Genomic DNA, 144179 nt, shown 5'->3' with positions numbered 1-144179 from the left:
CCAAAAGGTCTGTCGGCTTATTCGCATCTCCCTTGTAAGTTTACTTATTAAGGTCTGACTTGCTAATAGAGATGGTAGCAGAGATTGATGGTTAGACTCCTTAAGAGCCCATCATAGGTGTCTGGTACATGGTCCGTCGCCTTAAGAGCTCGCCATATGACCAAGTGATAGATACTAGAGTGTTTGGTCCCAGAAACTGCAAGTGAGAAATAAGAGGTGCTCCCAGAGACGAGAATAGGGTTTTGTTAGATTTAATGATACAAAGTGGAGAGAAAATGTGCCCTAAGAACCTGAAATGACTTTCCCGAAATCAATGATTGTTTGAAGATGTTCTAGGCGTTCTAGTGACGGTGTGAATGAAGTAGGTTTTGCGCTTGCACAGCTTATGCAAACCGCAGGTGATTGTGATGTTTGTGAGAGTTTAGGGAGTTTGCGTATTCCAAATGAAGTTGTAGAAGGAGTTTGCGTACTCCGAAGTGTGAGAGTAGGGAAGACGTCGAACTTCACATGTGTGTGGCGCTTTGTGCTCAAAAACTTTCCACGTGGTTGTTGGTATACAGACTCTGCATGGTCTAAGACTCCGGAGTATATTGAAAAGTGTATGAGATACTTGGTTTTTGCTGTAATTTGTCTGGTTTAATAGGTCGATAGGGCATGGTCGACAAGTCAGAGTGTGAGTAAAAAAAAAAAAATCACTGAGATCTGGCAAGTCCTATGTGCACCAGGACAGACCCACTGACCAGTTGAGAGTGAAATTTGCGGGACGAATTTTGCTTGCGAATGTCAGAAAACTGAGAAAGAAGGAGTAGCTGTTAGATTGAAACTCCTTCAGTGAAAAATCCATAAAATTTCTGCAGCGATTGTGTTACCCTACAAATTGGGTTTTGATTTTGTTTGTTGCTCGCAATAAAAGTGCATTAGTTTGTGTGAATCTGAGTTTGGGAGGACAAGCCGCAAGACTTTGTCAGCCGCAGTACGTGTGAGTGTGATGTCATTGGAGCTGCACTGCGATAGGTTGGTAAGTGAGAAGGGTCGAGCACGGATTTGGCAGCCGTCTGTGTAGCGTAATTGGTTGAGAAGGTGGGTGAAGAGAATTCTGGGATTAAAAGTCCCTTCCTGATTCGATTTGAATAGCATAAAAGTTGCAGAAATGAAATTTTCAAAACTTTAAAGAGTACTTCAAGGGGAGATACGTACATTACATCGAGTATAGGGGATATTTCACCACCTGAAGGTACACCAGCTTACATTATAATTGAAGAACAGGGTGTCAAATCATGTCTTTGGTTGAAACAATGGGGCACACTGACAGAAAAGAATAGGAACTTGGTGTTCCCTGCCCACAGAACCTTTAGTTTGAGGATCTTAGATAATCTGAGGAGGGTGCTGTATGATCTAAAACCTCCTCCGAGACAGGCACAGTTTGAGGCGCTGGCAATCTGGGAATTAGTGGCCAGACAGCAACAGCAACAGAAATTTGAGAGGAGGATGAAAAAGGCAGAAAATACATTAGTGGAAGCTAGATGGGACCACACTCAGAAAATGTGGAGAGCTGAGACCTTACAGGGGATTAATTTGTTTCCAGCAATTACACAGAACAGCGAAATAGAAGGGAGAAAAGCGTTCAGAAAGATGAATAGGAGCCCTTCTGAGAGTAGGGAGCAGAGACCAAGGGAATCTAGGAGATCTTTGACATTTGACAAAGAATCAGAGGATGATGAGTTTATTTTACAGTTTTTGTCAGATTGTCCCCAGCTGTATACAGCACAAGAGAATGGTCTGAGTACCAGTGCAAATCTTACAGCACTGATGCAGGTTAATGCGACAGTGAGTCTGTACAGGTTAATCTGAGTATGACACAGAGTCCGATGCAGAGCAGTCCTATTGCAACTGTTGCTCCGATAGCATCAGAGCAGGTGCCACAGTTGAACGTCCCGAGGATTTACCCTGATGTACCTGTAGTGGAAACAGCTACTAACCTAATAGTGCCTACAAGATAGGTTTTCCCGAAACCGATGTTGGTTCAGCCAGAGCCAACTCCACTTTTGGTGCACAAGTGCAGTCACAAGTGATGCCAAAGTACACTCCAATAACAGGGACACAGACCGAGATGAGATGTCTGTATTCATGAGTCAGAGTATGGGAACTGTGTACTAGCAGAATTTAAGTGTTAGACCAAGCCCTGATGCTGTATCTGTACCTGTTACCATTGGTCCAGTTGTTCCTTTGTACACACCAGAGAAAACCAGTGTAAGTGGACCAGGAGTCCTGAGTCCGAATTCAACGAGTGGAGGACTTGATGAGAGTGTCCAAGTAGTCTCTCCTGTGGGACAGGATTTGACGGATCAAGATCATTGTTAGACCTCAGATACTGTTATGGGGTCGAATATCAGTCAGAGTCTAAAATTACTGACGCCACAGTCCTCGAATACAGTGGTGCGACAGGTGCCACATGCCCAGGCCAGTAGCATTTTGCTGCAAGGTTTGACTGTCCAGCAACTGACTGAATAGTTAGACAAGCTGAATACCCCCACAGAATGCCCCTAGAGAAGAGGAGTACTTTAATTGTGCGAGACTGGGGATGGAAGCGAGTGAGCTTATTGAAGGAACTTTGGGTGTGAAAAGATGAGAGTCCTACCCAGAAGCAGAGCTGAGATATCTGTGCCCGAAAATTATGAGGGAAGTGAGCAATGTGCATTAAAGGTTAGCAGATCTGGAGGGGGGGAGTGCTGCATAGAAAGAGAAAAGGCAAAGCATTTGAAAAGGAGTTACAGGTTAGACTTACTTTGATGCAAAATATTTTGAGCACATGAGGTCTGCAGGGATGAAGGCACACATTAGAGGGTTGCTCCAAAATGTCCAGGGGAGCTTTAGACAAGAGGAAAGGCAGATGAGTAAAGAAAAGAGATAAAAAGAAAAGGGATTCTGCGGAGCTGACTGCAAATGTGCAGCAGAGTAAGGATCCAGTAAAAAATGTTGCCAATGAGAGAGATTCCAGGAGGGAATTTTGTTCATATCCCTTGGAACAGAAATGACATTTTGTCTTTTACTAATGATTACCCCAGGTTGAGAGAGAAGCTAGTAAAATGGTACAGGCAGACAGACAGGTTTGTAGACTTGAACACTCTGTCCCAGCTGATCTGTGGACAGAGTGTAAGAGGAGTATCGATTGGCCAATGAAGGAACCAGAGAGAGGCCAGACTACAGGTGCGCAGTCTCCTGAAGTAATGAAATACTAATACAAAGCGATATAATTCCTGAAAACGAATGTTGACTTGCAGAGAATAGACAGCACATCTCAGGAAGCCAAGGAGTCCATATATGCATATTATGAGAGATTATTTCAGGTTTGTAAGCATTAAAGTGGTACAGAAATGATTAAGCCAAAAGACATGATTCATTTTGTGTTTAGCTTTGTAGAAGGATTGAGACCTGAAATTAGCCAAATGATTAAAAGTCATTTGATTTGCTGTCAGGTAAAGCCGATCAATGATGTGTTGCAGTATGCAAAGTACCATAGTGACAAGATTGAATTGAAGCAGAGAAAGTTGAAGGAAAAGGCGATGGTGATGCAGATTAAAGCAGCACAGACAGGGATGTAGGGAAACTTTCCACAGCAACACCAGCAGCAGGGAAATATGGTGTTTCAAAACCAGATGAGAGGCAGAGGTCGGGGAGGAATCGGAAATGGAAACCATAGCCCCAATCTGAATACTGTGGTGGTTCAAAATGATGTGCAGGAAATGAAGAGATTATTGCCTTGTTACACTTTCAGAGCCGTCGGTCATTGGAAACTGGAATGTCCAATGATAGTACAGGAAGGTGTTGTTCAGCAAACAAATAACATCAGCTTGTTTCAAAATGTGAAAGGACAAGGAATAAGGAGTCATAATCCGAATTGTCGTAACAATGTGAATCAAATGCAAAATTTCCAGCCCATGCAGCAGGTACAAATGCCATGTTTATAAATGACACAGTTACAGCCAGTGCCTTTTCAGATTCCAATGGTACCTAGACAGCAAATACTAATACCTCAAGCCCCAAAGTAAAAGCAGCAAATGATGCTTGCTGAACAGGTCACAGGTCAGAAGGGTAACCAGAGTAAAAATACAGTTCACAAATTCCCGTTACACAGTGAGAATGGAATAAACGATGATTGGGTGAGCGTGAGTTCGGATGAGGAGGAATGCGTGCTCACAGCATCGTTAGAAGTGGATCAGAGAGGCCCATATGTGAAGGGAAAGGTAATGGGTTACAAGGTTTCATTCTTGGTAGACACAGGAGCTACACGCCCTACAGTGAGAACTGCAGAAGTACCGAAATTGCCTCTTTCAGGAAAGACAGTTCAGATCATAGGAGAAGTGAATCAGTATTTGATCAGCCCAATTAAAGAACCAGTATGGGTTGAAATTGGCAACTTTAAAGGATTGCACAAATTTGTAGTCTGTGATTCAAGTCCGGTATCCATACTGGGAAGAGACTCAAGTACTCAATTACTTGCTCAAATGATGCAATTGATATACAGACAAATAGTAACGATGAGGATGATCCAGCTCTGGAGATCGAATATGAGATCGTAAATGAGGAGTACCCCCTGATTGATTCCTTTCCATTGTTCTCGGTGAAGGAGCTTCCTTCAGATTTGCAAGGAACGGTCAAAGACAAAGTAGGGGATCTGACAGGGAAAGAGATAGGTCTGATAAAGACAGTTGAGCCAGTTAAGGTTCCTGTAAAACCGAATGCAGTTTTTCATCAGATTCCCCAGTACCACATGATGTCCTTGTGGTTGCTCACATAATCGCAGAATTTGTAAAAACAAGGGGTCTTGAAAGAGGTGTTGAGCAGCCCATGTAATTCACCAATAATGGGATTGAAAAAGCCCTGTGGGAAGGTTCGAATTGTGCAGGATTTGATAAAAATAAATGACATTGTGGTCAAATGCTGTCTCGTGGTACCAAATCCAACCGTGATTTTGTTTCAGATTGCATGTGATTCTGAGTGGTTCACCATCATTGACTTGTCACAGGCTTTTTTTTCTGTGTCTCTTTTGTTTCAAATTTCTGGAAGGGTTGTCGAATTCCTTAGGGGTTTTCAGAGTCACCTTCCATATTCAATCAGATCTTGAAAAATAATTTGGAGTCACTGGAATTGCCTTTCCAATCGACCCTGGTACAGTACATTGATGATCTGCTGATTGCATCCAAAACGAGGTACGAGTTCACGTCTGACACGATTGCCTTACTGAACTATTTGTGAAAGAAAGTGTTCCCACTCAAATTACAGTACTGCCAGAGAGAAGTAAAATATGTTTGTGGTTATTTCCAAGCCACATAAAGAAGTTACTGATCCCTTAGTGTTAGACCAGGCTTGTATGAAAGCGTTTTCTGCATTGAGAGAGAGTCTGTGCATGGCTCCGGCTTTGGGTATGCCTGATTACACCAAGTCTTTCACATTGTTTTGTCATGAGTATGATGCACATTCTTTGTCTGTCTTGACGCATGTCCATGGAAGTGTAAACCGCCCAGAAGCCTATTTTTCAGCTACTTTGGACCCAGTTGCAGCAGCTTTACCAGCTGTTTGCGTGCAGTTGCAGTGGTTGGACAGAGCCTCACACAGTGTGAAGGTACTGTGATGGGACACCCCCTGACAGTGAAGGTCCCTCACTCAGTTGAAGTTCTACTTACCAGAACAAAGACCCAGTACGTTACAGGTACAAGATTAACCCGATATGAGATGAATATTATGGGGTCACCAAATGTATCACTGAAAAGATGTACAGTGCTGAACCCGACAACCTTGTTACTGAATGAAAATATTGAAATTCAAAAATTGGAAGAAATTGAGCATGATTGTCTTGAGGTAACAGATCTGTGCACAAAACTGAGACTTGATATTAGACATACCCGATTGGAAGAGAATGACCAAAGTATCTTTGTTGATGTTTCCTTTCTAAGAGATAACACAGGAGTACTGAGAGCAGGATATGCTGTATGCACAATTACGGGTATACTAGAAGGGTCTTGGCTTTTTAGGAGTATATTCTGCACAGGTGGCGGAACTGGTAGCCCTTACTAGAAGGTGCCATGGTTCTGCTCAGCTTAAAGTTAACATCTATACGGATAGCCAGTATGGATTTGGAATAGTCCATGATTGTGGCCAGTTGTGGTCACAGAGAGGTTTCATGACCTCTTCTGGTTCACCAGTGAGAAATGGTGAAAGAATTCAGGATCTGTTGCAAGCTATCCATATGCCTGAAAAGATTGCCGTGGTGAAATGCAGTGCACATCTGAAATCGCAAGACTTTGGAGGTCATTATGACCCCGGTGGATGACGGTAAAATGGAGAAAAGTACTGCCGACAGGCTGGCGGTACTTTTCCCCATAGTAAGACATTGGCGGTTTGGCTCAAGCCAAACCACCAATGTACCACATCGTCCACCATGGCGGTAATGGCCGCCGGGATGGAGACTTCAGTCTCCAGCCCGGCAGCTGTCACTAGGCCACCTGCGGGATTATGACCCCGCCTACCGCCATGGTTTCGTGGCTTACTTACCGCCACGAAAACCATGGCGGTAGGCACTATCAGTGGCAGGGAATTCTTTCCCTGTCACTGATAGGGGTCTTCCCCATCCCACTCCTCCTCCCCATGTCCCCCCCACCCTCCTCTCCCTCTCCAGACCCCCCTTCATTCATGCACCTTCGTTCACACAGGCACACATGCATTCATACACTCATTCTCACATTCAAGTACGCATGCAGACATCCATTCACACACACACACACACATACATACAGGCACACATGCATACACACAACACAACATACACACACTCACACATCCATACAGGCACACAACACGCAAAACACACCCGCATTCACGCACGCACAGACATACACACACACACACACACCCCCCAAATCTCCTCCCACCCCCTCCCCTGTCGGAGCACCCGACCTACCTTTTGTAAGGGGGTCCTCCGGCAGGAGACGGGACGGGGTGCTGCTGCCACCAGCAGCGTACGCCAGCAGAACATCGCCAGGCCATATCATGTGTCATGATACGGTCTGCTGAAGTCTACTGATGAGGCGCTGCTGCTGGCAGCAGCATCCCCTTACCGCCATCCGCCGGCATGGCCACAGCCGGATTTTGACAATCCTTCTGGCAGAAATCTGGCTATGGTCATAATCGGGCTGACGGCTTGTAGCCGCAGCAACGGTATTTTGGCGGCCGTACCCGCAGCGGTAGGCAGTATATACCGCCAATGATATAATGAGGCCCGTTGTGTCAATGGAAAATGGATATGTGGATCAAGTCCCAAGGTTTTGCGGATTGAACTGTATATCATTCAAAGAGAAGTGGGAATTGCTGCCTGAAGAAGATGAAACATCCAAGTTTTGCATTACATGTAATAGATACATTAGAAGAATTGAAAACATTGCAGAATAATGTTGACAGGGAGGAAAAACGATCATGAAGCAATATGAAATGTGTACAACAACAGGATGAATTGTGGGTTTCAGAAGGGGCCAGTTGGTTTTGATGAATAGCCTGTTGTCTCAAATGGCTAGGTATTATCATGGTCAGGCACATGCTGGGAGGGATGCGATGATTCGCACTTTCAAACAGAATTGGTTCAATTCAAGATTTAGACAAGTTGCTGAAGCAGTTTGCCATCGTTGAGTCATCTGTTAACAGATGAACATGGGAAAAGGGACAGTGGTTAATTTGAGCCACACTGGTAGAGCAAGAGGTTCATTCAGCAGAATGTCAATGGATTTTATTGAGATGCCTGTGTTTGGAGGTTTGAGATATGTATTGGCGATTATCTGCATCTTTAGTCATTCGATTAAAGCGTACGCTACACAAAGCAATGACAGCCTCATACTGGTGTAATTACTGCTTATGGAACTGATACCACGTTTTGGGTTTCCGATCTCTTTAGAATCAGATAGAGGAAGTCACTTCAACAATGAAAAATGAAATTACTATGTGCAGCATTGAACACTGAGCAGAAATTGGATTGTAGTTACCGCCCTGAAGTCTCAGGACTAGTGGAACATATGAATGGTACCTTAAAATCAAGAATGGCGAAGAAGTGTGTGTCCACGAATTTGAAATGGCCTGACGCACTACTGTTAATTCTTATGATAATGAGGAAGACTCCTGACAGGAAGACAGGAATGTCACGGCACAAGAGTCTCATGGGCAGAGCAATGAGATTGCCGGCAGTTCCTGTGAATGTGCTTGTGAACATTACGGATGATATGGTGTTGCTCAACTGCAAAGGTCTGGTTGATGTGGTTCGCTCTTTGTCTCAGCAGGTGGAAGCCACCACACTGCAACCGTCCAACGACACAACCTGAGAGTGGGTGACTGGGTTGTCATCCGAAAGCATGTGAGGAATACTTGTTTTGAACCTTGTGGAAAAGCCCATTCTAGGTGGTTCTGATTACTACCACAGCAGTGAAGTGCGCTGGAGTTCCGAACTGGATCTTTGCCAGCCACACTAGAAAAGTGGCATGACCTTTGGATGATGAAAATGAGTTGTTGAGAGTACCAAAAACGACCAGCTGAGCCTCAGAACTGGAAGGAGAAGAAAGAGGAACTGAGACTGGATCTGAGCATGAAGAAACTGGTCCTGTCACTCCTGTGAGAGACGAAAGAGAAGATCTCCAGGAGAGGGACGGCAAACAAATATCGATTGAGACAGCAGGATAGCCTAGTCGGGGAGGGCTTTCCCAGAAACAGACGTAGGAGAGAAACAAGTGGAGCAATCGTCAGACATTGATGGGGAAGGAGTTGAGGCGGATCACAGTCACTGTGGTCTGACTCCTTCCAACCTAGTTGCAAGTCAGTCAAGAGAAAGTCCTGCAGAGCCAGAAGAAGTTTCAAGTTCAACATTGAAAAGAACATCGACTAAGGGCCCACTGAAGGGAGATAAGTGACCAGAATCACAAGTGAAGAGAAAGGAAGAGATCGTTGTGACAGCGACTGAGGAAGAAGTAGATATGACAAGTAAAGAAGACCTAAGTAAAGGAGAACTGAATGGAGATCGAAAGTTGAAAAGAAAGAGAATAGCAAGTCGAAGATATGCAGGTCCTGAATGGGCATATGCAACAACAAGTGAATGACAGAGAGAATTATTGTCTTTTTGTTTTGATTGAGACATTCCAGGTCAATATTTTGGCATTTGAAACAAGGTTATGAACTGAACTGTTGAGGCAAATTGAGAAAAGTACAAAGGAGAAAGAGACTGTTGAAAGTATTGGAAGAGACTTTGATAACCTGATTTGACAAGCTGATAAACCGACTTTTGACAAATTTACCGATTTTTAGAAAAGGATCCTGGAAGTGAACTTAAAGCTTAAATAACTGCTAAAAGAAGATTTTATGTTTTTGGTTTTTGCTGTATAATGTCTAAATGTTCTCTTCTACTTTCTGATTCTTTCCAGATCATGAGTAACATTAGACAGTAGGGTAGGAACAGCAGGTGCTATAAATACATGGGTGTTGGTTTGGCAATTGTATTTGTGATATTGTGCGTGGTATTGAGTGTGGGGATGGCTGTTCTTGACAAGAGTAATGCCAACCATACTTTAGCAGTGGAGACAACTACTGCAATAGCAGCTATAGAGAAGTTTAGGTTAGATGAGAAGTATCTGCATGTAGTGTCAAAGCCCAGCTCACCTGAGTCCTTGTTCAGTTCTGATGGAGGTTGAAGACAATCCGACCCCACCCTGAAACTGCTTGTTCCAGCACACTAGTTTTTAAAACAGTGCACTAAGAACAGAAGCTCAAGGGAAGGGGGGAAGTGGATAAAATAAAAAAGAGAGACAACACCGTTCTTGCGTTTCCACTGTTGAAGTGCTGCACAAATCTGCGGCCCTTTCTGACTTCTGTAGAAACTGGTGCCTAATGAAACATAAACAAAGAACAGATAAGTAAAACCTATTCCTAAATGGGTTCCTGACTATCCCTTTTTTTTATTAGAAATTCTCTTCTAAAAGTACCTCTTGGATCCTGGTCTCTAGTTTCCAGGTTTGGAATGTGTTACTGCTCTGGGATGTGCTTTCTATTGCTGTAAAGCTTCTAAAACATTAAACAAATACCGTTATCAGAATTACCAATATCAAACATTCATCTTAATATAACTAAAGCCTAAACTCCCAATAGCAGACTCACTTTTCTCATATTTCCAGAATCTTTTATAAAACAAATACTGTACTTTTACATCAAAATACAGCATGTAATTTGTGCAAGTCCTTGATTTACTGTTTGTCTTGCTGTTAATGGTTTCCACTGTTCGATTCTTAAAAGTTCCATAAAGTATTCTTGTAACTAAGAGTTTGAATCACAATGTTCGTGGAAGTTATCTTGTTTCAAATTGTCTATACACGAATCCAGAAATTGTTGTCAAAGTTCTTTCAGGTAATAAAAGTTTTGCACTTACTTGTTGCTGGCAAGAGATACTGATCAGTCTAACCTGGTCTTCTTTCTCTTTTGCAGGTTGCTTGTAGGAGAGAGGCTGAGGCAAGGAGGAACCGGAAACCGGAGGAAGGAAGAGCCAGCAGCTGCACCCATTGAAGCCAATGAAAGTCTGTAGAGAGCAGGAGTGCCAGCGCCGAGGGATCTGGGCTCGGGTAAGCGGGAGGTAGACGAGCACAAGCACTGGGTGAGGTTCGGGGGCTGCCTTTTATAGACAGGGCTGGGTGTGGTTCGAAGAGCTGGGTGTGGTTTGAAGGGCTGGGTGTGGTCCTCACATGCTGCACATGTTCTTGAAAGGTGTGCAGAGCTGGGTGTGGTTTGAAGAGCTGGGTGTGGTCCTCACATGCTGCACATGTTCTTGAAAGGTGTGCAGAGTTTCAGTTATTATACAAATGAGTTGAATTAACACATGGCCTAGGGAGGAGTGTTTTAAAGAAGCCTTGGTAAGAGCAAGGCCCAATGTGTAAACAAAACAGCATATTAAACAACATACACAGAAGCCTAGGATGGGGGAAGGTGAGATAACAAGAAAGGCTTTCAATAGTAAGTTTAAACGGGAGCTATTACAGAACCCACTAGTGCAGTGAGAGGGGACATGCTCTTTGCTGTGCACAAACCCTAACAGTTGCCCCCCTCAAAGGCCCTCCTACAGGACGGGGTTTTCCTGGATTTTTTAAATAAAACCGTCTAATCAGCTGTGGGGCATGTACATATGATGCTGGTTCCCATGAATTCTCAGATTCATCATATCCTTTCCATTCTACTAAATAAAACAGACGTCCACTAATTCTTTTTGAGTCTTTTATGCTTTTCACTTCATATTCTAGATTTCCCTTAATTGGTATGGGTGGAGGTGGTGGTTCAGGTCGGGTTTTTGGGTTGTACGGCTTAAGCAAGGACACATGGAATGTAGTATGTACTGGATATTCTTTTGGTAAATCTAATTTTACTGTTACCGGGTTTACTATGGCAGTTATACTAAAGGGTCCAATGAAACGTGGTTGCAGCTTTCGGGATCCCTCTATGTTTAGGTTCTTTGTGGAGAGCCATACCTTGTCACCAATTTTATACATTGGGACCTCAGATCTGTGTTTGTCTGCTTGCCTTTTCATGCTTTCCTTGTACTTTAATAAATGTTTCCTGGCTTTGTCTTGTATGTCATCTAACCTCGTTCGTCTATCCGTTACTGTAGGTAACAGGGAATCTTCTAACAAAATGGGTATAGCTCTTGGATGATACCCCTGCAAGAAATAGAATGGTGAGCAAAGTAGAGCTGAATGTTCAGTATTATTATAAACAAATTCCGCTACAGGGAGAGCTTCGAACCATTCACTAGAATAATCAGCCAATAAACAACGTAGCGTTTGAAGTAAGGTTTGGTTCAGTCGTTCAGTCTGTCCATCTGTCTCTGGGTGGAAAGCAGTGGATAATGCCACATCTATTTTCAGTTTTTCACATAATTTTTTCCAAAATCTAGAGTTGAACTGGCTCCCTCGGTCTGACACCACTGTGCTTGGCAAACCATGTAAACACACAATTTCCCTTATAAAAATATCGGCAAATTCTGCCGCCGTGGGTAATTTCCGTAATGGTACAAAATGTGCCATTTTAGATAAAAAATCCACTATAACCAACACTGTTGTGAAAGATTTTACAGGTGGTAAACCTACAATAAAGTCTACGCTCACAGTGTGCCAAGGTTGTTTGGGTGTTGGCATTGGTATTAACAAGCCGTCAGGGGCCTTATGAGAAGATTTATGTCTTGCACAAATTGGACAGGTAGTGACAAATTGCTTAATGTCCTTTCTTATAGTGTCCCACCAAAAGTGTTTTTGCACATTTTCCAGGGTTTTTACCCAACCAGGATGACCTGCCAACGGTGAGGCGTGATGCCACATTATCACCTGTGTTTGTAATTCAGAGGTGGGCACTAACAGCATGTTGTCATGATACAATAAACCTCGTTGTATTGTGTTATGGGAATCCTTTAACCAATCCTGAGGTGCTATTTGCATGTGTGCATTATATAGATCTGTGATGAAATCCTTCTGTTGTACTGGTGCCAAAAACTTTTGGGGAGGAATAATGGGTTCTCCTATTTTATCTTGTTTCATGTCTGAGGTATGTCCGTATCTAGATAACACATCAGATTGAATTTGTTGTGCACCTGGTCTATAGGTTATTACAAAGTCAAATGTGCTAAAAACATTTAACCAGCGTATCTGACGTGGTGTTAGTGCTTTAAGTGATCCAAAAAACTGTAGATTCCTATGGTCAGAAAAGATTGTAACTGGGTACTTGGCTCCCATTAAATGGTGCCTCCATTCTGAAAAGGCTACTTTGATAGCTAGTAGTTCCCTTTCAGCCACAGTATAATTTTGTTCAGCTGGTAATAACTTTTTGGAATAGAAGGCTATAGGATGTAACTGGCCATCTACTGCATCTCGTTGAGAGAGAACTCCTCCTAAAGCTACTTGTGAAGCATCCGCTTCAACAAAAAAGGGCAAGTCAGGATCAGGATGTTTCAGAATTGGGGCTGAAGTGAATTTTTGTTTTAGGAGTTGAAAGGCGTGTGCCGCCTCATCAGTCCAAAGAAATCATTGCCCTTTCCGCAACAAGGTAGTTATTGGGGCCGCAATGTCTGCAAAATGTGCAATAAACCTCCTATAAAAATTGGCGAAACCCAGAAATTTCTGAATATCTTTTACAGAGGATGGTTCTGGCCAATCAGCAATAGCACTGATTTTCTTTACATCCATAGTTATTCCTTGAGGTGACAGGCAGTATCCTAAAAAGTCCACCTTGCTGACATTAAAAGTACACTTTTCTAACTTAGCAAAAAGATGATTTTCTTTTAACTTTGATAATACTGCACGAACATGTTGGGTATGTTCTTCTGAGTTCTTAGAGTAAATGAGGATGTCGTCTATGTATACTATGACACAAACGTCCAGGAATTCGTGTAGGACCTCATTTATAAAGAACTGAAAGGCCGCAGGGGCATTACATAACCCAAAAGGCATTACTGTGTACTCAAATAAACAAAACTTTGTCTTGATAGCTGTCTTCCACTCATCCCCCTCTTTTACTCGGACCAGGTGGTAAGCTCCCCGCAGATCTAGTTTAGTGTATACAGTAGAATGTCTTAACTGATCCAACAACACAGGTATTAGAGGAAGAGGATATTTATTCTTTATTGTAGCCTTATTTAGTCCTCTATAATCGATACACGCGTGCAGGGATTTATCCGGCTTCGGGATAAAAAAGAGTGGAGATGACACCGGAGATGTGGAATGACGGATGAACCCAGACTGTAGTAGGTCATCTAGGTAGGTTCTTAAGTATTTGGTTTCTTCGTCAGTCAAAGCATATACTCTGTTATTAGGTAAAGGGGCCCCTGGGATAAGATCTATACGACAGTCATAAGACCGATGTGGGGGCAGCACACTAGCCTTTACTGGATCAAAGACGTCTTTAAAGTCAGAATATTCAGGAGGGAGACTTGGTTCATCTTGTGTAAGACTAGCACAGTGTAATACTGTGCTCTGTTCTGTACCTGCTTCTTGATAGCAATTGGTTCTACAGAAAGAGGAATCCAAAGTAACAGTTCTATTCACCCAATCAATTTTTGGGTTATGAGTTGTTAACCAGGGTACCCCAAGAATCAAACCAAAATTAGGAGTATCTATCAGATTAAAGCTAATCACCTCTGTGTGCCCGTTCTGACAGACCATAACAAGTGGACTTGTTTGTTTTGTGATTAATCCAGAGGTCAATTCTGACCCATCCACTGCACATACTGCTTCTGGACAAGGCTTTAGGCACATAGGAAGTCCTAAATTTTCAGCTAACTTATTATCCACAAAATTTCCTGTCGCGCCTGAGTCCAGTAGGACAGGGAGAGAATGCCTCACTTGGGTAGTAACAATTAAAACGACCTGAATTATGAAATGTCTAGGTATGTGCGGTACCATGAAGGCTGCAGCAATAGAGGTTTGATTAAGATGTTTTCTCGAACAAGTAACCTCTCCCCTTGTCGAACTTAATCGTTTCCCGATTCAGTTGAGGAGGTGGAGGAAACAGCACCCTTTCGTGGAGTTTTAGGCTTTACTGGACATTCTCTGGCAAAGTGACCTGCCCTGCCACAATACAAACATAATTGAAGTTTTCTCCTTCTTTCTTTTTCCTCTGATGTGAGTGGACCTCTGAGTGTCCCTATTTGCATAGGCTCAGGTTCAGGAAGTTTATTATCTGAGTCTTTCTTCTCGTGTCTAATAAAAGTTAACCGTGATTCCAGTTTGTATTTATCTCCCTTTCTTTCTCCTAGTCTATGTTCTAATTTCACAACTAAATCTACAAAGTCCGGATAGTCTTTTGGCAAATCAACGATATGAGCCGGCGCGTCTTTTAACTCGTCTCTCAAACCTTTATAAAAAAGGGAGACACGCTTTTCTTCTGGCCACTGTGTCTCGGTGAGTAAACGATTAAAACTAGTGAGATAGGTCAATAAATCCTTGTTACCTTGTTTAAGATTTAAAAGCTCATTATCACTTGCCTGCATGAAAGTGTGTTTTGCAAAAAGGCTGGTCATGGTACGTTTAAATTGATTCCAATTATGGAGGATGGGATCATCTCTTTCCACGAAAGGAATTGACCAATTGGCTGCTGTGCCACCCAAATAAGACAAGACGAATGCCACTTTCGTAGCATCAGTAGGGAATTGTTGTGGCTTACAAACGAAGTGTAATTGACATTGATTGATAAAAACATGGAATTTGTTACTATCTCCATGAAAACGTTCAGGTGCTGCTAAGGGCACAGCATTAGGAACATTAACAGTAACCTCAACTGGGGGAGGCAAAGTTGTATGTTTTGATGGCGCCCCTGTCTATGAGGAGGTTTTCAACAAAGGCGTAAAAGCTGTGTTCCACTGAGATCCCCTAAATTTATACCTGCTTAAATCCTGTTTTAAAGAGGTATTCTCCATCTTTAATCTCTCTATTTCCTCTTGCATATGTTGCAAGATGCCAGACACTGATTCATTATGAGCCAAGTCCTCATTTAGGGCCTGCGCCATATCCGTGACGTCAGTGCCCTCTATTACTTCCCCGGTATTCATCGTCCACCAGAACTGAAATATATATTTTTTTTAAGGCTTATGCTTCTGTCAAAGCCCAGCTCACCTGAGTCCTTGTTCAGTTCTGATGGAGGTTGAAGACAATCCGACCCCACCCTGAAACTGCTTGTTCCAGCACACTAGTTTTTAAAACAGTGCACTAAGAACAGAAGCTCAAGGGAAGGGGGGAAGTGGATAAAATAAAAAAGAGAGACAACACCGTTCTTGCATTTCCACTGTTGAAGTGCTGCACAAATCTGCGGCCCTTTCTGACTTCTGTAGAAACTGGTGCCTAATGAAACATAAACAAAGAACAGATAAGTACAACCTATTCCTAAATGGGTTCCTGACTATCCCTTTTTTTTATTAGAAATTCTCTTCTAAAAGTACCTCTTGGATCCTGGTCTCTAGTTTCCAGGTTTGGAATGTGTTACTGCTCTGGGATGTGCTTTCTATTGCTGTAAAGCTTCTAAAACATTAAACAAATACCGTTATCAGAATTAGCAATATCAAACATTCATCTTAATATAACTAAAGCCTAAACTCCCAATAGCAGACTCACTTTTCTCATATTTCCAGAATCTTTTATAAAACAAATACTGTACTTTTACATCAAAATACAGCATGTAATTTGTGCAAGTCCTTGATTTACTGTTTGTCTTGCTGTTAATGGTTTCCACTGTTCGATTCTTAAAAGTTCCATAAAGTATTCTTGTAACTAAGAGTTTGAATCACAATGTTCGTGGAAGGTATCTTGTTTCAAATTGTCTATACACGAATCCAGAAATTGTTGTCAAAGTTCTTTCAGGTAATAAAAGTTTTGCACTTACTTGTTGCTGGCAAGAGATACTGATTAGTCTAACCGTGTCTTCTTTCTCTTTTGCAGGTTGCTTGTAGGAGAGAGGCTGAGGCAAGGAGGAACCGGAAACCGGAGGAAGGAAGAGCCAGCAGCTGCACCCATTGAAGCCAATGAAAGTCTGTAGAGAGCAGGAGTGCCAGCGCCGAGGGATCTGGTCTCAGGTAAGCGGGAGGTAGACGAGCACAAGCACTGGGTGAGGTTCGGGGGCTGCCTTTTATAGACAGGGCTGGGTGTGGTTCGAAGAGCTGGGTGTGGTTTGAAGGGCTGGGTGTGGTCCTCACATGCTGCACATGTTCTTGAAAGGTGTGCAGAGCTGGGTGTGGTTTGAAGAGCTGGGTGTGGTCCTCACATGCTGCACATGTTCTTGAAAGGTGTGCAGAGTTTCAGTTATTATACAAATGAGTTGAATTAACACATGGCCTAGGGAGGAGTGTTTTAAAGAAGCCTTGGTAAGAGCAAGGCCCAATGTGTAAACAAAACAGCATATTAAACAACATACACAGAAGCCTAGGGGGGGGGGGAGGTGAGATAACAAGAAAGGCTTTCAATAGTAAGTTTAAAAGGGAGCTATTACAGAACCCACTAGTGCAGTGAGAGGGGACATGCTCTTTGCTGTGCACAAACTCTAACACGTAGACACTGCACAAGGGGAACTTTCTTCTAATGTCTTCTATCGCTTATTGAGTGAGTATGTTGGGACGATGAATGCAAGGAATTGTTTTGTGTGTATGCAGATTCCTTCATTGGTTGAGGAAGGAGTTACCAATCATAGTATGCCTTTAACTTATGGGATAGGTTGTAGTCTGTTACTAAAAAGATTCTATAACCAGGAGTACATTCAATATTTCTACTCCAATAATGATGTAGTGTTTTCATTTGTCCCTATAATTAGGTACCTGAGTAGAATAGCTAAGAATAATGATATAGTAATAGTGAGGGGTTTCTTTGAGCCTACATCAGCCTTTGGTACAGCTTATGCGCATCGCAACAACCTGACATGCTTGCTTACACCTTTAGAAAAAAGCTTCTTAGATCAGACAGAAGGTATGAGAAGAGCATTGAAGGAGAAATTAGAAAAAGGCTTAGAGAAAAGGACTTTTAGGAATGATTATGCTTTTAGCGAAATGAAGAAAGTAGCTTTGGATGCACAACAAATAGGGAAGCTTTGTGTCTATAGACCTAAATCTAGTACTGACACTCTTTGTGTGAACGAGTGAATGTAAGCTTGTGGTTTTGTTCAAGAGTAATGGACATTTATGTTGAATGGGCAGGATCCAGCGATTCCCGGTATATATTAAATTTGTGGACCTAATGCTTATTACCGTCTTCCAAGAGGATGTTATGGCACATGTTATCTGGGGAAAGTCTTCCCAAAGATGTTCCAACTTGACGACCTGAAGAAATTACTGAAATTGACTCTCCTTCTGGTATAGTAGGAGTTATAATTGGAACAATAATTCCTTCAGTAGGAGTTGTTCTGAATTCTATAAAGATTCTGAAGTTGACTACTATTGTGGATAACATGCTGACAGATTTTTGAGGAGCCATGATCCTAATGGATACAGAAATGGCTGCAGTGAGATCTATGACTCTTCAGAACTGCCTTGCATTAGACATTCTTTTAGCAAAGAATGGTGGAGTTTGCAAAATGCTTAATTCGAAGCACTGTTGTTCATTTATTCCTGACAATAGTAAAGAAATTAGAGGCTTACTTATTAACCTGACTAATGAAAGTGTTGATTTGAAAGAGTTGAAAGAACTAGCTGTTTCGGAGAACGTTGGCAAAGGGTTTACTTCAGTGTAAAATTGTCTCAGCAACATTGGGAAGGGGATATTATTGAAAATAATACAAGGAATATTTATTATTGTGATTTGCATAATTGGAGCATGGGGAATATGTAAATTGTGAAAAATAATAACATTTAAGAAAAGGAGAAATGATCAGACGAGGGAAGAGATGAAGAGAAAAAAAAATTGTTTTGGGGAACATCCAAGAAGGGAACAAGAATTATTGAGAAGAGAAATGACAGAATTTTAGATGAAGCCTACATTTTTGGAGGAAGATTTAGTGTGATGACATATTTAGTCATCAGAGGAGGGAATGTTAACGCTCAAAACTAATGTTGAAAATGTATGTATTTTGAGTGTTGAATTTGCCTAGGAAGTGTATTAACTTAGAGAAAAATAATGTGAGTGGCCACCAATGTTCACGAAGTATACCTATTAATGGTTTATTAATATGAAATAATGAGCTTATGTTTAAATAATGTAGTAATATGTCATATTAAGAGTTATGTTTTTTGTATTAGCTTTTTTCATTGTAGGCCTTAACTTAGCGAGGTCTTGGCCTAGTTGCACGGCCTCCTGTCGAGCTGCATTTCGTGTTTTTATAAAATGGGTGCTTAGAGAATTAAACTGTAATTTTCCACTGTACTGTCCATGTGCTCGTAGCTCTCATGAGAAACTGCTTGCTAGTAGAGACTGTATTGTGAATGCAACAATGTTTAACTTAGTGTGTAAAAGTGACCTTCTCAGGAGCGGAACAAAGGACTCTCTCACTGGAGTATAAGCTACATCAAAATTGATACCTGACGAGTCAGATGACAAGAAGCGGGAGACGGGAAGCCAATCATCGACCTGTGAACCATGTAGAAGTAGAATTGTAGATTTGAGAAATTAGTTTTAATGGACTGAAGGTAATCATGCGATTCTTTGACCAATGAGAGTAGGGGAAGTAGTTTTAGGAAATTTAACTTAGCCGGACTGCAGTAAGAGAAGATGTCCACATGTCTGATGTCTTGCTGACCGAACTGGTGTCCTGATGACGAGGACTATCTTAATTTGCAGATCCAATTGAGGAGAGGTGTATTGTTGATGGTATTGAATGCTATGGCTATTTGCTTTTGTTCCTAGGTACCAACCGCTATTTTGACAGAGCCATAGTTAGATGTTTTCCAAATTTATGTGACTAAATTGTTTTGCATGAAGTTCAAACATGCAATGCTAATCTGGTATTAGTTAGGGTCCTCACTTGATTCACTGAATAACAACTGATTGACCTTAATATGTACTATATCGATGCACAGTTATTCTTGCTATTGATTTACATTGTAACTTTAGAATGTGTAGTAGCTCAAGCTTTGATTAGATTGCCATTTTTCTGCAGCTTTGGAAAGCCAGTACTGTTTTTGTATGTTTACCGTTTGATTTTGAGGATGAGTTACATTATATTAGCATTGTTAATATAGGAAAATAAAAAAAAAAACTTTTACATAAAGGTGTGATTATTCATGATCGTGAGGTCATGGTGTGTATAAATTACTGACTCCTATTAATTGTTAATGTTATTGATTGTGGTGGGCGTTGATCTGTATTGGTACGAGAAATATGGTGGGAAAACGTTGAAGCGAGTCAAAAGGTCTGTCGGCCTATTCGGAATCCCTTGTAAGTTTGCTTATTAAGGTCTGACGTGCTGTCAAGGGTGTGTGTGCATTTTAAAAGAAGAAAGGCAAACTATACAACATGTATGTGATATTGAATCTACTCTACATTTTATTTAGGCAAATGTAAATTTGCAAATTCAGGTGAATTGCAACTGTGCATCTTTTTTTAAAGCTTCTGATGGTCTGCAAAGAGTGAATCTAAAAAAGGGGCTGCTTTATCAGCCTCCATAGTAGAGAGTATCGATTCCTGCTACTGTGAGGATCTGCACATGAGCTTCTGCCGCTAAGTGCTATCCCTTGTTGGAGACCCATTCTCCTGCGCACCCCCTGGTTAGCACTCAAAATCTGCATCCTGTACACACCCCTTCTCCATGAGCTTCCCACTTCCTTCATGGTAAGCTAGCTTTCCCTTAGCCCCTTTACACAATCTCCACAGCTGGATCCTCCTCAAACTCCCATCCCTTGTACCGCCCAGTCTCTACCATACCTTGGAACGCCAAATGGCAGAAAATACTGTGTAGACCACAGGCACTGTAAACAGCCCAGTATGCATAATGTCAGGGGAGTTCATTTTACCATCAGCAACTTTTGGCAATTTTGAAAATCTTCATCCATCTGTCCGGAGGAGAACGTTTCTCGAATTAAATAATACAAGTGGGTTGCAGCACTTATTCGTGCCACCCACTACATGTCTACAAGCCTGACCTTGCAGCCTTTGTGAACAGTTTAAAACTGGCATTTCGACCTGGAGAAATAAACCTTTTTCCAAGCTGTAGGAGGCTGGCCTGGCTTATAGTGAGTACCTTGTGGTACTTACACCTTGTGCCAGATCCAGTTATCCCTTATTAGTAGATTAGAGGTGTTCTAGCAGCTTAGGCTGATATAAGTAGCCAATAGCAGAGCAGCTTAGGCTGAACTAGGAGACATGCAAAGCTCCTACTAAACCACTTATATCATTTAGCACTATATCATAAGAAACACAATACTCAGAGTTACTAAAAATAAAGGTACTTTATTTTAGTGACAATATGCCAAAAGTATCTCAGAGGATATACTCCCTTAGGAGGTAAGTAATATACACAAAATATACACACAAACCAAAATTAGGTAAGTAAACAGTTAGAAAAGTAGTGCAAACACTGTAGAACACAATAGAACGCAATAGGAGACAATAGGCCTAGGGGCAACACAAACCATATACTCCAAAAGTGGAATGCGAACCACGAATGGATCCCAGGCCTAGTGTAGTGTGTATAAACTTACTAATGGGGTGAAATATTAGGGTTCAGTAGGCGCTCAGGATTCACACAGGCAAAAGATCTCAACAAAGATGGGGTGCCTACACGAGGGAAATCACCCAACCCTCAAAAGGTTTGAATAAACCTCAACATTAATTATTACAATGTGCGGTACCCCTCAAATAATGTTAGTAGTCAATATTAGCACATACAAATATACAGGACAATCAATTTTGGTATAGTTTCAATTTGTCCAATCCAGTTCAAATATTTATTGTAGTCCATCAATGGTAATATAGTTCAAACCAATTTTAGTATAATTTCAATTTGTTAAATCCAATATAAACATTTATTGTAGCCTGTCCATGATATTATAATTCAAGCCTGTAGCCCGTCCATGATATTACAATTCAAGCCAACACGTGTTTCGTCAAGGGAAATTGTTTTCTCACATCCCAAACGACTTCTTCAGGGCTAAAAATTGTAAACAAATTAAATGTGATTGAAAAAAACAAAATGCTCCAACTTGAAAATTGAAAAGTTTATAAAAGATCCCAGACAAAGACTTTAAAATTATAAAGGCACTGAGTACCCCACCCATAACATCTTGTCCCTGAGCTGACGTACTGGCAGCCCCTTCTGCCTCACTGTCGCTTGTCATTGAAGTACTAATGGATGTCGAATCAGAAGCAATAGACATACTCGACCTCCTGGGTGTCAGATTAGTATGAGTCAAATTATCATATTTGCTGGAAAAAGTGAAGACCCTTCCTGTCAAATAATCCTTTTCATCTCGTTTTAACTTACGCGCTTTCCTCTGTGTAATATCTTCTTGGAATTTAAGTAATACCTCTTCTAGAATTCTGTAGTTTTTATCAGTCGCTTCTTTTAAATTCAAATCTTCAATCTCTTTTTCTAAAGTCTTGATCTCAGCTTGTAACTGAATTACCTTCCTTTCTGCATTCGTAATCAAAATATCCATGAGTTTCATTGAACTCATCGTAAGCTCTTCATACCAAAGAGCTATCAAATCTGAATCTAAATCGTCGTATGTAGGAAAAATCTGGGATCTTAACCCACGGGGGATGCAATTTAGTTTCTTATATTGTTTGAGTGTGGCCCCATCCCACCATTTGGATAATTCACTTTTTTTCAATCTTTCTAATCTAATGAATTTGCTTCTTAGACCTTCATTCCGTGAATGTGGATTATTACGAGACGTACCTTGAAATGTATCTCCTCTAGCTAAGCTATCAAATAGTTCCTCTGCTATTCTAGTTCTATCCATAATGAAGTAACTATGTGTTTCAGCCCAAATCCGAGCAGCCCCCTATATTCAATATAAACTTACTAATGGGGTGAAATGTTAGGGTTCAGTAGGCGCTCAGGATTCACATAGGCAAAAGATCTCAACAAAGATGGGGTGCCTACACGAGGGAAATCACCCAACCCTCAAAAGGTTCGAATAAACCTCAACATTAATTACAACAATGTGCGGTACCCCTCAAATAATGTTAGTAGTCAATATTAGCACATACAAATATACAGGACAATCGATTTTGGTATAGTTTCAATTTGTCCAATCCAGTTCAAATATTTATTGTAGTCCATCAATGGTAATATAGTTCAAACCAATTTTAGTATAATTTCAATTTGTTAAATCCAATTCAAACATTTATTGTAGCCTGTCCATGATATTATAATTCAAGCCTGTAGCCCGTCCATGATATTACAATTCAAGCCAACACGTGTTTCGTCAAGGGAAATTGTTTTCTCACATCCCAAACGACTTCTTCAGGGCTAAAAATTGTAAACAAATTAAATGTGATTGAAAAAAACAAAATGCTCCAACTTGAAAATTGAAAAGTTTATAAAAGATCCCAGACAAAGACTTTAAAATTATAAAGGCACTGAGTACCCCACCCATAACATCTTGTCCCTGAGCTGACGTACTGGCAGCCCCTTCTGCCTCACTGTCGCTTGTCATTGAAGTACTAATGGATGTCGAATCAGAAGCAATAGACATACTCGACCTCCTGGGTGTCAGATTAGTATGAGTCAAATTATCATATTTGCTGGAAAAAGTGAAGACCCTTCCTGTCAAATAATCCTTTTCATCTCGTTTTAACTTACGCGCTTTCCTCTGTGTAATATCTTCTTGGAATTTAAGTAATACCTCTTCTAGAATTCTGTAGTTTTTATCAGTCGCTTCTTTTAAATTCAAATCTTCAATCTCTTTTTCTAAAGTCTTGATCTCAGCTTGTAACTGAATTACCTTCCTTTCTGCATTCGTAATCAAAATATCCATGAGTTTCATTGAACTCATCGTAAGCTCTTCATACCAAAGAGCTAACAAATCTGAATCTAAATCGTCGTATGTAGGAAAAATCTGGGATCTTAACCCACGGGGGATGCAATTTAGTTTCTTATATTGTTTGAGTGTGGCCCCATCCCACCATTTGGATAATTCACTTTTTTTCAATCTTTCTAATCTAATGAATTTGCTTCTTAGACCTTCATTCCGTGAATGTGGATTATTACGAGACATACCTTGAAATGTATCTCCTCTAGCTAAGCTATCAAATAGTTCCTCTGCTATTCTAGTTCTATCCATAATGAAGTAACTATGGCTAACTCGATTCCTGCTACTGTGAGGATCTGCACATGAGCTTCTGCCGCTAAGAGCTATCCCTTGTTGGAGACCCATTATCCTGCGCACCCCCTGGTTAGCACTCAAAATCTGCATCCTGTACACACCCCTTCTCCATGAGCTCCCACTTCCTTCATGATAAGCTAGCTTTCTCTTAGCCCCTTTACACAATCTCCACAGCTGGATCCTCCTCATACTCCCATCCCTTGTACCGCCCAGTCTCCACCATACCTTGGAATGCCAAATGGCAGAAAATACTGTGTAGACCACAGGCACTGTAAACAGCCCAGTATGCATAATGTCAGGGGAGTTCATTTTACCATCAGCAACTTTGGGCAATTTTGAAAAATCTTCATCCATCTGTCCGGAGGAGAACGTTTCTCAAATTAAATAATACAAGTGGGTTGCAGCACTTATTCGTGCCACCCACTACATGTCTACAAGCCTGACCTTGCAGCCTTTGTGACAGTTTAAAACTGGCATTTCGACCTGGAGAAATAAACCTTTTTTCAAGCTGTAGGAGGCTGGCCTGGCTTATAGTGGGTACCTTGTGGTACTTACACCTTGTGCCAGATCCAGTTATCCCTTATTAGTAGATTAGAGGTGTTCTAGCAGCTTAGGCTGATATAAGTAGCCAATAGCAGAGCAGCTTAGGCTGAACTAGGAGACATGCAAAGCTCCTACTTAACCACTTATATCACTTAGCACTATATCATAAGAAACACAATACTCAGAGTTACTAAAAATAAAGGTACTTTATTTTAGTGACAATATGCCAAAAGTATCTCAGAGGATATACTCCCTTAGGAGGTAAGTAATATACACAAAATATACACACAAACCAAAATTAGGTAAGTAAACAGTTAGAAAAGTAGTGCAAACACTGTAGAACACAATAGAATGCAATAGGAGACAATAGGCCTAGGGGAAACACAACCCATATACTCCAAAAGTGGAATGCGAACCACAAATGGATCCCAGGCCTAGTGTAGTGTGTAGAGGGTCGCTGGGAGTGTAAGAAAACACTAAGGGTGTCCAAGATACCCCACCCCAAGACCCTGAAAAGTAGGAGTAAAGTTACCCTACTACCCCAGAAAGACAGTAAAGTCGAGATAGGGGATTCTGCAAAGAAAACAACTGACTGGAAAGCACTGAAGACGGATTCCTGGACCTGAGGACCTGTAAAGGAAGGGGACCAAGTCCAAGAGTCACGCAAGTGTCCAGGGGGGCAGGAGACCACTAAACCTCGGATGAAGGTGCAAAAGGGCTGCCTCCGGGTGGAAGAAGCCAAAGATTCTGCAACAACAGAAGGTGCCAGGAACTTCTCCTTTGCACAGAAGATGTCCCACGGCGTGCTGGAGGATGCAGAGTCGTTTCCACGCAGAAAGACCGCAAACAAGCCTTGCTAGCTGCAAGAGTTACAGTTGAGCATTTTTGGTGCTGCCAGAGCCCAGGAAGGACCAGGAGGTTGCTCCTTGGAGGAGGAGAGAGAGGGGGCACTCAGCAACACGGAGAGCCCACGCAGAAGCAGGCAGCACCTGCAGAAGCACCTGAATAGGCATTCAGAAGATCTGAGCACGACGGTCGACTCAGCACAACAAAAGCGGGTCCCACGAAGTCGGAGTCCAACTCAACGAGTTGGACAAAGTAGGACAGAGTGCTGTGGACCTGGGCTAGGCTGTGTATGAAGGAAGTCTTGCAAAAGTGCACAGAAGCCTGAGCAGCTGCAGTGCACGCAGTACACAGGATTACTGTCTGGCGTGAGGAGGCAAGGACTTACCTCCACCAAATTTGGACAGAAGGGCCACTGGACTGTCGGGGACACTTGGACCCAGCTCCTGTGTTCCAGGGACCATGCTCGTCAGGATGAGAGGGGACCCAGAGGACCGGTGATGCAGAGGTTTGGTGCCTGCGTTGGCAGGGGGAAGATTCTGTCGACCCACAGGAGATTTCTTCTTGGCTGCCAGTGCAGGGTGAAGACAGACAGCCCCCAGAGCATGCACCACTAGGAAACACTTGAGAAAGCCGGCAGGATGAGGTGCTCCAATGTTGCAGGTAGTCTTCTTGCTACTCTGTTGCGGTTTTGCAGGCGTCCTGGAGCAGTCAGCGGTCGATCCTTGGCAGAAGTAGAAGACGGAAGTGCAGAGGAACTCTGGTGAGCCCTTGCATTTGTTATCTGCTGAGAAACCCACAGGAGAGACCCTAAATATCGCTCAGAGGAGGATTGGCTACATAGAAAGGTAAGCACCCATCAGGAGGGGTCTCTGACGTCACCTGCTGGCACTGGCCACTCAGAGGTCTCCATTGTGCCCTCACACCTCTGCATTCAAGATGGCAGAGGTCTGGGACACACTGGAGGAGCTCTGGGCACCTCCCCTGGGGAGGTGCTGGTCAGGGGAGTGGTCACTCCCCTTTCCTTTGTCCAGTTTCACGCCAGAGCAGGGCTGGGGGGATCCCTGAACCGGTGTAAACTGGCTTATGCAAGGAGGGCACCATCTGTGCCCTTCAAAGCATTCCAGAGGCCAGGAGAGGCTACTCCACTCAGGCCCTTAACACCTATTTCCAAAGGGAGAGGGTGTAACACCCTCTCTCAGAGGAAATCCTTTGTTCTGCCTTCCTGGGACTGGGCTACCCAGGCCCCAGGGGGGCAGAAACCTATCTGAGGGTTGGCAGCAGTGGTAGCTGGAGAGAAAACCCCAGAGAGTTAGTTTGGCAGTACCCGGGCTCTATGCTGGGGCCCTGGGGATGCATGGAATTGTCCCCCCAATACCAGAATGTTATTGGGGTGACAATTCCATGATCCTAGACATTTTACATGGCCATGTTCGGAGTTAACATTGTGACACCACATATAGGTATTGACCTATATGTAGTGCACGCGTGTAATGGTGTCCCCGCACTCACAACGTCCAGGGAATTTGCCCTGAACAATGTGGAGGCACCTTGGCTAGTGCCAGGGTGCCCACACACTAAGTAACTTTGCACCTAACCTTCACTAAGTGAGGGTTAGACATATAGGTAACTTACAAGTTACTTAAGTGCAGTGAAAAATGGCTGTGAAATAACATGGACGTTATTTCACTCAGGCTGCAGTGGCAGTCCTGTGTAAGAATTGTCTGAGCTCCCTATGGGTGGCAAAAGAAATGCTGAAGCCCATAGGGATCTCCTGGAACCCCAATATCCTGGGTACTTAGGTACCATATATTAGGGAATTATAAGGGTGTTCCACTGTGCCAATTGGAATTGGTAAAATTAGTCACTAGCCTGCAGTGACAATTTTAAAAGCAGAGAGAGTATAAACACTGAGGTTCTGATTAACAGAGCCTCAGTGATACAGTTAGGCACCACACGGAACACAAACAGGGCACACTTTATGAGCACTGGAGTCCTGGCTAGCAGGATCCCAGTGACACAGGCAAAAACAAATATGCATACAGTAAAAAAATGGGGGTAACATGCCAGGTAAGATGGTACTTTCCTACACAACCTCCCCCTCCCCACCAAACGAGGGACAATAAGGCTAACCTTGCCCAGATGAGGCTTCATTGTCTAAGTGGAAATATCTGGAGAGTCCATCTGCACTGGAGTGGGTACTCCCAGGTCTATGTTCCACTGTATAGTCCATTCCCTGTAGGGAGATGGACCACCTCAACAATTTAGGGTTTTCACCTTTCATTTGTTTTAGCCAAAGTAGAGGTTTGGGGTCTGTCTGAACAATAAAGTAATAGGTATGGTCTCAACTTTTTCAGTGCCCAAACCACAGCAAAGGCCTCCCTCTCTATGACAGACCAACGCTTTTCTCTAGGGGTCAACCTCCTGCTGATAAAAGCAACAGGTTGATCCTGGCCCTCAGTGTGATAGCACTGCCCCAACCCCCAATTCAGAAGCATCAGCCTGGAGTATGAACTTTTTGGAGTAGCAAGGGCTTTTTAGGACAGGTTCAGAGCACATGGCCTGTTTGAGCTCATCAAAAGCTTTTTGACAGTTAGCTGTCCACAATACCTTTTTAGGCATCTTTTTACTAGTGAGGTCATTAAGAGGTGGTGCAATGGAGACATAGGCCCTCATTACAACCCTGGTGGTGAATCCTGCTTACCGCTGTGCAGAAGACCGCCAACATACCGCAGCGGCCACGGAATTCCGCTACAGGTATTACGACCCACAGCTCGGAATCTGCCACAATACAGACACCCACACAAGTCCGCCACACCAAAGGTCAGTGATAAACTGACACCGTCACGCCAACAAGAATACGCCCACACTATCACAACCCACGAATCAACACGGCGGTCATTCAACCATGGTAAACCATTGGCGGTACATACCGCCGCGCTCAAAATACACATTTACAAAACACAACCACATTGGACAATTCAAAATACACACACCTGATACACATACACACACCACACCCACACACTCACGCCACTATAAAACACACATCCACATTACCCACAAACCCTTACTACCAGAAATTTGAAAGCAGGCCAGAGAGAGACACTACCTAAAACAACACCAGCATCCACAGACACACAACACCATCACTTACCCAACATCCACGCACCTCAAACAACACACACCAACACATCCCCCCACACATCACAACAGACACCACTTCAAACATCACCCACACAACATCATGGCACTTCAAAGACACCCCAGGTTCTCTGAGGAGGAGCTCAGGGTCATGGTGGAGGAAATCATCCGGGTAGAACCACAGCTATTCGGATCACAGGTGCAGCAGACATCCATTGCTAGGAAGATGGAGCTATGGCGCAGAATTGTCAACAGGGTAAACGCAGTGGGACAGCATCCAAGAACACGGGATGACATCAGGAAGAGGTGGAACGACCTACAGGGGAAGGTCCGTTCCGTGGTCTCCAGACACCAGATTGCTGTACAGAGGACTGGCGGTGGACCCCCACCTCCTCCCCCACTACCCAACTAACAACATGGGAGGAGCAGGTCTTGGAAATACTGCATCCTGAGGGCCTCGCAGGAGTAGCGGGAGGGCTGGACTCTGGTAAGGCAAATCTTTACTACCTTATCCCCCCACCCCACCTGCATGCCATCACATACTCCTACCCTTACCCTCACAGATACCCCACCAACACAACCCACACATCCCAAAACCAAGCCCTGCATGTAACACCAATGCATGGACACCCATCACCAAAGCATGTCCAGTACAGAGACTCACTCATGCCCCAGAATCACCAATCACACAAGGACCAAGCCAATAATGCAAGCACAGGAGTAGAGGGTCACTCACCCATTGCACACGATGGCACAAACAGATACAATAACTATGCATTTACACCCCAAAAGGACCCCTACCCAACGTCACCGGACAGGAGGTGCCAGACATATCCAGTCCCCCCACAGAAGATGCCCACAGTAATGACAGCAGCTCTGCACACCTGGATCCAGATGACCAGCCCGGCCCATCTGGGACCTCAGTACAGTCGGTTCCCCTGCCACTGTCACAAGCCACCACAGAGCCTCCCCCCTCAGGAAACACCAGCACAGCACCCACCCAGCGGGCCCATCCCTCTGTCCCCAGGACACGTCAATCAGCAGTTTGTCCACCACTACAGGGAACCCAGGCAAACCCAACCCAAGAAAATCAGGGACCTGGGGTCAGTGGTAGTGGGCACACGGTTCAGGGGACAGAGGCACAGGATAACAGGGAAACTGGGAGAACTGCTGTGCGACAGCGGGGGGACAGGCCCAGGGAACCGCACTCCACGAAGCACTCTACAACATCATGGGAGCATTAGGATCATCATTCCCAGGAGACCATGGCAACGGTACTGGCCAAGTTCCAGGAGACCCAGCGGCTGCAGGAGGAACACTACCTTGGGATCAGGGAGGACTTGAAGTCCATCAACACCACCCTGGTCACCATTGCAGGGGTGCTGGCAAACCTTCTCAACACCAGGAGGGACACAGTGGCACAACAAGGGGCCCCTGACACTAGCCTGAACGATGAACAGTCCTCCACCTCCGCCGGCACTAGTGGACATGAGGCACCGCCACAGGAACAACAGGACACCAGCACCCCACCCCCTGCAGATGGAGGACCACCCTGCAAATGGTCCCTGAGATCCAGGAACAAGACAGAGAACATTGCCAAGACCCCCGCCAGGAAATGAGACCCCCCTGAATGTCATCCTTCTGTCCCACTATGTCACCCTGTCCATCCTTAAACTGCCATTGCTCCACTTCCTATGCCCCTTTGGACAATGCACCTGTGAAACAAATAGACTGTACTCTGCCATGGACATACCTCCACCATCACCCCAGCCCATTTTACAACCCCCTCCACTTATTTGCACAGGAATAAACACAAAACAATCTGGAGTCAGTCTGTGCTTTCACAAATGTGTAATTGCAATAACTATGGAATATAGCAATGTCAATTTACTTGTTCACATACCAATGTAACTCAGCTGTAGGCCAGGAGTAAACAGAGCAGAGCGCACAAAGTGGGACCCAGATCTGTGAAATGGAAAGTCAAAGTGACAAGTCAGGGTCCATACACTGAGTGAAAATGACAGACTTATGCTAGCTCAAACAATAGTATAAGATGTGGAAAGCAGTGACATCTTCTTACCTGTGTTTCACTGGAAGTATTGCATGATGATGTTGTTTCGGTTGTCGATATCCTCTTCTTCTGCCTCCTCTTCTTCACTGTTCACAGGCTCCACAGCTGCCACAAGACCATCATCTGGACTATCCTCCTGCAGAGAAGGCACCTGCCATCGCAAAGCCAGTTTCTGCAGCATACAGCAGGCCACGATTATCTGGCACACCTTCTTCGGTGAGTAGTATAGGGAGCCACCTGTCAGATGGAGGCACCGGAATCTGGCCTTCACGAGGCCAAAGGTGCGTTCGATCACCATCCTAGTTCGCCCATGTGCCTCATTGTAGCGTTCCTCTGCCCTTGTCCTGGGATTCCTCGCTGGGGTCAGTAGCCATGACAGGTTGGGGTAACCAGAGTCACCTGCAAATGTCGAGGGACAACTGTTAGACACACACTAACCCTTTGGGACAACCCCATACCCAGACACCTATGTCAACTGTATTGGGACCTTGCCCTCACCTATTAGCCACACACGGTGCCTCTGGAGTTGCCCCATCACATAAGGGATGCTGCTATTTCTCAAAATGTAAGCGTCATGCACAGAGCCAGGATACTTGGCATTGACGTGGGAGATGTACTGGTCTGACAAACACACCATCTGCACATTCATCGAATAGTAGCTCTTCCGGTTTCTATACATCTGTTAATTCCTGCGGGGGTACAAATGCCACATGTGTCCCATCAATGGCACCAATGATGTTGGGGATATGTCCCAGGGCATATAAATCTCCTTTCACTGTGGGCAAATCCTCCACCTGAGGGAACACGAGGTAGCTGCGCATGTGTTTCAGCAGGGCAGACAACACTCTGGACAACACGGTAGAGAACATTGGCTGGGACATCCCTGATGCCATGGCCACTGTTGTTTGAAAAGACCCACTGGCCAGAAAATGAAGTACAGACAGGACCTGCACTAGAGAGGGGATTCCTGTTGGATGGCAGATAGATGAAATCAGGTCTGGTTCCAACTGGGCACACAGTTCCTGGATTGTTGCACGATCACGTCTGTATGTGACTAGGACGTGTCTCCCTTCCATTGTCAATAGATCCACCAGGGGTCTGTACACCGAAGGATGCCGCCATCTCATCACCTGCCCCAGCAGACATGCCCTATGGAGGAGAACAGCGAGCAGAGAGTCATCCAACACTGAGGCATCACAATTTGTTATTTGCAGAAACGTTATTAATCCGCAATGTGCCGGGATCTGTCTATATTCCTGGCCTAGATAGGTGTGACGCAGTTAACATCCATCCCACGTGGCCTCCTGAAATGGAGGCTGCCTGACCTGTAAGGTGGGACAACGGGATATGAGGTAACTGCGCTGGTGTTGTACACCGTCACGGTTGGCGATCGAAGACCGCAGCGCAATTCTGCATTGGTTAACATTGGGCCCTATAGGTCCCAGGAGCCAATGACGATGTACGCACCGCCGCGGACTTGACCGCCATTTTCTGTCTGTTCCCTCACTTGATACCTGACCTTCAACAGGAGAGGACCTACACTGAAAGTGCTGCTGTGACCTGTGTCTGGAAGCGACGATGTCTGTGGAAAGGGCCCCTGCCTTCACTTCGGAGGAGTTGGAGAAACTAGTGGATGGGGTCCTATCCCAGTACACGCAAGTGTACGGTCCTCCAGACAAACAGGTGAGTACACTGTGAGCATGCTGCATGGGCAATGCCTGTTTTGAGTGGTATGGATGGAAGATACATGGGGGGGGGGCTGAGGCCTGCATGTGCAGATGGTGAGTGTATGTGCGTCAGGGCATGGGTGGGAACTGGTGGGCAATGAGTATAATGGTCCGGACAGGTAAGTAATTTCCTTTCCCCATACCATTCCTCTAGGTCAGCGCCCACCAGAAGAAGGCTATTTGGCGTGCCATCAGCAAGAACGTCCAAACCCTGGGGGTCTACCACAGAAGCAGCACACACTGGCGTAAAAGATGGGAGAACCTGCGCCTCTGGACCAAGAAGACGGCGGAGGCCCAGCTGGGGATGGCCTCCCAACGTGGGAGTGGTGCCCGTTGCACCATGACCCCCCTGATGTTCCGGATCCTGGCGGTGGCATGTCCAGAGTTGGATGGGCGCTTGAGAGCATCACAGCAGCCACAAGGGGGTGAGTACACTCTCATTCAGCTGACTCTGCGTGCATTACGAGGTGTCTGAGTGGGGGAGGTGGGCAGTGGGTTCCCCTAGGCCAGGGCGAACTTGGTAGGCAAGGTCCCTTGTGAGGCAAGCTATGTGGCACCCAACCCCACCAGTGGTAAGAGCCATCTACACCTAGTCAGGCTCCTGTGACTTTCAGGTGTACAGCAATTGATCTTAGGCCTCGTACCCCATGGTCAGCTGAAATTTCTAGGAACCGTCAGTGCATGGCGTAGTGCAGAGGGCTGCTCCATGTGTGTTGTATCCACCAACGGTAGTGGTGTTGCATGCACTGAACATGTCTTTCTTCTGCCCCCCCCCTTTTTGTGGTCCCCCTGTTCTTGTGTGCAATAGCATCATCAGGCGGAGGAGCATTGGCACCGGAGCAGGAGGGAGCTGCAACCCACTTGGCCCTGGAGGGTGAATCAACGGAGCCTGAAGCCACCAGTGGGACGGAGGGTGAGGGGAGCTCCACGGCGGGGGCAGGAGCAGACAGCAGTGACAGCGACTCCTCCTCTGATGGGAGCTCCCTTGCGGTGGCGGGCACCTCTGTGCCCACCGCATCAACAGGTACAGCCGCAACTCCCCCTACCACCACCACCCTCCCAGCAGCCCCTCAGCATGTGTCCCATGCCCGCTCACCCAGGAGGGAGGGCATCTCCTTCGCCCCAGGCACCTCTGGCCCTGCCCCAGTCAGCCCTGCTGCCCTCAGTGAGGAGGCTATTGACCTCCTGCGATCCCTCACTGTTGGGCAATCTACCATTGTGAATGCCATCCAGGGTGTAGAGAGGCATTTGTAACAAACAAATGCATACCTGGAGGGCATTAATTCTGGGCAGGCAGCCCAACAGAGAGCATTTCAGGCTCTGGCCTCAGCACTGATGGCAGCCATTGTCCCTGTGTCCAGCCTCCCCCCTCCAACTTCCTCCACCCAGACCCAATCCCCTGTACCTCAACCTATCCCAAGCACACCATCAGACCAGCATGCACACTCATCAACACACAAGAGTGGACATGGCAAACATAAGCACCACACATCCCACAGGCACTCACACAAGCACCATCCCCATGCAGACACAGCAACATCCACTGCCTCCACTGTGTCCCCCTCCTCCTCGTCTCCCTCCTCCCTCCCAGTCTTGTCTCCACTCACACCTGCATGCACTACATCCTCAGCCACTACCTCCATCACCAGCACGCCCATCTCCACACACCGCTCATGTGCACTCACCACCCCCACTACCATTCACACATCCCCAGTGTCCTCTCCCAGTGTGTCAGTGAGCCCTCCTCCCAAAGTACACAAACTCAGCCACTCAACCACCCAACAGCCATCCACCTCAAAACAGCCTCCGGCCCATGCACCTTCACCCAAATTCAGCAGACGTACACCTCCTACAACCACTACCTCTACCTCCACTCCCAAACCGCCTCCATCTTCCCGTCCCAGTGTGTCTAAAAAAACTCTTCCTGGCTAACATTGACCTCTTCCCTACACCCCCCCCCCGTCCTTCCCCTAGGGCCAGGCTTTCCAGGTCCCAGCCCAGCACCTCAGCCACCCCATCCCCAGGCACAGTGGTGCCAGCAACTGCGGGGTCATCGAGTGCGCCACCCATCAGGGCTGCCAGTGTGCCACGTGGCGAGGGCAAGGACAAGGACATTCCACCACCTGCCAACGTGAAAAAGGTGCCCACATCCCGGAGGGAGAAGCCGAAACTACCAGCCACCAAGGGCTCAGCAAGAACAAAAGGGGATAGTGGCAAGACAACTGTGGCACCACCAAAGGGGGGGAAGGGCCAAAAGCAGAAGAGCAGGTCAAGAGAGGGCGTAGTGGCACCGACTGAGAGAGTAGTGTCACACCTTCTGTCCACGACCACGCCAACTTGAACGGCGGCGAACACCGCTAGCTGCCCCGCCACCACAACCACCACCTGCACCGCCCCGGCACGTCTACAGCCTCAGCAACAGTCCCCCGCCTTTTCCCCAGTGGACAGCCGTCCAAGGCTGCAGGAGACGTCCTGCTTTGTCCATCAGCAGATGCTAACCCATGCACCGCCGCCAGCACCACTGACACAGACACCGCCCCAAGCACCGCCGCCACAGACACCGCCGCAAGCACCGCCACCGGCCCGTGGCGTCCTCAGACAGTGGCACCACCGCTGACATGGCTACCATCCCCAGTGGTCAGTCGTCTGAGGCTGGAGGAGAGTTCCTGGACCTGGGGCAGCTTCCATGAGGCATGACTTCCATCACTGTTTGCACCTGCAGGTGGAAGGCGAAGCCGCAGCAGTGTGGGGTATGTCGCTGCCTCCATGGCGTATCATGCTATCTGAACCTCGCCAATCTTGTGGCACGCACAACCAGGTGAGGGAATTGTACCAGCCACACTGCACGTGGAGCACTCTGGGCACCATGCCCCCTTCAGAACCAGTGGAGTATCACATCCACTACCTCAGTCCTTGGCAGGATGAAGCACTCTGGGCACCAAGCCCCCTCCAGAACCAGTGGATTATCACATCCACTACCTCAGTCCTTGGCAGGATGAAGCACTCTGGGCACCAGGCCCCGTCCAGAACCAGTGGAGACTGTGGCTTTGCACTCCCCAGGATACAGCAGTGGGCATGGAGCCCCCTCGTGCAGCAGTGGCGTTGTGCGTTCATCAGGCTGAGGTGCCCCCCTCCCCCTCCTCCTGAGGTGCCTGTGTATTTTCGATCTGATGCCCCAGCAGTGTTCTTTCCGTTTCCAGTCAGGAATCATGTGTGGGCTTCGCCCGTGCAGTTTGGGCCCAGTGAGCCACGGACAATGATTGGTACACTATCCGGACTTGTGTAGTTGGTGCTCATATTTTTTGTATATACTGAATTTTGACTTTTGACTAATGGATTTTTCATGATTACAATCGTTACAATCATTTCCTTTTGTCCTTGCGTTCTTCCAGGGGGTGGGGGAGTGTATATATAATGATGATGCATGTATTTGTGTGTATGTTGTTGTGTGTGAGGGCGCGGGTGCAGGTGTTGCGTGTGTGTGTCACTCTCTTTCCTCCCCCCCTCCCCTGTGTTGTAGGTGCAGTACTCCCCGTGGTCGCCGCCGCCGTTCGTACTCCTGGTAGAAGAGGAGGTAAACCAACATAGGTAACACCTGAAGTTCTGGCTCCATGGCGTCCTGGTTCCTCGTTGGGTGTCGAGAGGTGAGTGGTTTCCCTTCTGTGTACTGTTTCCGCTGTACTTTTGATAGCGTTAGTTCCGCCCCGGAAAAGGTGGCGGATAGGCGTCTTGCAATACAGTGGGCGGTACTTTGTCTTCCGCCTATCTGTTGGCAGTTACCGCTGCGGTGTTTGTTTCTACGGAGTGTTAAAGTGGCTGTCTATGTTGGTGGTTTTCGCCACGGTCGTAATCCCATTTTTTTCCGCCAGCCTGTTTGCGGTATTACCGCCGCTTTAACACCGACCACCAGGGTTGTAGTGAGGGCCATAATTCTTAATAAACCTCCTATAGTACCCTGTGAGGCCTATAAAGGCTCTCACCTGGGTTTGAGTTGTAGGGGGAGCCCATTCCATAATGGTCTGGATCTTCCAGTGGTGGAATCTGTTCCCCACCTACCAGGTGGCCCAGAAAAACCACTTTCCCCCGCCCTTTCTGGCACTTTGAGGCCTTCATAGTGAGGCCTGCCTTTTGCAGGGCCGCTAAAACATTCCCCAGGTGGACCAGGTGATCATCCCAGGTGGAGCTAAAGATAGCTATATCATCCAGATATGCTGCACTAAAAGCTTCCAACCCTTGCAGGACTGTGTTCACCAACCTTTGAAAAGTGGCAGGTGCATTCGTCAGACCAAAGGGCATCACAGTGAATTGATAGTGCCCTCCAATGGTTGAGAATGCAGTTTTAGGTTTTGCATCTTCTGATAACTTAATTAGCCAATACCCTGCAGTTAAATCAAAAGTGCTTAGATACTTGGCAGAGGTCAGCGTATCTATCAGCTCATCTGCCCTGGGTATAGGGTGAGCATCTGTCTTGGTTACTTGGTTGAGCCCTCTATAGTCAACACAAAACCCCATCTGTCTTTTACCATCCTTACTGTGAGGTTTTGGAACAAGCACCACTGGGCTAGCCCATGGGCTTTCTGAAGCTTCAATCACTCCTAAGTCTAATATTTTCTGAACCTCTTGTGGAGTCCTGACATGGTCAGGCTGCCTATAAATCTTACTTTTGACAGGTAAACTGTCTCCAGTGTTGATTGTATGCTCACATCAAGTAGTGGTACCTGGTATCAGTGAGAAGAGTTCAGAAAACTGACTTAAAAGATTTACACAATTATCTTTCTGCTCAGCAGTAAGACAATCTGCAAGTACCACTCCCTCCACTAAGCCATCAGCTTCAGTGGTGGAGAGGAGATCAGGGAGAGGGTCACTTTCTTCTTCCTGTCCCTCATCAGTTGCCATGAGCAGGGTGAGATCAGCCCTGTCATAGTAGGGTTTAAGGCAGTTGACATGGAGCACCCTAAGGGGACTCCTGGCAGTGCCCAGGTCTACCAAGTAGGTAACCTCACCCTTTTTGTCTACAATTAGATGGGGTCCACTCCATTTGTCCTGGAGTGCTCTTGGGGCCACAGGCTCCAATACCCACACCTTCTGTCCTGGGTGGCACTGGGTCCGGATAGCCTTCTGGTCATGCCATTGCTTTTGCAGCTCCTGGCTGGTCTAAAGGTTTTTACTGGCCTTTTTCATGTACTCAGCCATTCTTGATCTTAGGCAAAGTACATAGTCCACAATGTCCTGTTTAGGAGCTTTTAAAGGTTGTTCCCAACCCTCCTTAACAAGTGCAAGAGGACCTCTCACAGAGTGCCCAAAGAGGAGTTCAAAGGCGCTAAAGCTCACTCCTTTTTGGGGTACCTCCCTGAAAGCAAAAGGGAGGCAAGGTAACAGGACATCCCATCTCCTTCTGAGTTTTTCAGGGAGTCCCATTATCATACCTTTGAGAGTTTTATTAAACCTCTCAACCAGACCATTAGTTTGTGGATGATAAGGAGTAGTGAACTTATATGTTACACCACACTCCTTCCACATTGCTTTGAGGTATGCAGACATAAAATTACTACCTCTGTCTGACACCACATCCTCAGGGAAACCCACCCTGGAAAAGATTCCCAGGAGGGCCTTTGCCACTGCAGGAGTGGTCCTTAAGGGGATTGCTTCAGGGTACCTAGTGGCATGGTCCACTACCACCAGGATAGAACTATTGCCTGAAACTGTTGGAGGGTCAAGGGGGCCAACTATGTCAACCCCTACCCTTTCAAAGGGCACCCCAACCACTGGAAGTGGGATTAAGGGGGCCTTTGGAGTGCCACCAGTCTTGCCACTGTCTTGGCAGGTCACACAAGAGCGACAAAACTCTTTGGTGTTCTCTGACATATGAGGCCAGTGAAATAGGGGAACAAGCCTGTCCCAAGTTTTACTTTGCCCCAAATGCCTAGCCAAGGGAATGTCATGTGCCAAGGTAAAGAGGAACTCCCTGTACTGTAAAGGGATGACCAATCTCCTGGCAGCTCCAGGTTTAGGGTCCCTTGATTCAGTATACAGGAGGTTGTCTTCCCAATACACCTTATGGCTATCACTGACATTCTGCTGTTTGACAGCTTGCTGTCTCAAACCCTCTAGTGTGGGACAGGTCTGCTGTGCCACACTCAGCTCTTCCCTAGCGGGCCCCCCTGCACCCAAAAGCTCAGTAGTGTCTGTTGCCAGCTCATCTGGCGTATGTTCTGCACAGGGAGAGGATTCCTCTTCCTCAAAAGGGGAATCTTCTGGTGAGGGAGGAATAGTGGGCAAGGATTTACCCTTTCTACCCCTAGCTTTTGTGAGCACTTGGTCTATTGTTCCAGGATCCAAGTTTCCCTGTCCTTTTTGCTTTTTGGTCTGAGCCCTGGTTAAAGCAAAAATATGCCTAGGAATGCCCAGCATTGCTGCATGAGCCTCCAACTCCACTTCAGCCCAAGCTGATGCCTCCCAATCATTCCCTACTAAGCAATCTACAGGTAATTCAGTGGCTACCACAACTTTCTTTTGATCAGTACACCCCCCTTCACAACAGCCATGGGATGCCTAAGTGTGTTATTGTGAGCATCAGCCACTTGGTACTGCTGACCAAGTAGGTGTTGATCAGGGTGAACCAGTTTCTCTATAACCATAGTTACACTGGCTCCTGTGTCCCTGTAGGCCTCAACACCGTTAATTAGGGGTAGTTGCTTGTACTTACCCATATTAAGGGGACAAGCAACCAAGGTGGCAAATTCAATGCCACCATCAGAGACTAAAACAGCCTCTGTGGTCTCCCTAACAAGACCAACCCCAACTACACTGCCAATAGTGAGCCTAGCTACACCCTTGGATTGGCTATTTGTAGTATACTTCCCACCACCACTATTACTAGGGGCACTAGAGGTTGCAGTTGGGGTTATGGTGGTGGGAGGTTTGGTGTTTTTCTTTGGACAAGTGGCATCACTTGCCCAATGGCCTTTTACTTTACATAAATAACACCAATGCTTTTTCTGATTGTGAGAAGAGGATTTGGACACACCACCCCCAGAGGATTTTTGTGGGCCTGGTGAAGACATGTTTTTTATCTTTGTCCCCACCCTTGTCAGAAGACTTACCATCCTTGTTCTTGCCATCCTTGTCACCCGCTGTATGAACTTTTCTGTTCACTCTTGTTCTGAGCTGTTTGTCTGCCTTCTTTCCCAATTCTTGGGGAGAGGTCAGATCTGAGTCTACCAAGTACTGGTGCAACAAATCAGACACACAATTGTTCAGAATATGCTCTCTCAGGATTAGATTATACAGGCTTTCATAGTCAGTCACCTTACTGCCATGTAACCAACCCTCCAAGGCCTTCACTGGACAGTCTACAAAGTCTGTCTAGTCTTGAGAGGACTCTTTTCTGGTGTCTCTGAACTATTGTTCAGTGGTTAAGTCAAATCCATCCAAGAGTGCATCCTTCAAAACTTTGTAATTGTTAGCATAACTTTCTCTGATAGTAAGGAGCCTATTCCTACCATAAACAGTGAAAGATAGCCACAAGATAGCAGCCTACTGCCTTTGAGGGACCAACTGTACCATACAGGCCCTCTCAAGTGCAGCAAACCACTTGTTAATGTCACCACCCTCCTTGTAAGGAGGGACTATCTTATGCAGGTTTCTGGAATCTTGCTCTCTAAAAGGATTACTATCAAAAACACTGCTGTTGCCACCATGGGGAACTAACCCCAACCTCTGCCTTCCCTTTCCACATCCGGAGATTCCCTGTCTAAGGCCAGCAGCTGCTGTTTAAGCTTCAGCCTGACGTCTTCCAACCTCAGCTTTCTGAGTTCCCTTTCCATTAAGTTATCCTTAGGGTGGGAGGCTTGGGAATTGTGGGATACTGTTCTGCCTTCCTCCTTATCTCGTATCAGAGCTTACAGAACATATCTGGAATGCACTTCTGAGTTCAAAGAAGACCTTTATTGTTGTTAATTCTTCCCCACCCACAAGTTCATGAGAGACGAATTAATAGATTTCAAGCACACGTTCAAATGAGTAAAAGTATTGCAGCAATGAAAACAAAATATATCACAGTACTTCTCAGTTGCAATGTACAAAGCAGGTTATATATATAATGCAAAGCAAAACAAATACTTCACCGTGTGAGAAACTATTTACAGCTTCATCTTTCTGGGGTCTGCAAGTTGATGACTCCGGTCAACTGCGAGAAAGAGATTATCTACCCACACGGAAGACTGGCAACTAGCACCAAGTTCCAGCCCGAAGTCAAGCAGATTCTAATCTAAATCTGTGAAGCCCCGAGTCATCCTTACAAAAGCGTGATCCCTCTTCTCAGACTCGGGAAAACTATGCAAGCCTTTGGAGACTGGCCAGATCTCCTAGACTTCTCCTCTTCCCAAGCCCGAGCAGAAAGAAAAACACCAAATGTACTCTCTCTTATCAGGTTTAGTCTGCTGTGCGAAGAAAACAGCTTGGTTCATCTTGTGGAAAAACACAGCTTAGAAAAATACAGCTTGGATTCTCAACTGCAATGTCTAACTCCACGTTAAAGGCAATAGGCAGCTAACCTAAATATCAAATGTAATGTCTAATGTCATGTCAAAGCAAACAGGCAGCTGAGCTGAATACAAAATGCAAGGTCTAATATCATATCAAAGCCAATAGGCAGCTGAACTGAATACAGAATGTAGAGTCTAATATCAAGTCAAAGCCAATAGGCAGCTAAGCTGAAAACAAAATGTAATGTCTAATATCATGCCAAAGCCAATAGGCGGCTAGACTGAATACAGCATGTCAAAGCCAATAGGCAGAATACAGAATGTAATGGCTAATGCAATGTCAAAGCCAATAGGCGGCTAAACTGAACAAAACATACAATGTGCAACTGGTGAACATTGAGCAACTAATATGCGCAGTGGTGAAACACAAAGTCATTGGTCAAACACCATTAATAGCATCACATTCCACCCTATGACCAATTAGTTTTTGTTTCACATACCTCTTGTTTGAAACAAAAACTAAAAACAACAACAGAACAAAAAAAAAACATTATCAGCAAGTCAGATTTTAATGATCAAAGCAATCACTGAAAAGCAACAGAAGTGGATTAACATATAGATCTCATAACCTTTCACATCAGATACATCTGCACAGAAAAGACTGAAACTTTTATACTCTGATTGAGATGATAGTGTCTCTAAAATAGCAATTTGATGTAGCATGAGTACTACTCATGTAAAGGTGCACGGTCCACCTGAAAGGTTTGCCGGAAGGTAAGTGAAAGTCTGAGTTCCACACGAAAAAACACAGACAGTTAAATGTAAAGGTTGCTTAGTTCCAGTGGAAGAATGTAATCAAACAAGTTGAACTTGAACTGAAGGCGCCATTTGGGCAAAATGGATCCATGGTGCTTGTACTCTACTCAGTCAGGTTGGGGGTTCGGTCCCTTCCCCAACCCCACACGCACACACCCGAAGGGGGACCACACAGCACACTCAGGGACAGTGGCGAAACGTGGTAGGATCTGCAAAAGAAAAAAGTATGACTTTTCTTGCAAATAACATTTGTCATCTGAAATGTGCCCTTCCTCTTTTCCCTGTTTTATAATCAGCAGGACGTTTTTGGGGCCCTTTGTTATATATTCTGCAGGTTCTGGAGGGTCACTTAGGGCTTCAACCCACACCTCAGCAGAGAGGTTTTTATCTGCTGCACCACAGCTTCCCTTTTCTTGCACTGTCAGAAGGGCTGGGGCAGACTCATTCTTTACCAAACCTCCATTCACTGCATTTTTGACAAGTTGGACCATTCTGTCTCCAATTTGTATGAATGAATCAGATTCTTGTCCAGTTATCAGCATAATTTTAATTTTTCCTTGGTAATTTGCAGCAATCACTTCCCCTAAAACCTGATCAATTTGCCATATCTGTTCTGGTAACTTTCCTCTCCCCAACTGCTCTGTGACTGCTTGTGCGACAGGTTTCTCTTGTGCGTGCTGCACAGTTTTTATCAAATCTAGGGGAATGTGCATCTCACTCCTCTCTGCCCACCTGTAAGTGGCTTTTTCTCCCAGCTGTTCACATTTCTGGTGCACCCACTTAGCCATCCCCACTAAGTCAGAATTCTGGGTGAACACTTCTCTCTCTGAATTTTTCTCTTTAACATCTGCAAGGGAATTGAACCAGTTATGCACAAGCCATGTGGAAAACCAAACAGCTAAACCATTGGCAATGAACCAAGAATCAGTGTAAAAATGACACATCTCACGCAGCTCTTGCTTTAAAATATGACACACATTGTACAACGCTGTTCCTTCTCTTGTGCCAGAAAACAACATTTCAGTCAATGAATCATTGGTCAAACAAAAATGCATTTTATCTTCAGTGGACACGAATTCAAATGGTGACTCTGTTACCTGTGGTACTCTAGCCCTGTCTTGCAGGTACCAGATCCAGTGTATGATCCTAGCTAGGGGCACTCTTTTCTTCCCCTGTTCCTGATTTACATGTACATCAGTGATTCCCTCTTGCACTGCACAGAAACTTGAAGTCTGCATTATTTCATTTGCCAAATCACAAGCGCGCAGCTGTATATAATTTTTCCCAGTGACCATATACCAAAGTGTTAGGATTTCACTCAGATGAGGGCTATTCTGTTTCCAAAAATCAAACAAGCTAATGAAACCCGGTGTCTCTTGCTTAATGCAAACAGTAAGAAACTCTAAAATCTTTCGTTTTACTTCATTTTGTAACGGTAACTCGTAAATCACATTCTGAGCTCCATCATCGTTCTCCGTGTTATCAGTTAAGGAATGCACTTTGACTGCCAAAAAACATGGCTCACACGGAGGCTCAGAGTAGCTCGAAGCTGTCTTAAACCCCTCATTACTGGAATGGGAAAAGACAGATTCTTCTAAAACAGCATTTTTATAACTTTCAGCATTATCTTGCATTAATGTATTCTGGCTAATTTGCTCACGTAAATTCTCATTTTCATGTTCCAACTGCCTACATTTCTCCTGCATTTCTCTGTAAGCAGATAAAAGTATCCAAACCCTTCTGTCAAAAACAAAAGGATCATCATTGCTTCCAAAAGGCACATTTTCTAAATATGCTTCATCACAACAAAAAAACATGTTTCTCACAGCACCATCAGGCAGTTTAACTACACATGCATTTTCAAACATGGTCTGCCGTGCTTCTGTAATTCTCCAAACAACAAAAAACAATTACACTTTTAAATTGTGCACGTAGAAATCTATAATTCAACTCTACCCCACTCCTGGAGCCAAAATGTTCTGCCTTCCTTCTTATCTCAGATCAGAGCTTACAGAACATATCAAGAATGCACTTCTGAGTTCAAAGAAGACCTTTATTGTTGTTAAATCTTCCCACCCACAGGTTCGTGAGAGACGAATTAATAGATTTCAAGCACACGTTCAAATGAGTAAAAGTATCGCAGCAATGAAAACAAAATATATCACAGTACTTCTCAGTTGCAATGTACACAGCAGGTTATATATATAATGCAAAGCAAAACAAATACTTCACCGTGTGAGAAACTATTTACAGCTTCATCTTTCTGGGGTCTGCAAGTTGATGACTCCGGTCAACTGCGAGAAAGAGATTATCTACCCACACGGGAGACTGGCAACTGGCACCAAGTTCCAGCCCGAAGTCAAGCAGATTCGAATCTAAATCTCTGAAGCCCCGAGTCATCCTTACAAAAGCGTGATCCCTCCTCTCAGACTCGGGAAAACTACGCAAGCCTTTGGAGACTGGCCAGATCTCCTAGACTTCTCCTCTTCCCAAGCCCGAGCAGAAAGGAAAACACCAAATGTACTCTCTCTTATCAGGTCTAGTCTGCTGTGCGAAGAAAACAGCTTGGTTCATCTTGTGGAAAAACACAGCTTAGAAAAATACAGCTTGGTTTCTTGTAGGAAGTTGTCTCTGTATGTGCTATTTCAAAGTAAGTAATAGCATGCACAGAGTCCAAGGGTTCCCCTTAGAGGTAAGATAGTGGCAAAAAGAGATAATACTAATGCTCTATTTTGTGGTAGTGTGGTCGAGCAGTAGGCTTATCAAAGGAGTAGTGTTAAGCATTTGTTGTACATACACACAGGCAATAAATGAGGAACACACACTCAGAGACAAATCCAGCCAATAGGTTTTGTTATAGAAAAATATATTTTCTTAGTTTATTTTAAGAACCACAGGTTCAAATTCTACATGTAATATCTCATTTGAAAGGTATTGCAGGTAAGTACTTTAGGAACTTTGAATAATTACAGTAGCATTTATTCTTTTTACATAAAACACAAATAGCTGTTTTAAAAGTGGACACACTGCAATTTTCACAGTTCCTGGGGGAGGTAAAGTATTGTTAGTTTTAACAGGTAAGTAAGTCACTTACAGGTTTCAGTTTTGGGTCCAAGGTAGCCCACCGTTGGGGGTTCAGAGCAACCCCAAAGTTACCACACCAGCAGCTCAGGGCCGGTCAGGTGCAGAGGTTAAAGAGGTGCCCAAAACACATAGGCTTCAATGGAGAGAAGGGGGTGCCCCGGTTCCAGTCTGCCAGCAGGTAAGTACCCGCGTCTTCGGAGGGCAGACCAGGGGGGTTTTGTAGGGCACCGGGGGGGACACAAGTCCACACAGAAAGTACACCCTCAGCGGCGCAGGGGCGGCCGGGTGCAGTGTGCAAACAAGCGTCGGGTTTCCTGTAGATTTTAATGGGAGACCAAGGGGTCTCTTCAGCGGTGCAGGCCGGCAAGGGGGGGGCTCCTCGGGGTAGCCACCACCTGGGCAAGGGAGAGGGCCTCCTGGGGGTCACTCCTGCACAGAAGTTCCGATCCTTCAGGTGCTGGGGGCTGCGGGTGCAGGGTCTTTTCCAGCCGTCGGGAAATGGAGTTCAGACAGTCGCGGTCAGGGGGAGCCTCGGGATTCCCTCTGCAGGCGTCGCTGTGGGGGCTTGTAGGAGGCTGGACTGGCTTGTAGTGAGTACCAAGGGGTACTTGCACCTTGCACCAGGCCCAGTTATCCCTTATTAGTGTATAGGGTGTCTAGCAGCTTAGGCTGATAGATAATGGTAGCTTAGCAGAGCAGCTCAGGCTGAACTAGGAGACGTGTGAAGCTACTACAGTACCACTTAGTGTCATATGCACAATATCACAAGAAAACACAATACACAGTTATACTAAAAATAAAGGTACTTTATTTTTATGACAATATGCCAAAGTATCTTAGAGTGTACCCTCAGTGAGAGGATAGGAAATATACACAAGATATATATACACAATAGCAAAAATATGCAGTATAGTCTTAGAAAACAGTGCAAACAATGTATAGTTACAATAGGATGCAATGGGGAAACATAGGGATAGGGGCAACACAAACCATATACTCCAGAAGTGGAATGCGAACCACGAATGGACCCCAAACCTATGTGACCTTGTAGAGGGTCGCTGGGACTATTAGAAAACAGTGAGAGTTAGAAAAATAACTCTCCCCAAGACCCTGAAAAGTGAGTGCAAAGTGCACTAAAGTTCCCCTAAGGACAAAATAGTCGTGTTAGAGGAATAATGCAAGGAAAACACAAATCAGCAATGCAACAACGATGGATTCCTGTCTGAGGGTACCTGTGGAACAAGGGGACCAAGTCCAAAAGTCACAAGCAGCTCGGAGATGGGCAGATGCCCAAGAAATGCCAGCGGTTGGTGCAAAGAAGCTCTTACTAGGCTGAAGAACTGTGAATACTGCAGGAACGACAAGGGCTAGAGACTTCCCCTTTGGAGGATGGATCCCCCACGCCTTGGAGAGTCGTGCAGAAGTGTTTTCCCGCCGGATGGACGCCAACAAGCCTTGCTACACGCAAATCGTGCGTTTGGCGTTTTTGGACGCTGCTGGGGCCCAGGAGGGACCAGGAGGTCGCAAATTGGACCTGCAGAGAGAGGGGACGTCGAGCAAGACAAAGAGCCCTCACTGAAGCAGGTAGCACCCGGAGAAGTGCCAGAAACAGGCACTACGAGGATGCGTGAAACGGTGCTCGCCGAAGTTGCACAAAGGAGTCCCACGTCGCCGGAGACCAACTTAGAAAGTCGTGCAATGCAGGTTAGAGTGCCGTGGACCCAGGCTTGGCTGTGCACGAAGGATTTCCGCCGGAAGTGCACAGGGGCCGGAGTAGCTTGCAAAGTCGTGGTTCCCAGCAATGCAGCCCAGCGAGGTGAGGCAAGGACTTACCTCCACCAAACTTGGGCTGAAGAGTCACTGGACTGTGGGGGTCACTTGGACGGTGTCGCTGGATTCGAGGGACCTCGCTCGTCGTGCTGAGAGGAGACCCAAGGGACCGGTAATGCAGCTTTTTGGTGCCTGCGGTTGCAGGGGGAAGATTCCGTCGACCCACGGGAGATTTCTTCGGAGCTTCTGGTGCAGAGAGGAGGCAGACTACCCCCACAGCATGCACACGCAGGAAAACAGTCGAGAAGGCGGCAGGATCAGCGTTACAGAGTTGCAGTAGTCGTCTTTGCTACTATGTTGCAGGTTTGCAGGCTTCCAGCGCAGTCAGCGGTCGATTCCTTATCAGAAGGTGAAGAGGGAGATGCAGAGGAACTCGGCTGAGCTCATGCATTCGTTATCTAAAGTTTCCCCAGAGACAGAGACCCTAAATAGCCAGAAAAGAGGGTTTGGCTACCTAGGAGAGAGGAAAGGCTACTAACACCTGAAGGAGCCTATCACAAGGAGTCTCTGACGTCACCTGGTGGCACTGGCCACTCAGAGCAGTCCAGTGTGCCAGCAGCACCTCTGTTTCCAAGATGGCAGAGGTCTGGAGCACACTGGAGGAGCTCTGGACACCTCCCAAGGGAGGTGCAGGTCAGGGGAGTGGTCACTCCCCTTTCCTTTGTCCAGTTTCGCGCCAGAGCAGGGGCTAAGGGGTCCCTGAACCGGTGTAGACTGGCTTATGCAGAATTGGGCACATCTGTGCCCAACAAAGCATTTCCAGAGGCTGAGGGAGGCTACTCCTCCCCTGCCTTCACACCATTTTCCAAAGGGAGAGGGTGTCACACCCTCTCTCAGAGGAAGTTCTTTGTTCTGCCATCCTGGGCCAGGCCTGGCTGGACCCCAGGAGGGCAGCTGCCTGTCTGAAGGGTTGGCAGCAGCAGCAGCTGCAGTGAAACCCCAGGAAGGGCAGTCTGGCAGTACCAGGGTCTGTGCTACAGACCACTGGGATCATGGAATTGTACCAACAATGTCAGGATGGCATAGAGGGGGCAATTCCATGATCATAGACATGTTACATGGCCATATTCGGAGTTACCATGGTGAAGCTACATATAGGTAGTGACCTATATGTAGTGCACGCGTGTAATGGTGTCCCCGCACTCACAAAGTTCAGTGAATTGGCTCTGAACAATGTGGGGGCACCTTGGCTAGTGCCAGGGTGCCTCACACTAAGTAACTTTGCACCTAACCTTTACCAGGTAAAGGTTAGACATATAGGTGACTTATAAGTTACTTAAGTGCAGTGTAAAATGGCTGTGAAATAACGTGGACGTTATTTCACTCAGGCTGCAGTGGCAGGCCTGTGTAAGAATTGTCAGAGCTCCCTATGGGTGGCAAAAGAAATGCTGCAGCCCATAGGGATCTCCTGGAACCCCAATACCCTGGGTACCTCAGTACCATATACTAGGGAATTATAAGGGTGTTCCAGTAAGCCAATGTAAATTGGTAAAAATGGTCACTAGCCTGTCAGTGACAATTTGAAAGTAATGAGAGAGCATAACCACTGAGGTTCTGGTTAGCAGAGCCTCAGTGAGACAGTTAGGCACCACACAGGGAACATATACATGCACACCTATGAGCACTGGGGCCCTGTGTGACAGGGTCCCAGTGACACATACATATAGGCCACAAACCTATGAGCACTGGGGTCCTGACCAGCAGGATCCCAGTGACACATAACAACCATACTGAAAACATGGTGTTTTCACTATGAGCACTGAGGCCTGGCTATCAGGATCCCAGTGAGACAGTGAAAACAGTGACAAACACCCTGACATACACTCACAAACAGGCCAAAAGTGGGGGTAACAAGGCTAGAAAGAGGCTACCTTCTCACAGGGCTCAGGGGGGACAACTTTGGTTACTCACGGTCTCGGAGTCTCCGGAGGGTCCTCCCTGAGGTGTTGGTTCTCCACCAGTCGAGTCGGGGTCGCCGGGTGCAGTGTTGCAAGTCTCACGCTTCTTGCGGGGAGTTGCAGGGGTCTTTAAATCTGCTACTTGAAACAAAGTTGCAGTCTTTTTGGAGCAGTGCCGCTGTCCTCGGGAGTTTCTTGTCTTTCTTGAAGCAGGGCAGTCCTCTGAGGATTCAGGGGTCGCTGGTCCTTTGGAAAGCGTCGCTGGAGCAGGTTTCTTTGGAAGGCAGGAGACAGGCCGGTAGGTCTGGGGCCAAAGCAGTTGGTGTCTTCTTTTCTTCCTCTGCAGGGGTCTTTCAGCTCAGCAGTCCTCTTCTTCAGGTAAGTTGCAGGAATCTAAATTCTTAGGTTCAGGGGAGCCCTTAAATACTAAATTTAAGGGCGTGTTTAGGTCTGGGGGGTTAGTAGCCAATGGCTACTAGCCCTGAGGGTGGGTACACCCTCTTTGTGCCTCCTCCCAAGGGGAGGGGGTCACATCCCTAATCCTATTGGGGGAATCCTCCATCTGCAAGATGGAGGATTTCTAAAAGTTAGAGTCACTTCAGCTCAGGACACCTTTGGGGCTGTCCTGACTGGCCAGTGACTCCTCCTTGTTGTTCTCATTATTTCCTCCGGCCTTGCCGCCAAAAGTGGGGGCCGTGGCCGGAGGGGGCGGGCAACTCCACTAGCTGGAGTGTCCTGCGGTGCTGGAACAAAGGGGTGAGCATCAGTGTGCATTTATTGTGCTGAGAAGTTTGATACCAAACTTCCCAGTTTTCAGTGTAGCCATTATGGTGCTGTGGAGTTCGTGTTTGACAAACTCCCAGACCATATACTCTTATGGCTACCCTGTACTTACAATGTCTAAGGTTTGGCTTAGACACTGTAGGGGCACAGTGCTCATGCACTGGTGCCCTAACCTATGGTATAGTGCACCCTGCCTTAGGGCTGTAAGGCCTGCTAGAGGGGTGACTTATCTATACTTTCATAGGCAGTGAGAGGCTGGCATGGCACCCTGAGGGGAGTGCCATGTCGACTTACTCATTTTGTTCTCACCAGCACACACAAGCTGGCAAGCAGTGTGTCTGTGCTGAGTGAGGGGTCTCCAGGGTGGCATAAGACATGCTGCAGCCCTTAGAGACCTTCCCTGGCATCAGGGCCCTTGGTACCAGAGGTACCAGTTACAAGGGACTTACCTGGATGCCAGTGTGTGCCAATTGTGGATACAAAAGTACAGGTTAGGGAAAGAACACTGGTGCTGGGGCCTGGTTAGCAGGCCTCAGCACACTTTCAATTCAAAACATAGCATCAGCAAAGGCAAAAAGTCAGGGGGTAACCATGCCAAGGAGGCATTTCCTTACACAACCCCCCCCCCCCCAAATGAAAGAGGATGAGACTAACCTTTCCCAAGAGAGTCTTCATTTTCTAAGTGGAAGAACCTGGAAAGGCCATCTGCATTGGCATGGGCAGTCCCAGGTCTGTGTTCCACTATAAAGTCCATTCCCTGTAGGGAGATGGACCACCTCAACAGTTTTGGATTTTCACCTTTCATTTGCATCAGCCATCTGAGAGGTCTGTGGTCGGTTTGAACTACAAAGTGAGTACCAAAGAGGTATGGTCTCAGCTTTTTCAGGGACCAAACCACAGCAAAGGCCTCCCTCTCAATGGCACTCCAACGCTGCTCCCTGGGGAGTAACCTCCTGCTAATGAAAGCAACAGGCTGGTCAAGGCCATCATCATTTGTTTGGGACAAAACTGCCCCTATCCCATGTTCAGAGGCATCTGTTTGCACAATGAATTGCTTGGAGTAATCTGGAGCTTTTAGAACTGGTGCTGTGCACATAGCTTGTTTCAGGGTGTCAAAGGCCTGTCAATCTGCTGCCTTCAAAATGTCCTCTAAGCGGGAACCTAAAGCCAAAGACTTTGATGCCATAGCCCCTCTGGCAGAATGCGCACCAAACCTAGAAACATCAATACCTGCTTCACTCAGCAACCAACGCATCCACCTGGCGAGAGTGGCTGATGAAACAGGATGATATGGTTTAACCAGAGAAATAAGTAATTGACCCCCCAAATCAGAACGAAACTCTTCAGTACTTACCTCGTAAGCTTTAAGACATTGTACCACACAAGGCTTGGGGTTGTCCACAAAACATGGATAAGTCACTGATTTTAAATTGCATTTAGTTCTGCGGGAGATGGAAAAAACAACTCCATCAGGAGAAAAAACTCTCCCCGCCAAATCTAGAGCCCTAACATCTGACACTCTCTTACATGATATTAAACACAATAACATGGTGAGTTTAGCTGATAACTGTTTTCTAGACAAAAATCTATTAGCAGGCCAGGATTCTAAAAACTTAAGGACCACATTAACGTCCTAAAGGGACGAATAACGTGGTTGTGGAGGGTTAGCTAATCTGATACCCCTCATTAATTTACACACCAGAGGTGACTCACCAATGGGTTTACCTTCTACTGGTAAATGTCCTGCTGAAATAGCGGACCTGTAATTATTAATAGAACGGTATGCCAAACCTGATGCTGCTAAGGAGGAGAGGAAATTCAGGACCAGACAGATACCTGCTGAAGAAGGATCTGCACTCCTAGAACTACACCAAGCACCCCATCGCTTCCACGCCGAAGCGTATCTCTTGTGAGTACTGGCGGACCAGGAACCTGCAATGAAATCGGAAGACTCCTGCGAAAGTCCTGGGATGACCCATCTCTGCCTGAAAGACGCCAGGCCATCAGGGACAACTTGCCTGCCAGAATCAACGGGTGAAATAAACCCTGAGGGTCCTGGAGGAGATTCTCTCGGAAGAGAAGTAGTATCGGATGATCGCAACTGAGTTCCATTGCTATCGGGAACCACGCTTGCGATCTCCAAAGAGGCGTCACTAGCACTAATTCCGCTTGCTGACGTCTGATCTGGGCCAAAACCCTGGGAATCATCAGGAAAGGAGGAAAAGCATAACTCAGCTCCTGAGACCAGTCCTGAAGAAACGCATCCGTCCTCGATGCCTCCGGATCTGGTCTCCAACTGAAAAAACGTTTAATCTGCCGATTGAGGCGAGATGCAAACAGATCTAATCTGAGCCTCCGGTCCTGACATAGAATTAGGCACCACACAGGGAACACATACAGGGCACACTTTATGAGCACTGGGGTCCTGGCTAGCAGGATCCCAGTGACACAGGCAAAAACAAACATGCATACAGTAAAAATGGGGGGTAACATGCCAGGCAAGATGGTACTTTCCTACACAAGTATAAAACTTCTATTTGAGGAAATACACTCTTTCTAATTTCAAGAATCTTTTTCATCTTTTTACATGACGTTTGTTGCAGGGTTTACATGCCAAACATATTTATGGCTCAGTTTGTGCACGGGTTCTTAGATACAAGCCAGGCCCTAGGCTTCGCTTTGACTTTACTATACATGTCAATTTGTTGGCTCACTCCCTTTTTATGCTAAGGCATCCAGTAAAGGGAAATTTAGTTTATTAAAAGAGGTAATGAATAATGTAAAGTAATGTTTGCATTAAAAAAAAAAAAAACTCTCATAAGTGCAACACTTGACAGGAATTTTACACACAAGAATACCCTTTAAAGCCAGTCTTGAACACAAGAAAACTATTAATTAGGGCCTCTCACTACTCATGCAATTCTTACCGCAGACCCAATGCATAATCAAAAATTCCAAATGCGGTTTGTCCAACAGCGCAGAAGCCGTTGAGGGAATATTATTAATAGTAGGTTAGCACTCTAGTTTTTGGTGGTGAGCTGGCTAGTGTTCACATTGCACAGCATTACAGGGGTATGCTCGATGGTCCTCTTTCTATGTCTACATTTTTCTGAGCCCGGTTTCCTGTGTGCCAGCTTCCGGTCTGGAGGTGTTTAGTTTGGGATAGGCAGCTTTACACATGCTAGGTGGCTGCAAGAAGCACTGTACACTTTTTATGTTTTTTTGCACCTCTCAGTGTGTTCATTCTGGCAATTTACTTGGGAGAGGCGGGATTCTGTCTATCCTTCACACCCGATCCGGCGCGGTGAGTTGTGGGGTTTTTTTCGGCGTGTTTTTTAAAGAGTATTTCTCTTGCTACGGGTTCCATTTATTATCCAATTGGTTTACCTGTACCTTCTCTTTTGTGAAAAGTTAGTCTAATTAGTAATTACCGGGCGTGAGCATGGTATTGTTGCCGCATCTTCGTGTTCGTATTTTGTGGCTCTAGCTGTTTACTTTGTGTTGATGGTGCTTATTATTGAAAAGGAAACTTTGCGCTGGATGTTGCATTTCCTATAATCAGAGCTCGAGGTCAAACTATTTAATATTCACCTTTTTACCGACCAGTACTTTAGTGCACATTGGCTCAGCGTTCTGCTGTTACTTGCAACAGCCGATTAGACCAGGTTGATCAGCATCGAGCATGCATTTGTAAATCTTTTAATGGCTTGCATCTGCTACAGTATTTTGCACAAGCAAAAAATATGTCCAGAGGTAACGTTTTCAGCTTCACGTCCGTGCTACCCACTCTCCAGTGGCCTCATTTATTAGTGTGTCATTTTAATTTCTGTCACGACTCGACCGCATACTTTCGGTGTCGGTTCCAAAATGTTACTGCATTTCAGACTAGGGAAACAGGAAGGCATTGATAATTGTTCTGTACTACACACTCCAGCTCTGGAAACTCAGCTAAGTTTTTGAATTAATTTTGCTTTAGTATTTTGTGTAATTAACTCACCCCCCCTAAAAGCAGGAGGGAAGACAGTGACTTGTTAGTTCTGTGCGTGAACTCCAGATGTGTTGTGTACTGTGGCGAGGATCTCTGAAATTATGCAATTTTTCAGCCCTTGGCGTGTTCTGTGTAGAAATGGATTTTCTGCATTTGACATAATTTGATGCATAATCTGCAGGTTTTATTAAAAGTATGTTTCTAGCTGAAATGAATCAAGTCACTAAAAATGAAGCGAAGTGTGCAGAAGTTGATTATTGTTGTATGTGGGTGTTAAACTGGCATTAATGAGGTGAAACCTTTGCCCTGACAGTGTGAAAAATAAAACAAAGCTAAATTAAAGTAAAAAGTAGAAGCAGTTTGATAGAAGTGGCCAGAAAGTAGATGATGGGTAAACAGCATGTCGCTGTAATGGGGTGACAAGGTAGTGAATGGGTGACAGAATTGAACAACAGTTCACTAAACAAATATGTTACAATGAATTGGTGAGAGAATATCTGTACGAGACAAGAGAGGGCTGTGAACTGATGAACTAAGGAGGGGGGCAGCGAGGAAATGGATGATCGGTGGGGTGACAGGAGTAAAGGGGGACCTAGAGGGCAAAGTAGTCCAGCTGGCAGGTTAAGAGGGAGTGGAAAACAGGAGGGAGGACTTGAGATGCATAACAGGTGTGTGACGGGAAGAGTACAGTTGAGGGAGACATGCACTGGGCGTGTACCACACGATAATACGAGGGCATTGCTCACGGGAAGCCGCAGGGATGACTGACTGAAGAGCAGGCATTTTTAGTGTCTGGGGCCTGCTACCATAAAAAGAAGGGGAAAGACTAAGGAACAATGAGGAGAAGGGCAGAGATGGAACAATCTCAAAGGGCACCATGAATTTTAGCAGGGGGCAGGAGATTGATGATGAGGGTAGGTGGTCAAAGAGGCTGGGAGACAATAGATGTTGTAAAAGATGGATGTAAGGGATAGGTGACAGTAACATTTAAGTAATAGTTGAAGATATTGTAACCATATTAGGAGGGCCTCATATGTTTTGCATGGAAAAACATATGGTTTCCTGTTGTGAACATGGAAAATAGTTTCATCTTCTACCGTATTTTAACTGAGTTCTTGAGTATCATTTCAAAATTATAGACCGTTCACATTGCAACAAAAACTGATATATGAACTGAGTGATTGGAGAGAGCAGATACTGGGGACTTTTCAAGAGGTCAGGTAAACAAGTTTTTACTTGACTTGTACTGTCTCCTACCTTTAACACAGACTATCTTCAGGTATGTGCTACTCGACTGATCCTTGTATGTGGAAGAGCACTCTTTTGTACCTTGATCCGTAATCGTTAGACATACAAATTTGATAACCATTTCTTTGCGTTGTTCTCTCACTTTTTCCATTACACATGAATGGACTACTGCCCAAGGTTTTCCATTGCTGATTCACCAACACGAGGAGACAGATTTTATGGCTCTTGTATCCAGTGACAGTGCTTTGTAGCTCCTAGAAGCAGTGAAGGATGTCACCCCCCCACACTTCTGTGCCTACTAATGTAACAACTGATTTGCTGTGCGGACAGTCGCCAGCAACTCCACCCAATGCAGTTTCTTTTTCTTTTGCCATTCTTATTTTCTTTGCTTTCTATTTGATGGCCCATCTAGTCTTTGTCTTTCCTGTGAGGTGCAGCTGTTTACCATCTCTTTGATTGTTTCCTTTTATCCTTCTTCAAGTATCTGTTTTTTTTTTTCTTTTTGTAAAAGATCTTCACAAGAGTGTCTGTGTTTCCCTATTCTGTGTTTTCACACTTTTCCCAGTAGATTTATTTTCATTATAAAAAATATTAATTTTCCATAACTTTGTTGTTTGAGCAGCTCTTGCGTGCATGTTCATTTTTAGGACTTCATCCTTCAAGCCACTCTTCTGTGCTCTTTAAGTCCTTGTTGCGTTCTTTTGTTTACTTCCACCCCTCCCCATTGCTTATTCTCTGCTTTGCTTCCTTCCCTGTGGCCTCATAGTTGCTTTCCCCATGCCCTTTGTTACTTTCACCCTCATAGTGTTTCCCATTTTGTTTATCGATCCATCTTGGACCATGCTTGGTGCATGAATCTACAAAATGATGCAGCTAGCAGTCTAGGCTTTTTATTCCTGTTTACTAGCCATGGTGAGGGTGCTGTGCACAGGCCAAAACCATTGGCAAAGCCAGTAGGCCAATAAGCAAGACGTCCTTTATTTCCTACACCAAGACAGGAATTGCCAAGGCGTGTCCTAGCCTCATAGAGAGTGTTTGAGGGTTAAATATGAAAACAAGAGTACTGCACAAAAATGAGTAGCCTACCATTAACATTTGTAGGGTTGCTGAGCATTCTACAGGGGGATAGCATAAAGCATTGGTAAGGGTAGTTTATTGCAGGTGTAACAAAATTAATTACACATTGACATTTACAGCCACCTGCCACCCACTGTTAAAAAACTGATGTCTGCAGCCAGCAATCCATCAAGAGACACCAGTGCTCAACAGTTATTTCTCACTTGCTTCTGGCAGTGCACCAGCAGAATGCTTTAGTGTGAAAACACATTGTGACTACCGCAGAGTTCTAGTATGTAATTGTATTCATCTCTTGAATTTGCTAGTACTTCAGGTTTTTTCTGATTTTCCTGCTATCTTCTTGTTGCCACTGGAATGCATGTGTTAGAACAAACACTCATAGAATAGAAACAGTATATTTTATTGAACATTACTTACATCTGCTGGTCTTGATGTTTTGCATACTAAAAATGGGAGTCGTTTTAAAGTGGGGATTATTGCAATACAGGTAGACTTGCAGTGTTCTCAAACTAGAACTATTTTTGTAAACAACAGTTTCAAGCAAGCACATAACTGTTTATTCATGTCTCATATGTGTAGCTAATTGAAGTGCAAACCAGTAGAATTTAACTGCACCCAAGCATTGTTTATGTTTTTTGGGACACATCCATGCAGCCAAGCATTTTATTGTGTGGTCAGTGTCCTATGCTTTGTTTTAGAAATCATTGTGTTTAGCAATGTATGTCCTTTTTCAATTTGAGCAAACCAGGATTATTCCCAATATGCCAGATTTTTAAATTAAAAACTAGTACTGGAAGCAATTTATTCCCCAGCACAGTTCCTGCTCTCTATCAACATGATCGACAGTCAGTTATGATATCCCTCTCTCACGTCACTCATATGCACCACATCACTGGCTCCTTTCCCTTCCCCTTGTTACTTGCAACAGAGATGTACAATGCCACATTGTACCAACCAACCACAGATATTCACAAAAGTAACATCACCCCTTACTCCTCACATACAACCTTTCACACTACAAACTCACATACATTCTTGCCTTCTGCATGCACCCCATATAATGATTCCCAGTTAAGTTGCTACGCCACATGCACCAATATACACTCATTATATTCCCACAATGTTAAACTGTAGGCCTGTTCTCCTGCAGTCACTTACCACAAGTTTGGGAAGTGACTCCAAAGACTTCACCCCTTGCCTTCAGGCTGTTATACCACTTACTACTTTACTTGTTAATATTCTGGTACAGCGACTGGTGCATACCACTGAACCACTTGACACCACTTACTACTGACTAGTATCATTCACCCATTTTCAAACTACTACCATACTCATTCAGCACCACCCTTTCAGCACATTAGTCACCCAGACCTTACTGCACTAGCCACCTAATTCGCCCCACATCTCCCATGATGAAAGACACGCAATCTCACACTCACCACCTCATTATTTGTTTACTTTTGACACTGCTCTTTCTCACCAGTTAGTCATACCACCAGGCCTCCTACATACAGTTATCATCCACTCATAATTACACTCTCCCCTTTTGGTTTGTAGTCACCACTTACTTGACAATCCACCTCTTCACGAACAGCCACTCATATCACAACTCATCTTCCCACAGCATTGCTGTTTAACAACACACACATAGCAGCATTTACTTACTGCAAAATCACTTTCTTACATGATTTGCTTTCATGTTTTATAATACCCCTCACTTGGGACACCAGTCTCTTACCTCACACTATGACACCCACACAATCACCTGTTCTTCTTAGGCCATTCCCCACACCACTCACCCACAAGGAACACAGCTCAGCATCTCATGCTTGCAGCATAATCTACCCAATCACAACGCTACTGGCATAACTCATTGAACACACCTCTTGTCCTCAAACAATACTTATCAGCCAACTGTCATACTATACAGTAACATCACCACAAACTGAGACCACACAAAACATCTAGTTTATTCCATTCACTCTCCATCATCATGTTACGCCAAACATACATAACACCTGTAGTGTCATTCACCTTGCCATAGGTCGTTTACTCACAACCACTCAAACAACACACCTTCAGCTGCATGCAATACCACTTACCACTCAGAAATTAACTTGCAGCACCAATTGCTTGCCCCATTCGCTTGTCTTCAGACTGTTAAAATAGCGCTTACTTTCAGCACTGATATTTCAGTGTTTCACAAGCACAATAAAGCATGACCGCTCATTTTACCACCATCGCTAACTTCATCACTCACACTGTTACTCTTTCACTTTTATTACTTGGCCAGCCACAGGACCTCTTTCACTACACACCTCATCGTCAGCCGCTCCCTTATGTCAGTTTACTACTCCGTGACTAGACCACTCTCCACAACAACTCTTATCCCTTGCTTACTATCTAACTTGGTGCAACCTTTAAAATATTTTAATGAATCTACTTTCCTTTAACTAGTTATAAGATTCGCCCCTAACTGTTCTTAAACATCAGTCAACCACACCATCCTCATCACACCAGCAATATTTTTACAAACCCCCTTCCTCCCATAATTCATGACCCTCAGTTATTAAAACCTGCTCGTCTAGGTAACCAGTCACAGACATTCAGTCACAAGTCTCATCCACATCCATGCACAACACCATGCAGCCTCCTACAACAAGACCCTACCACTTACAATTCCACTTCTCATATGGCAGACCTAATCGCATTACTCGTTTTAATAAATTGTGCTCTCCATTCACAGCTTTACTTCCAACTGCAGCTCACATCACTTGTTACTTAGTCCTTCGCAAGAACTACTGCTTATCCCCAGCGCTTTACAGCACCAACTAAGTCATTCAGCAATGCCAGCCCCCAATATTCACTCCCACCAGGAATATTCTTCACACCCAGTTGAACTATTGATCACAGCTTTACTGAAATAATTCATAGCACTTCCAGCACCTTTTATAGTCACACAATACTACTTTGGGTGCTCAGGGCAGAGAGTTTCATGCTCATTATGATTATGACAGTACAGGTAATGCCTGGTTCCTCTGGTAACTCCTCATCTTCCCACGCTCAATCACAGTTTACCTAATTTAAGCAGTTGAAACCTCAGTGAGAAAGAAAATAATGAATAATTCTGATGGAGCTGGTAACAGCTGTTCAATTTACCACAAACATATAGAGTGAACAGACAAAATTGTCCTTCAGTGATCCATGAACTGCTAACAGATATTACCTGCCCGTCCATGTAGTCACATATATTATATGACTGTATGTGCAGGGAACAGAACTAGAGTGAATGGCTTCCCAGAAGCCAATAAGACAGGCCTAACCTGTGATTGTCTGCCATCAACCAATCAGAATGCATCTCTGTGGTTAGCTACTTGTGTTTGACTTCTGAAAAACCATTCCGAAAACCAATGGGTAGTCTATGCCTTCAAGGACCATTTTGCGAGCCGTTTTCATGTGTTTGAAAAGGGAATCCACCCTTTGTTTTATGGAGCATCTGGAGAACTGTCATTGATGGTATATGAAGGCATGAACTGTCCCATTGGCAAAATAGAAGAAAAAAAGAGATCATCCTAGAGCAATACAGCCCGTTCCTAAATACTTATGGGATCACCCCCTTAAGTGATACATCCCCATCCTAAAATCATCATAGAGTAATAAAGCTTCAGCCAGAAGTCATTGTGGGATAATCCTGGATTAGTATATCTTCCTCCTGAAACTGTCATGGAATCATCATGGAGTAATACATCCTCATCCTGAAGTTGTCAGTGAATCATCATAGGGTAATACAGCCTCATCCTGAAGTCATCACAGGCTCATCCTGCAGTAGTGAATGATAATCACATGTTTTCCACTGGAGAAATCACAAGATCATCCTGGAGTAGTTATTGTGATTACTCTAGAGTCATCTAATTTTAAATATTTTGCCCTATACACATACTTCAAGATGGTTTTGGATGACTTCAGCAGATAATTACAGGAATAGCCCAGCTAGAGTCATCAGATGACTTCAGAATGACTCCAGGATGATCTTCCTTTTTGACTTGGGAGTATCCAAAAATGAGAAGGAAATGGTGACAAAGGTAACTCACAAGAAAAAGGCACATGCAATTCACGATCATATGTTGTATGGTTTTAGAAGGACACATTAAGCTGTATTTTTTGGGGGGCAGGCGGGGGCGGTCCTGGTGGCAACTATAGCTGTTGCCAGACATGTCATGAGACAAAATATCTGGAACTAAAAATACACAAATATACACACACACAGAGGGGCTTTTTCTGTTCAGCTGTCATTCACATTTTGGTTCTGACTGCCACAGCATACTCCAATAACTGAGTCCACTTCAGCCTCCTTGGCAAAAGTACACTTCTTTGTCAAGGCTGATAGTATAGTAGTACTTTAGCTATTTTTTATTCCCATGTTTTCATCTTTCTGTTATTCAGTTACCCTTATTTGTTTAAACTCTTTCTTCAGTTTACAGTATCTCAAAGCAGTAGTACTTATTTATTCCAAGAAGAATTAGGTGTTTCTGTGATCGACTCTAAATTTAATACCCATTGTATGGGCTTGCCCATGCTAGTCACATTGGCTGTGTCAGTGCTTGTTTAACACAGTCTTTCTTTTCAAGTTGCAGTTTTACTCAGTCTTTCCTTGTATTGTAGTCAAGCCTTTTCCGTGCCTTTTGTGTTTTTTTTTTAAATGAGCCAGAGTCTTTGCGAAGTGGGCTTGCATACCATTTATGTGGTTGTGTTCTCATATCCTGGGGCTCCCGCTGAGTGAGGTTATTTTCGGATAATCAAATGGACCAGTCTTAATAGAAGTTGCTTGCATTCTGAATTGTGTTAGCGATTTCTTGCAGGAAAGGAAGTCCCAGCAATTTATTAACATGAAGGGAACAGGATCTGAATTTTTCGTTTTTAGTTCTCGTGAGAGTCGATGGTACAAAAATCCAAACAAATCAAACAGCAGGATGAAGAATGTAAAGGTAGACACAGCTGAGATTCAAACTCAGGATCTCCTGTTTACTAGGCAGGCGCTTTAACCAACTAAGTCAAAGTGCCTCGTGTTTTACGATTGTTTCACTTCACTACACACTGACAATCAAGGCACGAGACCGCCTTGGAAATGGATTGTTGACACCATTTGATGTACCAGCGTGTCTGAGAATACCGAGTTCTGGTAATTACAAATAAAAGCCCTTGCCTTAAAACATAATCTCTTCACTTGCAGCGTGCTTTATCTACAGACAATTCCTCGAAAGTGCTACAATACAGTTTTGTACATTGCAGTGTACTATACTGACACAATGTGGGCATTAAACTATTTTCAGTGTTAAAGGACTAAGATTAATATTTGGACATTTACTGTAACATTAGTAGTCGTGGTCGAGTGTTCAGGGCACAACGCATGAACCTTATTGGGGCTTCCCCGCTCGTGTCCAAATCCTGTTGAATTCAGAGGTCGAGTTTCAATTGTTTAATGCAAATCAGCCGAATCGTAATTCTTTTACGTGGTTAGGAGCCAATGCATCCCGTCTTCATTCTTTGCTTGCCCATAATGAATTCCATAATATATAAGTCCTGGGCTCAAAATGGGTAACATTGCTAAATTATCCGATGCCATGAGAAAATAATTTTGACGTGATATGAACATGCAACCTTCTGATCTGGAGTTAGGTGCGCTACTGTGGTACCACAAGTTCTTCTCGTGCATGATACTGGAAATCCTAGTGATATTGTGCAAGGACCCGTATTGCCATATATCTAAAATCTCAGTTTAATATCAAATAATAATTCAGTTGAATTGCTATAATCCCACTTTCTCTGCAAGGTTTGTAGCCCTACTGTTTTGTAGCATACAGACTGTAGAATATATTACGGTTACACCTAAACCATACACTTCTGGTTTTATAGGCTGGCCGCCTGTGATTTCTTTAAACTCATCAGCACACATAGCGCTAACGTATATTGCACTTTGAAACCCAGAACTCTAAAATGTTATTCTTTGTAGGCTGTAGCGCCTGGAAAGGGGGCGCTGGACTTCCGGTGGCCATTACAGCTACAGCCTGCCTGGGGCCGTGGTTCAAGACATCCTACCCCCACCTAAGAATGCCTTCGGTGCTTCTTGCTAATTGCGAATGCATCTTTTTAAACCTTTCGTTCAGCACAAACATTTTCCTGAAATATTTGAGGAGTGAAGTTAGATTAGTAAAACAGCCCTCTGTGCAAATATTTAACCTATTGTCATGTCTCCCTGCCATATTTCAGCAGGGGGTAGCACTTCCGGGTAGCCTGGAGGGATGGGGAAGCTTGGATTATTAGATCACTGGCGCAACGACAGACAGGTAAACTATTGAACAGGAACTTGTCTAGTACCGGAAGCCAGGTCATTTAGATGTGTTTTGTCTGACTTCTGATATTGATGACTGTCTGTGTAGTCCTGGATGTGATGCTTTTGTAGTTATAAATAGACTCAAAGGTTTTAACTGGAAGTTTGATATTTGGTCAGTTTACGTGCACGTAGTGTGGTTCTGCCAGGTGTAGAGTGTTGATTTGGTCTGTCACATCATTAGTAAACAAGATGTGAAGTGTGGCGTGGTTAGGAGTGAGGGGCTGCAGTACGTGCTGTGTTTTGATATTTGATACCAGTTGGGTGTGCTGCATGTGTATTGTATTGGGCAGACCCCCCAGGACTTTCCAGCCCAAAAATGCAAAATGTGCGCCCCAAAACCTAAAAATTAGCTTTTTTTTTTTGCCATAGTCCTAACACAGAGGTCTTCAAACTAGGGGGTGGGCCCCCTTTGGGGGCCTCACGTGATCCTGGGGGGGGCGCTTATCTCTGGCCAAAAGCAAAATGACACAGATAACAGGCCTTTTTTTAAGCAGAAGCATGTTTCAAAAGGTAACCATACTTAACTGCAATGTTTAAAAAGGTCTAGACATATTTAAACATAGCCATCTTTATAAAATAATTATGAAAAATCCTGAGGGGGCAATGATTTTTATTTTTGCAACGGGGGCGCAGCATTAGAAAGTTTGGAGTCCACTGTCCGAACGTGCTTGCCACAAAAATACTGCAAGGCATGTACTGCTGTTGACTTTGCTGTGTCTGTAACCTTGCAGAGTCTCCAGCAGCACAGCACCCTTTAACTGGAGGATGTCTAATGCCAAAGAGTAAACAATGAAATATAAAACCTACATACTTGGAAGTTTTGTTGATAGTGAAGGTATCACTGTAGAAAAGCTGATGATGAATGTTCACAAAGGAACCAATGGATTTCAAGTTTTCAAAGGCCTTGTTGTGCTGCAAGTGTTCCATCACCAGTTCAAAACCTTTGCTGTGGAGACCCAATTCTTCGATCATTCGCCAGAATTAAGGAAAAAAGCACCAGGCCAGCAGTTCGTAAATCACTTTTTAAATTAATGGCCTCACAGTATCTTTCAGGTTCAGTAATAACTGGCAGGATAAAAATGCATGTTACTTTTTGTTGATAACTTCATAAACACTGTGAGAAATTGGGTTACTAGTTGAGTGGGGTAAGTGTAGTAATACGCTCAATGTCGTAGTTTTTGTTGGAACATTTATTACATCCCAGTTAGAGCAGCTCATATGATCAGTACCTCCAGCCATTCAAACTCAACACCCACTCTTGCACTCCATATTCCATTTGCCAAGTCCCAGGCATCACAGGCACGAGAGTACGAGAAAGGCCTACACATTACATTATCCTTTCCTCTCATAAACATGACTAAACATTTTTTAAGACTAACTATCTCTTTACAAATCTAAGAATGCCCTTAGTACAATAGGTACAGAAAAATACCCTTAAGAGCTAAAAAAAAAAAAACTACATAAACTACAAAAAAATTAAGAGACTCATCATAAATCAGTATCTCTTATCAGAATACATTTCAAATAAGTAAATCATTTACATAACAGTTGTAAAATTCATTAGGAGACACATCATAAATCAGTATCTCATAGAATACATTTTAAATAAGTAAGTCATTCAAATAGTTATAAAATTGAAACTCTGGAGAACAGCAACGTTATGAACATGAATGCCTTCAGATTACCAATATCTCGAAGGTTTTATCCTTTGCCCACCGCTTCTATGGACATACAAACTTTGATTGGACCTGTTTACATTTTTGGGGTTAACTACAGTTTATCATCAAGTCTATAATCTTGGGGACTTGTACCATCATTTCCTAAACAATCATCCTTGACCGTGACAACCTTATCATTCCACCAATTTTGCATATTAACCCTGGCAGCATTTCCCCATATTTTATCAATGGTCATCAGCTCTGAAAACTTCTTCTCTCCTTTCCTTTTGTGGATAGGTATCTTAATTCTAATTTTATCCCCAACTTCCAACTCATGGGAACAAACCTTTTTCGATATATCAAAATATTCTTTTTGTCTGTTCTGCACTTCTTGAATATTTTTCCTTACAATTCTATCAACCTCTTTCCACTCACTATGTTTTACCCAATTTGACATTCATCCCGGCCAGATTTTGGAAGAAGGTTTCCTTCTACGCAACATTTTGAAAGGAGAAAACCTTAGACGAATGGGGAGTCGTGCGATAGAACCATAGCACAGATCGTACTGCATTCTGAATGTTTGAATTGTTTGAAATAGCCCATTGTACACAATTCCCCAAAACCCAATTTGTGCACTCCACAAGACCATTTCTTTGTGGATGATGAAGTGATCTCTTGATGTGTTTGACATCTCCCTGCCATAAAAAAATCTCAAATTCATGTCTTACAAATTTCACCCCATTGTTTGATAAAATAAATGAATGAAAACCTTCACGTACAAACACATCTCTCAAAATGTGAATCATGTTCTTTGATGAGGGATCACTTATGAATCTAACTTCTGATCATTTGGAGTAGTAATCAATTAAAACTGCAGCAAATGTTATTGACGTAGGTAACATATTAAAAGGACCTATAAGATCAATCCCATGTTTTCCCATGGTTTTGAAAGTAATTCAATAGGTTGTAAAGGTGGAGTTCTTAACTTGAGTCCCTTTTCACAACTGTTGCATATTACACATTCACTCACAAATTCATCAACATACTGTTCCGTTGCGGGCCACCAAAACGTTCCACGTAACCTACGTTTTGTAAACGTTCTACCTAGGTGACCGCCATGTGCACCAGCAATAATCTTGTGTCTAATGCTTTCTGGGGGTACAAACCTCCCACCTCTAATCAGGATGTCATCTTCAACTGACAGTTCATCTGAAACCTTTACAAATGTCTGAAACTGAATTGGTATATTCGTTTCTTTAGGCCAACCACACCATATAAATTTCACAACCTGTGTCAAAATCATGTCCTTGAACAATTCTTCCTTCCATTTGTTTTCGCTCACAGCACACATACTCTCTAAATCAGTGGTTCCCAACCTGTGGTCCGGCGACCCCTGGGGGTCCACGAAGCCTCTTCAGGGGGACCGCGACTGCTTAGAAAATTAAATAATACTAATCTATTTGGTACCCAGCTTTCACTAATGACCAAGTGAGGCGTCCCTGGATTCCAATACTGATTGAGTGGGGGTCCCTGGGTTCCAGTAATGATAAAGTGGGGGTCCACAGAAGTCAAAAGGTTGGGAACTGTTGGGAACCACTGCTCTAAATCTATAGCTGCTATGAAACAACTGTCAACATCGTCTTCATCTTCTTCAACATCAGTACCACATTCTTCATTAATTGGAAACCTTGATAAGAAATCTGCTCTAACATTCTTGTTGCCAGGGATGTATTGAACTTCAAAATTGTATAGTAATAACTTAGTGGACAATCTTGCAATACACAGTGTCTGATCATTGATCTTGTTTCCTGACAAAATGGAAACCAGGGGGCTATGATCTGTGCGTAAGACACATTTGTTACCCCAAACATACGGATAGAATTTCGTAATGGGCCACCAACACTCCAAGAGTTCTTTTTCAGTAATTGAAAAATGTACTTCTGAGACTCTCAAGACCCTTGAAGCAGAACCCAAGGTATTATCAACACCTTCCTTCACCTGAGTCAAAATAGCACCCTCACCAAAACTACCGGCATCCACAGTAATGACACATTGGACTTTTGGATCAAAAGATTTTAGGATCTTTGATCCCACTAGTTGGGATTTGACCCACTTGAATGCTCCCTGACAGTCTCCCTCCCACTCAAACACAACATTTGTTCTTAACAAGTTAGTCAAAGGTTTGGTTTTCAGGTATAATCATTCATGAAACGAGAGTAGAATTCACACAATCCTATAAAGGATTTCAACCCTGCCCTGTCACTTGGTGGCAATGTATCAATAATGGCTTTGAACAACCCAGGTTTAGGCTCTACCCCCTGTTCTGACACCACATGACCCAAGTATTCAACTTTGTTTTTTAAAAATTGGCACTTTTCGCTTCTTAAAACAACCCCCTCTCTCCTGCATGATTTTCAGCACTTTTCTTAAAATGAGATCATTCTGCTCTCTAGATGCTGCATGGATCAAAACATAATTCTGAAAAACGGCTACACCATTAATGTCTTTTAACATTTGAGACATTAACCTTTAAAAAACAGCAGCTGCTGACGCCAAACCAAAAGGCATTCTACAATACTAGAAGGTACCCATGGGTGAAACAAATCGGTGAGATGCCTCAAGACGGGATCTAGAACGACCTGGTGATATGCCGAAGCTAAGTCCAATTTAGAAAACCATTTAGATTCTCCAGTCGTAGCTAACATTTCCGTTACTGTAGGTAGCGGATACAAATCCACCCAAATGTGCTTGTTAAAACTGCAAAGATCAACACAAACTCTCAAGTCAAATTTTTTTTCCTAGCAACCACCAAAGGAGAAAACCATAGAGAGGATTCAATTGGTTCAATAATACCTTCCTCATTCAATTCCTTTAATTCTTTCACTAGCTGATTTCTCACACTGAATGGTACACTCCTTAACTTGTGCTTGACAGGTATCACACCCCCCTTTACTTTTATTTGATGGGTAAAACCTTTAATAGTACCCAATTTCCCTGAAAAAAACGAGTGGAAACTCTTCCTTTAAGCTATCACCATAAGCATCTGATTCCACAACAGATACTTGCTCTTTGGTACCTGGTCTCAATACTATTTGAAAAAGGCCCTAATGAAACCAACCTAATATGTTTAATCCCTTCATTGCAACGTAAATTTTGCCAAAAATGTTCCTACTTTTGAATTCAAGTGTGTCCTCAAAATATGCTATCCCAACTCGATCCTGCCTTCATATGAGACCGGTGCTGTCAGGAATAGAACCGTGCCCGGTCCATGTCCTGCCAAAACTCCGCTGCGTGGCCCTGCGGTGCTTTCTGTGCACCACTTGTTATCCCCTCTTGCTCCTAAGGTGGCCATCAACGTCGTCCTCTCTGTGGCAAAGCTCATAGAGCTGCAGGTTCAGGTCATTGGTGGACAAGATGCACTTATCAGTGCTATTCAATGAAGGGACTACAATTCCCATGTTTTTAGAGGCAGCAGCCATCGTTGGGTGTGGCAGGCCTATAAAGCCCAGCCACACCCAAGCACGTTGCTCACTATTTTGAAGACTTCGATGCAGCCAGACCTCGTGGGGATTTCTCTGGAGAAGAGCAGAGTTCCCGAGTGACAGAGTGTCATCCAACTGAAGTATCCTTGTTTCCATGGTGTATTCAAAAACGTGTAGGTCGTACTCATAGCGGTAAGGCCTTGAATCCAAGTTTGAAGGAAGTCGTTAATTCCAAAAGGTAAAGCGCCCCTTAGCATAACGAGCAAGCGGGCACGACATTTCAAGCACTTCAGTTCACAGGAGTAAAGCGCACTTGGCATGGTATTCAAAGCACTTCAGTTCACACGAGTAAAGTGCACTTGGCATGGTATTCAAAGCACTTCAGTTCACAGGAGTAAAGTGCCCTTGGCACAGCAATCAAAGCGCGTCAGTTCACAGGAGTAAAGCGCCCTTGGCTCAGCATTCAAAGCACTTCAGTTCACAGGAGTATAGCGCCCTCGGCACGACATTTAAAGTGCTTCAGTTCACAGGAGTAAAGCTCACTTGGCATGGTATTCAAAGCGCTTCAGTTCACACGAGTAAAGCGCACTTGGCACGACATTCAAAGCGCTTCAGTTCATTGGAAGTAAGGCGTCCTTCGTCCAATAATCCGGGCGCTTCAGTTTACATGACTAAAACCTTTCAGGCCTAGGTCGGCAAATCTAAAAACATCTCAAAGATAAGCAAATCATAGTTTCATTGTTTTTGGAAGCATAATATGTGACAGACATATTCAAGTCTTTGATGATATGTGAGATACATATTTAAGTCTTTGTGAATTTCTAGAGTGAGACCAAACGTTTTATGTTTATGAATGCATAGTAGTTGCATGATTGATATTCAGAGTATGCCCATGGTCCAAGCTCTTGCCTTCTCAAGGTTCAGAGGTCTCAGTTCGTTCTTGTTCTGTGATTCAGAGAAGGGCCACCCCCAGTTTTGTTTAATGCTCATGACATCCTGAAGTATCATGATTCTACCAACCTTTGCACCCACGGAGACGCCTTTGTTTATTCCATAAGGGTCTCAACTCTTGCATTCACGGAGACAACTTTGTCTATTCCATAAGGGTCTCAACACTTGCATCCACGGAGACGCCTTTGTCTATTCCATAAGGGTCTCAACACTTGCATTCACGGAGACGCCTTTGTCTATTCCATAAGGGTCCCAACTCATGCATCCACGGAAACGCCTTTGTCTATTCCATAATGGTCTCAACACTTGTCTCTAACACCTTAGACAATTAAATAATACTAATCTATTTGGTACCCAGCTTTCACTAATGACCAAGTGAGGCGTCCCTGGATTCCAATACTGATTGAGTCGGGGGCCCTGGGTTCCAGTAATGATAAAGTGGGGGTCCACAGAAGTCAAAAGTTTGGGAACTGTTGGGAACCACTGCTCTAAATCTATAGCTGCTATGAAACAACTGTCAACATCGTCTTCATCTTCTTCAACATCAGTACCACATTCTTCATTAATTGGAAACCTTGATAAGAAATCTGCTCTAACATTCTTGTTGTCAGGGATGTATTGAACTTCAAAATTGTATAGTAATAACTTAGTGGACAATCTTGCCATACACAGTGTCTGATCATTGATCTTGTCTCCTGACAAAATGGAAACCAGGGGGCTATGATCTGTGCGTAAGACACATTTGTTACCCCAAACATACGGATAGAATTTCGTAATGGGCCACCAACAATCCAAGAGTTCTTTTTCAGTAATTGAAAAATGTACTTCTGAGCCTCTCAAGACCCTTTACGCAGAACCCAAGGTATTATCAACACCTTCCTTCACCTGAGTCAAAATAGCACCCTCACCAAAACTACCGGCATCCACAGTAATGACACATTGAACTTTTGGATCAAAAGATTTTAGGATCTTTGATCCCACTAGTTGGGATTTGACCCACTTGAATGCTTCCTGACAGTCTCCCTCCCACTCAAACACAACATTTGTTCTTAACAAGTTAGTCAAAGGTTTGGTTTTCAGGTATAATCATTCATGAAACGAGAGTAGAATTCACACAATCCTATAAAGGATTTCAACCCTGCCCTGTCACTTGGTGGCGATGTATCAATAATGGCTTTGAACAACCCAGGTTTAGGCTCTACCCCCTGTTCTGACACCACATGACCCAAGTATTCAACTTGGTTTTTTAAAAATTGGCACTTTTCGCTTCTTAAAACAACCCCCTCTCTCCTGCATGATTTTCAGCACTTTTCTTAAAATGAGATCATTCTGCTCTCTAGATGCTGCATGGATCAAAACATAATTCTGAAAAACAGCTACACCATTAATGTCTTTTAACATTTGAGACATTAACCTTTAAAAAACAGCAGCTGCTGACGCCAAACCAAAAGGCATTCTACAATACTGGAAGGTACCCATGGGTGAAACAAATCGGTGAGATGCCTCAAGACGGGATCTAGAACGACCTGGTGATATGCCGCAGCTAAGTCCAATTTAGAAAAACATTTAGATTCTCCAGTCGTAGCTAACATTTCCGTTACTGTAGGTAGCGGATACAAATCCACCCAAATGTGCTTGTTAAAACTGCAAAGATCAACACAAACTCTCAAGTCAACATTTTTTTCCTAGCACCCACCAAAGGAGAAAACCATAGAGAGGATTCAATTGGTTCAATAATACCTTCCTCATTCAATTCCTTTAATTCTTTAGCTAGCTGATTTCTCACACTGAATGGTACACTCCTTAACTTGTGCTTGACAGGTATCACACCCCCCTTTACTTTTATTTGATGGATAAAACCTTTAATTGTACCCAATTTCCCTGAAAAAAACGAGTGGAAACTCTTCCTTTAAGCTATCACCATAAGCATCTGATTCCACAACAGATACTTGCTCTTTGGTACCTGGTCTCAATACTATTTGAAAAAGGCCCTAATGAAACCAACCTAATATGTTTAATCCCTTCATTGCAATGTAAATTTTGCCAAAAATGTTCCTACTTTTGAATTCAAGTGCTTCCTCAAAATATGCCATCCAACTCGATCCTGCCTTCATATGAGACCGGTGCTGTTAGGAATAGAACCGTGCCCGGTCCAGGTCCTGCCAAAACTCCGCTGCGTGGCCCTGCGGTGCTTTCTGTGCACCACTTGTTATCCCCTCTTGCTCCTAAGGTGGCTATCAATGTCGTCTGCTCTGTGGCAAAGCTCATAGAGCTGCAGGTTCAGGTCATTGGTGGAAAAGATGCACTTATCAGTGCTATTCAATGAAGGGACTACAATTCCCATGTTTTTAGAGGCAGCAGCCATCGTTGGGTGTGGCCGGCCTATAAAGCCCAGCCACACCCAAGCACGTTCCTCACTATTTTGAAGACTTTGATGCAGCCAGACCTCGTGGGGATTTCTCTGGAGAAGAGCAGAGTTCCCGAGTGACAGAGTGTCATCCAACTGAAGTATCCTTGTTTCCATGGTGCATTCAAAAACGAGTAGGTCGTACTCATAGCGGTAAGGCCTTGCTGAATCCAAGTTTGAAGGAAGTCGTTAATTCCAAAAGGTAAAGCGCCCCTTAGCATAACGAACAAGCGGGCACGACATTTCAAGCACTTCAGTTCACAGGAGTAAAGCGCACTTGGCATGGAATTCAAAGCACTTCAGTTCACAGGAGTAAAGTGCCCTTGGCACAGCAATCAAAGCCCGTCAGTTCACAGGAGTAAAGCGCCCTTGGCTCAGCATTCAAAGCACTTCAGTTCACAGGAGTAAAGCGCACTTGGCATGGTATTCAAAGCGCTTCAGTTCACACGAGTAAAGTGCACTTGGCATGGTATTCAAAGCGCTTCAGTTCACACGAGTAAAGTGCACTTGGCATGGTATTCAAAACGCTTCAGTTCACAGGAGTAAAGCGCACTTGGCATGGAATTCAAAGCGCTTCAGTTCATTGGAAGTAAGGCGTCCTTGGTCCAATAATCAGGGCGCTTCAGTTTACATGAGTAAAACTTTCAGGCCTAGGTCGGCAAATCTAAAAACATCTCAAAGATAAGCAAATCATAGTTTCATTGTTTTTGGAAGCATAATATGTGACAGACATATTTAAGTCTTTGATGATATGTGAGATACATATTTAAGTCTTTGCGAATTTCTAAAGTGAGACCAAACGTTTTATGTTTATGAATGCATAGTAGTTGCATGATTGATGTTCAGAGTATGCCCATGGTCCAAGCTCTTGCCTTCACAAGGTTCAGAGGTCTCAGTTCGTTCTTGTTCTGTGATTCAGAGAAGGGCCACCCCCAGTTTTGTTTAATGCTCATGACATCCTGAAGTATCATGATTCTACCAATTGTTCTTGTTCCGTGATTCAGAGAAGGGCCACTCCCAGTTCTGTCTAATGCTCATGACATCCTGAAGTATCATGATTCTACCAACCTTTGCACCCACGGAGACGCCTTTGTTTATTCCATAAGGGTCTCAACACTTGCATTCATGGAGACGCCTTTGTCTATTCCATAAGGGTCCCAACTCATGCATCCACGGAAACGCCTTTGTCTATTCCATAATGGTCTCAACACTTGTATTCACGGAGACGCCTTTGTCTATTCCATAAGGGTCTCCACTCTTGCACTCACGGAGATGCCTTTGACTATTCCATAAGGGTCTCAACTCTTGCATTCACGGAGATGCCTTTGTTTATTCCATAAGGGTCTCAACACTTGCACTCACGGAGACGCCTTTCCCTAAATGTATAATTGAATGTTAATGCTGTTATGAACAAGTGTATACATACATGCTTAACCATTTTTTCCTTTTCAGATCTCTTTCCCTGCTGTTCCCTACCCTAATTCCCTTCCCCCCGACTGGCTTCACCATAACTCTGTGCTATAATAGCTTTTTGAGTTGGTGACGACGAAAGGTGAACCTGTTGTTCGGCGGAGTGCAGATCCTGAGGAAAGGACACTGTGACAGGTGCTCGGTCTAGTGCATTAAGGGGTCTGTCTCCCCAAACCTCTTTAAATAACTTTTGAGTTATCATGATCCTAGCTCCTGAATCAACTAGCAATTTCATAACCTTGTCACCCAAATCGATTTCAACATATGGATCTATACAGTTGTCCGGATCTCCACTCACTATTTGACCATCAGTTACATTCATCACCATGTCTCTCAATTCCTCTTGGATTTTATCAACTTCATCCACATCTACATTAGCTACACCAGCACTATTTGTGTACCTGCCTGAATTCTAATAACGTGCCAGCGCTGGGTGTGCCACTCTGGTACACTCTGGCAAAATATCCCATTTTATTGCATTTTCTGCATATAACATTTCTTGCAAGACACCCCTTACTGCTTTTGAGATGGTTTGTATTACCACATCTAAAGCATATACTTGTTTGCTTAAAAATGGCTTAGTGAAATTTTTATTCAATTTCAAGGTCTTTACTTCTTGAGATTTTACTATTCCTATGGTTTCTGTTGACTTGTTTTTTAATTCTTTGACAGGTTGTTTTGATGTGTCAATACTCTTTGCTAACCTTAATCTCTCCTCAAGCGACCGATTACTTATGGAGAGCAGCTTTTGTTGAATAGTTTTATCTGTGCACTTTTAGTTAAATTGATCTCTCACTAATTGATCACTAAATGTCTCAAATTGACAATCAGCTACCAGTTTTTTGGGTGCTGATATATACATATCAACATCTTCTCCAGTATTTTGCTCTCTAATAAAAATATTTACAAAACTTGTGCTTGATTATCACCAGGCTAGGTTCAACATCAAACCTCCGTTCCAAGTTTTTTTTACCGTTTCAATATACAATATACTCATCGATTTCTTCCCCCTCATTAAATACCAGAGGTGGAAGATGTTTGAAGACTGACCCGCCTTCAAAACCTTAAGAGTGTAACAGTAAAAATGTTTTCCTTTTGTGGTGTAAACAAGATGCACCTATTGCTCCTAAGTACAATATGAAGGCATCAAACCAATTTTTCCAAACAATAGGTGGATTTCCAAGTGTCTCTAAAAATGGAGGTGGGTTTACTGATTGCACTGCACTATAATAAGTGTGAGTTTTTCCTGAACTATGGTGAGGTTCTTAAAACTGTCTGTAAATGCAACTGGCTGGAGCTGGTTATAAATTATTCTTTCTAAATTATACTTTCTGTATGTACACCCCCTCGAAACATCAAAACATGAGTCTAGACACGCCAACCGAGGTGTGTGCCTCACTGTGCACTTGAAATTGGTTACACCTGTGTAGCTAGTTGAATAAATGACAGCTTCTGTGAATTTCCTCAATGAAAGCATGGCTGTGCGGAAGTGAGCAGTCATCTTTCTAGTTTTCTCCAACGTAGCGTGAAAAGAAACATATGCACGTACCTTTACTTGTCTTTGTACTATCACGGCATCTGACACTGAAGATGTTATTTTTTACTGCACTGGCTGTACTATTTCCATGAAGATTAACCGAGGAGCCGTCATCCGAAACGAGGAATGCCACAGCTGGGGTGTGGGTTCAAGTCAGCGGTCTCCTGGCTTGTCACCAATTTTCTTGTAGTAATACCTTCACACTTCATGGTTTTAGTTGCAAGATGTTTTACATCCAAGAGACCGCAGCTCATACGATGCCTCAAGCCATTTAAACTCAATGCCCGATCTCACACACCATATTCCATTCGCAAATTCCCAGACATAACAGGCACAAGCGTACGAGAAAGGCTTTACACATTACAGTAAGTAACCACCTCAAATAATACTCACAATCCTTGTCAGGGAGAACCCCTAAAGTCACTAAATTAACTGGGTTTTACGCCTTGGTACCTGTGGCACAGAGCAGAAAGGCTTAACTTGGAGACAATGTGTAAAATATTTATGCAGTGCTAAGGGAGTAATGAAGTTGAAATGCAAAGCAATAAAAATTACAAAAACAAATTATAATACTAGAGTGAAATGTGATAAACATCATGACACCAAAAAGGTAAAATTTAAGGGGAACCGGGGATATGAAGGAGCTAAAAGTGCCAGTGATACCATATTCTAGTAGAGCACCAGCTAACTACCCCCTCCCACGCAAAAGGTGGAGTTTTTAAACTCATCATGTTTGTTTTTCGAAACGTGGTTTTCTATGCCCTTTTCCATTTATGGTTAGTACACCCATAGAAATTCTTGCCCCTTTCTTGAAAAGTGACTTTGTTCAGGATGGCTACAGTACACCTTCTGAATTAACTACTGTGCTGGGCTGCACTTCAGGGGGATACCGCCAGGATATTGGTGAGCTACCAGTAGCTTCCCAGCTAACTGTTGGAGTCCCTTGCCCACTTTTAACCTTCTCAAGATCACCAAAACCTGCCAGTCTAAACTCATCTGCTTTTGAAAGGGCAAGCCCCTTTGAAGTAAATTAAGTCCTAGCCCGCTGGCCATCCTGTCAAGGGCACAACAGCACCTCCGTTTACCCATGGCTTTTTGTCCTGGTACTGTGAGCAAGTTCACACTCCAGTTACATCTACTGAAATTATAATTTCTGGCTGCTAGACATGGGAGAGCAAAATTCTTTTTTTTTTTTTTTTTTTTTTTCCACAAACTTCAGACTGGGCAAGTTATCTTTGCCAAAATATTATAAATCCGATAAATATTTTGAAAATATCCAGCAATTATATTTTTAGGTGTTTCCAAGGCGGATATACCATTCCTTAAAATTAATATTTTATCCCAATTCTTTCCTATGAAACTGCCAACCCTGCTGCAAGGAAAATTGCTTCTAAGTCTTTTTTACATGCTTAATATTAAACTTTAATATGTCCTACTTTTAAATATCATACACACTGTTTGGGTAATAAAGCCTACCTTGGGGTGACTTATAAATATTTTAAAAGAAGGTTTAGGACTGTCAGAACTGGTTATTTTGACGAATAGTATGTGCAGTTAAACCTGCACAGCCAGGCTGCTGGTGGAAGGCCTGCAGTCATGTTTACATTGTCGCAGTAGTGGGTGGCAAAATGGGTGCTACTGTCCTCTTTTGACATGTAACTTGCGGTTCTGGGTACACCTTGGTACAACGTACTAGGGACCCATCCACAAGTTAAATATGCCAGTCAGGTTTATACCATTTTCATCAGGTTTAAAGAAGCACCACTTGTTGCAGGGGCAAAATGCACAGACTTCTACTGCCAGCAAAAGCTAAAAACAACTCAAGCACAAACAACTTTCTGATGTCTTAAAATTGTTATGCTGCAAAATGCAAATCACTGGTGTTTAGTCAAAGAGTATCTTGTGCAGATGGATGCAATATAAGTCTTGTGCTAAACAGATTCCATGGAGATTACCTTAAATTCAGTACCATGAAAATGAAAGGCACTCAGTGGCTACCATCTTACGCACATTACGCGTCCAGTATCTCATTGTTCTTTTACTATTCTTCTTTACATAACCTTATTTCGTGATCCTATGTTTTCTTTTTCAGTACAGGTTAGTCGTCTGCAGAGAGGTCAGCAAAGAAGCTATTAAGCATGGTAAGGATTCTTACCAATTGATTCCTTTATGCATGTTTTATGATTTTCAAATCCGTCTGCAGACTTCGGTCATAACATCCACTCTTGCTTTGGCTGTTATTGGTATCACTTTTTGTCTATTTTTCAGTTACTTTTTAGAAGAACCTGCTTATGAATTTGAACGTTCAGGTTATTGGGTCAGCAGGTTGATTTTTAGTATATAATGTTAACACTTTACATTTTCAGAAATGCATAACCTAGAAGCAGCCACAAATGACTTTTGCTGTTGTACAGGCATTTGTTTCACTTAATAAACAAACAGTTTGTGACTACTGTCTTCAGCTGTGTACATTATTAATCACTTGCTTGTGCAGGTAACATTAGTGCTTCACTGTGAGGGAAATTGTTTGTGGGGGATGAGGGAGCAAGTGAGACAGGAGTTGGAAGTTTAATAACAGATACTTGAGACTAAACATATTCAGAGTTTTCTTGCACATGGATAAGATCGTTACTTTATAAGGTTTTGTACAAAGCATCTGTAATGGAAGATATGCTTGAAAGTGCATGAACACTTCCCTGACACATCTCTTCAAGTGTCCCTCTAAGCGACTGGAGTTCCTCGGTTCAAAATGCTTTGGGTATGTGTTTTGAGCTTGTCGTGCTGAGGGCGTTGAGCTATGTAAAAGTTCCATTGAATAGATGGACCACATGCAAGAACGATTCTTTATCTGCGACAGGACCCTGTGCCAGGATAGTCCTTGGCCCACTTTAGTAGGTATCATTCGTTCACCAAGAGAGGTAACCTACTGCTGAAATGTGTCCAGATTTGGCAGTAACAATGATTGTCAAATATCTTGTACTAGTTAGCACCCACCAGTACCTTTATCCCTCATGATAAAAAGATCCCTTTTCATGAGGTATACAAGTATATGTGGAAGCTAACTAGTGCAAGAACTTTGACCACCACTGTTATTGCTTAATTCAGACACCTTTCCACAGTAGGCTACATCTCGGTGGATGTAATATAACAGTATAGAAGTGGATCTAGCCTAATTAAAAACTATCTACTCTCCCCTTTTTCTTTGAAAAACCTTTTGATAGTTAACCAGAACAAAGCAATTGTTAACTTCAAGTATTTGGAGGTGGGTTTCCTGGCCTCTGGCCACCACGACCTGACCTACTAAAGTGAAGAACTGTGAGGACTGGCAAATAGTAGAGTAAGACCTCCATTCCTCCATAGATCCGAGTCTTCCCTTCTTATGCTAAGATGAGGCATAGACTTCATTGAGTGTTTGGTTCCAGTGGCAGTTAGAGTAGATCCAGCATTTAGTACCAATATGAGTGGACCTCAGGCGCTCAAAGTTCCACACTGAACACTTTTTCCCCTCTGCCCATAGCAGTTGACTCTTAACGAGACCCCGCGTGACAGAAGTATCCTGTCACTAGGCCTCTGGTTTGAACCCTCAGTGACACACACATCAGAAGGGTTCCTCTGTTTTTATTTGTTTTGCCTTTTATCTACAACTGAGATCTCTCTGGGGGAAAGCAGGGCCCTCACCCACATGGAGATGTGGCAAGCTTTATCATGGCGCTGTCCATACCCTAGTCTTCAAAGGAGTCCACACTCAGTGTGGCAGCAAGTATTTTTTGGTCTTCTGAAGTTATTATAAGTGAGGTATATACTCCATGTCAACCAGAGATATCGTAAAAAGATTAAAACTACCTAGAGCTACACTAACCTATTAATTTATTAGAGGATGGCCTGATATGATTAAAAAAACAAGCAACAGAATGAAACTGGGGAAATTAGTAATCCAGTCATCCTATCATGATCCATGAAAGAAGATGGGCAATGCAACTTTACAGAAAGAATAACTGCACTGTACTTTAAAGTCCCTCACTGACCTTATATTCCAGGGCTCGTAGCCTTAACAGTTGACTGTCCATGCATTTTTCACCTCTCTGCTTTTAGTGTTTCAGCTCTTCTTTTGTGTTTGTTACATGACTTTTGGCCAGATTCTTAAAAAACATGGACGCCCCTCAACGTATTTAGGAATTTCATGTGACTTACAGTAAGGTTTTGTGTAGTTTAATTGTTCTTATTATCCTTTCGGTTCAGCAGATGCCTTTGCAGTCCAGTAAAAGAGAACATACAAAGCAAAACTTTAATAAAACTACGTTCCTGATTTCCTTGGTGCATACCATAATGAAACCCTCCTACACAGCTGTAGGAAAGTACCATCTTGCCTGGCATGTTACCCCCATTTTTCACTGTATATATGTTGTTTTAGTTGTATGTGTCACTGGGACCCTGGTAACCCAGGGCCCCAGTGCTCATAAGTGTGCCTGAATGTGTTACCTGTGTAGCGACTAACTGTCTCACTGAGGCTCTGCTAATCAGAACCTCAGTGGTTATGCTCTCTCATTTCTTTCCAAATTGTCACTGACAGGCTAGTGACCATTTTTACCAATTTACATTGGCTTACTGGAACACCCTTATAATTCCCTAGTATATGGTACTGAGGTACCCAGGGTATTGGGGTTCCAGGAGATCCCTATGGGCTGCAGCATTTCTTTTGCCACCCATAGGGAGCTCTGACAATTCTTACACAGGCCTGCCACTGCAGCCTGAGTGAAATAACGTCCACGTTATTTCACAGCCATTTTACACTGCACTTAAGTAACTTATAAGTCACCTATATGTCTAACCTTTACCTGGTAAAGGTTAGGTGCAAAGTTACTTAGTGTGAGGGCACCCTGGCACTAGCCAAGGTGCCCCCACATTGTTCAGAGCCAATTCACTGAACTTTGTGAGTGCGGGGACACCATTACACGCGTGCACTACATATAGGTCACTACCTATATGTAGCTTCACCATGGTAACTCCGAATATGGCCATGTAACATGTCTATGATCATGGAATTGCCCCCTCTATGCCATCCTGGCATTGTTGGTACAATTCCATGATCCCAGTGGTCTGTAGCACAGACCCTGGTACTGCCAGACTGCCCTTCCTGGGGTTTCTCTGCAGCTGCTGCTGCTGCCAACCCCTCAGACAGGCAGCTGCCCTCCTGGGGTCCAGCCAGGCCTGGCCCAGGATGGCAGAACAAAGAACTTCCTCTGAGAGAGGGTGTGACACCCTCTCCCTTTGGAAAATGGTGTGAAGGCAGGGGAGGAGTAGCCTCCCCCAGCCTCTGGAAATGCTTTGTTGGGCACAGATGTGCCCAATTCTGCATAAGCCAGTCTACACCGGTTCAGGGACCCCTTAGCCCCTGCTCTGGCGCGAAACTGGACAAAGGAAAGGGGAGTGACCACTCCCCTGACCTGCACCTCCCCTGGGAGGTGTCCAGAGCTCCTCCAGTGTGCTCCAGACCTCTGCCATCTTGGAAACAGAGGTGCTGCTGGCACACTGGACTGCTCTGAGTGGCCAGTGCCACCAGGTGACGTCAGAGACTCCTTGTGATAGGCTCCTTCAGGTGTTAGTAGCCTTTCCTCTCTCGTAGGTAGCCAAACCCTCTTTTCTGGCTATTTAGGGTCTCTGTCTCTGGGGAAACTTCAGATAACGAATGCATGAGCTCAGCCGAGTTCCTCTGCATCTCCCTCTTCACCTTCTGATAAGGAATCGACCGCTGACCGCGCTGGAAGCCTGCAAACCTGCAACATAGTAGCAAAGACGACTACTGCAACTCTGTAACGCTGATCCTGCCGCCTTCTCGACTGTTTTCCTGCTTGTGCATGCTGTGGGGGTAGTCTGCCTCCTCTCTGCACCAGAAGCTCCGAAGAAATCTCCCGTGGGTCGACGGAATCTTCCCCCTGCAACCGCAGGCACCAAAAAGCTGCATTACCGGTCCCTTGGGTCTCCTCTCAGCACGACGAGCGAGGTCCCTCGAATCCAGCGACATCGTCCAAGTGACCCCCACAGTCCAGTGACTCTTCAGCCCAAGTTTGGTGGAGGTAAGTCCTTGCCTCACCTCGCTGGGCTGCATTGCTGGGAACCGCGACTTTGCAAGCTACTCCGGCCCCTGTGCACTTCCGGCGGAAATCCTTCGTGCACAGCCAAGCCTGGGTCCACGGCACTCTAACCTGCATTGCACGACTTTCTAAGTTGGTCTCCGGCGACGTGGGACTCCTTTGTGCAACTTCGGCGAGCACCGTTTCACGCATCCTCGTAGTGCCTGTTTCTGGCACTTCTCCGGGTGCTACCTGCTTCAGTGAGGGCTCTTTGTCTTGCTCGACGTCCCCTCTCTCTGCAGGTCCAATTTGCGACCTCCTGGTCCCTCCTGGGCCCCAGCAGCGTCCAAAAACGCCAAACGCACGATTTGCGTGTAGCAAGGCTTGTTGGCGTCCATCCGGCGGGAAAACACTTCTGCACGACTCTCCAAGGCGTGGGGGATCCATCCTCCAAAGGGGAAGTCTCTAGCCCTTGTCATTCCTGCAGTATTCACAGTTCTTCAGCCTAGTAAGAGCTTCTTTGCACCAACCGCTGGCATTTCTTGGGCATCTGCCCATCTCCGAGCTGCTTGTGACTTTTGGACTTGGTCCCCTTGTTCCACAGGTACCCTCAGTCAGGAATCCATCGTTGTTGCATTGCTGATTTGTGTTTTCCTTGCATTTTCCCTCTAACACGACTATTTTGTCCTTAGGGGAACTTTAGTGCACTTTGCACTCACTTTTCAGGGTCTTGGGGAGGGTTATTTTTCTAACTCTCACTATTTTCTAATAGTCCCAGCGACCCTCTACAAGGTCACATAGGTTTGGGGTCCATTCGTGGTTCACATTCCACTTTTGGAGTATATGGTTTGTGTTGCCCCTATCCCTATGTTTCCCCATTGCATCCTATTGTAACTATACATTGTTTGCACTGTTTTCTAAGACTATACTGCATATTTTTGCTATTGGGTATATATATCTTGTGTATATTTCCTATCCTCTCACTGAGGGTACACTCTAAGATACTTTGGCATATTGTCATAAAAATAAAGTACCTTTATTTTTAGTATAACTGTGTATTGTGTTTTCTTATGATATTGTGCATATGACACTAGGTGGTACTGTAGTAGCTTCACACGTCTCCTAGTTCAGCCTAAGCTGCTCTGCTAAGCTACCATTATCTATCAGCCTAAGCTGCTAGACACCCTATACACTAATAAGGGATAACTGGGCCTGGTGCAAGGTGCAAGTACCCCTTGGTACTCACTACAAGCCAGTCCAGCCTCCTACATTGGTTGTGCAGCGGTGGGATAAGTGCTTTGAGACTACTTACCACTCTTGTCATTGTACTTTTCATAAGAGAAAAATATACAAAACAAGGTCAGTGTATATACACATAGCCAAAAAGTTTTGCATTTCCTCTTTTCACTCTTTTCTAAGTGCTGAAAAGTACTTCTAAACTTTCAAAAAGTTCTTAAAAGTTTAAAAAGTTTTTTCTGTCTTTCCAAAAAGTTCTGAAAACTTTTTTCTCTTTGTCTATCACTTTAACTCTCTCTAAAAATGTCTGGCACAGGCCAAAAAGTTGAACTGTCCAAACTTGCATATGATCACCTTAGCTGGAAAGGAGCAAGGAGTCTCTGCATAGAGAGAGGTTTGAGTGTAGGGAAGAATCCTTCCTCAGAACTGTTAATTAATATGCTTAGAGTACAGGATAAGGCCATAAGTGCCCAATCTGTAGAAAAAGTAGCTAATGGTTCTCAATCTGATCCAGGGACTCCCCCAGGAAAAGGTTCAGGAAAGAAACTTCTCAGCCTGCCCATTACTAGACAGTCTAGCATAGTTGGTACAGAGGTTGAATCACATCATACTGATGATGTGCTCTCACATTATGCTGGTAGCCAAGCTGTTAGGGTGCCCTTGGTAAGGGACAGGTCTCCTTCTGTTCATTCCCATCATACCTCTGTATCTAGAAATGTCCCTCCCACCCACCCTGATGACAGATTGTTAGAAAGGGAGCTCAATAGATTGAGAGTGGAGCAAACCAGGCTGAAGCTCAAGAAGCAACAGCTGGATTTGGATAGACAGTCTTTAGAAATAGAGAGGGAAAGACAGAAAATGGGTTTAGATACCCATGGTGGCAGCAGCAGTATTCCCCATAGTCATCCTGCAAAAGAGCATGATTCCAGGAATCTGCATAAGATAGTTCCCCCTTACAAGGAGGGGGATGACATTAACAAGTGGTTTGCTGCACTTGAGAGGGCCTGTGCTGTACAGGATGTCCCTCAAAAGCAGTGGGCTGCTATCCTATGGCTATCATTTACTGGAAAAGGTAGGGATAGGCTCCTTACTGTAAAAGAAAATGATGCTAACAATTTCCAAGTTCTTAAGAATGCACTCCTGGATGGTTATGGCTTAACCACTGAACAGTACAGGATAAAGTTCAGAGATACCAAAAAGGAGTCTTCACAAGACTGGGTTGATTTCATTGACCAGGCAGTGAAGGCCTTGGAGGGGTGGTTACATGGCAGTAAAGTTACTGATTATGACAGCCTGTATAACTTGATCCTGAGAGAGCATATTCTTAATAATTGTGTGTCTGATTTGTTGCACCAGTACTTGGTGGACTCTGATCTGACCTCTCCCCAAGAATTGGGAAAGAAGGCAGACAAATGGGTCAGAACAAGAGTGAACAGAAAAGTTCATACAGGGGGTGACAAAGATGGCAACAAAAAGAAGGATGGTAAGTCTTCTGACAAGGGTGGGGACAAATCTAAAAATGAGTCTTCATCAGGCCCACAAAAACACTCTGGTGGGGGTGGTGGGCCCAAATCCTCCTTTAATCAGAACAAGGAAAAGAAACCATGGTGCTATTTATGTAAGATAAAAGGCCATTGGACAACAGATCCCAGTTGTCCAAAGAAAGGCACCACAGCTCCTACCACTACAACCCCTACTGCTACACCTAGTGTCCCTACTAATAGCAGTGGTGGTGGGAGCAAACCTACTAATAGCCAATCCAAGGGAGTAGCTGGGCTCACTTTTGGTAATTTAGTTGGGGTTGGTCTAATTAGGGAGACCACAGAGGCTACTTTAGTCTCTGAAGGGGCTATTGACTTAGCCACTTTGGTTGCTTGCCCCCATAACTTGGAGAAGTACAAGCAACTAACCCTAATAAATGGTGTTGAGGTCCAGGCCTACAGGGACACAGGTGCCAGTGTCACAATGGTGATTGAGAAACTGGTGCACCCTGAACAACACATACTTGGACACCAGTACCAAGTAACCGATGCTCACAACATAACACAAAGCCACCCCATGGCTGTTGTAAATCTCAACTGGGGGGGGGGTATCTGGTCCAAAGAAAGTTGTGGTAGCTTCAGATTTACCTGTAGACTGTCTATTAGGGAACGATTTGGAGACACCAGCTTGGTCAGATGTGGAGTTGGAGGCCCATGCAGCAATGCTGGGCATCCCAGGGCATATTTTTGCTTTGACAAGGGCTCAGGCCAAAAAGCAAAAAGGACAGGGAAGCTTGGATCCTGGAACAATGGACCAAGTGCTCCCTAAAGCTAGGGCTAGTAGAAGCAAACCACTTCCTACTATCCCTCCCTCTACAGTGGATTCTACTTCTGAGGAAGAAGAATTCCCTCCCTGTGCAGAACCTACACCAGAGGAGCTGGAAGCAGACACTGCTGAGCTTTTGGGTGAAGGGGGGCCTGCCAGAGAGGAGCTGAGTGTGGCACAGCAAACCTGTCCCACATTAGAGGGTCTCAGACAGCAAGCTGTCAAACAGGCTAATGGGGATGTCAGTGACTCACCCAGAAAGGAGTGGGCTTCAGCCCCTTTGAACTTCTTTTTGGACACCCTGTTAGGGGTCCACTCACACTTGTAAAGGAGGGTTGGGAACAACCTTTAAAAGCTCCTAAGCAGGATATTGTGGATTATGTACTTGGCCTCAGATCAAGGATGGCTGAGTACATGAAAAAGGCCAGTAAAAACCTTCAGGCCAGCCAAGAGCTCCAGAAGCAATGGCATGATCAGAAGGCTGTTTTGGTTCAGTACCAACCAGGGCAGAAAGTGTGGGTCTTGGAGCCTGTGGCCCCAAGAGCACTCCAAGATAAATGGAGTGGACCCCACACAATTGTTGAAAAGAAGGGTGAAGTCACCTACTTGGTTGACTTAGGCACTGCCAGGAGTCCCCTTAGGGTGCTCCATGTCAACCGCCTGAAACCCTACTATGACAGGGCTGATCTCACCCTGCTCATGGCAACAGATGAGGGACAGGAAGAAGACAGTGATCCTCTACCTGATCTCTTCTCCTCCACAGAACAAGATGCTCTTGTGGAAGGTGTAGTTTTGGCTGATTGTCTTACTGCTGAGCAGAAAGATAATTGCATAAATCTCCTAGGACAATTTTCAGAACTCTTCTCCATTGTGCCAGGCACCACTTCTTGGTGTGAGCACACTATAGATACTGGAGACAGTTTACCTGTCAAAAGTAAGATCTATAGGCAGCCTGACCATGTCAGGGACTGCATAAAGCTAGAAGTTCAGAAAATGTTGGAACTAGGAGTGGTTGAGCACTCTGACAGTCCATGGGCTTCTCCTGTGGTACTGGTACCAAAACCCAATTCTAAAGATGGAAAGAAGGAAATTAGGTTTTGTGTCGACTATAGAGGTCTCAACTTGGTAACCAAAACTGATGCTCACCCTATACCCAGGGCAGATGAGCTCATAGATACACTGGCATCTGCCAAGTATCTAAGCACTTTTGATTTGACTGCAGGGTATAGGCAGATCAAATTGTCAGAAGATGCTAAACCTAAGACTGCATTTTCTACCATTGGAGGACATTACCAGTTTACTGTAATGCCTTTTGGTTTGAAAAATGCACCTGCCACTTTTCAGAGGTTGGTGAACACAGTCCTGCAAGGGCTGGAAGCTTTCAGTGCAGCATATTTGGATGATATAGCTGTCTTTAGCTCCAGCTGGGATGATCACCTGGTCCACCTATGGAAAGTTTTGGAGGCCCTGCAAAAGGCAGGCCTCACTATCAAGGCTTCAAAGTGCCAGATAGGGCAGGGTAAGGTGGTTTATCTGGGACACCTTGTTGGTGGGGAACAGATTGCACCACTTCAGGGGAAAATCCAAACTATTATTGATTGGGTTCCCCCTACCACTCAGACTCAGGTGAGAGCCTTCCTAGGCCTCACTGGGTATTACAGGAGGTTCATTAAGAACTATGGCTCCATTGCAGCCCCTCTTAATGACCTCACATCCAAGAAAATGCCTAAAAAGGTATTATGGACAGCAAACTGTCGGAAAGCTTTTGAGGAGCTGAAGCAGGCCATGTGCTCTGCACCTGTCCTGAAAAGCCCTTGTTACTCTAAAAAATTCTATGTCCAAACTGATGCATCTGAATTAGGAGTAGGGGCAGTCCTATCACAACTTAATTCTGAGGGCCAGGATCAACCTGTTGCTTTTATTAGTAGAAGGTTGACCCCTAGAGAAAAGCGTTGGTCTGCCATTGAGAGGGAGGCCTTTGCTGTGGTCTGGGCTCTGAAGAAGTTGAGGCCATACCTGTTTGGCACTCACTTCATTGTTCAGACAGACCACAAACCTCTACTTTGGCTAAAACAAATGAAAGGTGAAAATCCTAAATTGTTGAGGTGGTCCATATCCCTACAGGGAATGGACTATACAGTGGAACATAGACCTGGGAGTAGCCACTCCAATGCAGATGGACTCTCCAGATATTTCCACTTAGACAATGAAGACTCATCAGGTAATGGCTAGTCTTATTGTCCTTCGTTTGGGGGGGGGGGTTGTGTAGGAAAGTACCATCTTGCCTGGCATGTTACCCCCATTTTTCACTGTATATATGTTGTTTTAGTTGTATGTGTCACTGGGACCCTGGTAACCCAGGGCCCCAGTGCTCATAAGTGTGCCTGAATGTGTTACCTGTGTAGTGACTAACTGTCTCACTGAGGCTCTGCTAATCAGAACCTCAGTGGTTATGCTCTCTCATTTCTTTCCAAATTGTCACTGACAGGCTAGTGACCATTTTTACCAATTTACATTGGCTTACTGGAACACCCTTATAATTCCCTAGTATATGGTACTGAGGTACCCAGGGTATTGGGGTTCCAGGAGATCCCTATGGGCTGCAGCATTTCTTTTGCCACCCATAGGGAGCTCTGACAATTCTTACACAGGCCTGCCACTGCAGCCTGAGTGAAATAACGTCCACGTTATTTCACAGCCATTTTACACTGCACTTAAGTAACTTATAAGTCACCTATATGTCTAACCTTTACCTGGTAAAGGTTAGGTGCAAAGTTACTTAGTGTGAGGGCACCCTGGCACTAGCCAAGGTGCCCCCACATTGTTCAGAGCCAATTCACTGAACTTTGTGAGTGCGGGGACACCATTACACGCGTGCACTACATATAGGTCACTACCTATATGTAGCTTCACCATGGTAACTCCGAATATGGCCATGTAACATGTCTATGATCATGGAATTGCCCCCTCTATGCCATCCTGGCATTGTTGGTACAATTCCATGATCCCAGTGGTCTGTAGCACAGACCCTGGTACTGCCAGACTGCCCTTCCTGGGGTTTCTCTGCAGCTGCTGCTGCTGCCAACCCCTCAGACAGGCAGCTGCCCTCCTGGGGTCCAGCCAGGCCTGGCCCAGGATGGCAGAACAAAGAACTTCCTCTGAGAGAGGGTGTGACACCCTCTCCCTTTGGAAAATGGTGTGAAGGCAGGGGAGGAGTAGCCTCCCCCAGCCTCTGGAAATGCTTTGTTGGGCACAGATGTGCCCAATTCTGCATAAGCCAGTCTACACCGGTTCAGGGACCCCTTAGCCCCTGCTCTGGCGCGAAACTGGACAAAGGAAAGGGGAGTGACCACTCCCCTGACCTGCACCTCCCCTGGGAGGTGTCCAGAGCTCCTCCAGTGTGCTCCAGACCTCTGCCATCTTGGAAACAGAGGTGCTGCTGGCACACTGGACTGCTCTGAGTGGCCAGTGCCACCAGGTGACGTCAGAGACTCCTTGTGATAGGCTCCTTCAGGTGTTAGTAGCCTTTCCTCTCTCCTAGGTAGCCAAACCCTCTTTTCTGGCTATTTAGGGTCTCTGTCTCTGGGGAAACTTCAGATAACTAATGCATGAGCTCAGCCGAGTTCCTCTGCATCTCCCTCTTCACCTTCTGATAAGGAATCGACCGCTGACCGCGCTGGAAGCCTGCAAACCTGCAACATAGTAGCAAAGACGACTACTGCAACTCTGTAACGCTGATCCTGCTCCCTTCTCGACTGTTTTCCTGCTTGTGCATGCTGTGGGGGTAGTCTGCCTCCTCTCTGCACCAGAAGCTCCGAAGAAATCTCCCGTGGGTCGACGGAATCTTCCCCCTGCAACCGCAGGCACCAAAAAGCTGCATTACCGGTCCCTTGGGTCTCCTCTCAGCACGACGAGCGAGGTCCCTCGAATCCAGCGACACCGTCCAAGTGACCCCCACAGTCCAGTGACTCTTCAGCCCAAGTTTGGTGGAGGTAAGTCCTTGCCTCACCTCGCTGGGCTGCATTGCTGGGAACCGCGACTTTGCAAGCTACTCCGGCCCCTGTGCACTTCCGGCGGAAATCCTTCGTGCACAGCCAAGCCTGGGTCCACGGCACTCTAACCTGCATTGCACGACTTTCTAAGTTGGTCTCCGGCGACGTGGGACTCCTTTGTGCAACTTCGGCGAGCACCGTTTCACGCATCCTTGTAGTGCCTGTTTCTGGCACTTCTCTGGGTGCTACCTGCTTCAGTGAGGGCTCTTTGTCTTGCTCGACGTCCCCTCTCTCTGCAGGTCCAATTTGCGACCTCCTGGTCCCTCCTGGGCCCCAGCAGCGTCCAAAAACGCCAAACGCACGATTTGCGTGTAGCAAGGCTTGTTGGCGTCCATCCGGCGGGAAAACACTTCTGCACGACTCTCCAAGGCGTGGGGGATCCATCCTCCAAAGGGGAAGTCTCTAGCCCTTGTCGTTCCTGCAGTATTCACAGTTCTTCAGCCTAGTAAGAGCTTCTTTGCACCAACCGCTGGCATTTCTTGGGCATCTGCCCATCTCCGAGCTGCTTGTGACTTTTGGACTTGGTCCCCTTGTTCCACAGGTACCCTCAGTCAGGAATCCATCGTTGTTGCATTGCTGATTTGTGTTTTCCTTGCATTTTCACTCTAACACGACTATTTTGTCCTTAGGGGAACTTTAGTGCACTTTGCACTCACTTTTCAGGGTCTTGGGGAGGGTTATTTTTCTAACTCTCACTATTTTCTAATAGTCCCAGCGACCCTCTACAAGGTCACATAGGTTTGGGGTCCATTCGTGGTTCACATTCCACTTTTGGAGTATATGGTTTGTGTTGCCCCTATCCCTATGTTTCCCCATTGCATCCTATTGTAACTATACATTGTTTGCACTGTTTTCTAAGACTATACTGCATATTTTTGCTATTGGGTATATATATCTTGTGTATATTTCCTATCCTCTCACTGAGGGTACACTCTAAGATACTTTGGCATATTGTCATAAAAATAAAGTACCTTTATTTTTAGTATAACTGTGTATTGTGTTTTCTTATGATATTGTGCATATGACACTAGGTGGTACTGTAGTAGCTTCACACGTCTCCTAGTTCAGCCTAAGCTGCTCTGCTAAGCTACCATTATCCATCAGCCTAAGCTGCTAGACACCCTATACACTAATAAGGGATAACTGGGCCTGGTGCAAGGTGCAAGTACCCTTTGGTACTCACTACAAGCCAGTCCAGCCTCCTACAGCTTTCACAATTATGTTTTTTTCAAGTTACATAAAATCTTACAGTTGTGGAGAGGGGTATATTCTAGGCGCAACAGGACAAAGTGTTTCAGGTCCTTCACTTTTAGGGCATCCTCTTTTTAGGTCTTACTTGCCAGTGCAGCTGTCTGGAATACATATGACTACAAATTATTTAAATGATACACAAAGTGGATTTGCCTCCACCCAGAAGATTATTATTAACTCACCTCTTGCTGATGGCTATTTTAGTATGTCATTCATGAGGGGGTATTTTATGTCTGAAAAGTATGCTCCATCATTAAACAGTCATATTCAATTGTTTTTTGCTATTTTGTTACAATGTTGCATAGCTAACAGCGCAGGCTTTAATATGACAAACAACATTTTTGCGTGGCTGTGTGGCACATTAAAGCTAGAACTGCCAGTATGCTTGGCTTCCCTGTGCAATTTTGCGTTTTTCCCTCACAAGGAGGTCTCATGATCCTGTTAGAGTTGACTTGGATCTTTTTCTCCATGGACGTCTGCCAGAAGTAGCTTTTTTGTACTATGGAAAAAGTGAGGCAGATTGATTTTTCCTAATGTGAGGCATGTTGAATATTCCCTTGATTTGGTGGCACCTAATATGGTGTTTGCCACATAACTTCTTGTACATCTGGTTATAGCGTGTATGCAAATATTATCCTCCTCCAGTGTGTCTCACCTACATACATTTCCACAATGTGCGCCCATGTTGGGTGTCCGGTGGATGCATTAAGTTTTTCATGGGGTTGTTGGTTGTTTCCCCTCAGGAAGTTCTCACAACCTGAGGTTGAGATTAGAGACCCAAAATCATTTCGAGCTTGGCTCATTCCAACATTACCTGTTCAATCAACCTTTATTTTGCTGGCATTTGAAATATTCAGACTCGGAATGTGAAACTAGGCGTGAAGATTTAAAACCATGCGTTTGTTTAGGGAGTAGAATAAGAAAATATGTGGGACATGATTCATGCAGCTTTTTCGCTGTGACTTTTTTCTACGCTGTACACAAACATTAAAAAGCATTGATCAGACCCATCTAGTGCTATATATGTTTCAGGGGTGTGGAATTTATTAAAATACCCACTTGCCCATGGGACAGGTTGCTTCTTAAATCTACTTGTCTTGTAAAAAAGATCTACTTGTCCCTTTGGTACCATGTAGTGTGGCGACAAATTACAGCAGCAAACTCATTATGTAAGAGCTCTGATAGTAGCCTCTCTGATGATGCCAGGTCTACTACTATAGTATGCTTGCACACTTGCAATTTCAATCCCTACTATAGCAATTTGCTTATTTGGCCACCATTGCGCCGATCTACATACTGGGGCTGGAGGAAGCAGTGAGCAGTAGTTCCAGGGCTGGAATGACTTTGAGTCTGCAAACCTACTAACTTGCATGTTTTAAGGATTTTCACCAGCTCTCCTCTAATCTTTTCTCATAATGAGAAAGGTTGAAAATTTACTCCTGACAGTGGCAGAAATAGAAGTTCTTTCAGGGTTGGGGAAAAAAAGTGGTTGGAGGGAAAGTGAACTTGTAAACGCTCAGTAGATTTTCACATGAGCAAGTCTACACATGCATATTTGCTCGTGCTAAAATACAGTTCACAAATATTTTTCTAGGAGTACGATTTCCTGTTCTACTTCTGTAAGTTCTTGTGAATTCATGAAAGCCACTAATTCAAAGACCTATACCATGGGTGCACCTTTGTGACTTTCTTTAAGAATTGGGGCCCTAATTAGGTCTGGCGTAAACAAAGACATTTTGTTTTTATTAAACTTCTATTTCTCTCTCTATTGGCTGGCTTTACTGTGAGCGATCTCGTTCTGCTCTTCTACAAGGATAACGAAATTGGAGGGGGCCCCCCTGCAAAGAACATGGAGGCCCTCTCCCCTCCAGACTCACTCAGGGCAGGTGGTGTGCTAATGGGCACGCGGGGCCTTTGTTACACCACTGGTGGCAATGTGTGCTTTGTGAGACCAAAAACATTTTTTTTTCTTTTTGCCAGTGTTTGTTTACAGTAGTGAGGGCCTGGCAGCTCCCACAACAGTAAAGTGTTACGAAAGCCATGCCAAAACAAGGCATGCATTGACGAAATCAAGAGAGACAACAAAATGTCAGATCAGTTGGCTTTGTCAGTGCTTGTTTATTTTCATGCTTCCCATAGTCGTGTTGAAAATGGTTACACTGATTTTCCATTATAAATTTTTTTGTAAATACTAGCATGCATCAACACATTTTACTAAATGACGCTTCAAAGAAATAGCACCTAAAATTTCATGGTAGTGAAACCTTTTTCCCTACTTGTATTTTTTCCTGAATATTTTATTTTGAAAGCAAAGAATCATCACTCTTGCTTGCAAGCTTCTGCAAACATTTGCATCTAATCAGAGAGCATTCTGGGAGCATGATACTTAGCCTCATATCATTAAACTTTTCAAACGTGTGTACACTTTTTTTTTTTTTTTTTTTTTTTATAAACTGGGACCACTGTCAGTAGTGCAGTGTGACCTTAAATGGTTTATTTACAGCGCTCACACTAATAATGAAGGCTTCTCATAAATGAACCATAAATACAAGTTCGAACAGCATTAACATGTGGGCACACATAATACCTAAACTGCAGATAGTTCCCTTCTCTGTAAACTTGCAGCCAAAGGGTTTGTGCTGCTGGGGGTTGGGCCTACTTGTCACAAGGACAAAATAAACATAAAAACTTGTTGCTCTTGACCCCAAACAATATGTCCCGGGCATCGGGCAATAGGAATTCCACATCCCTGAATGTTTGCAATTTTATGTGATTTGGGGAATGCAGTGAACTCAGTTTTATTGATAATCAATTTTACTTGTTTATTTTCAGGGTGAAAGGAAAGGGGTCAATAAATACTACCCTCCAGATTTTGATCCAGCAAAGGTAAGAGAATGTGCTTAGTGGAGTCTGAAAAGGAGTGTTTTTGTGCAACACAGTTGATAGCAATTGTCATCTTGATTGACAGAAAGGCATCAAATAGTTCTTTGAATTGGTTGTGAAGGAGTGCAGGCGGCAGAATGGGCTCGTAAGGTATCTTAGTGTGAAAGAGTTCTTCAGTTTTACCTTTTAATCATTTGCTACCCATTTAGAGTGCCCTGATCCCATTGAGAAATCCCAAACTTTTAAGGATTCATGGAGTTTTTTTTTTTTTTTTTTTTTTTTTTTACTAATGAGGCATCCATCCTTTAGGATATTAAGCACTTTTGTGGTACTTAAAACAGAATTGCAGTGTATTGAACGTCTGCCATGATGTTGGTTAATAGTCCCTTTGGTGGTACAGTAGGTTACAGTGAACTGCCCTTATAGTGAAATCCTAACTGTTTAGGTATCATGGAATGATTTTTCTATGATTGGCTAAATTAGCATCTGGCCTGGTGATTAGCTTACTAGACCCTTGGACAACAAGGTAATTTTCACATCCACATATTGTTGAAGGCGGGGATGTGTGTCCATTTTTAGGGTGCTCATCATGGTGCTCCATCTGTTAGAGGGAGTTCCGATTTAATGGAAGTCATATCCATCTGTATTCTATCCTTTAATTCTTTTAAGATTAAATACAATTTTAAGTGGTGATGGACGGTATAACTTGTCTCATCTGAGTAGAGGATGATAAACTACAAAGGCTGAGAGTCCTTCATTCAAGATTACATTAGTTACATTAGAAAAAAAGAGACCATTTTTATTTAGCATTTATTCTGTGGTATTTTACTGGGAGTGTACCTGACTTCGTAATAAAGAAATCTTTATTAGTTGTCAAAGCCCTGAATTGCTCCGCTTTCTAAATTTCTGTACATTTTCCTTGTAAAATCCAGTTTCAGAAAGAAAAGTAATTGTGTAGCTTGTCTGCAAGTAGTAATGGTTAAACTAAATTTTATTTAGACTAAAAAAGTTACTAACATAAAGAAAAGTGCCTATTTTCACAAACCTTTTGTCAAAGAAAAAAATGAAAGAATAAAAACCTAATATTGCGAGGTAGGCAGCAGCATGCTGTGAACTAATATTGCTTCTTTAAGAGTTGTCGGCACCATTATCTCATAATGCTGGCAGTGTCAGTTACTTCCATTCATTTTGCTTGCGTCTATATTTGTGAAGTGCACTGAAAGTGAATAAAGGAGGTTAAGACAGGTCTTCTTGCCTTGTTCATTGACTGTTGTGGTGTAAACAAATGTCCAGAAGACCATAAAGGGCAGGGATAAGACATGCCTTTACGAGAGACAGGAAGAAGCTTTGCTGCAGCACCTTCTGTAAAGGTGCTTGGTAGTAATCTTGTGTTAAACCTTTGTTTGGTGAGAGTCTGGTGTGAAAAGAGGTTGGTGGCCGCTCACTATGAAAACAGCATCTGGTAGTACAGATGTGTAAACGGCCAATGTTGTCTCTGCACTCTGAAAGGACCCTGGTGAATGTCCAGCCTGAAAAGTTAGTTGTTGGCAGCAGTTTATGAAAAAGTTTTTTTTAGTACTATGGTGTGAAAAGTCACTTTGTGGTAGAAGGATGTCATACCTTGCTTTGTCGTAGCAGAGTGTGAAAAAGTATGTGTTTGGCCTCCCATTGTGACAAGGCCCTTGGTGGCAGCTTGGTGCTGTTTGAGCCCACTGCGAAAGGAGAGCTATCAATAGGATGCAGTGCCACGGAAAGGAGTGCAGTGGCAGAGGTAGTGTAATCCGAGCAGGCATTGAGCATCTCTTTATATATTACAAGCCAAGTCAAGTGATTGTGTTGTACATTCATGGGTGTAATATATCTGCATTTATTTTTACAGCATGGATCTCTCAACAAATATAAGAATAGTCACCCTCTCCGCGAGAGAGCACGCAAGCTCTCTCAGGGTATTCTTATCATCAGGTAAGATGTCATTCCTACACTCTCTTTGGGTACACAAAAAACAAAGGATGTTACCTCTGTCTTCATGGTGTCAGAGCTTTTTTGTGCTCTCTCGAGGAAACAAGTAACACTATTTACAACATCAGTTAAAGGATTTTATTGAGGCCTGTTCTGTTAATGTTTATGATAAAGTCACCATTTTACTTCACTGGCATCCTGAATGTTCTACCAGGAGAAAATGTCAATAGGCCTCTAGTCTACATTGTTTAGTTTGAGGGTTTGTCATCTTTTGTTGTGTGACAGTTGGAAATTCAGAATATTTCTGCTATACTAGCAGTGAAGGTAAATAAGTTAATCAGTCTGGCTAAAGAAATATTTACTTGTACTGACTGTTTGTTTCAAAATCTGAACATAAAATATATTTAAACAGAGAAACTGCGTAACAATGCCAGCTGTAGTGGTATTACTTTAAAATGTAACTTCAGATCGATCTTCTGACCAAGTATCAACAAAAAGTGAGAATGTTTTCTGGCACCAACGTTTTAGGAGTCTTTTTACTAACTTTGAGGCTGAAAAAGTCAACAAGAACTTCAAGATTTCCGAAACACTTGGTTCGATGGCATCTGTCGCTGTAGATACGCATGTTCTGCAATAGCTCGCCATCTGGTGTTGGGCCGGAGTGTTACAAGTTGTTTTTCTTCGAAGAAGTCTTTCGAGTCACGGGACCGAGTGACTCCTCCTTTTGTCTCCATTGCGCATGGGCGTCGACTCCATCTTCGATTGTTTTTTTTCCGCCATCGGGTTCGGACGTGTTCCTGTCGCTCCGAGTTTCGGAACGGAAAATTAGCTAATTTCGGAAGATTTTCGTCGGTATTGTTGCGTTCGGGATCGGCGTACTTAGATTCCACACCGCATCGAAGATCGAAGAGCTCCGGTGCCCTTCGGGGTAGTTTTTCGATCCTCCGTCGGGGCCTGGTCGGCCCGACCGCGTGCTGAAGAACGCCGATGGAACGGACCCCGTTTCGTTTCTGCCCCAAATGCCACAATAAATACCCCTACACAGACCAACACTTGGTCTGCAACCTGTGCCTGTCACCTGAGCACAGCGAAGACACCTGCGAGGCCTGTCGTGCGTTCCGGTCCCGAAAAACACTCCGAGACCGTCGAGCCAGAAGACTTCAAATGGCGTCCGCACCGACAGCCCAACGGGAGTTCGAGGAACAGGAAGAAGAAGGTACCTTCTCGATCCAAGACTCAGACTCCGAAGGATTCGACGATACACGAACCGTGAGTAAGACGTCGAAAAACACACAGAGAAACATTTACAAGGCCCAGGGGACGCCACTGACACCAGGCCATGGCTCGACCCATAAATTCGGTGACCGACCGTCGGCACCGAAAAAGGCCAAAACAGTGCCGAGATCGTCCGACTCCGGTCGAGACACCGGCACGCAGCCTTCTCGGGACCGAGAAAGTGCTGGAGACAAGCCTCGACACCGAGATACCGGTGCGGACACGGCTCGACGCCGAGACAGCGGCACCGAAACAGATCGACGCCGAGAGGTTTCGGCCCCGAAAAGGAAAAAAGTCACCTCGGAGCCGAAAAAACACGCAGACAAAGTTTCAACGCCGAAACAAACTGCAAGCGACCAAGCTTCAGGCTCTTATACAGAAGAGCACTCGCTAACCTCCCAAATGCAAAAGCATAGGTTTGAGGAAGAGCTACAAGCAACTGATGTGGACCATACGCAAAAGCGTATCTTCATTCAACAGGGGACAGGAAAAATAAGCACCCTTCCCCCCATTAGGAGAAAGAGAAGGTTGGAGTTCCAGACGGAACAAGCACCACAACCAAAAGTGGTTAAAAGAATTACACCACCACCCTCTCCTCCGCCCGTGATTAACGTTTCACCAGCACAAACTCCATCTCACTCCCCAGCTCACACCACCATGAGCCAGGGTGACCAAGATCAGGACGCATGGGACCTATACGACGCCCCAGTGTCAGATAACAGCCCGGAGGCCTACCCTACAAAGCCATCTCCACCAGAAGACAGCACCGCGTACTCTCAGGTGGTGGCTAGAGCAGCACAATTTCATAACGTAAGCCTCCACTCAGAACAGGTCGAGGATGATTTCTTGTTCAACACACTCTCCTCCACCCACAGCTCCTACCAAAGCCTGCCTATGCTCCCTGGTATGCTCCGGCACGCAAAAGACATATTTAAGGAGCCGGTCAAAAGTAGGGCAATCACACCACGGGTGGAAAAGAAGTATAAGCCGCCTCCTACGGACCCGGTTTTCATCACTACACAGCTGCCACCAGACTCTGTTGTTGTAGGAGCAGCTAGGAAAAGGGCCAACTCTCACACATCTGGAGATGCACCACCCCCAGATAAAGAAAGCCGCAAGTTCGATGCAGCTGGTAAAAGAGTCGCAGCACAAGCTGCAAACCAGTGGCGCATCGCGAACTCCCAGGCACTACTTGCGCGCTATGACAGAGCCCACTGGGACGAGATGCAACATCTCATTGAACATCTGCCCAAGGACTTCCAAAATAGGGCGAAACAAGTGGTTGAGGAGGGACAGACCATCTCCAACAACCAGATACGTTCCTCCATGGACGCTGCAGATACAGCTGCACGGACAATTAATACATCTGTAACTATCAGACGGCATGCATGGCTCCGAACGTCTGGATTTAAACCAGAGATTCAACAAGCAGTTCTCAATATGCCTTTTAATGAAAAAGAACTGTTCGGTCCAGAAGTGGACACAGCAATTGAGAAACTCAAAAAAGATACGGACACTGCCAAAGCCATGGGCGCACTCTACTCCCCGCAGAGCAGAGGGAATTACAGCACATTCCGTAAAACGCCCTTTCGAGGGGGGTTTCGGGGTCAAAGCACACAAGCCAGCACCTCACAAGCAACACCGTCCACTTACCAGGGACAGTATAGAGGAGGTTTTCGGGGACAATATAGAGGAGGGCAATTCCCTAGAAATAGAGGGAGATTTCAAAGCCCCAAAACCCCTACTACTAAACAATGACTCACATGTCACTCACCCCCTCCACACAACACCAGTGGGGGGAAGAATAGGTCATTACTACAAAGCATGGGAGGAAATCACTACAGACACTTGGGTTCTAGCAATTATCCAACATGGTTATTGCATAGAATTTCTACAATTCCCTCCAAACATACCACCAAAAGCACAAAATTTAACAACACACCATTCCAATCTCCTGGAGATAGAAGTGCAGGCACTATTGCAAAAGAATGCAATCGAATTAGTGCCAAACACACAAATAAACACAGGAGTTTACTCACTGTACTTTCTGATACCAAAGAAGGACAAAACGCTGAGACCAATCCTAGACCTCAGAGTAGTGAACACTTTCATCAAATCAGACCACTTCCACATGGTCACACTACAAGAAGTATTGCCATTGCTAAAACTACACGACTACATGGCAACTTTAGACCTCAAGGATGCTTATTTCCATATACCAATACACCCATCTCACAGGAAATACCTAAGGTTTGTATTCAAAGGAATACATTACCAATTCAAGGTACTGCCTTTCGGATTAACAACCGCACCAAGAGTCTTTACCAAATGTCTAGCGGTAGTCGCTGCACACATAAAAAGGCAGCAAATACATGTGTTCCCATATTTGGACGACTGGCTAATCAAGGCCCATTCGTTCATACAGTGCTCAAATCACACAAATCAGATCATACAAACCCTCTTCAAACTCGGGTTCACCGTCAATTTCACAAAATCCAAAATTCTGCCACGCAAGGTACAACAATACCTGGGAGCCATAATAGACACATCAAAGGGAGTAGCCACTCCAAGTCCACAAAGAATTCAAAATTTCAACACCATCATACAACGCATGTATCCAACACAAAAGATACAGGCAAAGATGGTATTACAACTCCTAGGCATGATGTCATCATGCATAGCCATTGTCCCAAACGCAAGACTGCACATGAGGCCCTTACAACAATGCCTAGCATCACAGTGGTCTCAAGCACAGGGTCACCTTCTAGATCTGGTGTTAATAGACCGCCAAACTTACCTCTCGCTTCTGTGGTGGAACAACATAAATTTAAACAAGGGGCGGCCTTTCCAAGACCCAGTGCCACAATACGTAATAACAACAGATGCTTCCATGACAGGGTGGGGAGCACACCTCAATCAACACAGCATACAAGGACAATGGAACGTACATCAAACAAAACTGCATATCAATCACCTAGAACTGCTAGCAGTTTTTCAAGCACTAAAAGCTTTCCAACCAATAATAGTTCACAAATACATTCTCGTCAAAACAGACAACATGACAACAATGTATTATCTAAACAAGCAGGGAGGGACGCACTCCACGCAGTTAAGCCTGCTAGCACAAAAAATTTGGCATTGGGCAATTCACAACCAAATTCGCCTAATTGCACAGTTTATACCAGGGATACAAAATCAACTCGCAGACAATCTCTCTCGAGATCACCAACAGGTCCACGAATGGGAAATTCACCCCCAAATTCTGAACACTTATTTCAAACTCTGGGGAACACCTCAGATAGACTTGTTTGCGACAAGGGAGAACGCAAAATGCCAAAACTTCGCATCCAAGTACCCACACAAAAAATCCCAAGGCAATGCCCTATGGATGAACTGGTCAGGGATATTTGCTTACGCTTTTCCTCCTCTCCCTCTCCTTCCTTACCTGGTAAACAAACTCAGTCAAAGCAAACTCAAACTCATATTGATAGCACCAACTTGGGCAAGGCAACCCTGGTACACAACGCTGCTAGACCTATCAGTGGTACCCTGCATCAAATTGCCCAACAGGCCAGATCTGTTGACACAGCACAACCAAAAGATCAGACACCCAGATCCAGCATCGCTGAATCTAGCAATCTGGCTCCTGAAATCCTAGAATTCGGGCACTTACAACTTACCCAAGAATGTATGGAAGTCATAAAACAAGCAAGAAGGCCATCCACCAGGCACTGCTATGCAAGTAAATGGAAGAGGTTTGTTTGCTACTGCCATATTAATCAAATACAACCATTACACACAACTCCAGAACATGTAGTGGGTTACTTGCTTCACTTACAAAAATCTAACCTAGCTTTCTCTTCCATTAAGATTCACCTTGCAGCAATATCTGCATACCTGCAGACTACCTATTCAACTTCCCTATATAAAATACCAGTCATTAAAGCATTCATGGAGGGCCTTAGGAGAATTATACCACCAAGAACACCACCTGTTCCTTCATGGAACCTAAATGTTGTCCTAACTAGACTTATGGGTCCACCTTTTGAACCCATGCACTCCTGCGACATACAGTTCCTAACCTGGAAGGTGGCATTTCTCATCGCCATTACTTCCCTGAGAAGAGTAAGCGAGATTCAGGCGTTTACTATACAGGAACCTTTTATACAACTACACAAAAATAAAGTCGTCCTAAGGACCAATCCTAAATTTTTGCCAAAGGTTATTTCACCGTTCCATCTAAATCAAACAGTGGAACTTCCAGTGTTCTTTCCACAGCCAGATACCGTAGCTGAAAGGGCACTACATACATTAGATGTCAAAAGAGCATTAATGTATTACATTGACAGAACAAAAAACATCAGAAAGACTAAACAACTCTTTATTGCATTTCAAAAACCTCACGCAGGAAACCCAATTTCAAAACAAGGTATAGCCAGATGGATAGTTAAATGCATCCAAATCTGCTACCTTAAAGCTAAACGACAGCTGCCCATTACACCAAGGGCACACTCAACCAGAAAGAAAGGTGCTACCATGGCCTTTCTAGGAAACATCCCAATGCAAGAAATATGTAAGGCAGCCACATGGTCTACGCCTCACACATTCACCAAGCACTACTGTGTAGACGTGTTATCCGCACAACAAGCCACAGTAGGTCAAGCCGTATTAAGGACATTATTTCAGACTACTTCCACTCCTACAGGATGATCCACCGCTTTTGGGGAAATAACTGCTTACTAGTCTATGCAGAACATGCGTATCTACAGCGACAGATGCCATCGAACTGAAAATGTCACTTACCCAGTGTACATCTGTTCGTGGCATCAGTCGCAGTAGATTCGCATGTGCCCACCCGCCTCCCCGGGAGCCTGTAGCAGTTTGGAAGTTACCTTCAATTATTTCTATATGTATCATCTCAACCTTAAATAGGTGCATACTTAGTCACTCCATTGCATGGGCACTATTACTACAATTCAACTCCTACCTCACCCTCTGCAGGGAAAAACAATCGAAGATGGAGTCGACGCCCATGCGCAATGGAGACAAAAGGAGGAGTCACTCGGTCCCGTGACTCGAAAGACTTCTTCGAAGAAAAACAACTTGTAACACTCCGGCCCAACACCAGATGGCGAGCTATTGCAGAACATGCGAATCTACTGCGACTGATGCCACGAACAGATGTACACTGGGTAAGTGACATTTTCATTATACCACTCCTGTAAAAGTCAAATTCTTCAAGTATGTTTTATGATGCTGGCCTGTCCCTTTCATTTCTTACATGTAGAATTCGATGAACGTTTATTGCCTAACTTAAAATGTTATGACTAATTGCTCATAAACCTTTCACACCTCAAATACGTTACATGTTGAGCTACAGGCTTGTAATGGTGTTCATTATTTAAATTGTATAGTCCATTGTGCATTATGTTAAGCAACTCATTAATGGAATTAATTCCTGGTTAAGGGACCTATAGTGAGCGCGATCTTGTTTACCCAAACATCCCCCTTTTTTAATACGTTTATTAGACTGGTGTTCTAGATTTACAGTTAGCCTAGTGTCTAAATTAATACGCAAACTTAAGGCAGCCTGTGAATACCCATGGGAGATAGTTACTATCGGATGTACCCACATAGGGAAACATCCTTTAACACCCAATCTTCCACTCATGAATTTACCACACATCCTTTACCATGCAGATGCACTTACAAGGCATGCCTTTACCATGGTAAAGGGGTGGGTAGTGGTAAAGAGAGCTAAGAGTAATTTTAGGGTTTAGGGGTGTGTAGTGGTAAAGGGATGTCAGGGTTTAGGGGTGTGCAGTGGTAATGGGAGGTAAGGATACATTTAGGGTTTAAGAGTGGGTGGTGGTAAAGGGAGGAAAGGGTTATTTTAGGGTTCATGGATGGACAGTGGTAAAGGAAGATTTGGTAACATTCGGATTCAGTGATGTGCATGGGTGGTATAGGTCATTTTAGGGTACGGGTGGTGGTAAATGGTTTCCCCCTTAAAAAAAGAAAAAAATAATTAAATATATTACATATTAAGTTGTGCTTATCTTGCATATACTTACTATGGGTGGTAAAGGTATGCATAGTAATTTCATGCATTGTAAAGTCATACAGCCCGCAGGAATTACTCAATGCAGAGAAGTATGATTTCATTACTATCCCATATTAAAGGAGTCCCTTGCATAAGAACTATGCTTCAGACCTTGCACAGTAGTTGTTCTTGCCTGTTAATCTGCGAACTATAAATATAAAACCATATAATATGATGACACTCTCTTAGTTGCTGTTCATACTAGCAGGTGCTGGTTTCTACTGGCGTGAGTACCAGCCGTCATTCTGTGATCTGGTACAACAAGCAGGATTCAGATCTCTCTTTATCCTACAGGTTTGAGATGCCGTATAACATTTGGTGCGATGGCTGCAAGAATCACATTGGCATGGGTAAGTGTGGTACTTTATGCCATTTTCAGCATATTAGTGAGTAATTAGCAGCCATATTTTTAGAATTCCTGAGAGGTCATTACATCTGTGATTTTGGACTCATCTGGTTGTTACGCTTTGACTTTCTCTTTGTTCCTTTGATTTTCTGTGTCTCAACTTATTTGTATGTCTGCTGTGAGGCTGTATTAAATGTGGGCAGTGATCTGTTTAAGTGCTTTATTTCTTTGAACAAAGACATTTGCTTTTCTTTTAGGCTCGAATGGGAATGGTCACCATGTTCCTTTCATCTCTTACTTTCACTCATTTAACCATGGCTCATTAAACAATGCATCATTAGAATGTTTGATACTTTGATATAAAACCTGCTGAGCCAGCATTTTTATAAAGCGCCCTCTGAATATTCAGTAGTGTTTATGATTTAATGATTTTCCACAAAGGGTGACTTTGTAGGGCTCCCCGTTCTTTATTTTCTGCTAATGCTTCTTTCCCTACTCTCCCTTCTTTTGTCTTTCTTTAGGTGTACGATACAATGCAGAGAAGAAGAAAGTTGGCAATTACTACACAACTCCTATCTACAGGTAAAGTCCCTGTTGTAATTACCAGGAAAATTGTTATTCAGTTTTTGGCTGTTCAATCACATTACCCTGTAAATAACGACCTTGATGTATTACCACTTTAATGCAAATTCATCTAGTTTAGAAATAAAACATAAAAGCAGATTTATAGGGTACATGGCTACTTAACGGTAGTGTCCCATCGCTAAGACTCCACCCTAACAAGGGCTCTGCATGTAGGAAGTTAATGACATCAGTCAATCAAAGAGGATTTGTAAATCGTGATTAATCACTCGCAAGGGTATCCAATACCTTGCATATCTCAGCGGATTATTCTAATAGCCAGGTCTTGAGGGCTGTACTGTATTCTGGATGAGAGGTGATGGTCCGGAGATGTGTGGGGAGGTTGTTAAAGGTTTTTGTTGCTATGTGGAAGACATGTCCTCCACTTCGGTGGAGGTGTAGATTGTGAGCAAGAGATAGGGTGGCATAGCTTAGTCATCTTTACGGCTGGTGAAAATTTAGGCAGGCGGGTCCTTTGTTGTGTAGTGCTTTGTGTGTGTGGGTCAGCAGCTTGAATATGCACTCTTCGGCACAGGGAGTCAGTGGAAGGGCCTGAGGTATGGTGTGATGTGGGGGGTCGTTAGGGAAGGTCGAAGATGAGTCTGGCTGCAGTGTTCTGTATGGTTTGAAGTCTTTAGCTGAAGATACTGTGGTCCACCATTAGACAGTGCCTTATAACAATAACAAAGAGCTTTAAAAGTAATTCTGTACATGATAGGGAGCCAGTACAGTTTGCTCAGACAAGTCCTAATGGAGGCGCAACAGGGAGGTTTCAGCAACCAATGAGCAGCAGAGTTTTGAATGCATTGTAATCTATTGAGTCGTGTTTGTGAAAGCCCGAGGTAAAGGGTGTTATAGTAATCCAGCCTGGAAGTAACCATGCCTTGGATAACTGTTTTCTGGGTAGAAATCCCAGAATCTTCTTAAGGATTTTCAATATCCCAAAACATTTTCCAGCTCGAGAAATTTCTTGGTTGTCAAACGACACCTTATAATCTGGCCAGATACCAAGATTTTTAACATTTTGTTTTGGTGATGGTACGGGGCCTATACTGAAAGGCCACCAAGCAGTGTACCAAATATATGGCTGATCAGGATCAGTACCTCGATCTCACCATTTAGCTTTAGCAGTTACTGTCTACCCAGTTAACTCCCTCCAGAAGGCAAAAGCACAACTGGGAAGCAGTATTGCTACTTTTTTGAGAAAGATGATCAGCTGCGTATCATCCACATACAAAAAAATAGTAAAGCCAGAATGTTCAATGACATTGGCCAAGGGGTGGATGTAGACATTAAAAAGGGTTGGACTCGGAAGATCCCCGAGGCACTCCTTCCTGCAGTGGAATCATTTTTGAGTGGAACGATTTTTGAGAGACCTGAAACATTCTCCTTTTCTAAAAGAGGCGAGCCAAACTAAAGCCTTAATGCCGATACCGCTTTCACACAGTCTCTTTAGCAGGATGTTATGAGATATTGTATCAAAAGCATCACTGAGATCTAACATAAGTGCTACAGAGTCATGTGAGTCCAAGATATACTGCTCCGATTCAGTGGCAGAGCAGATTCAGTGGTGTAAGATGGACGAAAGCAGTACTGAGTCCTATGAAGCAAAGTATTGCCTTTTAAAAAGTTGGAAAGTTGATTGTTTCTATATTTTCTGGCAATCTTTGACAAAAAGGGTACAGGGAGATTGGTTGATAATTCTCTGGTTTCAAAGGATCAAGCAAAAGTGTGACTACCATTGCATGTTTTCAACTCTGGCGAACACAGCCCACGGCTGAAGAACAATTAAAAAATCACAAAGAATTGGATAGATCGCCATGGAACCCTGCTCTGAAATAGGTGTAGACACAGGGGGAAGGGGGGAACCAAACTTAACTGAGGAGCACACAGAAGCCACATCAGCCAGCACAATAGCATCAAATTTCTGAAGCCTAGAGGTATCGTCAAGATGTGTTGAACCAAACACTCAAACATGGAGGGTAGGTCCTACAGCTGGAAATGAGGCATAGACCTTACCTACTTTTTGAGTTTTGAGAGAAAAAGACAGCAAGATCATTACATCTCTCAACTGAGGGCGAAATGGCAAAGGAAACTGAAAAAAGTAAAGTTGATGACTTAACTATAGAAAAAAATCTCTCAAGAGGTATTGGCGACTGACTGGGTTTTAGTTGCATAATGGACTCTGCGAGAGTGCTTAATTGAAAGGTAATAGACTTTTAAAGCTGCTACTTTACGAGATGGCCCATAATATTCACGCCAGGGATGCTCAAGGCGTTTACATTTATGCTTCTTTGTTAGACCAACAGGCTCAAGGCCTCTATTGGTGAGATACCCGTTTTGTAAAAAGTACAATTTGATCTAAGGCCCACTAATCGAGTCGTCAATTTCTTTATAAGTTTTGTCCACATTCCTGCTTAAGATGGTTTTGCTATTATCAAGCACTTCACAAAAGCTCCCAGAGTTCAATTTAGTCTATATAGACGTGATCAAACTGGATTGGGGACAGAGCCAGTCGGAACCCCGCTGACCCTTCTCATGATAAGAATTGATCAGACCAAACAGAGGAAGTGGATCATTGGTTTTGAGATTGTTTGATTTAGAAAATACAGGATGGAGGAAATGTCAAGACCTGTGCGTGAGACCATGCATAAATGGCAGTCTCTCCAGGTCCCTCATCAGCGTTTTTGCCACTGGGCATCTGATGTTATCAAAATGCAAATAAAAATCACCTACTAATGAATAGTTTGAGTATTGTAGTACTAAGGGAAATACGGTGTTGTCTAAAGAGGTAACAAAATTAGATAGCCCTCCCGGAGGGTGATAGATCAAAGCTCTTGACAATGTAAAGTTTTTGATAAGTACCAGATAGAAAAAAAGTGCTTCACAACCATCGACAGCTCAGGAAAAAATAGCAATGTAAACCTTGTTTAAAAATAATAGCTATCTCTCCCTAGCTTCTTTCTAGCTAGTATATTTGAAACTGTACATCTAATGTTCCTAAAATATCTGAAAGGCAATATACATTGTTGTCAAACATTACTTGAGAAAATGAGCTTTTGAAGGCAACACTGGGGACCTTTAGAAAAGGAGAATGTTATTTTCCTTTCGTATGTGAATAAAGAGCAATTTCTTCTGATGCATTTTGGTGTGGGATTGTTGGTTTTACACCTTTGTTACCTTGAATGTAACGGTGCCCTATTTGAGATGCCTGGCGTTGTTATGAATCTTAGATTGGGAGAGTTATAGATCCTTGCTTCCCTTCCTCCGTGCCTGCCTGTGTGGTTCAAGCACCAAAACGTCCAATCCAAGATGGCCGCCGTAGACTTGGAACTTCTCTCACAAGACTACGGGACACGTACTTCACTTCCTCTTGTCACGGTCTCATTCCTGCACCTGTATTTTGTCAGCCAGGGCTCCTGCTATAGTTTGGTTTGAGTTTAGGGAATAGTTTCGCAGGGCGAAGCTTGGGCTGGCTAGTGCAATGCTGCCCCTGCAGCCCGGGTTAGAGGAGGTGTGCCACAGCCTGGCAGTGGCAGAGGGCTGGCAAGTGCAAAGCAGTTGCCACAATGCATTATATGTATGCAGGGATGTATTCTCCAAGTGTAGCTACATGCCCGTTCTCTATGTGACGTTCTATCCCACGACGTACGAGCTAGTGCAATATCAGCATCGAAAGGGAAAGCATCACTTTGGTTTGAAGCACTTCCCTGTAATGCACGTTGTGCTATATAAACACAGGAATGCTAAAACACAGCAATTGACTTGGAGACACCCAGGTAACAAAAAGATTTCCGTTCAGTGGGTCTAAGGTCTGCATGCACACAGGGTTTGTTGGGAATAGTGACAGTACTGCAACAGGCCTTTTCTTTTACCATTGAAACTAAGGTATGTAAATGAGGCATGCTAGTACTGAATTTGGGTATTCCATTGTTGGTCGCAGAAGCTTAACACAAACTGGAGTTACCATTGCAACCCTTTCTTTGGGTGTGTGCTCTTTACATTGTTTATTTATTTTGAGTGCCATTTGTGACAAGTGGAGTTTTTAATCTTGATTGATGACATAGTGTTAATTTGTGTATTGATAGCGTGTGATCCTTCTGCATCAATAACTACCTTTATATTTTTAATTATGATATGCACCATGTTTTAGTGTTGTGTTTCTGTTGCTTTATATGTATGTATGTTGTTTGTATCGTGCAGACCTAGCCAAATAGTCTACGGAGTGCTGTATAGGGTCAAAGGCAATACAGTCAATTAGAGATGAGCAAAGGAGCTTGTCATTGTACTCTTTCTGCATTGTGAAGTTGTGTTCTTTACAGCGGTGTGTCTTGAACTATTTCCTAAACCGGAGCAGAAGTTTTGGTTGTCCCTGTGGATATATGAATATTGTGCCAGATCATGGGTACATAGATGGAAAAGGCCTGCTGCCTTGTTTTTTCTGTTTTTACCCTTCTTTGTTTCCAGTCTAATGGTGGGCTGTTTGCAACTGGGCCACTAGAACCCTTAAGAAAAGAGGGAGGTTGGTCAAGATGAATTTGTAAATGATGCAGTTGGATTTAAGGATGGCGCAGGCTGACAAGGTGAACCAATAGCGTTCCATCAGAATGGGTGTGATGTGATCCTATTTCATCAAGCAGTGGGGGAGACCTGCTGCTGCATGGTAGGATCACAGTGGATGCCAATGTGGAATCTGGGATTGCAAGCAGCAAAGAATTATCACCATCCACTTGCAAAAGTGTGAGGGCTTGAACAGTATTATTGTGTTTTTTTAGCAGTTTGATCCTTGAGGGTGACGTTGGTGTCCAGGGTGAAGCCACGTCACTTGGAATTCGGTGAAAGTTGGGGCTCAAAGCTGCCAAGGCTCATGTTCTTGAGCCAGGTCTGTACTTTTTCCTGCTTGTTGTTTTTGGCAAATAGAAATAATTTTGTCTTGGTTGACTTGAGCTGGAGGTAGGCTCTGACAACCAGTTCTCAATGATGTGCAGGCAGTGTTCGAGCAGTAGGATGTCTGGAGCAGAGACCACTTTCTGTAAGAGATGTTTTTCATTGGCATATTGATGATTCTTAATGCTGCCATCTGTAAGCGGAGCCCCAGAAAGCTCTATATAGAGGTTGAAGATGAATGGAGATGGGAAGGATACCAGGGAGATACACAGGAACATGAATCTTTTGGGATCTCTAGGTGCCCACATGAACAAACTGGCGTCTATTGGATAGGTATGAGAACCAGTAGAGGGCATTACCATTGAATCAGTTTCAAGAATTGATTCCGAGAAACCATGCAGTCAACATTTATAGTGATTGAGTTGTTGTGTGAGGGTTCTTGTACTTTTTTATACTATTGCTGTGTGCTGATCTTTAGGGTATACTCCTTGCAGAATTATGAAAACTGACAAACATGATGAATACCATCATTAATTTGATGAAGCATGTAAAGTTGATTAACATTATTAGGAAAAAAAAACACAAGGCTGCCCCACTTTCTACTCCGATCCCTCGAGCGTACTTCAGACATGTTTCTAGGAGGTGGAAAATATTTGAGCTGTACATTAAAACATAGGACTCAAAAAATCTAGAACCTAAGGGTTAGTATTTCTTTGGTAAAGAAAGTGCTGCGGCAAGCTGCTGCCCCGGTTTGAGCATCAGGGAAGAGTAAACATGGCCATTGTTCCTGTAAAGACTTATGCCATTCCTCCTTCTTGTCCCCGGTCATCTCTCCTAAATGAATTAATCGTGAAGCCAGACTCAGCACCTCAGCATTTGCAGCTCCTGTTTTGATTACCTGGTGGTTACAGGATGCCACTCACTGAGGGACCAGGGCAGATGCTGCACCGCCAGGGGCCAGCGTTGAGGACTTCTGTTACAGAGATTCTTCTGACAGGAGCCTTCAATGTGTGTGTGTGAAGCACCCAGACAGCTGCACTCTTTCTTGTCTTGTGATATACTGAACCTGCATGACTATTTTACACCTCTTCTAAGGCAGCCTAAAGTGATGTTCATTATTGGAAGAGTTTACATTGAGTGCATTCTGCCCTAGTTCTGGCCCCCTTTTCATCTTGGGGCCTCCATCTCAAATTGTGGCCATTTAATCCAGTGGACTGCATGCAGTAGTGTTTGCTTATGCTATAGTATGTTTATTAGCAGGCTGACTGAAGGTCGGGAAATGGAAGTTTGTCACATTAGTTTGCTTCCGTGCGTGACGCATACCACTACAAGGCAATGGCAGCATAACTTTGCTGATTAGGTCACTCTAACAAGGTTTCTTATTTTGCTCAGGAATTTGTTTATTCTGGAGTAAATGGACTGTCATACATGGCAAAATTAGTGATGCAAAGGGGTTTGGGTGTGGGAAAACATGGCAGGTGGTGGCTAAGGTTCTTAGGGGCATAAATACAGCAATGCTAGTGTGCCCACTGCCTTCTGACCTTACTGTCTGCCTTTCTTTTGTGGGCCAGGTTTCGCATGAAATGCCACCTCTGTGTAAATCACATTGAGATGCAAACTGATCCTGCAAACTGTGACTATGTCATAGTGAGTGGTGCTCAGCGAAAGGAGGAGCGTTGGGATATGAAGGATAATGAACAGATTTTGACCACAGGTGAGTGTGCATAAGGAGAACAAATATTTATATGGGTGTAACAGGAAAGTAAGTGTGGCAGGTGACCACTCTGGAAAGCAAGTCTTGCAGCTGTTCTCTGTGTGATCTTGGTTAATATTCATAAGCACTATCTATGCTATTCTTCCAGCTGATCCTCATCAATAGTCATAAGCACTGAATAGTCCTACCCACATGCGGCGATCCTGGAGCACTTTAAAATGACACATAAATGTATAATAAACTTTGTACCATAGTATCTTACATATAGATGTTCAGCATTAAAGGCTAAAAATTGCCAGATTTCATTGAGTTTTCATTTTAAAAAGAAGGCAATTACGTAGAAATGTGTCACTAATTAGAAGTGACATAATGTATGCACTTTTTAGTGACCATACAAAATCTTTCACAAACCTTTTTAAAAGGGAAGGGGATATGAGACATGGTTAGCCATTAGGTTGCCATGCAACCCATTGCAGAGGAAAACTGGCACTGTGCCTTTAAGAACCTCGCAATACACCCCGTATCCCATTATGCCTCACAGATAAAACTGGTCAGTTCGTTTTTCTGGTCCTGTAGACTGGATCCTGGGGCACTCAGCTCAGCCTTTTTGGCCTAAAAAATATTGATAAATCATTCTGTAACCTTTTATTTTAGAGTGATTCAACGTTTTTCAGCACCAAGAGTGCAATTACATTTTTTTCTGACACAAAAAATATATTATTTTGTTGTTGGAACGCCTTCCCTTTTTGTGAAGTGCCCTTCTGTGGAACAAAAGACATCTCAGACAGATCCTCACTCAGTCTGCATTGTTTACCTTCTGGAAGATCATCACCCTGGCACAAGTACACAGTGTCAGAAGTTTTCCAAAAGAACTCTCCAAGGACAGAGATAAAATCAGGTTGCATGGCCTCCAAGAGAAAAGACAAACTACAGCATCTGGGTCATCAAAAGGCCTTGGAGAAAGTATTCTTCTTCCAAAGAACCTTGTTCTCGCTCCAAGGACTCTCATAGAAGGAGAGAGAAACCGTTAGAGGAAGAGTAGATGCTCCCAGTGGGGGTCAAGAAGCATGGCTTTGAGGACGAAAAAGATTCCGCTGTATTTGCTGGCGATGGGTACACTGTCAAAGACACCATTAAGACATCACTTGCCATCAAAGCACTTGACATTTGTTGAAAAAAGCAACCTTCAACGGCAAAGTTGCCATCAACAACGCATCAACTCTTTCAGTTGAAACACATCTTGATTTTGAAAACATCGTCGAAAGACATCAGACATTATACATCAAAACATACAACACCATCCTTACCATTTCTATTCTCTGCTGCACTGTACATCAAGGGCTAGATCTCAAACTTAAGTATTTCACCAGGCTAGCTAATAAAAGGCATATCAGCAATGGAGACATGGGAGTGACCAGTTTAGAACTTCGAGTAAATCTCAAAGCCTACAGTTTACCCAGTACAAAAAGTACAATGCCTTGGAGCAGTGCTAGATGCCCAGTTTACAAAAGTGTATCCTTCAGAGGAGATGTTATCATCAACCTGTCTGAAGTGTCAGTCTCTTACACACTTCTTATTCAATGTGAGACATATCTCACCCCTACTGGGTTCGATGCCGTCCTGCATTTATCTGGGCCTGCATGCAAATGTTCACATGAGGCCCTTGCCATAATGCCTGGAGGACCAGTGGAATCAGTTCTCTCACCACTGAGAAAATAATCTGATCCTCTCACTCTTCAGTGCCAGAAATCACTGCCAACTAGAGACCCAATTTCTAACAGACCTTTAGGAAATTCCACATGATTGTGGCCATGTATCAAATCAGATAATAGTTGCAGCAGATGGCACTTGAGATTGGCTGCTCATGGCCCAACTTGACGGTGTGGCTCCTGAATTCCACCTATGTGGTCATCTAGGTCTTCTACAAGGCTGTATGGACATCCTATGAGAGGCTAAACAACCTTCCATGAGAAAATTGTATATCTTTAGTGCAGTGGTCTTCAAACCATTTAATTCTTCTGTTACTGTTTTTAAAATGCAATCATATACATGATGCCAAACATACTATTCTGATCTGGCTGGCCTTATTATGTGTAAAAGTATCCAAAGTGTGATTATTAGAAGGAGGGGTTAGGGGTTTTGAAGACTATTTGGACGCCCTTACCTTTTGACACGTACTCCCAGCTTGGATATAAGTGACAAAACATGTTAGTGATGGCCTGTTACAGAGCGGTTTACTGCTGCTTACTTTTTGTCAGCTTAAAATAAAGCCCTGTTATCAGCATAATGATTCTCTTTGCCAGAGTCTGGCACCCCTTTCCCAAAGCACACTCCACACGGATAACAGCTGCAACCATAGCTCTTCTTAGGAATGTCCCCATTTCAAAAATATGTGAAGCTGCTATTTACAGATCTCTTCATACCGTTAAATAGACACTGTTGTCTAAATTCAGACTCATGAGCAAATACTCAAGTAGGGCAGGCTTCTTTGAGGAACCTTTTTCGGTGATTTTTGGAGAGGTTTTTATTTCAGGCCCCCCTTATTTGTGAAAAGGGGGGCTTGCTGTTCTGTTCAGTGCTTATGACTATTCATGAGGATCCCCTGGAAGAGAAGGACAAGTTACTCATCTGTAGTCCTAGTTCACCCTTAAGGGAATCCTCACCAATAATTATAAGCAGATCCCACCTCACTGAACAGGAGCTATTACGTCTTTCAACAGTTTTTTTCCCCAGGATTCCTAGTTTCCATACAAAATTACCCGACCTAACTGTTATCTGTGAGGCATGATGGAATATAGGGTGTATTGTGAGGTTCTTAGAGGCACAGTGCCAGTTTTCCTCTGCTATGCTTTGCACAACAGCCTGTTGGCTAACAATGTCTCATAATAACAATGTTTCTTTTTAGAAAGGTTTGTGAAAGTTTTTGTATTGTCACTTTTTAGTGACCATAATATTATTAGGGATGCATGTCCATCAAACAATCAATCAGTCAAGATTTGTAAAGCCTGGCTAATCATCCAACATGGTATCCAGGCGCTTGCAGCTCCCAGAGAAAGCAGTGAGAAAGAAGGAAAAGGCACACAAAACCCAGTGGGAAAAGTAAGGAGAAAGCAGTGAGAAGAGGGAAAAGCAATGAGAAGGCACACAAAAAATGAGGGAAAAGCAAGGAGAAAGCACTGAAAACTAGGAAAAAGCTAGGAGAAGGCACACAAACTGGGGGAAAAACAAGAAGAAAGCAGTAAACATGACAGAAAAGCAAGAAGAAGAAACACAAAAAACTGCAAAAAAGCAAGGATAAGGCAGTGAAAACAAGGGAGAATCAAGGAGCAGGGATACAAAAAAAATGGGAGAAAAAGCAAGGCGAAAGCAGTGAGAAGACACTCACAAAACGTGGAAAAAAAGCCACATGCCATGTGTAGAGGGATTGGGTGTTGCAGAAGGTGGGGTGTAGGCCATGCAGAGTAGGGGTGGGGGATCATAATGCCCTTGATGGTCAGGGTGCAGGTTGCTCACGGAGGGTGGGATTCAGAATTCAGAACCTGGCAGATACATGTGGGGCCCAACAGCAGTAAAGGAAGTTCCCACAGGACACCATGGGAGAAAGCGTGCTTCCGGAGGACTGTATATGCACACTGAGATAGGCTGTGTGCCCTATTCCCACTGTGCACATCTAAAGGCTGTTTGCCGCAGGGGTTGCACACCTACGAAGGATGTTTTTCATTTAGAATAGGATTAAAGTTTAAATTGATGTTAAAATCATTGTTAATATCAATATCTTAACATAAGTTAAATAATTATGACATAACATATTACATCTCAAATTACATCATTTATGACATTCATGATACTGCTATTCCCTTTACTCCATAAACCATTTTGAATCCGAAAGTTGATAGTACAGGGCCTACAGTGATATACAGCATAGAATTACTGTGTGTGTGTATATATATTTGTGTGAATAGACTGGAAATAGCATAGGCCCTGGAGACATTACTGCCTGTGCATGTCCTAAGTTATATGGTGCGCAGTTTACCTAACAGTAAAGTTGCACCTGGTGTTTGTACAGGTATATTTCAAAGTATGTTGTCAGAATTTCCCTGAAGGCACTGCACACCACTGTTGAAGAATGTACAATATAGGAGTGACCCACTTACCGATAGCTTAACTCAAATTGTGGTTGTACGTGTAACTTTAAGGTTGTATGCCATTGTGCTCATCTCAGAAAAGTTTGTTTATTTTAACCTAACTACTAAGGGTTTTCTATACATACCTCTCCACCTCCAGGCTCAAAATAGCACAGCTTGTTGAATTACTTACAGCCCACAAAGCCTGCAGCACACTCTCACAGTGATTGGATCATATCACAGCAAACTGTATTTCTCACACCTTGTAGCCCCCTGTGAAGTACTCCAACACCCTACACTGGTATAAGAGGTGCTATAATACAAACTAAATACATGTGACGGAGAAGTTATGGAGAGATGAGGCCCTTATGGTTTTACTTCTTTCCCCACCACATATTAATTTTAATAAGCTTTCTCAGATCTTATGTACCTTAAAAATAAAAAGAGAAATGTAAATCATATAAATTGTTTGGGGGTCCCCAGCTTCCAGTAGTGATTCGGTGGGGGGGTCCTCAGGAGTCAAAAGGTTGGCAACCACTGCAATAGATTAAGAGCCAACCGAGCCGAGTAATTATAGACCCCTGTGATTGTTGACAGTAAAATATATTTGCAAAAGTGTTACCAATGAAACTAGAGAAACGTTTACTCTGTTTCATCAACCGCCATCTGACAGGCCGTAAAACAGGTAGGTTAGCAACCTTGAATATTAGTCAACTTTATGATCTTGGGTTTTTTGCTGACCATTTGAAGGCTGTGTAGCTAGAGCACTTGACACTCCTTCCTCCAGCTGCCCTGCTGCTTCCCGCACGCTGATCTTTATTATTTAATCAGTTAATGGTTAATGCTATATGCATTTATAATGTTAAATTATAGAACACTCTTTGAAATGTTGGTGTTCACCTACATTAACACTATTTTACTCATAATCCCAGGAGAAATCCTTATGCGTCTTACATATAACCCTATATCCTCAAGTATTATTATTGCTTCCAGTTAGAGAATATATTTTAAAAGATATGGTAGATCTCACTGTCAACACTGATCCTTTTTTTCCAATATTCAGTATGGTTTGTAAATTTGTATTTTACGTGGTTTTAAAAAATTGGCAAAAAAATAATTAAACTAATTAAAAAAAAAAAAAAATAATATATATATATATATATATATATATATATATATATATGTATGTATGTTTGGTGACAGGAGTATGATCTAAAAGTATTCGGAACATCGTGTTGTGGTCAGTTGTATTGAGCATTACACTCTGTTCTGTCTGTCTCCTAGAACATGATGAAAAGAAGAAGCTGGAAACTGATCCTATGTATCGGTTGGAGCATGGCACAGAAGACCAGAAGAAGCTGCAGAAAGCTATTCCGACTCTCGCCAACATCCAAGAGGCTCAGAGTGCGTGGAAGGACGACTTTGCACTCAACAGCCTTCTAAGAAAGAAGTTCCGGGTAGGCAGGCAGACATGCATGTCTTTCTTCTTCTTTTAGAATCTATTATTGAAATTCTACCACGTTTCCTAGTGTGTGCAGTGGTGACTCTGGTATTCGATAATACACACAAAAACAACTCGGAATGCTTTGACATTTGATTGGAAAGCAAAGCTTGCTTCACGAAAATAACTTTCCAGGATGTTTACCTTGAAGACCGGTGGTAGTGGCATACCTGCTGTGTGCTGCAAAAGAAAGCGTCTGTTTTTTACCCCTGCAAATAGCATCAACGAATGATTTGCAGTGCTAAAATCACCATCTTCCCAGCTTTCAGGAACAGGCAGACTTCAATCAGAAAACCACATTTTTCTAAACAGTTTTGTTATTTTACTAGGACGTAGCACATTTTTCCTATTTTTTTTTTTGTGCTTTCAACCTCCTTCCAGTTAGTGGTGGTGATCCTAGAAAGCTATAGATTTCTACAAAGTAGACAAAAGTCTGAATTCAGCAAGGGGCCATTTGCATAGATCCTTCAAGGTTTTCGTATAGAAAGCAATAGTTGAAATTAAAAAAAATATCGAAATTGAGTTGAAAAAAACAGCCATCTGTGTCTCCATTTTCATCTGTTACTTCTTATAACTATGGCAGATTTTTTTAAAGCAATATACTTTTATTTCCACTGGACCCTTCTGGTTGCAGGGATATTTGGGGCTTGTAGGTTAACCAAGAGCCCTAGGTATCCAGAGCCAATAACTGAGCTGCACCTTTCAATGGTTTTTCATTGTGTACCAGGTATACAGTAATTCAATTGGTAAAATATAAACAGTGAAACATAGGTATCAAGGAAACCTATGTATTTCCAAAATGGGCACAATATATGAAGTTTATAAGCAGTGTCTTTTTGCACATCTCTGAATTTGTGGATACTCATACTAGCATGTGTATTAGAGGGCATTTCTCAAAATGACTTCTTTCTTACATTTGGAAGGCGCAGATGCAGAGTAAGACAATTGGTAATAACACTTGTTCTACTTTTCTGTGTTCCCCAAGGTCTCCTGATAAAAGTGGTACCTCACTCATGTGGGTAGGCCTAGTGCCATTAAAAAGTGACCCTTTTTTTTTTTGCAATGTGCCGAGCTGTGGATTTTGGCTCTAGCTCACCCTGCACCTAGGGAAACCTAGCAAACTGTACATTTTTGAAATCTAGACACCAGTGGGAATCCAGGAAGGGGAAACGTGTGGCTCTCACTAGGTTCTGTTACCCAGAATCCCTTTCAAATACCCAAATTTGTCTAAAACACATTTTCCTCAGATTTCTGGGATAGAAACTTCTGGAAACGGTGGGGAGCCACAAACTTCCTCCCACCCAGCATTCCTCCAAGTCTCTGGACAAAAATGGTACCTCACTTGTTTGGATAGACCTAGGGCCCACGACCAGAAACAACCCAATACTAACATATATGCAGCACATGTTTTCACCGAAACCTAACCCTTTTTCAAATGTGGGTAGCTCTAGATTTTGGACCCCAGCTCAGCCGACACCAAGGGAAACCTAGCCAACCTGTATATTTCTGTAAACTAGAGATCTAGGAGAATCCAAGACTATGGCCCTCATTCTAACTCTGGCGGGCGGCGGTTGCCGCCCGCCAGGCAGGAAGCGCCATTTGGCCGCCACACGGCCAAAATACCGCTTCCCCCATTCTGACATTCCCGCTGGGCCGGCGGGCGCTAAGCAAGTTAGCGCCCGCCGGCCCAGCGGGAATGAGGGCCGCAACACAGGAGCCGGCTCCGAATGGAGCCGGCGGTGTTGCGGCGGTGCGACGCACCCGTCGTGCTTTTCACTGTCTGCTAAGCAGACAGTGAAAAGCCACCCTGGGCCCTGTTAGGGGGCCCATGCCAGTGGCATGGGCAGTGCAGGGGCCCCGAGGGGCCCCAGGAAACCCGTTCCCGCCAGCCTCTTCCTGGCGGTGAAAACTGCCAGAAACAGGCTGGCGGGAAGGGGGTCAGAATCCCCAAGGCAGCGCTGCCCTGGAGGATTCTCCCAGCCGGGGACCCGGCTGGGCGACTGCGGCTGTACCGCCGCAGTCGGAATGACAAATGAAGCACCGCCAGCCTGTTGGCATTGCTTCCGTCATTCGCGACCCTGGCGGTCTATGACCGCCAGGGTCGGAATGAGGGCCTATGTGACTTGCATGGATCCCATTAGGTTTTCTTACCCACAATGCCCTGCAAACCTCAATCATTTCCTCAAAACCACCCATTTTCCTTACATTTCTGTGATGGCGACTCCTGTAATCTGCAGGAATCCACAAAATTCCCACCACCCAGCATTGCCCACTTCCCCCGTACCAATAAAAATGCTGTCTCAACTCTGTGGCTGGGCCTAGTGCTGTGACTGAAACGACTGAAACCAAGGACAATGGGAGCGTTTGCGCAGAGACTTCTATTGACCTGGGTAGATCCATTTGAGTCAATGGCACTAGTTCTAGCCACACAAGTAGGGCACAGAGTCTTTATTGGCACAGATGGGACAATGCTGGGTGGTAAAAATTTTGTGGATTCCTGAAGTTTCCATCACAGAAATGTAGAGAAAATGTGTGACTTCAGGCAAAGTTGGAGTTTTGCATGGCATTGAGGGTAAGAAAATGGTATGTGGTGCATTTGAAACAATCCACCCTGGACTTCCCCAGATGTCTACTTTTCAGAAGTGACTGGCTCTGGTAGCTTTTTCCAGATAGCAGCCTACCCATGCCAAAAAAGGGTGGCTGCTCACCACTGCAAGTTGGAGGATATTGGGAGTTAGCCAAGCTCTGCTGGCCCATATGTGAAGTCAACACCCAAAACAGTCAAACCTCCTTTTCCTTGCCATTGGGATGAGATGCTTTAGTCTTCAGGGCAGAAAGACTGTGCCCATTTTTGGTGGAGGGGCATTACCATGCCAATTCTGGGAAGCCCCCACCCCTAATAGTCCCTGGTGCCTAATAGGCTTTCTTCCCCCCTGGGGGCAGATCAGGGGCTATTGCCCCCATCTGCTTCCTTGGAAGGGGGGGGGGGGAGGGCAGAAAGACTGTGCCTATTTTTTTTAGGGTGGCGGTATTGTAATGTCCATACTGGTCAGCCTTCACCCATACACTAGTTTAAAAAAACTTTAAAAAAAGTAATACCTGGTGCCCAGTGCCAGATCGGGGACTATTGCTCCCATCTGCCACAAAGACTGCATGTTTTTTTTTGTTGTTGTTTTGGTTGGGGTGGGGGCATTGACAGGGCAATCATGGCCCGTCCCACCCTTACACTAATTACATTTTAAAAAAATCCTTGTGTCTTAGTTGGCTATTGCCTGCATTGTGCCGCCCCCTCCCCCCCAAAACCACCCCTGAAAGACTTCCTGTTTTTTGGGGGGTGGGTGTATTCACGGGGCCATCATGGCCTGCCCCTACCCTAATTTAATAAAACAAATTCCCTAGTTCCTAGTGGGTTTTCTGCCCATTCCCTCCCCCACCCCCTTGGAAGCGAAAGCCCTTACCCCAAGGGTCCGCTCCCACTCCCTGGTGCCTAGTGGAGTGGTTCCCTGCTTGGAGATTGCTCTCCTTGGGCAATCCCTAATCAGGGATCCACTTGGGATACTCTCCACTTTCTGATGATGCCTCTCCCATCTGGATCAGTGCTCGAGCGGCTGAGATAGCCCCACGAGCACCGATGCAGAGAAAGTGAAATGAGCCAATCTGCTCACTTCACTTTTGTTTCGTACTGATCGTCATTTCCTCGAAAACCCAAAAACAGTGTTGGGAGATGGTGAAGCTCTTTCTCACCTCCAGAGGCTGTGTTTTTTGTAGCAGGGGAATCCCTCTGGTGCCTGCACCAGAGGGATCTCCTGGCTCATGTGTGAGGATGACTGGGAACTGTCCAATGCACACGAGCACCATGGCGGAGGGCGGATCCCAGCCGTCCTCTGCATGCAAGAGGTTAAAAAAAAAAAAGAAAACTTGAAAAAAAATGGTCTTCATAGAATTATTGTTATTGGGGAAATACAGTGGCACCCTTCCCAAAATGATTACTTTCACATGATTATTCAAAATATAAAATGTATTAAGTTTTTTTAGTTTTAATGTTATCGATCATTTTTAGTTTCTAAAGTGCAGGTATACAGAGTACAGGAAACCTTATACATACATCAGACCCCACAAGTGAGATCTTTTAGGATGGAATTGGAGACCGTAAGAAGTCCATACTGTTTACAAGAAGGTTGCTGCCCGGGCAGACGTTTGATCGCATTAACTGCAGTGAGAACCAAAGGTTGTGAAACCCATCCAAAAGGAGCATAGCTCCAGTCCTCTCAAATACACTAGCACCTCTCCTCCCAGGGCACTTGCATCTGCCCACTGGCCTCCAGGGCACTGCACCAGCAGCTCCCTGTGGCACAGGGCCACCAGTGTAGGTGTATCTCCCAGGGACAAACTGAGGACAGTCTCCAGAGCATGCTGTGGACTTCTACAGAAGCACCTGTACGGTCAGCTCCATGACAGGGCACCAGTACTTCACCAGGGCAGCTCAATCCACCACTGGTCCCCTCATCGCCCAATGACCCCTACACATTATGCCTCTAAACTGGCGACCTTAAACACAAGGGTAAGACCCTTCGCTCCCAGAACAAAGCACTGACTGGCATCATCTCAGGGACCCGCACACTATCCTCAAGGCGGGCTCCGCTGCTTCCTGGGGAATCTGGACCTTTCAAAGACACCTACCCCCTCCATACCAAAGGTATCCAAACTGGTCACAATCTTGGAGCATGTCAGGAGTCCCTTGGTATACAGTAAGTGCTCCATGTGAGACTCTCAAGCCTCTAGCACAGAATTTTTTCTACTTTAGTCATTGTGATAGCACTAGAGGCATGCGCTAGCCATGGAGTGAGGATCCCCCGCAGTGCTCTGGGTTTGTGGCACAGAGGGCACGTGCCGGCATCAAAGCGACACTGTTCCAGGCTTCATCCCTAGCAGTGTCCTTGTAGAGCTGCCCCTGTTCTTTAGTGATAGACTGTCAGCAGAGCTGCTGTAATCCTTGTGGCCCCTTGGAGGTTAGCAGTAGTTAGACCATCGTGTGATGCACATGTGCAGCTGGCAGGAGCCTTAGAAGAATCAGCTCAAGGCCAGGACTGGTTAAATAAACCAGATCCCTCCGACACCCCCGCTTGTCAATTGGCAGGGCTGGTACTTATGATGGCTCTGAAGCGCTGGGCTGGTTAGCAGTTAATGCCCTGGACGGGATCTGGGCTGTGGTCCTTTGTCCTGTACCCATTGTGCTCTGGACTGAGTGGGAAGGTGAAGATGTTACTTCTGTGTCCTGCTCTGTGACCCGCCAGGTGTGGGCTGTGCGTGGAGCCGGTGTTCCTCCAGTGGTTCTGGAGGGACACCGAGTCTGCTCTGGGATGGGTGATTCTGCTCAGGTTGCTCGGGCTAGGCCCAGGGGTCCTGCTGGTCCTTTGGCTCCCGTTCCTCAGGCTGCTGCAGTCCTCCAGCGAGTCTCTGTGGGAACGCTCCCAGGAGGCCCGGTGCCAGAGGTGGCCTGGCAGTGATCCAGACCACCTCGGCCGCCTGCACTGGCACCTCAGGATGCAGATGAAGGCTCTCTTAAACTCCTTGCTGGAGCAGGGGTAAATGATGGGGTTCAGGCAGCTGTTGAAGTATCCCAGCCAGAATATGACCTTGAATAATATTTCTGGTGGCTTCGGCAACGAGGGTATTGACCCCAGTGGCAGAATTATGAAGAAAGATAGCCAGCACATGATGAACATTCCGACCACAATTACCAGAGTCTTGGCTGCCTTCTTCTCCCTGGAGAATTTGAGAAGCCTGAGTGACAGCGAGCTGCACGGACTGTGGCCCTTGGACCTGCTGCTGAACGAGTCGCTGCCCTGCAGGTTCCTGTGGTGGATATGCAAGGTCAGCTCCATGGAGTCCAAGCACTCCTTCATCACCTCTGCCTCAAGGTTCTTGGTGGTCCTCTGGGCCACAATGTAGACCCTGCAGTACATGACCAGGAGGACGCTCAGTGGGATGTAGAAGGAGCACAGTCAGGATATGACCGCATAGGAGGGTTCCTGAGTGATGCAGCACACCTTGTCATCTGGCGGGGCCTGCTCCTTCCATCCCAGCGGAGGTCCTATGGAGATGATGATGGATAGGATCCAAACGCCCAGCAAGGCCAGGATGGCCTTCTTCTTCGTCATCAAGTCCGGGTACTGCAGAGAGTAGCGCACTCCAATGTATCGATCGATGGAAATGACGCACAGGCTCAGGATGGAGGCCGTGCAGCGTAGGACATCGACTGCCGCCCAGATGTTGCAAAACACCCACCCCAGCACCCAGTAGCCGATGACATCCAATGCTGCAGAAAAGGGTAGGACCGTGAAACTCAGCAGCAGGTCAGCAATGGCCAGGTTGACGATGAAGTAGTTGGCGTTCGAAGGTGTCTGTGGCAGACGACGGACAGGATGACCACGATGTTGACTACAATGGCAAAGACGATGAAAGCTCCCAAGATGAGGCCCACCGTGGTGGCCCTAGCGAGATCCAGCACGGGCAAGGTCTGGTTGTCGGCCGAAGGGAGCGAGTTGTTCCTAATGGCACCGCTATAGGGGAGCTCCCAGCCCCCGTGATCGACCAGTTCTCACCAGGTGAGGGATACATTTTACAAAGAGTCGCCCATAGCAAGCTCATTTTTTTGAAAAGGAGCCAGTGTAAAAGGTCCCGCAAGTATTAGTTGTTCTCGCCATGTTCGTGTACAGACCGCAGTCATTTAATGCAGAGTTCATTGCGTGCCAGCTATCTCCATATAGAAAGTTTTCATTCAGAAGCAGGGAAATCATCTACAGCCAACGAAAAGAGAGGCTCTAAACTAGCCCGCATAGAGAGCTGGATTATCTTGTCCGGTTCCAATCCAGGATCTGAGCAGGATCGTCACGTGCCACGCGTTGGTAAGTGATGCTCTGGACGCACGCAGCTTCACTTGCACACTTCCTTCCCACGCACATCACCACTACTCACAGGAGCGCGACTGCAGCCTGCGCCCGCACTGCGCTGTTTGTTTCACTCCATGCAGACAACTGATTTCAACGTGGCTATGGTCCATTTCATTTGAGGTCAGAGGTCAGAGAAGTGAAAGGCTGGAGGACGCATGGAGCCTTAGCATGGGTGGTTTCTGACCCTTGCCAGAGCAGTGCCTGCCCCCTATCCCTTGTGCGACCAGCAGGACAGTCTGTACTGTTGGGACACGCGGCTCCCTCTGCGTCTCTTGGAGTTTGGAGAGAGCTGCAAGAGCAAAATGTATTAAGTTTGACAAACCATTGTCACACAAAACTACAGTACTATTTATACTAAAAATAATAATAAACATCACAGTGTGTTCCTAGGTCAGCATTTTATGTCTTGTTTAAAACAAAAGCCGGTCTTTATTGTATAATTAGTGGTACGTTTTGACTACAGTCAGACAACTATTTGTAGACCAATCATTCCCTCAATTTACCCTGAGCACTACTGGATGGGAGGTTGTTGCATTGAAGGCCTTAAAAATATGTACGAGGAGCCAGAAATTGCAGTTGTAAACAACAAAAAAGTTGAGAAACCCAGCTATGGGTTTGCTTCCCTACCTAGTAAGTACAGATAAGTGGTTATGTTAGATGGCCAATTGGACCTGCAGTGTATCTGAAGATTAGTCATTTGTGATCAGCCTGAATGCTGAACACTGTCCACTTTTCACCCACCATGCCAACTGTACAAAAGCACAGAAGAGCCATGAAAAACAGGACATATGACTGTCCAAAGGCCACAGAAATCACCCATCCTTTCTCCTGAGTGCCAGCATACTGGGAAGACAGCCATATCAGACAGTGAGTAATTTTAGTGAGTTTTGCTCTAATGGGTTCCTCTAGTAGGACTGTTTTTTGTTCATAAACCACATGCTTCTAAATTGTTTAAAATGTGTAGAATGTGGTTATTTTTTATATTTAACACATTTATAGCCAAATGGATTGATGGATCATTATATGTCCAACGCCTATTGGAAGGCAAAAAGGTGTACCGCATAGCAGCAGAAGTTCCAATTAAAAGTATCATCTACAATAGCTTAAAACCTATTATGAAAATGCCTATTCTGAAAATGCCAGGATCTGCTGAATTCTCGGCTGACCTTGCTTTCACCAGTTCTGCTAAGTTAGTTCTTGAAAGCTTTAACCTCATAATTGGTGAGAATCCGTGGTTCGCCTGCGCTTGACTGGTGGGCTTAGAAACCTATTGAGGCCTATCAGATCCAACCTTATCCCAGGCTACCAGATACACTTTCATCAGAGGCCCTAGACCTGTGCTTCCTAGAGACTTAAAGTTTTACTCCTATTTAAGCCCATAGTTTTGCCGCATGAATACTTTTCTGGATTCACATGCTGCGCATTATTCCGCCACCTAGTGGTTGAGTCTGGAATGGTCTTGTTTTCTTCCTTTTCTTTTTCTTTTTTTTTTTTTCCCTCTTTTGGGCATCGTCCACCACCATTTGGTGTGTGGTCCCGTTCCCTGCATGACTTCAGACGGCGCCTCGGAAGTTCCTGCGCGTAGTAGCCATATTTAGATTCTTTTTCTGCCTTTGGGGTCTGGAAGCTAAAGGTGGAGCTTTGAATTTTCTTGAGACAAAGGCGAAAAAATCAAAGAGGAATCAAGGTTTATTTTCTAGAAGATATTGCTGAACGAGGGAAGTGAACATCGACCAAGAGGAGAGAGCAATCCCTGACAGGGGACGCAGACTGAATCTGCAGGTGGCAGAAGAATGAAGCAAGGTAGGGGTCATGGAAAATACCCCATTTAAATTCTACCCAAGCTGCCACCGCAAATTTGCCCAACGGGACCTGCAGAAAATCTGCAACCTCTGACTACCAAGAGACCACAGAGACGAGGCCTGCACCACTTTTGTACCTAAAACTCTTAGGGCACATCGAAGGCAGAGAGAGGAACACCACGCAGCGATGCAGGGCAATAAACATCAGGAGTCACTGAGGGAACTGGGCCTATCCAGTGACTAAGAAGAGCAGGCTGGAGGCGCAGAGTCGACACACGGGGTTGGACATCAAACCCGTTGAAGGGGACACTGAGGAAAAACACCGTCAAAGAACTCGTCAAAGGACGTCGAAAGAAAGGCCGAAAAGGTAAAGAGACGATAGAAATCCTCGGAGGAGAAAATCCCCAAAAGGAAGTACCACAGGCCAGCCTCAACAACCAAAAAATCGATGATTGAAGGCCAGCCACGAACAGGAGAGCCCCGCAGAACCCAAACTAGGGATACTAAAGAAGGCAGAGTGCCGAAACAGGCAAAATCCTCCACGGGGAAAGAAACCATAAAGCCATTAGAGGAAGAACACGCCAAAGCAATGCCAAAAAAGCGACCATCGACGATACAAGATGTCGAAAAGGCATTGGTGGTGGAGAAGAAAAGATGTCGACCAGAGGCCCAAATGGCGGCGCTCCGGCAGCGAAAAAAGGAGCTTGACGACTCACTGAAACAATTCTGAATTTCACCAAAACCCTCGACAACCAAAGACCTCACGAAGAAGAGACAGAAGAGAAGTTGTACGACCCTGAAGGGGACGAAGCAACGGAGTTTCGAGGATGACTGGAATTACCTTGAGACATAGAGCCCAGAAGAGGAGGTCAACAACTACCCCTCGAAGCTTTTGCCCCCTGACAACACAGCATGCTACAACAGCCCAGTGAAGTGGGCATCAGACACATATGAAGTACCTTTAAAAGAAGAGCAGGGAGGCTGCTGCTACTTACTGGAAACACTCATGCCATCAAGCAAGGGAAACCTTTATCTCCTCATGTTATACAGCATTTTGGACCAGGGCAAGGAGGCCTTCAAGGAACCTGATGCATCTAAGGGTGTGACATCAAAGGTGGTGAAAAAATACAAACCCTCCTCAAAGGACCCCATATACATCCAACGGAACACAGTGGCGGACTCTGTCATCATCACAACGGAAAGGAGAAGCAATGTACACACCTTCACAGGCCCCGCTCCTGCAAGGGAAAGCAAAAGGCTGGACATGGTGGGGAGAAAGATAGAGAGGGAAGCAGCAACGCAATGGCGTATAGCGTACTCAAATGCCCTTCTAAATAGATATGGCCACCCGTAGTGGGACGAAATCGAGGAGCTAATGAAAAAGCTCCGGGAAAGGGACAAGAAAAGGGCAAAGGCAATCATCCAGGAATGCAAAACCACCACCAGCTGTTTTGCTTCAATAATGACCGAGCTGAAACACTCTGGAATGCACTTCTTAGTACAAAGGAGACATTAATTATTTCACGTTGCAAGGTATATAAAAGGGGATTAGCATTCTGAAAGTGCACGTTTAAAAATGGTCACAGCAATGAAATGAAAACATGTACAAATGATTCTCCACCGTAATATACACAGCAAATATATGTCTATATTATAATTCAGAGCAAATAATGAATTAAAAAATATGCATCACAATGAGGCAAGGGCACAACTGCTTCATCTCCCTCCTATTCAGCATCAGACCGCCAGATCCAAGAATCGATCGAGGAGAGAAAGAGATCAATTATCCTCACAGGAAGGATGACACACTCCAGCGTCCTGGATATGCCTGACATCTACAAACACTCTGTCTCCGGTCCGTCTGGTTTCGGCCTCTTATACTTTGAAAAAACAAGAGAGGAAAATTCTAGAACCTCCCTCTCACTGCAGAAGTTTATTGGGGATTCATCTGAGATGTGCACTGCCGATTATAGGCAGTACAGAGGAGTGATGATGTGGCCCACTGTATCGAAGGCGATAATTCAAGGAGAATTGGCATGCTGAGTGACCTATACTATGATGTCTCTAAAACGTTGTTCCAGACATTGAGTTGCACTATTTTTATTGTGTATTGAGCCTCATTGTTTTATATGTAGGATATGATTGTTTTCTTTAGGGGCTTAAAGTTGGCCTGTGGCTACTTTAGCAGGATTATGTAGAGCTATAGGAGCACTGAATTGAAGCGCAAGTAGAAAGACAACGATTTACTCGTGTTACTGTCAGTTTAGATGGGACAAGTGGCCACTGTCCCTCCTGTATTCTGTTGCACTTCATGTGACTTTCTCTACCTTAATTGTTCCGCCTTACATTGGGAAGGTTAGGCAATTTGGTCCATGCCTTTTTGCTTCACCGTGACTGGGAGAGGTTTTATTATATGTCTAGGCACTTTTACTGTGCCCTTTCAGCCAGAATGCCAAAGTTCATGTGGCCTCAGGCTATATGCGGATCTCAGTCCTGAGGAAGACCCTTTTGATGTTGTAGAAAAAGCTCAACAATAACTGGTCTGAACTTCGATGATGCATATATGTTATGACCCACTTTTACTCTGAACACGGCAAAGAGCACTCATGGTTGATATAATGGCCGGTGTTGAACAGAAGTTGAAGAATCAAGAAGCGCCTCATATTGATTCAATTGTTTTATGTGTTTTTGTTGTGTTTTTTAAAGTCACTTGATCATTTGCATCTTCACATTTTTATGTCACTTTTGAAGACACACTTGCTGAAATTATTTTTCTGTAACTCTTGTTATATGAATGACCATATACAAAGGTGATCAGACTCTTGTGTGTTGGGAATCATTTATTGAAATGTCTGAGGTATATAGACAAAGTGCATACTATTTCTTTTCCATGATGGAATCCATTGTATATTCATAGGAGCTATGGGTGCAAGCAGTAGTTAGGGAGTAATGGATGAAGTGTTCCTCTTTTGAGGAGCAGAGGGATCAAGTAGTGTTTAGTGCCCTTAATATTGTAGCTGTTTCACCAGAGTTGTTTACAAAACCTGTTATTGGGGGTCTGAGTTTTTTTGTTAGTATGGTTTACCCATTCGGATTTTGTTAGCTAGCAAAGGGTGGGGGTATTTATTTTTCTTTGATGTAATTGGTGGTGGTAATGGTTAGGAGGGGTTGGGTTGGTCAGGTATCAGGCTGTCATATGTTTCTATGCTATTTCAATGAAGAAGGTAGCATGTGTGTTGAATATGGTTTTGGGTTTGAGTGGTTTCTGATCTGGTGCTTTGCCAGCTTATAACTGAAGAGCTCTCGAGTAATTTATGGCCTATTTGCTTCTCCATCATATTTTTATTTTGTATCAGTTGTCGTGCTGTTAAGAAGACTAATATGCCTAATGCCTATTGTTTGTATTGTCGATTGTAGGCTACAACAGGCTTTCTTTACGTTGTTCAGTGGATTGTGTTTTGCATGTCTGCCCTTCCTTTTATGGATTGTGACACATTTGTACTGCCCAAGTCACTGCTGCAGACTGTGTCTAACCACAACTTAGCTGCCTGTACACAGGATTATATGTCCCAATATTGATATCAATAATATCGACATTCACATAAATCATCTACAATATTGACTACCAACATACCGTCAAGCTAAGTGCACATAAGGAAACATAGAATGGCTCTTCTTAACTTCTATTTACCTTGAAGGTATAGTGGTAGTCAATATTGTGGAGTTGATAAAAGTGCAGGTACACATTAAAGCTCTTATGTTGTACAACACATTTGTTAACAGCTATTTTAAATTTCACATCCATCAATAAGAAACAAATGGCATTGAACATTAAAACACTAAACAAGAAAACTTGACTCTTCTAGATCCACAGTATCTCAAAGTCTATAGAACCAACATAGTATCTTGAGTCAAAATGTAGCCTTAGTCATTTTACTAAAGGAATTAAATACTTTGCCTCCTAAACATACCATGCATTGCTTTCGGTCAGAAAGACTCAACAGTTTACTGCATCAGTACCCCAAGGCACAGAGGCCCAAGACTACATAAATGGGGGAAGAGCCGTGAGGTAGCATAATGTGGTCAAAAAATATTAACTCAACCAAGTCCACGCCGCCGTTCAGCGTGAAGTTTTCTGGGTGTCGGGCAACACGCCCATGCAAAATGATGCACAATGAATAGCAAAACAAAATGATACCATATTGGGAAAATGATAACATATTGAAAACCATTTGAAAATTCAGCTTGGTACAACACCCTATTACATGTTCAGACGTATGTGGGTGCTCAAACCCTGCAAACACCTCACACTTCATTTGCACAACTTCAGACTCTCTTTCTAGAAATTGCTTGAACTGTTCTCTAAAGGCATCCTGAAGAATTGCTGAACAGGCCTGCAGTGCAGAAAGTCAAATAATGTAACACTGATTGCCTATAATCTGGTTTTGGGGCGTTGGTGCGGCATGCAAGCCATGAAGTCAGGCTGTGCTTGAGAGCCTGTCTCTCCTCCCACTGAGTGCCCCCCACAAGGAGACCTCACAGACTTACAAACACGTCTAAGATGTACAGAAGCATCAGTCCTCAACTGGCTGCCTTCTGGCTAGGCATTAAGGGGATCCTTTTAATAGACATCTATTCTGCATGATAAATACCACACTATAGTCAGTAGGGATGCTTCGTCTCACCCGTCATCCTCCTCCAACATTGTCACGGTGAGTTTATCGATATCCTGATGTACTCCTAAATGTATTTACTTAAGTTGTTTGCAGACCCAGCCTCTGTATCTGTGGTAACACCCCGACTGATAAATATTTCTGCTAGTGCCTAAACAATTCTGAAATATATCTCGGAGAGTCATTTTGATATTTTGTGCCTTTTTCTTTGCGGCAAAAGGATAATTACAAGCTACCTCTGTTTCTTATAAAGTGTGTTTTTTCCTTCAAGGCAGTCTTGTTCACTATAATAATTTAAGTTGTGGCTTTCACAAAATGATATTTTATTCCTTGAATCTATCAGTTTATGAATTGTAGAACAAACCTTGGCATGTCAAGACGTAAGGGTTTTTACAGTGAAAGTACCTTCCTAATACGTTTATAAGTACACAGTTTGTAACAATGCAATGAAAGCATCTCCCCGATCCAAGAAGATCATTTTGTACTCGTAACATACCGTAATTATTATAGTCTGTATTTTATATTTTTATTTGTATGGTAAGATTCTAAAAATCCATTAGTACACACATTTTTTAAAATTTAACTGAAAGTTCTTCTGCATAAAACGGGGCTATTAGGGATAAAGGAAATACAGCTTTATTCACTGAAGAGTATTGCTTGTTTGATACATTTTCATCTGCCCTGAGTTACCAAAAGCTTCATAGGGCAGAAACGTGCATATTTTCTATTTTCAACAACGCATAGTTGACACTCAAAGTCATTATACAATAATGTAATGTGCCATTCAATAAGTGTTGTGTTATTTTCTTCATTCAATGTCATTTTAGTCAGTATTAGCTAAGTGCATATGTTTAGGCACATGTTTATTAAGGTGTATGTTTGTTAATGTCATCTCAACACCCTTATATACTGGATTAATTTATACTTATGTGAAGTAGGTTTTCTGAACTGTGACTGGTCCCAAAGTCCTCAGTGACTCAGTTTGCCCAGTCCTCTACCAGTATCTTCATTGGGCTTTAAGTCAGCCTTAAGTGTTCGGACTTTGAAAACTATAGGGGACGACTCTAGGATCTTAAGGGGTGGGGTAATATCCAAAATGCCTGTTCCTTGCCCAGACAAAGGCAGAAAGAGATAAAGCACTACAACAAAATGTGTTACATAAGTGGGTTTTCCTGGTGGTTCTTGGATTGTCCAACTGTGACACTTATTTTGGACTGAAAAGTCTGATCCTGAAAGAGTTAAGAATGAATGCTTACTTGCACTCATGGATCCTGGCTAACTGTATTAAGTGATGCTGGTTCCCACCTGTAAAGCTATGAAATAGATAATCATAGTGGAGAGAAGGAGTCAGGATTGCCATGAACTCTGGTGAGGAGGAAGACGACAGGGCAGATAGGGTGTTGGGAACGCAATGAGCCGCAATGAAGTGGTGATGAGGAACGTGGTACCAGAGGATGTGCAGAGGCCACGGTGAGTGTTGGTGCAGAGCAGGAGTGGATAGAGAAAGTGGCCGGACCACCATGATCTAATAGTGGAGCGGTAACAAGGACGGAGGATGGATGCAGGAAAGGAGCTAGGGTCTAACAAGATATCAGGATCCCCCAGCCATTCTGAGGTCAGGCGATCATCATCATGAGTGGTCTGATAAAGTTGTGGTTTGTGGGGAACTCTTGTTACCACATCCACTGGCATTATGAGTTTTGTGGCAAAAACTGCACCCCTGCAACTTTCTCCAAATAAATTCCGGCATGTCATTCTTGCCAGAAGGTACTGGGGAAAATGCCTGCTAAATAATAAGACATGCAGAATTTGGTGTGGCAAGTACCAAAATCCACAACGTATGCCCCCTTCTTCTGGGCAAAACTCAAAATAAGCTATAACTGTTGCACTTGATAAATTCCAAATACATGGGTTTGGGATTTTATTTTGTGTGATAAATATAGGACCACAATGAGAGCCAAAAAAAAAAATCATTCTGCCTTCTTGAGGTTCGACTCACCCTCCTGGCAGAATCTTCAACAAGCATTAGTTATTCCAATATGTCTGTCTTTAAAGGAATGTCTTATGGTAATGTTAAGCCTTACAGGTAAATAGCATGGGAATGGATATGTATTTGTGTGGACGTAAAGAATTACAGAAGTATATGCTCGTGTAGGTTAAAAGGGCAGGTCAGAGTTGCACTGTCAAGTAAGACGTAAACATCCATGTAGGTTAATGATTGCCCTCCTCCTGGCTGTGCTGCTGCCAGAGAAAAACAGCACAAATTATCTAGTTATCTAAGACACTTCAATAGCATTACAATGTCATGCATGTGGCCCTGAACAGAACAACATCATCACAGCTGTGTGGGGGCAATCATTTTTTTGTGGAAGCACAAAACTTATGCCCAATTAAAACGTGTACTTTTGTCTCCAAATATGTGGGTGGAGCCAAATCCCCCCTCCTGGTGTTTTTCACTTAATTGTCTGGCGACAGGTGTGCTGTCAAGCCATATCATAATAAAATATTATTTGGAAAAAAGGATTGCTTTTCGTGTCCAATGCATGTATGAAACAAAGAGCATAATGTGTGATTCTTAAGTGAACTTTTCAGATGTAAGAAAGCTTAATGTGTAATCCTTAGGTGAACTTTTCAGATGTAGATACTCCTTCACGTACTACAATGAACCGCTTTCTGTGAGATGGACTGAAATACCCAAAGGCTTGTAACATGACCGTGAGAGAGAAATTATTTTCTGGGCTGATCCAAATGACAGTGTTACTAAGCAATGAATTAATGGAGCAGAAAAGTCAGCTGCTTGGTGGAGACATGGACCCTGCCTGGAGTGGCAAACTGTATTGTTGTCGGAATCCTTATAGCTGATTTTTTGGTCATAGACAAACACAAATAATGTGTGCGCGCCATGACATAGTCCTGTCCCATGGATTGCGGTCTTTAGGACTAGGTGGGACACCAACTACCTTCATAGTGTTGGTAGGCTACTGCCTTCACCAAGAGTTAAACAGCACAAGTGTGGTGGTGGCAGCATACCATGTAATGATCAGTAGTGGTGAACAGGATAATTTTTCCCTGTGTCACTGGAGTGAGGCCTGCAGGCTCACTCCCCTTCCTCCGCTGTGACTTTTAACTCACCCAGGGTCTACATCAGTGTAATGTGGAAATGCATGTGTGTTGAAAACATATGCTGAATGCATGTGCGTGCACTAGACATACAATACACAAATGGTGGAATGTGGTACAATGTGCATATGGTAATTGAGGGTGTGCTGATTGTGTGCGTTTAAGTTGATACTCTTGGACAGTACAGAGGGACTGTAGTACCAAACAGTGCGCGCAGACTGAGTGTGTGCTGCACGTGAGTTTGCTGGTGGTAGCATAATGCATGAGGATAGCAGTGCTGGACAATGAAGGTACTGTGGATGTATACTGAGTGCAGTAGTTCCTGCACTGATTCATTATATGGAGGACATTGGGTTCCGTTTTGGGAAGCCCAGGCCTGCCTGGTGAAAACATGAGGAATCCCCTCCACCCCCCACATACAGAGTTTGTGTATTGTGCATTCCTCTAAGCTGGGTGGGATAAGCACTGGAGGATGGGCTCCTTGATGCAGAAAAGATCACAAGATTGGTGGGCCAGGACACACAGGGCGGTGGGACCCACAATTAACCTTTTGATGCAAAAATCACTGGGGCAGAAAAGGTGTGGACTCTCCTAACTCCCATGAATTTTGTTGTGCTTTAATCAGCTTTGTAGCCCTCCCTGCTGAGACAGACATTCTTCAGGAGGAAGAGGAAAGGTAAAAGATGTCCAATTCAAAGAAGCAGAACCCCAACATTAAATGTCAAAGACTCGGACACTAAATTACATTTTGTGTCTGGAAAAGGACTATAAGTAGGGGAGTTTGAGACCCCAAACATTGTTATCTGCCAAGCAGCCAAATTGACTGTGTGAGGAGGGGGTGCTCTGCAAGACTTCTTCCTGTGACCAGAACTAGGGGGCCTAGCCTGCTAATCTCGCTGCTGGATGAGGGGACATCACCCAGGAAAACCAAGACCACCTGCCCTGGAACCTGAAGCACCATTGTCTGCCTGCTTGCCAAGACCGGTGTACCCATGGGGGAGAGGGGCACATTAAAGTAAGCAAGAACCAGGGGGTAGCCCAGATAATGAGCGGCCTCCTGAATAAGGTGTGAGGAACTGTTCCACTCAAAGCGAGCCATTGCTTGTGGGCATTGTGGGGAAATCTACCCCATATGCCAGGAGGGGCTGCTGTAAATTGTGACAAAGAGCAGAGGAAGAACCTTGTTCTCGCATCAGTCGGGCTGTCACCCATATGCAGAGGATTAAATTGGCGATCCTGTCTGCCAGGAGAGGTTGCCTTGGAAATTTTGCAAAGAGGTAGGGATAATCATGCAGCGATTGGGCCACTGCCTTAGTGCTGTATGGTTCCCACGACCTCTGATGCCAGGAGTGGCTGCGGAGGAGGCCAACTTGAAGCTAGCGTGACCAGACTGGTGGAGTCCATTGGAACAACCCTGTATACCAAGAGAGGCACCTCACGACGCTGAGAGTCAGGTGCAGAAGGGTGTGCTTGACCCTGCTGAGCAGGATCCATAACTTGGTGGGCATAAGGATATCCGGAGTAAAAGGCCTCAACCACCTTGGTTGGGCCCACTAACCCCTACTTACCCCATGACCCTCTTAACAGGATTCTGACGGGTCCCCCTCAAATAAGACAGTGATTGAAGATGACTTACCAAAACCCACTCTGTACATTGGTCAAAATAGGTCCCTTTGGCAGCTGCACCATCACGCCAGAACTAATAAAGTTGGTTGCAGCCATGAAAATGAAATAATCTTGAATGTATTCATTACATAGTAGTGAAACATTTTAGTTAGCTTATTTTATTAATGGATTTTAATTTTTACATTTACGTTTCATTTTATTTGATTCAGGATGAGAAGAAGGTTTTAAAAGAGGAAGAAGAGAAGGACCAGGCCTTGTTGGATAAAGCCTCGCTCGACATCCCCCTTCTACAAGAATCTGAAGAGGATCGACAGCTGGCAGCTCTTCTCAAGTACCGCAGCCTGGACTGTATGTATGGTGTTACTATTGTAGTCATTGGGGTGAAGGATAGAGGTCTGTCCCCGCTCAGAACCCAGAGATATATTCAGTATCGTTTATAATTTTAAACATCTGACGAGGTTTATGATTACATGTAGTCTAGTCATCATCCTTCCGTGTAAAATTTTTTTATATGTCGTGAAATCACTCATGGAAAGGCCATGACTGGGGGTGGAGATGGAATCAAGTGGCTACAGCTGCTGACTTTGGAACTGGAGAATTAGCTTTCAATACAGACCATGGCTCAGCATCCTGTGAATCTGGCCAAATAACCGAATCTCCCCGTGCCTAGAAATTTATGAAGTCTCGTTCTCTTGTGAAGTGAAGGAAAAAAAAGTGGATACCACATTTATCGACTCCGATAAAGTGAACATTTAAAAAAAGTAAGAATGTAATGTACTGTGGTGTTTGCTTAGACGATATCAGTGTTTGCCATCTCACAGTAGGTTTTATCACTAAGAAGGTTACCTACTCCAGTCTCTCATTACCTCTCAATCACTTTCATAACTAGCTATTTTGGCACATCAGATACTAGTGGTGGCCACTCTTTCTGCAAAGCAAGTAAGTTTTCATCTATTTCAGTGCCTCTCTAGTGTTTGATGGTCCAGTTGATCATCATGTATGTGCCTAGATTGTCACATGGTTTCATCCATTACCTGGTGAAGTTCGCACTTTGAGGTAATGGTCCAATAGAATTAACCATTACTACTTGTTTACTTTTCCCTACCTGCATTTCGTTGTTGGCTTTTCTGGTTGTGGAGAAAACGTCTCTCCCACTGTAAATTTGGGGTACGCCCTCTGGATTTGAATTCAGATAAGGTTCATTTTAGTAACCTTAATACTAAGAACCCTTAGGCTGATAGAAAAAAAACACGTATGAGTAAGGTATGTAGTGCTCTTACACGCCTTTGTGAATCAACCTCCAAATATCGAACTCCCTATTTACAAACGTGCAAAGAAAGCACATTCTTTATATTTGTACTAATTGAGTATGGGTATTCCATTTTACTCCCCGGTTAGTTCTTTAGTGTAAGTTCTCAAAGACATGTAAGAATACATAACATAGCTCCTGGAGTGCAACTTTATGTATCCCAAAGTGCCTTTGTGACTAGGCTTGGTAGTCTCCCTCTACCCAGAAGATGTATTTCAACGTTCTAATCAATAAGCTGCAAAAAGGGGGAGCTAAAGCAGTAGCATCTGCAAACCAACTGCCCTTCTGCAGAGCTCGAATTTATGGGAAACCCGTTGTATCAAGACTTGAGCTGGAAGCCTCTGCCAGGGTGTTTTGGTACTGGCCTTTCCTGAGTATTGGTGAGCATGGTGTACGATGGCAGCGCGGTAGGCCTGACAAAGGACTGCCGGTGGTGCCATGGCATTGGGGGCACAGCCCTAGGGCCTGCAAGTGGTGTTCCAGGTGATCCCTGTGGATGAGTTCAGAGCATGTTTGGGACCGAGTACAGGGCACAAGATGGAGAAGCAGAGGCAGCAGCACCCGTCAGTCTCTTGTGCCACACAAGCACATAACTTCACTTGTATCTTGGCATTGCCTCAGTCACCTGAGTCCACTGCACCTGTATCCAGCCCGTAATGGATGAGGTAAAAGTAGATTATAAGGAGAGCCCCTTGTGCATGTTATATGTCAGCTTCAGTCCCTGGTGCACTTGTCTTCTCACTGGTGTGGGGAGTATGGGGCTCCTTGTGCCAGTGTCCACGTCCCAGTTGATGATGTGTTGCCTGGGATGGATACAAGAGCAGGGCCCTCCTTGCACACTGGACTGAGGGATTTCAGATGGAGGGCGTCGTGGGTTCATTATGGATGATGCTGCTCCTTTCCTTTTGTTAATTTTAAATGAACATTACTTCAAAATTCTTCAGACTTGGAGATCGCCATTCTAACAGCTGCTTTCTATAGACTATCTAACCACTGGCAAGCCAAAATAGATCACCACAGATAAACACCTTCATTAATAGATTCATGCGGTCTTTAAAAAAAATCCCATTACAAGCTGGTTTAACACCGTATCATATACTTAACTATGCAGAAGCAGCATTAGAAGTAACGGGGTCTGGTGCTTTTGAGATAAGTAGCAGGTTCTAGATGTCACACTGCCCAAAGCAGAGTCCTTCTTCGGTCCATAACATCATGTGAGGCAGCTTGGAAGTCGCACACAAAGCTGATGCTCCATGCTACCAGCTCCATATTGATAAAAGCTAATGCTCAATGCTACCAGCTCTGGATAGGTGAGAGCCGATGCTCATGCTGGCAGCTCCAGTTAGATAATATCTGATGCTCCATGCTACCGGCTCGCGATATTAGAGCAATCGCTCAATGCTACCAGCTCCGGAAAGACAAGAGCCAATGCTCCAGGCTACCACCTCAGGGGATAAGAGCTAATGCGCTATGCTACCAGCTCTGGATAGAAGAGCCGATACTAATGCTAGCAGCTCCAGTTAGATAATGTCTGATGCTCCCTGCAACCGGCTCGCTATATTAGAGCCATAGCTCCATGCTACCAGCTCTGGATAGACAAGAGCCAATGCTCCTTACTACCACCTTCGGGTGGATAAGAGCCGATGCTCTATACTACCACCTTCGGATGGATAACAGCCGATGCTCATGCTAGCAGCTCCAGTTAGATAATATCTAATGTTCCATGCTACAGGCTTTCGATTTTAGAGCCACAGCTCCATGCTACCAGCCCCAGATAGACAAGAGCCAATGCTCCTTGCTACCACCTTCGGATGGATAAGAGCTGATGCTTTATACTACCAGCTCCAGATAGGTGCGAGAGCCCGTGCTCATGCTAGCAGCTCCAGTTAGATACTAGCCGATGCTCCATGCTACCGGCTCACGATATTAGAACTGTATCTCCATGCTACCGTCTCGCGATAGGTAAAAGCTGATTTACCAACTGCATATACATAGGAGCTGATTCCACAGCTCCTATGTATACCAGGTCCATATAGATAACAGCCGATGCTCATGCTAGCAGCTCTCCAATATTCCATGCTTCCTGCTCCAGATAGATAACATCTGATGTTCCATACTGCCGGCTCGAGATATGAAAGCAGACGTTCCATGCTACCAGCTCCAGATAATAGCCGATGCTCATGCTAGCAGCTCCAGATCGATGAGCCGATACTCCATGCTACCAGCGCCGTGTAGATGAGAGCTGATGCCCCATGCTCCCAGCTCTGTACAGATGAGAGCTGATGCCCCATGCTACCAGCTCTGTACAGATGAGAGCTGATGTTCTTTGCTACCATCTACGCAGTGGTCTCCAAACTTTTTAATGCCACGCCCCCCCCAGTTGAAAAATAAAAATCATTGGGCCCCCCTCAGATTTTTTCACAATTGTTCTATAAAAATGGCAATGTTTAAGTAAGTCTAAACCTATTTAACCATTGCAGTTAAGTACTGTTAACTTTTTAAAAATGCCGTTACAAGCTTCTGCTTAAAACAAACGCATGCTCCATACTTCCAGCTCCAGATAGGTGAGAGCTGATGCTCCATGCTACTAGCTGCAGATAAATGAGAGCCGATGCTCCATGCTACTAGCTGCAGATAAATGAGCCGATGCTCCATGCTACCAGCTCCAGATATGTGAGAGCCGATGCTCCATGCTACCAGCTCCAGTTAGATGAGGGCCGATGCTCATGCTACCAGCTCCAATAAGTTGACAGCCGATGCTCCGTGCTGCCAGCGCCAGATAGATCAAAGAGCCAGACAGTCCCCACAAATCATGCAGCCAACCTGTCTTCTTGAAGGGGTGCACTCTTGTGAATCCGAAGTGCCACCCACCCTCATCTGTCACTGAAGGAACTGGGACCGCTTTGGCCCTTTCCCCAGGTACTGAGTTTAGATGAATGCAAACACTGTGTCTCCTGCAAGAGTGCTGTTCATTAGGAATATTTAACTAGTATGGACCTAGCCTTGGGGACAGCGTAGCACTGTCCGTGGAGCGCAGATTAATGTACCTGGTGATGAATGCTTACATGTTGGATGAAGGTTTGTTTTTCCTTTGGAGTGGGTAAACGTAGTCCTGAATGTTAGTACTATGGACGTTCAATGTGAAAGAAAACTGCAGCGCCGAGGGTGACTTGGCTGCACAGGGTACATTCGCTCATTTCTGTTGATGGATAATAGACTACACCTGTAGTGTGGATTGCAGCGAACATAGCGCCACTCTGCAGCAAGATTAATCTTCGAGATCAAAAGCGCATATCTTTAAAGAAAAGCCACCGGAAGTTGCGCTTTTCGGAGATCGAAGCCACAACGTCACTGTACACACACTCGGTATTGCCTGAAAGATGATACTAGCCAGGATGCCCATTGTTGCAGGAAGCATGGATGGACCTGTGATCCATATTGCGTTTCAACTCACACGTATCTTCAAAACATCAATGCTGTGAAAGTAGCTGGTGAGTGCATTAAACGCTATGTTTGCAACTTAGTATGTTAAGCATGAGTGTTGCAACAGAGCCTGTAAGACAGACTTGGAAATCCAACCAGCCGCTCACAACACACTTTCTCAACTAAAAGTCTGAAGAGTGAGTCCCTTGGGTTCATGTTGATGTCCTCAGGTCAGTGAATAGCCTCTCGGACTACCAGTGATTTCGAAACACTTTGCCATCTGGTGGTTCAATTCGGAATCGTTGCAGACTAATGTAATGTATGCGAGTCTTTGTCGGATGCCACGATGCTCGATGCTAAACTATTGTTTAAAAGTGGGTAGTTTATTTGAATGAAGCATAGCAAGTAGTTACTAAACTACAGGTTGTCTTGTGGGCAGATGTGATTTTGAAGTTATGCTACCACTAACCACCTGTAAGTTAAACACGAGCCTTCTGAAAAAACGAATGCAAATTACTGTTGATTGGAGACTAGAGTCTTGGGAATGGATGACGTCTTGCTACTGCCCTCTGTTTGGTTCTGAGGCTTTACTCGCTGTCTTGCAAGAAGACTTTTGAGTAAAAGGACAAGGTGGAGTGTGTTTGCACCTTCCTCCAAACCAGCTCTTGCGGACTTGTATGTCACCTGCTCCTATGGAATATGCCTTTCCAACCCAACGCACTGGTGCCACTAGACAACTCAGTTATGGCGGTAAGGTATTCGTGAGTTCACCAAAGATCTGATGGCCTAAGGGCCAAGATGCCCTCCCGAGGCAGCATCCCTCTTCACTGGTGTCCCTTCCTTCCTGTAAGGAGTCTTGTGTGCCACCTCTCATAACTACCTTCAGCTGTAACTCCGGAATATGATGCATGGAGCCGGTCAGTAACCCCTCCACGTCTTTAGATGTAGTCGCTTCAAACCACGGGTGCAGGTGACCAGTGGCCATGCATGATCTTCAGCTGTAGTCCCTTTAAACCATGGGTGAGTGGGGAGTAACTCCTGTCCCTCAGTACATGGATTAATTACACCACGGATGGGAGTGAGCATCAACCGCTCCTATCATTAGCCGCAGTCCTTGTATACCATGGTCGGGGGGTAACCAGTAAATCTCCTCCCAATTTTTAGTTTCACTGCTGATTAGTGACTTCAGAGATGGCTCCTCATCCTCTCAGGTAGGGTCACTCTTTGCTGCCCAAGGCCATAAAATGTAATATTGCACTTGTGTCACTAATAGAAGGGCTGTCTCCCTTTCTTTAATATTATATCAACTGCAATTTCAGAATATAAAAAGCACAGACTCTGAACCGGTGTGTTTTTATAATTAGACTTTCAGTAATAGACCTGCACCTGGCGGAGGCAATCTAAAATGTTCTGTCGAACCTTGTATGTGCAGCCTGGGCCAAGGCAAACATCTAGCTTTGTGATTCTAGTAAATATTAATTCGGAATACAGAATTCCATGCATTGCACGGAGTCATAAATAAATTAATTTCCAGTTCCATGTAACCCTACCATGACTGGGGCCCCCTTCGCTCAGAAGCCAACTGTTTTACATTCCATAAAGGTTTGAAGACCTGGCTCTTTTGTTAGATCAAATGGTTGTCATCTCATAGCGCTGCAACACCCTTTTGGGTAAGTGTTCAAACTTTTGAAAGTAGCCTTTCATTCATTCGTCGCTTACAGCGCTCTGCGGATTATCCCATTATTACAGACGTATAGTCATGGAAACTAATATCTTGCGCAAGGTTATATGCATGTGTAATTAAAACTATAAATATACAGGATATCACCAAGACTAATACTAATAATTTATTGATAAAATGTGATGCAAATGAGAGGATTCTCTATTATGTTAGGGTACAGACCTGCAAGATGCTTCAATAATCTAGACTTGTATCCGGGACAGGAAAGAGTGTATTAGCAAAATCGAGGTAGGAATCTGTATAGAATAGGAAGAGCGAATAAGTTAAACAGGAAAGTGTGCAGTTGGATGAAGAGGGAAAATAAGGAACGAGTCCTAGGCGAGTAAGCGAAGGAGAAGATGGCACAAGAGCTATAGAATAGAAGTGAAGATGCCAAGTAGCGATCAAAAGGTCATTCAGAAAGAAGTAGATTGAAAATGTTCCTAAGGCCTGTGTAGGAGCTCGTGGTCCACAGAACAGGGGAAGTCAGTTTAAATTTTCGTAGCATTAACCGAGAATGATTGATCCACTGTGCGTGTTTTTGTCAAAAGCTGGTGTTTCTAACTCAAGTGATTCAGTGCTTCATCAAGAAGGTGACATGTTAAGGGATGCAGAAGCTAACCAACGCGTGAAATGGGGATTTTCCACCCAGTGCGCAAGTACCATTGTAGTCCTGCTGACATATGGAAGGGTGTGGGTTTGAATAGAGCGGAATATGGGCGTCTTTGCCTCATCAAGCCTGGAAAGGAAAAGATCAAGAAAACAGTATCTGGATTATCTAAGGTGCACAACAGCCAGGTCATACACAGTATGTGGGACATGTTAATCTATTTTCTTTATCTTCTTCTCATTGGATCAATTTTTACCAGACTATCTTCCCCAAAAGGTTGCAGTGAGTTTTTCTCAAGTGACTCCTCAGGTTTCTGGATTCTAACTAGGTCAGATGTTCATTGCTGACCATTCAAGATTCATGGCAAAGTTACAGTCTTCTACGTGTTGCACAAGCTAGACCTTTCTCCTCATACCAAGATTCTAAACCGTCTGCTGGAATTGAGGAAACAGTCAACCGCCTCACATTGGATGGTTTAGGAAGACTGACTCCTCATGTAGTAGTTGCAAGGCAGGTCTAACTGTCAGAAACTTGCCCAGAGCTGCGTGATGAGGCAGTCATTTCATTGGTCTGACTTTTTCTTCTAGGTAGAGTTGATGGTTCTGGTGGGGGGCGCAGGGCAGTTAGAAGGAAGCCTGTGTTATGGGGTGAGGGCCATGCGAATCTAGGAGGTTATGGAACTAGTGCACTGTTAGAAGTTCTGGTCCATTTTCCTGTAGTACCAGACCTGGGCGACATTTTAGTTACACTGACATAATTTGTGTACTTTTGGGCATTTTGGGTCACGCTTATGTTATAATTTACAAAGTTGCACCATGTCGCCTTATTACTTTCACAGCAAAGTTCTAGCGTAGGAACACCAGAATACGATTGGCTGTTGTATTTCTCACTATTTTATTTATTTATTTTTTTGTAGAGCAAAATAAGTCCTTGCAATAAAAATTGACGCACGGTATGCATTTGGTGCGAAAATATAACAATGAATGACAGACTTGGTTTGTGTAATTGTGCATATTTTTGCATAATTTTCCCAGCATTTTGAGCAATTATGCAAAAGCAAATTGTGTGTCTTGGACCTGGCCTTTTTGACAGGGTCATCCCCAAACTTTTTGCCTCCTTCCTCCTGCTGTTGTTGGCTTTTGAACTCTGGGCACTTTACCACTGCTAACCAGTGCTAAAGTGCATATGCTCTCTGTGTAAGTTGTACTGTTGATTGGTTTATCCATGATTGGCTATTTGATTTATTTGTAAGACCCTAGTAGAGTGCACTATATGTGCCTAGGGCCTGTAGATTAAAGGCTACTAGTGGGCCTGCAGCACTGGTTGTGCCACCCACCTAAGTAGCCCCTTAACCTTGTCTCAGGCCTGCCATTGCAAGGCCTGTGTGTGCAGTTTCACTGCCACTTCGACTTTGCATTTAAAAGTACTTTCCAAGCCTAAAACTCCCCTTTTACTACATATGTCACCCCTAATGTGTGCCCTAGGTAACCCCTAGAGCAGGGTGCTGTGTGGGTAAAAGGCAGGACATGTACATGTGTAGTTTATATGTCCTGGTAGTGTAAAACTCCTAAATTTGTTTTTACAATATTGTGAGGCCTACTCCCTTCATAGGCTAACATTGGGGCTGCCCTCATACATTGTTGAAGTGGCAGCTGCTGATCTGAAAAGGAGTAGGATGCTCATATTTAGTATGGCCAGAATAGTAATACAAAATCCTGCTGACTGGTGAAGTTGGATTTAATATTACTATTTTAGAAATGCCACTTTTAGAAAGTGAGCATTTCTCTGCACTTAAATCTTTCTGTGCCTTACAATCCACGTCTGGCTAGGTTTTAGTTGACAGCTCCTTGCGCATTCACTCAGACACACCCCAAACACAGGTTACTCAGCCTCACTTGCATACATCTGAATTTTGAATGGGTCTTCCTGGGCTGGGAGGGTGGAGGGCCTGCCCTCACACAAAGGACTGCCACACCTCCTACTGGGACCCTGGCAGACCTGATTGAACTGAAAGGGGACCTGGTGCACTTCTTAACCACTCTTTGAAGTCACCCCCACTTCAAAGGCACAGTTTAGTATAAAACAGGGCCTCTGCCCTACCACCTCAGACACTTGCTGGAGAAGAAACCTGAACCTGCATCCTGCCAAGAAGAACTGCCTGGCTGCTCAAAGGACTCACCTGACTGCCTTCTACAAAGGACTGCTACATTGCTGTTGGCCTGCTGCCTTGCTGAACTCTTGTCTGGCTGCAAAAGTGCTCTCCAAGGGCTTGGAAAGAGCTTGCCTCCTGTTCCCTGAAGTCTCAGGACCAAAAAGACTTCTCTTTTTCAACTGGACTCCGTGCGCGCCTAAAAGTTCGACGCACAGCTTGCTCCGCGGTGAGAAATTCAACGCACGCCGATCCGCAAAGACGCTGCTCGACGCCACGCCTGCGGTGCGACCGGAACTTCGACGCACGGCCCCGCCTGGACAACGCCGCCTGACTTCACTTCACTTTAAACCTTGAATTGGATTACTCATCTCGAAACCCCTTCTATTCTTTCAATGAACTTTACTGAACAGTAGGCAATTGGATGGCTTCAAATTATTGTTACTAGAAGTGGGACCTTACCATATTACCTGCAAGTATACTTCTAAAATAGGGGATTAGGGTCCATGTCTGCCTGCTGAACGAATTGGCATTTTATACAGGAAGTTTTTTATTTGGACCCTCTCTTATGTAGCACCAGGCAATCAACAACTTAAGGTACCCTGGGTGCAGTGCTGTGGTAATCAAGCCCTTACTTAAAATGCTTTTGAATTATGCATTTTTGAGTTTTACTTTCTCTTCGTTTGTCATGTTCAGGCCAGTATAGCACCTGAATCAATCAATCAATTAATTTGTTGAGCGTGCTACTCACCCGGAAGTGTCTCAAGGCGCTGGGGAGTGGGGGTCGGGTAGGGGGTGCTACTGCTCGAAGAGCCAGGTCTTGAGGCACTTCCTGAAGGTCAGGGTGTCCTGGGTCTTACGTAGGTTGGCGGGGGAGGGAGTTCCAGGTTTTGGCGGCGAGGTGGGAGAAGGATCTGCCATCGGTTGTGGTACGGTGAATGCGAGGGACTGTTGCGAGGTGAGGTTGGCGGAGCGGAGCTGGTGTGTCGGGTTGTGGAAGTTAAGTTGATCGATGAGGTAGGCCGGTCCGGTGTCATGGAGAGCTATGTGAGCGTGGATTAGGATTTTAAAGACTATCCTTTTGTTGACGGGTAACCAGTGGAGGGCTCTGAGGTGGGCAGAGATGTGTTAGTGGCGAGGGAGGTTGAGGATGAGACGTGCTGAGGCATTCTGGATGCGCTGGACTTTTTTCTGGAGCTTTGCCGTTGTTCCCGTGTAGAGGGCATTGCCGTAGTCCAGTCTGCTGCTAACGAGGGCGTGGGGTGACCGTTCTTCTGGTTTCTATGGGAATCCACCTGAAGGTCTTGCAGAGCATTCAAAGGGTGTTGAAGCATGAGGACGAGATGGCGTTGACTTGAATCTGAACTGCATGCAGCCTCTCTTAGTTTTTAATGAGGCTTTACAGACCAGAATGTCGTAGTCCATGTGCACCATAACACAGGCCTCTTGAAGCCTCAATTGTGGTTAGCTTGTAGGGATAGTAAGGTGTGTATGAACATGTATGGTTTAACATTTCTGTCCTGTACCATTGCATTTATGGGGAAAATACATGTTTTGCTCAAATATTAGTTCAAAAACTTGACTTTCTGTGTTAGTGTGTAAATTGTCAACAGGCAAATGTAGCAGAAAATGGCTATAAATGAACTCCACCCAAAGTACATTTGGTGCTTTAAAATGTTATGACAGTACTCCAATCTAACAAGTATATTTGATGTTCTAAAATGATATATGCAATATGCCACGCACCGGAGTACATTAGGTGCGTTAAAGCGATATGGCGATATTCCTAATACAGAAGTGCATTCAGTCCTAGTTGGCACTTTAATATACTGAATGATGATCACACTCACACATGCAGCTTTAGTGCTGTAAAGTAACAAGGTGGCATGCCGTATACACGCAGAAGACGTTGTGACATCGGAACAGAACTGTGGTAAATATGTCCAGGCTACCTCTGATGTCAGAATTAGGCTATAAAGTAATTATAGCAGCAAATATTACATATAGATTAGTGCTCGTCCAGATATAATGTGTGTTTAGGAGGTTGATCTGGATTATGAATGTGAACATTTTGTTCTTACCGTTTCAGCTTACGAGGACAAACAGAAGCAGAAAAGGACTGCAATATCCAGCCGGTCTTGGTTCGCCTCCGCACAGGGCCCTGTTACCACCACCAGCAGCAGCTCCAAGGTGAGTGATACCCTGAAGAAGCTGGGACTTGGAGGAAAGGTGACGCCAAAGCCGCCCTCCGTTGATGGCCATGGATTAATAGCAGACAGTTTGGGCATCGTGAGACGGAAATCCAAGGAGGGCTTGGAGTGTCACAAGAACTCCACCATACCTTGTGAGGACAGCTTGGAAAAGGAACAGAATGTGCCTCGGGTCACGGAGCAGGCTGATGATTCTGTCCACGATGGCACATCTTCTTTGTCTTCATTAGATCATCAAGATCTCGAAAAGCTGAAGAACAGCGAGAGGAGTGACTCTTGCCCACCAACAACCCCGCCTGCTGCTTTGTCTTTAGCTAACCTGGGATCTTCCTTGGTTGCAGACTATTCAGACTCTAGCTCAGAGTCGGAGGCTCCCTAACTCCCCACCCAAGAAAACTCCCTCCGTCTCTTCTGATGCTCATGCACTACTGCCTCGTGAGGCACCGGAGGACACTGAAGGGCACATGACCTAAAGAGATCTAATGGGGGCTTTGCTGCTGTTTTATTTATGCCCCTCGAGGTACTTGCACTAAGAAGTTTGAGGTAGTTTACCTACCATTAAATACTTGCCATCTTTATTTGATGTTTCTGGTCACGTTCATTGTTCAGCATATAAAAGTGCATGAAGAGACATGTTTGAATGTAAGTAAGAGGGGGCCATGTATTGACTTTGGAAATTATCAAAGGTATAATGTCTTGAGAAAATTCTGGGGAATGAGCTTGAGGGACCCCCTGACCATTCATCTTTAAATAGTTCTAAGAGACACTGGCATTTAGAACCCTTTACACATCCTCTTCGTCCTAGTTTTATAAAATCTCCAAACACGATAACCATTTTAATGTTGTTTTATTACTGTAGCAAAAGGCACTTAAGTACAGTTTCATTGTGGCTGCTTGAAGTATGAGTAGATTTGTCTTTTTCTGATTTTTGTTTTTTTATTGCAGTCTTCTAAATTATATCGAGCATTTTTATATTTGCTTGATGACGCATTCCTTTCTCCTTTTGCACAAAGTGGAATCTTT

At 44.3% G+C, this 144179-nt stretch overlaps 2 protein-coding genes across 3 annotated transcripts; one reads left to right on the top strand and one right to left on the bottom strand.

Moving 5' to 3' along the window:
- Window positions 1-52161: 52161 nt before the first annotated feature.
- YJU2B (YJU2 splicing factor homolog B) lies at window positions 52162-143739 on the top strand. Of its 2 annotated transcripts, none has more exons than XM_069237312.1 (10): window positions 52162-52326; window positions 75324-75372; window positions 90981-91034; window positions 92911-92993; window positions 100663-100718; window positions 101236-101296; window positions 107794-107936; window positions 113345-113517; window positions 131945-132083; window positions 143036-143739. In XM_069237312.1, the coding sequence occupies exons 2-10, from the start codon at window positions 75370-75372 to the stop codon at window positions 143533-143535; spliced, it is 1212 nt and encodes a 403-aa protein (XP_069093413.1). In that variant the 5' UTR covers window positions 52162-52326; window positions 75324-75369; the 3' UTR covers window positions 143536-143739. The 2 variants fall into 2 exon arrangements, with proteins under 2 accessions (XP_069093413.1, XP_069093414.1); XM_069237313.1 differs by having other exon boundaries at window positions 52199-52326; window positions 75329-75372.
- LOC138302212 (alpha-1B adrenergic receptor-like) lies at window positions 118392-126121 on the bottom strand. Its single transcript, XM_069242545.1, is given in 4 exon segments — window positions 118392-119955; window positions 119958-120161; window positions 121879-122164; window positions 126008-126121. Coding segments are annotated over 4 exon segments (1824 nt in total). The 3' UTR covers window positions 118392-118735.
- Window positions 143740-144179: the final 440 nt, after the last annotated feature.

Source organism: Pleurodeles waltl, chromosome 6 (assembly GCF_031143425.1).
Source record: "Pleurodeles waltl isolate 20211129_DDA chromosome 6, aPleWal1.hap1.20221129, whole genome shotgun sequence".
NCBI lineage: Eukaryota > Metazoa > Chordata > Amphibia > Caudata > Salamandridae > Pleurodeles > Pleurodeles waltl.
This window is presented reverse-complemented; position numbering and strand designations above follow the sequence as displayed.

Coding starts and splice junctions, on each gene's coding strand:
- YJU2B (XM_069237312.1), top strand. Junction 101,297..107,793: donor TACACAACTCCTATCTACAG/GTAAAGTCCCTG, acceptor TTTGTGGGCCAG/GTTTCGCATGAAATGCCACC. Junction 107,937..113,344: donor TGAACAGATTTTGACCACAG/GTGAGTGTGCAT, acceptor TCTGTCTCCTAG/AACATGATGAAAAGAAGAAG.